A 144,179-nucleotide genomic window follows, 5' to 3' on the forward strand; every position below is an offset into this window, starting at 1 on the left:
GCTACCTGAGGGTGGCTGGCCAGGTGGGTTGAAGGAGTGTTAGCCCATCTTTGCATGACATGATGCTGCCTGGTGCCTTGAAGGAGGCTATAGTGTGACTACTCCTGAAGAAGTCCCCCTGGCCCCAGAGGTATTTGACAACTACCAGCTGGTCACAAATACCCACTCTTTAAGGTAAGGTACTTGAGAGGTTAGTGGTGGATCAACTGCAGGCACTCTTGGAGGAAATAGATTCATTGTGACCCATTTCTCAAAACAATTGCTGTGCTTTGGCTTGTACAATGTAGCACTGGACTGGAACATGAGATACAGCATCATTCTAAGACCTTTTTGTGCTTAGAATCTTGTGGGCATCTTAAAGACCAACAAATTTATCATATGTTTTCATAGACTGGAGACCACTTCATCTGATGTATGAATTCTTGTTGGCAGATATATAGGGTGCTCATAGGGTGACACGTAACACATCTAATGGAAGTGGACTTTAGCCCACCAAAGCTTATGCTATAATTTTTTTGTTTTGTTTCTAAAGTGCTACAACACCATGGAGGGATCCGCACCATACATTTAAAGCACATGTATATCACTTTAACTGTCATGGCTTCCCACAAAGAATAATGGGAACTATAGTTTCTTAAGGGAACAGGGAGGGATCACCTAACAACTTTCAGCAGCTTTAACAAACTACAGTTCCCAGGATTTTTTTCCTAGAGGCAATGACTGTTAAAGTGGCAGTGCTTTACTTTGGGGTAATGAATTGGAAGGTTTCCATACTCCTTCGAGTCTTATTCTTTGAAGATGGGAGTACAGAGATGTGTTTTGCATTTTCTCTAATAACGGGAAGGCAAACTCTTCTTTCTTCCAAGAGATGTAAAAGAGCTTCTGCTTAGTAAACGACATTCACTAGATAGGATGTTTTTTCATGTTTGGTAAATAGAAAAATGACAGGTGGTGGGTGGGATTTTCCCCCTGATTATTCTTCACTCACAAATAAATCACTGAGGAGCAGCAGCAGCAGCAGCAGCTCAAATGAGAGACACAGCAGTCAGCTAAATAGATCCATAGCTCTGTGTGGTGACAGCTTCCTCCCTCTCTTTATCAGCATGTGACTGGCTCTTGGAGAAGGGGGATGGCACCACTCACTGCTACTCTGCTGGATGGAGACAGCTAGAAAGAGTTGGCTGACAGGTTTAAGCTCCTACTTACATGCAAATCATAACCCAGCCCAGAAGCAGTCACAAAAGCAGGAGGGATTCACAGAGTTTCTTCAGGCTCTCCCAGCTAGCCTTGCTGTTATCTCTCACTAATACAACAGGAACAGCAGCAGCAGCAGAGGTGGAAGGACCAGTTACAGCTGGGATGAAGGCAGCTTTGAAGGTACAGAGTGCTGATTTAAAGGGATAAGGGGAGCCTGGCTGCAAAGTCTTCAATCTTGAGAGGGGTCCAAAGAATTGTGGAAGGAAGGCAAAATTGAGGGTTGTGTTTTTTTTAATGAAAATACTTATGGCTGGGTGGTGGAAAGGAGATGAGGCAGAAGTATATAAACAATGGACCTGAGTGCCTTGAGAATGAAAGGCACAGGGGTGCTGAAGAAGGGTTTTAGACTTTGGGATGGCACACTCTGAAGGCCATGAAGGGTCACAGGGAGAAAGCTATAAGGAACTGAGTCCAGGTGTGTGAGAGAGAGGTAGTAAAGAAATGGGTTCACCCAGGTCAGCGGGATGACTAAGCTTGCAATATTAAATACACTTTCTCTGGATTAAGCCCCATTGGGACTTACATCTGAATAAATATTGAATGGATTGACTGCCAGCGCAAGTGGAAGCAAGTTCCAATCAACATGCTAAGGACGGAGCGTAACTGTAGGCACAGTAGCAGTCCTGCTGCATGAAAACATGTCTCACTGAACTCTGAGGAAAAGGACCCAGAATCGAAACGTTATCTCCAAATGTTTTCTAGGAACTATTGCATGGGAACATTGCAAGTGGAATCTCACGAGTATGGAGGAAGTCTTGGGTGTTAGGGAGAAACTTTATTTATTTTTTAATTTTTTAATGGAATGAGAAAGCTATGTAGGAAGTTGGGTGAAGAGTAAAGGGAAGAAAATAGGGTGGTCAGCTTCTTCCACACTAGGGCTCTTGAACTTCTAACAGCAACCAGATACCCAGAGAGACCAAAGCACCACAGGTGAAGTTTTCTCCTTCCTACCAGGATCAGCTTCATCTGCTCAATTTGACTTTCCACAGAGCCCTTAAAAGCCACAAGAGCCCCGCTAGGGGACAACCCCCCCCCAAAAAAACCCCTCAGAAGTTGGCAACCGGCCGTGACATCCGGCTAGGCCACGGACAAGGCTGCTAACCAGCGCTGGATGCCTGTCTAGGCAAGGGCGACCCTTAAAGTTACGCGCCCGCTCCTGCTGCGCGCGTTTGCTTGGAAGGGAAGCGCAGGCAAGAGCAGCCGGCGGTGGGGTGCGGGAGGCGAGAGAGTGAGAAACGGCGGAGCGGGCTCCTCAGGGAACGGCGGGCCGACTAAGCCTCGGGCCACCTGGCAGGCTGGGCCGCTGCCCCGTCTCCTGCCCCGCCACCCGGGCGCCGCCGGAGCTGCTGCTGCTCCTGAAGCCGCCGGGTGGCGGCGGCGGCGGTTCTGGCGCCTGCTTTCCCGCCCATCCTCTTCTCCCCCTCAGAGCGCGCTTGACCGCCCAGTGGCCGCTGCCGCCTCAGGGACTCCGCGCTTGGGAGTCGGAGGGTGGGGGAGAAGCTGCTGTTGCCGCTGAGGCGGCGCCATCCCCACCACGCCTGGCCGCCCTCCTCCTCCTCCTCGGCATCTTTCCTTCGTCTCACGCCGCCACCCCTCCCCACCCCCGCCATTTTCAGCCGGGAAGCGGAGAGGACTTTGCAGAAACCAACTTTTACCGGCCTGCTCTTGCAAACTCCGCCTGACTTTCTCCCGCTTTCTCTCCCCCCCCCCCCCTTTGCCTCTTCCTCCCTCCGTGCTGCGGGAAGTTGTCGATGAGCGCCCCGCCGGTCATCCGGCCGCCCAGCCCCTCGCAGCCGGGCAGCGGCGGCGGCGGCATCTCCTTCCACCTCCAGATCGGCCTCAGCCGGGAGCCGGTGCTCTTGCTGCAAGACTCCTCGGGAGAGTTCAGTCTGGCCCATGTCCGGGAAATGGCTTGCTCCATCGTCGACCAAAAGGTGAGGCGCCTCCTGTTGGGTGGGTGTGCTTCTTTCCTTTCTCCCTCCGTCTCTCGCCTCCCCCCCCCCAAGCCTTTGGATTGTTGGGATCGAGTGCCTCTGAGCGTGTGCAGAATGCCTGCCGATCCTACCCTGGCAGCTGTCCACACGGGTTTTGGTTTTTTGGGGGGAGGCGGAGTAAAGCGACAAGAAAGCGTTAGTTTCAGAGAAGTCTACACCCCGGGGACCTACTATTTATTTTGGAAATGCGATGGTGGTCTCAAATGCACGTGTGACTACAGTCCCACCGCTTTGTCTGCTATGAATTAATTGATCCGAAGATCCCAGGGCGGGTTACTGCATTGCAACTCATCCTTCAACTCATCCTTCCCCCCCCCCCCTTATACTTTTCGTTGCAACTTGTGCTCGTTGCGTCTCTGCAAGGTTGCGATTGCTACACGCGGCGGCTGGTTTCTTTTAACCCCCCCCCCCCAATTTAACAGAGGTACTGCTCCCCACTCGATCTCCTCCCCAGGGTTTTGAAAAAGCGGGGAGTTTGGAAAGAAGACGGGGAGGGGCCGTTTTGAGGCAGGGGCTCCCCTGCAGCTGTCTAAATAATAGCAACCCGGCCCCGCAGGACCCGCTGGGGAAGGAAAGTTTCCACTTTGCAAGCCAGAAAACAAAACAAAGTCGGCACGCTTGGTAGGCTGAGCTCAGGCCAGCAATTCGACGCCCGCAAGCCGGCGCTGGGGCACGTGGGATGCCAGCTCTGACCTTGCGGACGGGAGCTTACCCGGCCTTTTGGTTATGGGGAGAGGCAGGCTGAAAGGTGAGGAGGGTAGGATGGCCGCAAGGAAGGGTGCTAGGCACCCAGTCCTGAACAAGTTTACTCCATCCCCGCCCCCCGCCAAAGAATAAATGTACTGTACATAGAATTGCAGCCTTATAACTCATTTTTATGCCCGCCTGCTCAGAAGTAAGCACTGTTCAGTTCAGCCTTAAGTTGCAATCCTGTTTACAGCTTACCTAGGTGAAAGTCCCCTTGAACTCACATGGGCTTTACTTCTCTGTAGGCAAATAGATAATATGGGCGAGGAATTTTTATACTTCACACACTTTTCAGCCGTCTTGCTCATTCCTCAAGTGAACTGCAGACCTTAAAGTGCTGTCACACACTTTCAGTGTCCTTTTCTTATTACTACCTCCCAACACTTCTTAAATGTGCTCTGCCCTGTTTTAACCCCATCCCCTCCAGTGTCAAAACTTTGATATCCCCTCCCCATGCATGAGTCAATTTGCTGTCTTTTAGTGAATACTGTAAAGCAGGGCAGGGAACTTGTAGTCCTTCCATGGCTGCTGAACTCCAACTCCCATCAGCCCCAGCAAGCATGGCCAATGGTAAGTGATCATGGGGGTTGTAGTGCAGCAAATATCTGGCGGGCCACAGGTTCCCCAGCCCTGCTGCAAAGTTTGAATGGGAGATGTGTATCTGTAGATGTGTGAGGCATACACTTGACTGAGGAAGAGACTAGTCAGAGCTCACAACCAGCACACTTGTGGAGTGTTCATTGTTATTTATACCATTTCCACCAAGTAGACCTGTGTGTGCCTTACATGTGGTTTCCAGGTGGTCTCTCATCTAGGGCCAACCCTCCCTTACTGCAAATTGCAAAACAGAATGGTTCTGCCATCAGGCTATTTTGTTGGTAGGCTTGACTCTTCCCCTTCAAAAACGATGATATTTGCTTCAGGACATGCAGTCACGCAGGAAACCTTCAGGGACAGTCTTACGGCATGAGCTAATTTCAACACCATAATATTCAGGTGTGTGAAAGGGACCGAGAAGGCAGCAACTGATGGAGTCTGTTGGCTATGAAAGTTTGGCTTACTAGAAATCAGGGAGTCTAGGGGAGCACCAAAACCAGCACACTCACATATCACTGTTTGCTGAGTTTTTGCCATCTTGGCAAACTGTCATTTGTTTCCTATATAGTTCAGTTTCCTTCCTGCTAAATTTCTGTCTTTGTACCTTCTTTTGGGGGGGCAGGGGGGAGGTAGGTCATGATGCTGCCAAATAGTAATAAAAGTCCTGGATTTCTAATTTCTCGTGTGCAGCTGTTCTTTTTAATATCCCTCTAATGATAGTGTGTCATGATGTCAAAAGGAACAAGAAAATCTGGTCTATAGACAAAATAAACTGTAGAGTTTAGTAAATTCTTATGTCTATGCCATGCACCTTTTTAATATTTCTTGAATAAACCAGAAAGTTGGATATGCAATGGACAGTAGGTTCTTATATACTCTGATTTGACCAGTGCATCGTACAATTTTGTATAGCTCACTGTGTGTGTGTGGGGGGGGGGATATGCCAGTCAGATACAATGCTTAGACAATGTCCCACCTTATTTTACTCTTACCTATGTTAGCCATGACCTAAATTGCCACACTCTCTTCCTGTTTCATAGATTTATTTGTTTGCTTTATTAGGAGTCAGAGCAGGATAAAAAGAGTTCAGTCCCTTTGTAGCAATTCGGTAAAACTGAGCGGTGGTGATTTGCTCAAGGCCATCAAGTGACCTTCATGGCCGAGTGAGTGTTTGAACAGGGACTTCCCACATCAAAGCCCAACGCTCTGTCCAATATTCTACACTGCCTGTAAGTAGATGGGGTGTCTGTGTGGGTAGCTAGCTATATATAGTTTGCAACTTTTGAAGCAGAGCTGAGTTAGTGTTTCAGCATACTCTGCAATGAGAAAAGGGGGAAAGAAAGAAAATCAAGTAAAAGGTTGATGTGAAATTGCAGGATGGCGGGGTGAGGAAAAAGATGTCTGTGTACTGTTGTTTTTTGACCTTCTGTTTAAATTGCATTTTTCTAGCAGCAAGCTGTTGTGGGTTTGAACACTGGGGAAATGTGAAATCGAGCAACAGAAACAGTACTGCAAGGAAAGATATGCCAATGCTGCATAACAAATCAGTGCCGACTGCGTATCTATTATGTGGGGGGGAAAATGACAGCCCGAAAATCTCTAAGGTGCCAAAGCACTTCTAGTCATGGAAAGTTGTGGAAAGCTATTGGAAATCATTACTATGCCCTAAAAACATAATATCCTGTTTGGTTAGATAGATGTATGATGAAAACAGATATTCTTGTTCCAGGCAATCACAGTTCCAAGGAGCAGTCATGCAAGTTTCACATGCTTTATGGAGTTTTGATTTTAACATTTTGCTGGGAGGGGACACCTCCTAGCCACATGCAGATGATTCTGTTAACCGAAGGGTGGAGACTGAAACTTTTTAGATTGTGGAGGGGAAAATGGCAGCAGCACAAATATGGAACTTATGTGTACTTGCTGCCTGTTTTCTTTCCTACTGGAAAGTTTTTGCCTGAAAAGGCTCAAGCAGGATCCAGGGTATAAGGTGTGGGATTTTTGGTATCACTGTGCCAAAACCTGTCATCCCAATTTATTGAAAGCTTCCTCCATGAAAGAGGTTCCTGTTCTCCTGCCATATTCACAAGGTGCTTTAGATTTTTGGGGGGATGTGTATGTATAGGGTTCAGCTCACCTTACCATGGCGAGGTAGCCAAAGTGGTTTGTGTGTGTTCCTTTCCATGAAACATTTATCCCAAGCTCTTCAACCTTCCCAGCTGCCTGTACGTACTGATCTAAAAAAAAGGGAAGAGTTGCCTCATGTTGCCTTCCCTTTAATTGAAGACTGGGAAGCTAAAGAGGCTTAATACCAAGCTTCTGGGATTGGTGCACTCTCTGATTTCATAGTTAAGAGAAGTCTTTACTTTGACTTTGACAATCCCTCCCCCCGCCCCGGTACTCACTAATTTCTTTAAAAGGTTACTTTAAAAAATTACAATGAAATAACAGGGATATGGTAGATGGCCTCCATGGCTTCCTACTCTTACAGAAAAGCCCAGCCAAGGCTGTTATGAAGTTTTCAGGACATGTGAGCACCTGGGGAGGCTGCAGAGCACAAACTACTGAAGAAAGAGCACTTGCACCATCCCTCAGCCACAGAGCAACATAGGAAGCTGTCTTATACTGTCCACGTAGCTCAGCCAAACTGACTGGCATTAATTCTCCAGGATATCAGACAGGGAGTCACTCCCTTTCCTATCTGGAGATGCTGGGGATTGAACCTGCATGCAAAGCAGATGGTGTACTACTTAGCTATGGCTCTTCCCTAGTTGTTCCTACACTGGTTTTCAGTGTTTAGTCTGCTTCTCTAGGTCCTGCTCCCCTCTTTGGTCCTCATCTCTGGAATGCAGAGTTACTGGCATTATGAAAAGAAAGGGCTAAGTTTTCACCTTCTAGGTGGTAAAGTGATAGGAGTTGTGAGAAGGCAAGGTAAACAGCACATTCTCTTGTTCTGACACCTGCGGTGTGCTTAGCATGCTTTTTGATGCTTATGAAAAGCTTGTTCTTGGGGGACAAATTGAGCTTGGTGCCAATGGCTGTGATGATAAGTGTGTCAGGTCCCAGGCTGCCCTGGACAAAAGGGATGTGAAGGTAGGCAGGAGTCTTTCAAGTGGGCTGGTGCTGAATTTCAGCCTGGGGAATTGGCAGGTGACCTCTGTGCATAATGAGGGTAATTGAATAGCACTTAGTCAGCAGCCTGAACTATCTAGTTATAGAACCGCTGAAGACAAAGATGCTGTAACACTGGATAGAAATCGTTACCTGCTTTGGAACCAAAGTATGCAGCCACTATATTTTGTATTTAATTTGTGATTTTGGAAAAATCCAAAATCTTGTGACTGACTGGTTCTATGAAGCAGAGGAGGACATGCTTAAGGCTTGTGGGATCTGCTTTGTGTTTTTCTAGAACCATGAGATTAATAAAATGGAGCCTTGTGCAAAAGGTATACATTTAGAATTAAATAATATGGTGTCTCTGAGTGCTGCTGAGCACAGGGACTCCGGGCTGATGTAATCCTGTTGATTTCCCTGAATCTTTCATGGTCTTGATCCTTAAACTATGGTGTCCTTCTGGAATAGGGTAGGGGTACTGTACTTTGAAATTCAGTACCTTCTGGAATAGGGTAGGGGTACCATACTTTGAAATTCAGTACCTACTTTGCTGAGAGTTTCTAGAAGGTTCATCTGAGATATTGCTGTTCCTCCTCTTAGAGCCCTTGATCTGTACCATGTTGCTTAATATCTAGATGAAACCAGTGAATGAGGTCATTTTGAGGTTTGGTGTGGGTTTTTGTCATTATGTGGGTGACATCCATCTCTGTCTCCCTTTTCCATCTGGACAAGGTGATGCATTCTCTGTTTTCTTCATTAAATGAAAATACTCGGTTGCATTTTAATAGAAGCTTCTGGTTTGCATATGGTTTCTATTTTCTAGTCCCCCAAATGTTGGCAGATTAATTTGTGCATTGTGTATTGTTACAGGAGTTTACCCATAATTTTAAAACCATGTCGTGAGTTGGAAATGGGTTAATCATCCCACCCACCCCCTTCTTTCCCACTCTAAATTGCTCAATTCAAAGTTCTTGCATAGAAAGAAAATATGTTTGTTTTTGAACTTGGATACTTAGGTATATTTTAAAAAATAAAAATGAAGAGAATTGTATGTTGTGTTAAATCTAAGGATACAATCCTGTGTAATAATAAGACTAAGAATAAGAATAGGATGCAATCCTATGCACTTGAATACAGTGTCCTTTACTCGTGCAGTACCTCAAAGGCCACCTCTCCCCACATGAACTGCAGACCCTCAAGAACCACTTTCCCCCGTATGAACCAACCCAGATTCAGCAATCATCAGCTGAGGCCCTTCTTTGTGTGCCACCTCCACAAGAGGTCTGGAGGGTGGCAACATGGGAATGGGTCTTTTCTGCAGTGGCTCCCTGTTTGTGGAATGCTTTGCCCAGGGAGGCTTGCCTGGCGCCTTCCTTACATATCTTTTGGCGCCATGCGAAAATGCTTCTCTCTAACCAGGCCTTGGGCTGATTAATGTCCAATGGCCTTTTAAATGTGTTTGTGAGGAGATTATTGGTTTGTATTTATATTTGTTCTATTATATATTCTGTGTTCTCATTTTGTATTTTTATGTTGTGAACAGCTCTGATCTTTGGATGAAGGGCAGTATACACATGTAATAATAATAAAATACAGTACTTCAGTGTAGCTTCTGTGAAATACAATGCAGACACTCTTAACAAGACATCTAAGTAATCGGCATAAGTGTTCAAGAAATAAATTCTAATGGGGAAAGGTGGGAATGATCTAGAAGTGGGATAGTGCATCTTTAATGATGTGCTAACTTTTGTATGAAAAAAGTAAGCACACAATCTATAGAAGATCACATGATAAAACTGCCTCTCTAGAAGGGTTCCGAGTTTCTTAGTTCAGTGTAGGTTAAACTTTGTAGTTGGAATTGTATTTTGATATGTTATAGGAAGCCAGTGCATATTCTGCATAGTTGATACAATGTGATTCCAGGTATTCTGTATTCTGAAAAATGATGTCACATAAACTTGTATCGCTTGTAAATCTGTAAACGTTTTGTGAATAAAACATGGTTGTGTGCTGTTTCCACAGGGAAGTGTCATACTTGCTCACACATATATTTTAAATCTGTACTACAAGTGATTATGAAGTTAATCTGATTAGATTTGCACTGCAAGGATCTTCTGACAATTGTTCTTTAAAAAAATTCTTAACAGAAGATGAAAGCATCTAGGAAAAAATTGCTAAACTTCAATTAGTTATGCTAAATTTCCCACCTATTTTCAATGTATCATGATTAATCCCAGAGTATGGTTTTACAGCTTAATTACAATATCAGTTACCTATAAGTAAGTTCCACTGATTTCAGTGGCTTTGGATGTAAGAAATCCAGCTTTATATCCTACTGTTGTCTGAAGCTCACTGGGTAACTTTGTGCAAGTTTCAGCACAACTTAACCTAACAGGGTTATATTGAGGATAAAATATACCCCCATGTAAACTGTTGGAGGAAGATCAGTAAGCTTGTGTCTTTTGAAGTTGGTTGGGTTTTAGTGTTTAAGCTTGCATCTTTCCCCCTGACTTGTTCAGGAATAAGTGCTTTTAATCATGTACAAAATTCCTTCCAATGAAAAGCAGCTACTATCTCACGATATGCAATGATGGAACAATAACTTCCATATGAAAGAAATATGGGCTTCAGACTAAGTAAGCCTCAGCACGTCTCATTTAAAAATTAAGATGTATTAGCATAAGTTCTTGAACCCGTAAGTTTTTGAAAAGGACAGCACACAATCCTATTGCTTTCCTATGCTATGATTTTGTTATTGTTTTGCTATGTTATAAAATTGTTGCAATGTTATTCTTTTGCTACGTTGTTGTGAAATTTTTGTAGCGTTTCTTTGAAATGCATCCCTGTTTCTTTGTTGTAAGCCACTTTGAGCCTGATTTTGCATGTGTGTGGAAAAGCAGCGATATTGGTCTTTACAGTAACTCAACAATTTGACTTGACCCCCGAAGATGCACTCTTCCATTTTGTCTCCTGAGACAGATGGATTCCAACCTTCTGACTTTGCAGCTATTGGGCAGTTTGTCTGAGCCCCAAAGACAACAGTTGCACCTTTGCAGAAAGACACAGCTGCTAAGCTTGGGCTGAGAGACCAGCAGCCCATCATCTCTGACATACGGATATGGCTATGTTGGGGGAAGGAGAGAATTATCTGACTGCATCCCAGCTGGAGTCATTACCTGACTTGTTCTGCATGGTTCCCTCCTGCTTCCTGAGTCTGAAGTACCAAAACAAACAAACAAACATGATGCAATTGTCTTTAATTGTATGCCTCCCTTCTTTATTCAACCTCCTATTTGATCAGGGGGCCTCCAACCTTCAGCCCATAATGCTAGAGATGCCACTGAAGAGCAACTACAAATATGAAAAAATAACACTAAGGATGTTTGTGTACCATAAAGCCCTACTTAGATGTTAAAAAGTGACTTTTGAAGGCCACAGGAGACCTATGAGTTCATAATTAGATATCTACCTTTTGGTTATTCACATGGACAAACCATTGCTGGTCTGGGAAGTTTCTGGCATGTGTGCCCAGTGTTCAAGTGTTGGTGGACAGACTGCTGCTTCTATTTTGGTCTCCTGGCACTTGGGAATTCAAATACTGACAGCAGGGTACATTTGGCACACTTGTTTGAGCCATATGGAACAATTTGCTCTGTGTACCCGGATTGTGATGCCCATGCTTTTTGCTTGTGGCATAAATGCCTTGGTTTTGTGTGTGTGTGTGTGTGTGTGTGTGTGTGTGTGTGAGAGAGAGAGAGAGAGAGAAGAAGTTTAAGGCAAAAATCTTAACCTCAAGGCCTCCTTTCCTACTTTAAATTTATCCTTGTGACTTGAGAATTGATTGAAGCTTTAGAATGATACAATAGTTTGCATAAAGTTCACTTTGTTTTGAATATTTTTTTAGGATGAGGTCTATCTAAAGTTTTTGGTATGTTACTGCTGTATGTTACATGTGTGCGGAATGACGAAGAGTGGAATGCAAGTTTTCTGAGACTCTGCTTGAGCATCCACAGTTAAAGTTTGCAACTGAAGAAGCATGAGAACCACAAACTTTGATGAGTTAGCACACTGCAGTACAGTGTGCATTGACCTGATATGCTAAAATAAACAAGAACTTCTGTTTGATCTTTTTTTAAAACAAAAAACCTTTCACAGTATGAAATGCTTTTTACATATCTGTATATGTTTATAAAGACTCTGGTGAAAGATAATTGCTAATACATATTCTTTGAGTTGTTTATCATGAAAATATATTGTTACAGAGGTTGTGCGCCACCCCGCAATCTCTGCCTGGAGGTAGGTAGCAAGATTCCAGGTGGTTCCAGGCGCTTACTCAGGGTCAGGAATTTGGGCACATCAGAGACTGTAGTGTTTTAAGATATATGGTTTACTTTACACCTATATACACCTGGGTCTAGGTGGAAGAAGTGAGTTCACAGCATTATATCTTGAGAGGGTCTTGCTCCCCACAGCAGCACAGCATTGGAGTCCAAGGCATCCCGCCCACCATTCCTGTGGCTCTGTCCCAGCCTGCCAAAATGGTTCTGCCCCACATGACCTGTGCCTGGAGTTCTGGCACCTCCTTCCCCCTTCCCAGAAAACCCCTTGCCAAGCAATTCCCACCTTCTGTGACAATTTTCCTCTGTGACACCACACCCACGTTGCCCTGGAAACCTTTCCCTCTGTTACGTGTAGGTTGTTTTTCTTGTGGATGGCTTAATGGCAGAACTATCATCTCTCTCTCTGCACCTCTGTCTGGCAGAAAAACCAGTTCAGCATACCAGCTTTGATTAAACCCCAGTACCCAAGAATCTAGAGGGGGAAATATGGCACCCAGGGATCTGGGGGGTCCCTGTTCCCCCACTAACCCATAATGATACATTTGTTATGCATTGTATTTATGCGATCATGTTCTCAGCTTATATGGTATTATATGATTATAGGCCCTATTCTGAAATTCAGGATGTTAGAGAATTTTTATGCTACAACTATCCTCCTGTCAATCACATGTCACTATGATATCACATGATTAACACACAGGTTGCCCCACTCACCTTTCAAAATGTGCAAACAGTGCTTGATTTAAGGCAGTCCCCACCGCAGGGATGACAGATCTGAGCAAACTAGAGTAACACATGACCTTCATTTCTGCTGCTTTCATTGCTGCATAAAGGACTGCATTCAGTTTAAACTGGGATGTGTAAAACTGCATCAGACTAGGACCCCTTTGTTATGAGTAGTATAAGTCCCCAGTGGTACTTGCCCAACTCCAGGCATGTTACCATCCTCGGATCTGGAACAAAGCATTTTTATTTTCCAACAACTGGAAGTATTTGGAAAAAGTGATTTTCCTAAAGTTGTGTTTTTCTTTCAGAGTGGTATGCAGATTATACATTGAAAGAATAACAGGTGCATGATTTGTTGTAAACTGATAACCAAGTGAAGTTGTGGGTAGGCTTGGGCAAGTTTCTCAAGTTAAACCGCCCTACAGGACTCTGAGTAAGAGTCAGAAAGTGCTTCATATGCTTAAAAATGCTATAGAAATGATTAAGAACGATACTTCTGTTTTTTATAGAGGATTCTCTGAAATAAGTTTTTAAAAGCCTTTGAGTATCTTCATATGGTTCTGCTCATTCATCACCTCAAGTGTAGCAAATCATCCAAGTGGCCTTGTAGTTGAAAAGGATTAAAAAGTCATCCAGTGACTTGTATCAGCACTTGAAAAATATATCTTCCAGAAAGAGAGCGATTTATACAGCAGGATACAAATGTTATACTTAGCAGACAATTGTTTGAAATGTTGCATTTTAGTCTCCTATTGTAAATAACAAAACCACTTCTTCAAGTTAAAGATTAATGAGAAACATTGCATGCAACAAGACTATGCTTGTTTGCCAAATTAGGGAAAATAGATTTTCACATTTTTTCAATCATAGTTCCAACTTCACATGGTTTTGGACAATCATTTTCCTGCCTCTTTTAATTGCATTGTCATAATACAATGAAAGAGAAAAAATATTTGTTTTCAGACAAGCTTATGTGTCAGCTCCAGCTGCTACCCTTACACTGGCAATTTACTGGGCAAAACTAGTTCTGGTCACAATGCTGGTAATTAACTAGTTTATTTCATTTTTTTTTAAAAGATATTTATTAAAATTTCCAATTTTTATACAAACAAAAAGAAAAAAGCAAAAAAGTTTAAAAACACATAAAATTCACAATACTTAGTTTTCAATGACATATTTCCCTGACCTCCTCATACCTCCCCTTCTTGTATTCCAATTCAAATTATTTATTCAGCAAATCCTTATCTCAAAGCATTACAGCTAAAAACCCCTTGATTTCTATCCGACATCATTCAACATACATTAATTTTACAATATTTCTGTAGATAGTCCTTGAATTTCTTCTAATCTTCTTCCGCCGACTCTTCTCCCTGGTCACGGATTCTGCCAGTCATTTCTGCCAATCCCATGCAGTCAATCATCTTCATCTGCCATTCTTCCAGAGTGGGTAAATCTTGCGTCTTCCAGTACTTTGCAATAAGTATTCTTGCTGCTGTTGTAGCATACATAAAGAAAGTTCTATCCTTTTTTGACACCAACTGGCCGACCATGCCCAAGAGAAAGGCTTCTGGTTTCTTCAAGAAGGTATATTTAAATACCTTTTTCAATTTGTTATAGATCATTTCCCAGAAAGCCTTAATCTTAGGGCACGTCCACCAAAGGTGAAAGAATGTACCTTCATTTTCTTTGCATTTCCAACATTTATTGTCGGGCAAATGGTAAATTTTTGCAAGCTTGACTGGGGTCATGTACCACCTGTATATCATTTTCATAATATTTTCTCTTTCATTTCCCTTTTATTTATTGCATTTATATACCACCTTTATCTTCCAAGGATCTTAAGGTGGTGTACATGGTCCTCCTCCTCCTCCCCATTTCATCCTCACAACAACCTTGTGAGGCAGGTTAGGCTAAGACATGTTGACTGGCCCAAGGTCACCCAATGAACTTCATGGCTGAGTGGGAGTTAGAGAGCGTAGTCATTCCTGCTTCCCTCCCCATCCCCAACATCATGCTTTCCATGGGAAGTTAGCTGTGTTCTGCTTGTACTGATAGTGGAGATAACAGCTGTTAAAAGCACAGGAACCCTGTTTTTCCCATGCCAACCCTAAACTGAAGCATAGGCTGCCATACTGTAGCAAGCCCCATTAAACACAGAGAGGCTTGCATCTGAGTAGACACGTGTGCCATTATACTGTAAGTTAACCATACAATGAATTTTAACGGGCTCCTGGCTTTAGGGTTTACATAGCAAGTGGCCAAGCTGCTTTGCAAAAGTTTCACATTTTGCAATTGCCATTTGGGAAGGGGATTCTTAAGATCTACCCACACTTACTGTGTAGTAGTATTTGCAAAAAATAATGTCTAGGGCAGTGTTTCTCTGCCTTTTTAAACCAATGCCACCTTTCAGCTAATGTAAAAATTCCACATGCACTTAAATCCTGGCTCCCATAATCATTTTTTAAACATTCAAATAGCTTGAAATATCATGACGTTTATCTTTTAACTTATATTGTGCTTATTTTTGGAAACATGCCCCTTGTCCCAAGATCTTCATATGCCCCCCTTGGGGGGCATGTGTTCCAGTTGAGAAGCACTGATCTAGGGAGTAGCTGATCTCAGATGAACCCACCACAGAAAAGATGCATCCTGGGTGTTAGGAAAAAAGGAAGGGCAAACTATGGCGAAAACACACAGCTCTGTAGGAACTCAGGGATGCATATTGCCTGGTGTCCAAACAACTAACTCACTTATCAATCATAGTACTGAATTCACTCATTGGCTAAAACACTTGACAGGAAGGAGTAGGTAGGTTGGCTCATTTTTCAGAAATTGATTAGAAGGGTACCAGCACTATTTGTTTCAAAACTTTCAGTCTAGGCAGTGTTCAAAGCTCCCATTCTAGGTGCATTTTGTGACAGGGAATTTCATTAGCGAGAGCAGTTTCTGAGCTCTGGGTGCAGTACTGTGCCTAAGATTTCAGATTCAAACTTCAGAGTGGAAGGAAAGGAGGACCTTTTTCTGCCTCCCGATTTCCAGCTACTCTCTGAAGACTGGAGAAGAGACCTTCTTAAGAATATTAGTGGGTGGGTAGGGGAAGGACTAGACCATGTGAAAAATGAACGTAATATTTTAGCTGTGGTTCATTCATTTTCAGCTTTGTATTCTTATAAAAAAGCACGGCCTAGACATTCCGTTGTTGCACCCATAACCTAGGTTTAAGGTACCATTTAGCTCATAGATTTCATATCTATTTCTAATACTGATTCTAGGTAGGCTAGAGACTTGCGTTTGTTTTTTTTTAAATGAAAGCTTAGCTTCTGGGGTCTCATTCTGGGGGTGACACTGGAGGCCTTCACAGGTGGTATGGCACCCACAAGCACTATCTAGTGCAGTGCTGTGACATTAGTTCCTCAACTTTTTAGAAGATTTCCCCAGCCCTGCACTTCAATCATTTTAGCTAGAAGTAGCCAGGATCCAGTCTAGGGCATTCGGAAAGCTTAAGTATTTGTACTGCTTTGTATTGAGTTCATTCTCTCTCTCTCCCTGGTCCATCAGAGATGCAGAAGGTCCACATAAGGATGACTATGGAAAACAGCCTCTTCCCCTTTTTTGCAACCAATGCTGCATGATAAAAATGCATGCATGAAACTTCTGTTATTTTGGAGGGCTAGGCAGACACATCTGTCCACACAGAATGAGTGGTATTTTGAATGTTTATGTAGCTACACACACTTTGGGGAGAAACTACTCATTTCCACATTACTAATTAACATTAGAAGGTGAAGAAATGGAGGCAGTGAGAGATTTTACTTTCTTGGGCTCCATGATCACTGCAGATGGTGACAGCAGTCACGTAATTAAAAGACGCCTGCTTCTTGGGAAAAAAGCAATGGCAAACCTAGACAGCATCTTAAAAAGCAGAGACATCACCTTGCCAACAAAGGTCTGTATAGATAAAGCTATGGTTTTCCCAGTAGTGATGTATGGAAGTGAGAGCTGGACCATAAAGAAAGCTGATCACCAAAGAATTGATGTTTTTGAATTATGTTGTTGGAAGAGACTCATGAGAGTCCCATGGACTGCAAGAAGATCAAACCTATCCATTCTTCAGGAAATCAGCCCTGAGTGCTCACTGGAAGGACAGATCCTGAAGCTGAGGCTCCAATACTTTAGCCACCTCAAGAGAAGAGATGACTCCCTGGAAAAGTCCCTGATGTTGGGAAAGATGGAGGGCACAAGGAGAAGGGGATGACAGAGGACATGATGGTTGGACAGTGTTCTCAAAGCTACCAGCATGGTGCTACTGGAAGGAAAAGGTGCTACTGGAAGGAAAAAAAATTTTGTTTTGACTACCAGCATGAGTTTGACCAAGCTGCGGGAGGCAGTGGAAGACAGGCGTGCCTGGCATGCTCTGTTCCATGGGGTCACAAAGCGTCGGACACGACTAAACAACAACATGCAGTTTCATTACATATGAGTGCAGCTACCATATTGTAACTGGAGTACATTATCTCCTTTGGCACAGTCCTCATCCATAAATGTAGTATGGTGATCTAATAAATGATTATTGGTTCAATTCCATTTTCTTGCTGTATGTGTCCAGATGTTTTTTTGGGTTACGCATTCCAGAAGGGAAGGGCTTTAGCTCAGTGGTAAAGCACATGCTTTTGCATGCCTAAGGTTCCAGATTTCCCCTGCCATCTCCAGGTAGGACTGGTGAAAACTCCACCTTCTACCCTGAAGAGTCACCATCAGTCAGGGTCAGATGGACTGATGCTCTTACTTGATATAAGGCAATTTCCAATGTTCCTGTGTCAGAGGCAGGGAACCATTTTGGCCTGACAGGCCAGATGTTGTTGATCCCCACTCCTGCAGGTCAACTTTGACAGGTGGGTGGGGCAACTCTCCAGTTAGTCTTTAGTTTCTGCAGGATTCAATATGTTTGGTTTTTAAGCAGTTCCCTCGCCTACTGAAGTTAGTAATCACTGTGTGTGTGTGTGTGTGTGTGTGTGTGTGAGAGAGAGAGAGAGAGAGAGAGAGAGAGCGCAAGCAAGAGCGAGGGCGGAGACAGGCAGGCAGGCATCAGAGTTTTAGCTAACAGATTCTTCGGTGCATTGTTATGAAGGGAGCACGAGGAATCTCTAATTTTAACAGCATTTCATCTGTCAAACCTCATCCAAATGTAACAGCAGCAGTTGAAGCATAATTGCTTCAGCAATAAAGAGGATGACATAAAGTATGCAGTGGCTGGAAGGAAAATTATGCCAAAATCACTGCAACACCCCCCCAACATCTCTAGGAGAAGTTATTGTATGATTAGAATCACATGTTGTGAATACTATTTTTAATTTCCCGTTTGACAGTGCATCTTCCACTGGAGGTGTTGATCTGGGTTGGAATCCCAGTGGGCAGCATGTTGGACATAGATGTGAAATGCCTCTTGGTTACTGGGAGAAGACTTGTTTCATAATTTCACAAGATGAATGCCTTCTTATTGCATTTGTGCAATTATCCTTAGATGGACTGTCCTGGAGATTATCCTCCCTATGAAGGTATCATTGATTTTCCTGATGATTTAGGTTGCAATCCTTTAGCCACTTACCTGGGAGTAAAACCCACTGGATTCAATAGAACATATTTCTGAATCGGCATGGTTAGCACTCTGCTGTTCTCATTTCTTGTAGTGGAAAATGATAAAAACTGACTAGTATTAAGGTTAGTAATGTAGGTCTTCCGGAAAATTTGGAACTGGAAAAATGTGCTGATGCCATAAATTGAGTGGGTTCTGATTTAGTATGTTCATTTTGACTTTATGGAAAGCACTCTGTTCTCTGTCATTGGCCAGGGAAGCGTAGGTCAATGGAAGGCTGCACCCTATGCCTCTCAGAAAGAATATCATGGCAAAGGGAAAACCAGCCTGAGGCTTACTTCCTCCATCCCTCCCAGAGCAGTCTGCTCTAACTACCAGTCTAACTGTCCTGGGACTTCATAGAAACATAGGAAGCTGCCTTACACATAATTAGACCATTGGTCCATCTATCTCAATGTTGTCTACACTAACAGGCAATGACTCTCCAGGATTCTCTCACATTTCTGTCTGGAGATGCCAGGGATTTAACTTCTGCAGATGCTCTACCACTGAGCTACAGCCCTTCCCCTTCAGAGCAGAAGAGACACATGCTGCGTCCTCAACCACTATCCAGAGAACTCTCTCTGTGTGTCGGCTGCAGGGGGAATAGGTGTGAGGGGCTGAAACAGTGGCAGCTTGCCAGTAAAATTGTGTGTGGTTGGGAAAATGGCACTGTGGGTACATATTGCACACCACTGCGGCAGGTAGACTAGAAATGAAACTTCTGTGTTTTTGCCTTTGTACCTATTAACTTTTAATCATTAACAATTGCAATTAACGTGGCAGTGCAAAAGCCCTTCTGTTACCTGCTGTGGTCTGTGAATAGGATTCATTATATTAGATTATAATTACAGCTGACTTTGAAAAGATCAAGGAGGGTTGCGTTAGTTCAAGGATACAGCTTGCCACTGGTTTGCAAGTTTTGTGGGCTGATCCCATACAGTTCTCCTTGAAAATTACTTTTTTTAAGTGTTGTTGAAACAGTCGTAGAGCCTGTGAAAGTTTAAATTTAGACCAAATGATACCTTTGCATCCCTTTCTTGTTTTTTTGTAAGCTAAGTGGCCTATGAAGGCGGTGTAAACTTGGCAAACTACTTTCTCTCGAGTTTAAATAAAAAGCCTTTTTGATATTTGAATAAAATAAAGTGTCATTTATTTGTTTGTCTATCCCGGAGACTTCAAAACTAGTCAACTCTTAAGCCTGTAGGCCAACCATGGGAAACCTCTAACACTTTGGATGTTGTTGGACTCTATAATTTCCATCAGCATAGTCAGTGCTCAGGGATGATAGGAGTTGTAGCCCAACAGCCTATGCAGGGCCACAGGTTTCCCATGCCCACTGTAGATCATTGTCAAAGATCCCCAGGACTTGACTGACCTTGGTAGCCAGGCCAAAAATTATTGGGATCCTGCCCATCCCTGGCTGTGTGCTTCTGTGCAAGATTGGAGAAAAAAACCCCTGCTCTTGTCTAGTTCCAAACTTGAGGGTGGGTGCAAGGGAATGGCAGCAGCAGGCTTGTCTGTTTGGTTATGCAGCCCTGGGATACTCTCTTCCCACCTGTGGAGCTGAGGATGGCAGCATGTTTCATTGAACAATTGGGGATGTTGCATCATCATACTGCAGCTCCCGGGTTTAGGAAGAAGGCTGGGGTTCATCACACTCTCTAAACAGCAGTGGCACACTTGCGGCGAGTAGGTACACAGAGCCATGGCCAAGAGAGTATTTTGATTCATCTGCAGGGCTGAGAGCTTGATGATATGTAAAGTTTTGTGAAAATGTGTCAACAGTTTGATTATGTAACAAAATACCTATAGATTTTTGGGGGCATACAGACACTCTCAAATTAATTACTGTATTTTTTGCCCTATAGGACGCACTTTTCCCCCTCCAAAAATGAAGGGGAAATGTGTGTGCATCCTATGGGGCAAATGAAGGCTTTCACTGAAGCCTGGAGAGCGAGAGGGGTCGGAGTTGCCGCCGGGCTCGCAAGGCTTGCAGACAGCAGCCTGCAGCCCAAAGCATGGGGTGCCCTCCGGAGGGAATTGAATAATTTTTTTTATTCAATTCCTCCCCCAAAAAACGAGGTGCGTCCTATGGGCCAGTGCGCCTTATAGGGCGAAAAATACGGTATTCAACTTAAGTGGAGTTGTAACATTATTGTTTTATTAAACAGATCTACTAGTGAATATGATTACACACACACAGTCTCTCTCTCTCTCTATATATATAGTGTGTGTGCATATACACACATATAATGCTAGTGTACTAATAGAGTAGTAACCCTAATAAATAATTAGCTTAAGCTGTGTGTGTTTGATGCAATCAGATGCAATTAATGTTTGATGTTTTACTATGTTTTTATATATGCTGTAAGTCACCCAGAGTGTCTGGGGAAACCCAGCCAAATGGGCAGGGCATAATTAATAAAATTACTACTACTACTACTACTACTACTATGTCAGGTGTCATATTGTATATGAGAACTAGCAGAGACCAAATGCTTCTGACATCAAGTCCCAGCACTTGTCTGCTTTAATTTTGGCTTCTTTTTTACATGCTCACACTCCCCACCCCCATCCCACCAAGAGCTTGCATGGTGATTGTGTGGCATGGGAAATAACAAGCCGACTTAATTGCCTTCTTTTATCTCCTTACTGAAACCAGAACTTGGGAGGGTAGGGGAATTCATCTTCCACAAAGCCCAGGTCCTGGCTTGCTTGTCTGGATGAAAAGAAACATTTATCAAACTTCCTTTCCAAGGACTTTGTTTCTGATGCTTCACTCACCCATGTTACATGAGCATCTGGCTATGGCTGAGCCTCAATCCCTGCTATCAGTCTTGGAATGCTTCAGTGGTAGAGAAGATGAGTATGTGAGCATGAACAGAGTGAAACAGCACAACGAGTCTCTACATATTTAGGGCAGTTGACATGATCACCCCAGGTGTCTTCTGCCACTTGATGGAGCCAAAGTGGTTGTCCGGTTTTCTGAGGACCTGCAGGCAATGACATGACAGTGGTGTGGCTACAGTGCTGTTGGCAGAAGAGTCTAACTGAGCATGGCCTAGAGTACTGAGTTAGGGCCTACTGTATACATGGCAGTGATAGTAGCAACGAAGCATTCTTTCCCTCCATCTTCTGCATCTGTGTAGACTAGAATTATCCCGTGGAGTTGTTCTGAGTGGTCAGAATGCTGTTGTGTCTTGCTCCACAAGGTGGTTAGGAGGACCAGTAGGTGAACAGTTTACAAGACACTTTGTAGAAAAAAAATTTCATCCATTGCAATCTAGGTGCTATAGTTGGTGTAGAGGCAGTAGGTGCATTTTGGGTCATTCCTAGTACAGAGGTGCTCCTATGTAGAAGTTACAGAAAACTGTTTGGACCCATGCTTTCTAGGCACAGGGCAAGCAGAAGTGGGGTGATCCCTTAGATGAGGGAGGTTGTCTAGGGAATTAGAGTGTGATATGACCACCTCTTTCCTGAGTGACAGAGAACACTGAAGCTGATCCAGACAAAACAGAGCTCCTCCTAGTGAGTAAAACAGATGAGTTGAAACCTTTTCCCCAATTTAGCAGATAAATCGAATAATGTACAGGCACTTATAGACCACATTGAACTATAGCACCCACAGTATATCACAGATACAATAAGGCTAATAGAGTGCTTTGTCAGGTGGAGATGGTTTGGTTTAAACCTATGGCTACCTATACATAGTTTTATAATTCTCATGTTTCACTGACAGGAGAACTTATTTTGTGATGCTAGTAGCATTCTTCTGTGTTTATTTCAAGTTGACCTGATTAGCTTGTCCTATAAAAGTGTTCAGAAAACAGTCCACATTGAGGCTTGCTGTGCATCTCCCCACCCCTTCCCCCCGTCTTCTTTTTTTTCTTTTTTGACATCTGCAGTTCATGTGACTAAATATTTGATTTGCTGAAATGTACATTTTGGATTTGACTGTCATGGTGTTTGCTCTGATATGACTGACATCTTACAAATGCCTCGCAGCAGTAATTGCCTCCAACTCCCAGCATCACATTTGAAGATATTAGTATGCATGGATGTGTGTGAAAAAGAACTGCAGCTGAAGGGGTGTGCTGTTGCTCATCATACTCTGCAACCTAATCTTGCTTTTTATTTGTTTCATGGATTGAATGAAAATGTGGAGGGAATTTGAACTAGGGTTATTATCAGTTTTGATTGCACCCATTTTTTCTTCTGCTTCTGTTAAAAAAAACAACAACCATGTATTTTGAGGAGTAATAGGAAGGCAATGGGGAGGAGGCTGGTTCAACAATATGTCAGTATCATAATTAATGAGTGGTGCTGCAAGAAAAGGTGTCATTAAACTGGAAAGGGAAATATTTCAGTGGGTAGAGTAACACACGTGATGTAGCTAGGATACATTGCAATTATATGGATATTTACAATTAAGAACTGGGTGGAAAAATTAAGAAGGTGAGCTACTAGTAGTTGGATTATTCTTAATATGTCCATACTGTTGCCATACAACTGCATAATTGAATGGGGGTACTTTATAGTGGTTATTTTGTATTCCTGCATTTGGTCGGTGAGTTTGAGTGCTGATAGAAAATGAGAAAAATGATGGCAAGTCTAGCATGGCAGGAAATTGTCTTTTTTGAAAATACTGTGTTTTGGATGGTAAAATTGGCACTAGACACTCCCTTGCAAAAAAAGAAAGAAAAGAAAATATCATTGTGGTCTGAGCTAAATGCATGTGTGTAGAGGTCAGTGTGCAGCTGTTGGTTTCTAGACCCAGAGGGTAGGCTGCACCTACTTGGCCTGTTTTGCCCACAAAACCATTGTGGCAGATCTGATAATCACTTCCCCAAATGTGTCTCTGGTTTTTGGGCTTTTAGGTGCTTTTCATGTACATCCTTATGCCCCTGAAGTTGAGGTAAGGAGAAGAAAGAGCTGGAGAGGAACTTCATAAGGAGCATTGCAAAGGTTTTTTGTGGAGTTGATGAAGTTTCAGAAAACGAATGAGTTTACTTCGGGTTTGGTCACTGAAGGGTGAATCAGCCTTTTATTTTGTATCTTACACATTTGTCACTGTTGAAAGTGATTTGCTCTTTAATATTTTAAAGTGACCTTTGAAATTTGAATCATTGTTTGTCTACAGGACTAGTAAAAAGATTTTATGTATTGTGTGTATGAAGAAAGCAGACCAGTTGGCACAAAGGAGTAGTAATATCACATTACTCCATTCCCGAGTATTCTTGCTGCATATTATTTCAGTTTAATCAGTTCCTCTGATCTACTGTTTGTTCTTCATTTGTTTTTCACCTATTGATTCCCTCCTCCTCTCCTGTGACAAAGGCTTTTGCCATAGAGGATTATTTGATAGATTTGCGCTATGCAGCTGGTGTGGTGTTTGTATTTTTGTGCAATACTTCAGAGTGCCTGTTGGGCCAGGTTCCAGTTTACAAATTTTGGAGCTTGCTGATACGATCAGGAATTCCGAGGAATATTGTTACCAGTTTTCACAGTCAAGCAATTAGACTGTGTTCCTGGAGTTTCTGTTGTCTTCAGTTGTCACCTTGGTTTTTGCCATGTTTATGTATGTGCATAGACATACTAGGCTACGGAATATTCAGGTCTGATTTGGCATTTGGAAGATTAGCTATTGCAAGTATGTGTATTACTAGGGGCTCTACCCCTTCTTGACTCACTCACCAACCCCAACTACTCCCCCAACCCTTTGCCAACCCCATTCCTCTTAGACCTTCATGAACCCACCGATTCCCCTTACAGTGCTTCCCACCCTCCCTGCAGTGCAGAGTTGACCCATGTAAAAAAAATTCCTCCTTTGCAAGCGTGTTCAAAGTCACATGGGAAGTACTCATAAACATGGGTTCCCAGAGACATGTATAAAAAGAAATATTTCTGATTTATTCAGTCATATGCAGTGGTACCTCGGGTTACATATGCTTCAGGTTACATATGCTTCAGGTTACATATGCTTCAGGTTACACACTCCGCTAACCCAGAAATAGTGCTTCAGGTTAAGAACTTTGCTTCAGCATAAGAACAGAAATCGGGCTCTGGCGGCGCGGCAGCAGCAGGAGGCCCCATTAGCTAAAATGGTGCTTCAGGTTAAGAACAGTTTCAGGTTAAGAACAGACCTCCGGAACGAATTAAGTACTTAACCCGAGGTACCACTGTAACTGCGTTGTATATTTATTTACTTTGGGCTCACAATAACGAGTATTGGGAATTTTAAATCAGGACATAACCCTGATGTGGGCGACCTTTTAGGCTCTGCAGCCCAGATCTTTATCAAAATTAGCCTCGCAGGCCAAATCTGACAGGTGGGAGGGGCTTCTCAGCTCCTCCCGATCCCTCTTCTCTCCCTGCTGCTGGTATAAACAGGCCTTCACTTGAAAAATGCTGATATTCTTCTCTTGCTTTCCTCAGGAGGAGGAGCAGGGTGGAGGTGGGGCAAAGGGGAGAAATAATCTTTCTCCCCACCACCACTTGCCACTGGACTAAGTGATAGCCCACATTTTAATATGCAGGTTTATTCTGTTGCTTACTCTGAAGGACTAGCAGGGGGTTGGAGGAGAGATATGAAGCACCCATTCCTCTCCTGCCCTGCTGCTGCTGGCATAAGTAACAGAAGTAAGTCTGTTCCCTTCACACACACACCTGCCCCACCACCACTGCTGCTGGGATAGAAAAGTGGTCCGACAAACCATTTCTGCCTCCTTGAGCAAAGGACACTCAGCTGGTTGGATTGTTGGGAGCATGCCTTGTTCTAGTGCAAAAGAGCAATCGGGAGCCCAGCTCTTAATTTTTTTCTTCAAGCCCTGCCTTTACTCACCCTACGCCTGATGTCATTAACCTTTCTCTTTTTCTCTCTTAACAATCAGAATGGTCTTTGCTGATGCTCTGTTGCAATGGCAGAACAAGGGTAACAACATTCAAACAGTAAACCAGCTGACTTTTCAGAAGTCTCCTACCCTTGTCATGCCAACAGTTTACAGCATTTGTTTTAATACCAGCAATTGTAGTATCCTTTGCCAATTCATGTACATCAATCCAGTATTTAAGGATTTCTTGCAAAGGCAACAGGTTTCCCTGTACATATTGTTAAGTGTTGCTGTCCTAATTTCCACAAATTTTGTCTTCTTTAAAAACAAACAAAGTAGAAACATTCCTTCCATTTGAAACTGGTTGAATGTTAAAATTAGAGGGTATCCTTGTTTGTGGTTGTATGTACCTTTATATCAGGAAATAGTGTCATAAGGGTGCTGTTCCCTCAGTGTAAATAAATAACACCCTTCAAATTATTCTGTTACAAGTCAATAATTTTAGAGATCTTACTAAACTACTAGGTAAGGATATAAAATCCTGACATAATTAAACTTTGCTATCGGGAAGGTTTGCAGCCATAAAAATGAAGACATCATCCAGTCTTTGTTTTATTTTTTTCTAACCCTTTTAATATCTATACCTCAGATGCTGAAGAAATAGCAGGTCGTTTTGAATTCCTTTAGCACAATGGATGTAAACCTGTGGTTATCTCAGGCAATTCTATATAGAAGTATTACGGGGGATTAGATGCATCAAACTGAAGAAATTATTACAGAGCATTTCAGCTAATGCAACTCTTAAACTCTCAAAATTTATGGCTCATAATGGTTGCCTTTTGGATATCAGTCCACATAAATGTTCTTCATGGAAATCAGTGCCTATTATTCTTGCAAGTTTGCAAAAACTTTATGAGATTGATAATCCATTTCCCCAAAACTGTATTATTAGACTGGGGAAAAATTTGGCAAGTCAACAGCCACCATTCTGGTTGTCTCTAATCCCTGTATTATACTGTAGGCTATGCTGTTTTGGAAGTTATGAGATATGCAGAATACACAATCTGGTAAATGGATCCATTCTTTTCTCTTTTGCAGGGCTTCGTACAAAAATTAGGAAAACCAGGCCCAAATATTTTCAGATTTTCTTTGTGCAGCATTTCTCTTCTTAAGAAAACAGTAATAGGCCACATTCCCATCTCCTCAACTGAAGTTGAGAAAGCAGTATTTCAGAGCTCTCAAGCAACTAAAAGGGTGATCTATGAAATCTGTAACATTACTTCAGTGGCAATTTAGAAGGGCTAAGAAGCAGATATGGGTGAAGTAATTGTGCTACAAAGTTGGCAAAGGTTGTAGGGAGAATAGTGGAGATTCCCCCACAGTGGAATAATAGTATAAACAATTATGGGCATTGTATCTATGGGCAAATTAGCAAAACATATTCATGCAAGAAAGAAACCAAAAAGTGCTAGATGATTAAGACTGTTTTATGGGAAATGGGTGTCTGTACATCTTGCTTGTAAATAACAAGCAATTGATTAAATGTTTTCCTGAGAGACATTTGCCATTCTTTTCATTCAGCTTACATTGTAAATCACTTAAGCCCCGTTATAATGATGTATTGGCAGAACAGTCCTTTACTTCATCTTTGCTAGCTGAGTTGGCAGTAGGGTGGGTTCGCGCATCCCAAGATCATCAGACCAAGCAAGCCCCTCAAGCCAACCAGTAATGTGAGGTGGTTAGTCAGGCAGCCTTCTCTAAAGGTGCACCAGGGTGCTGACATTAAAGTCAAATTCCTTCCCAGTCCTCCCCAAATGTAAAGTTGTCACAAAATTAACCACAAAATCCAGATCAGAACAGTACGGAACAAGCAAAAAAAGTAGCATCCCAGGGAGCATCCAAGTGAAATCCCATGAACCTTTTAAATATAATAATAATAATAATAATAATAATAATAATAATAATAATAATAATATTTATACCCCGCCCATCCGGCTGGGTTTCCCCAGCCACTCTGGGCAGCTCCCAAAAGATTAAAAACAATATAAAACACCAAACATTAAAAACTTCCCCAAACAGGGTTGCCTTCAGATGTCTTCTAAAAGTCAGATAGTTGTTTATTTCCTTGACATCTGATGGGAGGGTGTTCCACAGGGTGGGCGCCACCACCGAGAAGGCCCTCTGCCTGGGGGGGGGGGGCCTAACTCCCTCTGCTCACTATAAGCGGTGGAGGGACCTTTTCACAATAATGACGGCGATAAGGCAGCTGATAGGCATTGTGGCTTCTTGATCAGAATAGCCAGTGAACTTAAAACAGCAGAGATCATAACTTAATACATGTTAACATATTACTGATAACAGTTAACATTTATTTTTAAATAAAGAGAAAGGCATTTGGATTTAAAGCAATGGCAATTCACATTTTACAGCTTGAAAAGTTTTGCTAGCTAACACAAACAAGTATCCCAGACTGATTATATGCAGCTCACTACTATGACTTTAAACAAATTTAAGATTACCCTTATTGTCTAATGATATGTTTGGAAGGATGAGGTCTTGGAGATTTTTAGTCTTCCAGATGCTCAGACAATGTGCTTTAACTACAGCATTCATCGGCCAGCCCCATAACACAGAAGAATTGCTATTTTAAGATTTGTATAGTGAATGATGTGTGCAGGATGAGAAACCCACTAGCGCTTGCAATTCTGGATAGCTTGAATTAGCTAATTAAGGCCACAATCCTGTCCTCTCTGCATATATATAAGCCCTATTGAAAACTGGGACTTCATACATGTTTAGAGGATTGTAGCTTTAAAATGTATTTCAAAATTATATAAGCAGAGGAGCAACTTGTCTGTTTGAAATATTATTTCATTAATATTCTTTTAACAAAAAGGCCCACGATCAATCAATTTGTGGTTGCTATTTGGTTTTTACTATAATGCAAACAGAAGTAGTTTATGCAAGTGGTGACAGAAAATCTAAAACAGTTCAAGAAAACAGAATTGCTCATTTCTAACAACCCTCTTGGATTGTGTGGATTTTCAAGTTAACCAAATACAAAAAACTGCATTTTGCTTTCTTCTGTGTATTGTATAAGTTGTATTCAGCCTCTGTTTTATTTGCACATTCAAGTGGTGAGTCAGAATGTGGAATGAATGTGGAAGAGTCAACAGCTCTTCATAGGAGCAAGGCTGTTGATTCACCCTTTTTTATCTGGGGAAGCAACAGCAGGGTTGTTATTTTGTGGGAAGAGTTCCATAAACCAACACAGTGATCTGTGACTTAGTGAAAACAGCAGTGGGATATGGTGGAAATATCCTGAATTTTCTTGTTTCCTTTTGCATCTGAAGATAATAACCATAGGAGTTCCTTGAATCAATAAGTGTCAGGTTCCCCATGCCTGCTTTAGAGAACTTCAGCTCAAGGAGCACACTCCATCCTCATGCACATTTCAGGGGCTTCATGCTGGTAGTGGATGGTGCCAAACGTACTTGCTCTCTTTCCATGTTCCACCCAGTCAAGCAAGAGGCACTATGGCAGCTCCAACCAGGCAAAAGTGCTCACAAAGAATGTGGAGCAGGGCTGGTAAGTGGTGTAGTCTAGGGACTGGCCCAAGGGACAGATGAGAATGGCCTGAAGGGCCGCTCTCACCCTGAAGTTCCCCACCACTGCTCAAATAGCTGCTTCAAATTAAATCAAAATTAGGCCTAAAACAAAATTCACATCCAGTCAATGATCCTGTAAGAAACATCTAGTTTCCATCGAATAAAAATAAGGTGCTGCTTCCAGCTTTTGAGGCCCCTAGCCATTATAAAAATTAGAAAATGACAACAAACAAAGACAAAAGAAGGCATCAAAAATGAGTAACCGTAGTTTCTTGATATATAATCAACTTATCTGGGGCAATGTAGTCAGCACAATCTAATCTTGTGCCATGAGCACTGATGTGTTTTTAAAATGAATATTCATTAATATTTTAAAACTTTTTAATATGACAAAATCAGTATTGGTTAACAGAAAAAAGTCATACCAAATCACATCTCTCGTTTTCTTCTGTTTGCAGCTCTTAAGCTGAGAGAGTGTGTCATGTTTTGCTCCATTATGCATAAAGACAGGTTGTAAAACCTATAAAATGCCCCTCCAGCAGCAAGTGTCTAAATTGGAGGCCACCTTTGAGCATGAGGCTGGGCCGAATGGCCCTCCTGCCCTTTCACCCCACCCAACTGGCCTCACTGGAGATGGTGTGGGGAATCTTGAGTTTGTCATTCCTCATCTGTAGGCAGCTGAGGTTGTCGAGAACTGATGAAGGTGCAACTCCTGGCACCACCACTGTGGTTGGATTCAAGGTGTGGTACCTGGGCAGCTCTACAGGAGGATCAACCCAGAAGGCTGAATTCCTTCTACTTCTCATTGGCATTTGTAACTCATGTTAGCGTTGACAATAACCGTGGGGAAAACATGACCATATTGAGAACGTAAGAAGAGCTCTCCTGGATCAGGTCAAAGGCCCATCTAGTTCTGCATGCTGTTCTCGCAGTGGCCACTGAATTGCCTATCGGAAGCCTGTAAGCTACCCTTCTTAGATTCCCATCAACTGATATTCAGAAGCAGAACATAGGCATCATGGCTAGTAGCCATGGGTAGCCTTATCTTCCATGAATTTGTCCAATCCTCTCTTTAAATCCCTCCAAGTGGGTGGCCATCAGTACCTCTTATGGGAGCAGATTCCTTCGTTTGCACAAGTACTTCTATTTGTCCGCCCTGACTCTTCCAACATTCAGCTTCATTGCATGTATGAGAGATGCAGGAAAACTATTCTTTAGCCCTTTTCCCCACACCATGTATAACTTTATACACCTCTGTAATGTCCCTGCTTACATGCTGTTTTTCTAAGCTGAAAGCCTCAAATGTTGTTGTGATCTTTCTTCATAGGGGAATTGTTCCGGATCCATTATCATTTTGGCTACCCTTTTCTGAACACTTTCCATTGCTACAATATCCTCTTTGTAGTTCAGCAACTAGAACAGTATTGTTTATTTGTTAATTATCTGCCCTTCACTTGAAGGACCCCAGTATTCTAAATGTGGTCAAACCATAGATTTGCATAATGGTGTTAGAATAGTTGCAGATTTATATTCAAACCATTTTCTCATGATTCCTAATGTGGAATTCACCTTTTTCACAGCTGATGCACACGGGGTTTCCATCAAGCTATCTACTGCGATCTAATGTCGTTGCCATTTCAGATCCCACAAATATGTGTCCCAATGTGCATCACTTGCTGACCTTGAACCGTCTGAAGGCAATCCTGTATTGAGAGTGTGTGAGAGAGTGTTGTTAAAATACCTGCATATGAGGGTGTGTGTGAGAGAGAAGGACAGGCTGCAATCAGATGCTACTTTATTCTATCTTTATGGTGTTCCCTTGTTCATTTTTTTACATTTTATCTTGATCTTCCATATGACTTAAAATCCACTTCTGGAAAACTAGTGGAATGTAGTTTAGCACTCTTTTCTGTCCTAATTGTTTCCAGAAAACATCAATTTGCAACTTCATTAACTTGGATAATTGTGGGAGTTTCACACTGATGAAATTTGAGGTGATATACAGGCCTACAGTTCTTTCCCACCATTTAAAATTTAGCATGGCACAGCAGTATATTGATCAAAAAGCCATAGTTCCATAATGCAGCAAGGTCCTGCAGTGTGAAATGAACTTTAGAAACTGGAACAGAAGGGCCAGCAATTGTCATCAGTAAAACTTAGGCAATAAATCCCCACATCTGAATGCAGAGAGACATAGAAAGAAGTGTGGATTAGACAGAAAGATCAGTCCTATGGAGGTCTATTCAGAAGTCTGTTAAGTTCAGTGGGACCTACTCCAACATTTCTCCGATGAAAATAGAGACGTCCCATTCCATAATGATACTTTCACTATTTATACCCCTCACAGCTTCCAACATATATAAAAACATGATAAAACATTAAACAAGATTGCCTTCTGATGTCTTGGGGGTCAGATAACTCCATACCCTCCAACATTTCTCCAATGAAAATAGGGACATCCTAAGGAAAAGCGGGAGATTCCGGGATCAAATCAGAAACCTGGATGGCTTCTCTAAATCAGGGATGTCCCTGGAAAACAGGGACACTTTGAGGGTCTGACATGTGCAGTAGCATCCATGGCACTTTTTCAAAATTCCAAATGCACCCACAGGCCTCAAAACCTCTTCTCTATATGCTTGACATTTTTCTTCATTAATTCTTCCAGTTTACCTGGAACAGATGTTAAGCTATTTAGCCTGTAATTTCCTGCAGTCCCCATATTTCTTTCTTTCTTTTTCTTTTTCTTTTTTAAAAACAAACTAACATAGTGTTTCATTGATCACTTGCCAACCCTTATATGCAGAGACCAATCTTAGGGATCAGTTACATATTTTTCTTAGAAGATCGGCAGTTTGGCATTTGAGTTCTTTATGAACTATTGTATGGCTACCATCTGGAATCAGTGATTTGTTCATTTTTAATTTGTTGATGCATCTAATCACACATTACGTTCCGGTATGGGCTTGGTATTTCTCCTAGCAAATCAGAAAGTGGAAGTAAAGTTTTACAGACATAGACCAACCAAACATAAATATTAATTGCTTTTCTTAATGAAGAGTATTATTTTCTTTCTAGACATACCTTATTTTGATTTAGCAGTTGTCCAGTCCTTAAAAAAAACTAGTATGTAGGCTACAGCAGTACAGCTGGTTCTTAATTCTTCATCTGTAACTCTTCCACCAAAGGCTGCTTCCATATACAGAAACAATTTCCGTATCTTAAATGCTTTGTCCACTTACAAAAAAACCCACATTTGCCTGCAGCCAGAACACTTGGTTACACAGATCCTTTAATATGAAACCAAGGAATGGTTTTGACAGATACAGTAAACAGTTTAAACCTGACCTGAGGCATTTTTTATGGCTGTCATCCTGATAGTTGAAATTAAAGGTGACATAGACCTTGCTTTTTATAAGAATGACATTTACTTGGAAGGATTATGTTGTAGAAATATGCTAGGCAGAAGCCAGCAAGTGGAGCCTTGGAACCAATAAGCTTGGATTTCAACAGGAAATGAAATGTACTGGTTCCAGTGTTCCTCTTTCTTCAACCCACCGAGAAAGGAACACTGCGAATAAATTGTAACAATGAATCATCATATATTAATGGTGCTGTAACTCTTCAACAGTTTACTTTCCCCCAGATGGGGCACTCTTCCATTGTCTCTCAAGAAAGATGGAAGCATATTCAATTCTGATAGCTTACCTTAAATTTATTTTATATTATTTAAGATTTATTAACAGTTATTGTTCTAGAAATGCCTTACAAAATATTGGAGTTTGCTATTCCAAAAGGTGGGGAAAGGGACAGATACCCCACTTGTTTAAGAAAGATACTTGAGGATATGAAATATTGCTACCTGAATACTTTGGTGTGAAACTGCATGGTTAAAAATAAATAAAAGGAAGAATGCACACTATTTGGCCGCCTCCTAATTAGTTTAAGGTTAGAAAGAGCAAAACCCTTCTCCTTCTTTCACATATGAGATTTTTGAGGAAAGTGAATCACTCTAACTAGCCTCACAAAAAGTCCCTGGATATACCGTATTTGTCTGCAATTTGGCAGGCTTCATCCTGCAGGGCCTCTTGTACCTGAATTTTAATCCATGGCCCAAAGGGGAAATTTTATAGTCCCTTTTAGATTCTCAATGAGGAACAGAGAGAATGTTTTTATATAGAGTAGCTCAGAACCCAAATTATAGATTGAAGCAAAGATTATGGAAACAGATTAGAATTTTTAAAATGTGCACAGATACAAGGTCAGTCTTGGGGCCCATGTGCTTGGCTTGTAAGGTCAATATTCCCAAGATAAAATGTATTCCTTGTCTGATTTTGATCCATAGATTTCAGTGGATCTACTCTGAGAATGACATAGTTGGATGTCGCCCAAACTTTTGTTGAATCTATTCTTAGGATTTGCATTTGCATTCAGAGTTATTCTTTCTCTAATTTGTGTGTGCATGCATGCATATGTAAAAGAGTCTAACTTTCTTAATTCAAAATCCTTACAACTATAGTTTTAACTTAATATTATGCAAATATAAAATGAAATTCTTGGCTTATTGAGTTGTCATCTTTTTAAAGTTTAAAATCTGCTTATTGGCTTATTTCCTGGTTTTTTATGTATAAAAAATTAGCTATTTTAGAAGTGTGACAGCACCATCAATGTGATTCTTGTTCAAATTGTTATTAACATAATTGCTAGTTAAAGATAAAGTCTTCTGTGTTCTCAATTATTTTTATTATTTGCATGAGAGTTTTAAACTAAACTAGATTTTCTTCCCCAAAATTGAGCTACCTCCTCTCTCCAAGTTCTAAAGTTAGAATGTAGAGTTGTTTAAATGTATCAGAGTAAAAATGTTACCTTTTGAGAAGTAATTTCAAAAGAAAGAAAAAAGCACATCTAAATTTTGGCAAGATTTGATATTATTTCTTTGTTCCTCATTGTGATATTTTGCATGTGAATAAATGTTCAAAGTATGAGAATAATGAGAAATGAACTTTTAGATTACAGGTAAGTATTGAGTCCTAAGGCTGAAGTTCACGGGTTCTCTCTCTTGTGCCAAGAATGTGAATCAATTTCAGGGGTGGAAATAATGTACACTTTTCCTGCTTTCTTCAATGTATAAACTATACCATTTAGATAGTTTTACGCTATCTAAATCTATACACTACCTTACATTCATGATACTTTGCATATACATATCTGTAAAAGGTTTTAGAGACCATGTAATTTCAAATAGGTCCCAGTTCCTTCATAGTATAGCCTTGTAGGTTTGACACGATTAGCAAAAATTGTTGCAGCATAACTATGAAGGCTTTGAGCTCCCAACAACTTTAAAGTTTCAGTATGGACATCCCATATTTTCAGTCACCCTTGTTATTTACTTCCATAATGAAAATGGCTCCCAGTTGACTCCATTTACTGCCTACCATTCTAAATTTATCATGGAAATTTACTAAATTGTAAGCTGAATATAGTTTTGTATATAGAAACAGACAGTGTGGTTTATTACATTTTACAGCCAGAATCCCCTTTACCCCCCAAAAAAGGTGATTAAGTTCAGAATAGAAATAATTATATATTTTGTATTTACAGAATGATATGGCTTGGCTTTCACATTTGGGCACGTCACAACTCTTTTTCACCTTGCACATGCAAAAGCAGTAGTAGTCAGTTTTTCATGTGTGTCTTGACTGTATTGTAGTACACTGAAAATTGTTCAAATAAGTGGGAAACACAGCAAGTGGCTAACCAGCGTTGATGACTGTTGATGTGAAAACTTTTGCTTAACACAGAACTTTTATTCAGAGCTGTGCAAAGCCCATTAGCACTAAGATCAGTGGACACTTTGCCAATTAGACCTTCAACTGTTACACTAAATTACTCAACTTACTGTGAGTTGTCTTATTTATCTGTTATACTGAATTGTTCAGTTTACTGTGAGTGTTAAGAAAACACGGCTTTCAGAAACAATTAAGAAACACAAATCACACAAACAAAATGCAGGACTACCTGTACATTAGGCCACCTTACATATTACATTTTAGGCGCACAGCTACAATTTTATACATACTGTATTTTTCGCTCCATGGGGCGCACCTGACCATAGGGCGCACCTAGTTTTCAGAGGGGGAAATCAAGGAAAAAAATATGATTCCCCCCCAGCTCTGGGAGCAGTGAACAGGTTGCAGGCAGCCTGTGCACTTCTCACAGACCTTCTCCCTGCTTTTGCGGGAAGTGGGGGAATTCCCCCACCTCCCGCAAAAGCCCACAGTTTGGGGAGAAGCGGACAGAAGCCCACAGCCTGTGCGCTTCTCCTGGACCTTCTCCCTGCTTTTGCAGGAGGTGGGGGAATTCCCCCATCTCTCGCAAAAGCCCACAGGAGCCACACACCCTTTAAGGAGCACATGGCTCCTGCAGGCTTTTCTACGAGGAGGGAGAAGGGACTGACGCGGCTAGTCAGTCCCTTGTCCCTCCTTAGGGAAAAGCCCCCAAGAGCGGTGCGCTCCTTAAAGGGTGTGTGGCTTCTGCTGGCTTTTCTGGGAGGTGGAGGAATTCCCCCACCTCCCGCAGAAGCCGCGTGCTCTTTAAAGGGGCTGTGCGGCTTCTGCTGGCTTTTCTACGAGGTGGGAGAAGGGACTGATGTGGCCAGTCAGTCCCTTCTCCCTCCTGGGGAAAAGCCCGCAAGAGCTGCACGGAGCTTGTATGCGGCTCTTGGGGGCTTTCCCCGACTGCCTCCCCCCTGCATTCACTCCATAGGACGGACACACATTTTCCCTTGCTTTTTAGGAGGGAAAAAGTGCGTCCTATAGAGCGAAAAATACAGTATATCTAAACACATAACATAATGAATTTTGTTGACAAATCTAAGGTATGATTGTCAAGGAGCCAAGCTAGACTGCAGTTATCAGTTGGATGTATGCTTTGTAGAAAACACAAGTCTACTTTTCTGTGATAAGTGAAATGGGTCTTTTGCATATTACTGTACAAACATTCTGTTAGGTAGCTGTACATTACAGACCCTGTATTCCCTTGGATTCAAGTTATTGATCTATTTGCATTTGTGTCTTGTGTTATTTAAAGTACCTTTGGGCTCAGATATATAAAACAAATCTAATAGCATTTTAATATCAAAGCACTAAACCTGAAATGTCAGTTTCCTATTACAATGACTTTGTTTTGTCTTTGATGAGTATTGACATAGCAATCTACTTATTCTTTGGTGATCACTCGTAGCCGAGTAAGATTATCTTCCATGAACATGTTCTTAACAATGAGTCCATAAGTGACTGTGGAGGCCAATTCTGGATCCACACGGCCTTCCACAGTGGGGACATAGGTTTCCGGTTGGGAGTTGATCATGGTGAGGGTTTGCCCAATGTGCCTTCCTCTTAGCTCATTCCTCTTTTTTGCCCTGAGTTTGTGCTTTCTCAAACTCCATGACACCTTTCGTAAAGGCTGTTCTCCAATTGGAGTGCTCACAGGCCAGTGCTTCTCAGTTATCAGTGCTTATACCATATTTTTAAAGATTTGACTTGAGAGCCTCTTTAAACCTCTTTTGTTGCCTTTTGTCACTTTTCATTCTTAAGTTGGGAATAGAGTACAGTGGTACCTTGGGTTACAGATGCTTCAGGTTAGAGATGCTTCAGGTTACAGACTCCGCTAACCCAGAAATAGTACCTCAGGTTAAGAACTTTGCTTCAGGATGAGAACAGAAATTGTGCTCCAGCGGCGTGGCGGCAGCGGGAGGCCCCATTAGCTAAAGTGTTACCTCAGGTTAAGAAAGGTTAAGGACGGACCTCCAGAAAGAATTAAGTTCTTAACCAGAGGTACCACTGTACATGGAGTAGGCTTTGCTACCCAAAATGATCTGTCATAGCAATAGCCTTGTGTTGGTTATTTATTGTACTTAGTATCATCTTTATTGCTCATTGTAAATAACTAAAATAACCAAAAATCAACTCTTGAAACAGATGAAATAGACTAACCAGAGCCATCCCATAAAAGTATTGCAGCTAAGTTCAAATTACTTTTAGCTCATGACTAAGAAGAGGAGCCTGATGCCGTAATCAACATAGAACACCAGGACTTGATCTCCTTTGAGCAAGGCTTCTCCAATAAACAAATGCCTATAATACAGGAATAAGGCCAATTTCTAGAACTCACCCCAGCCTGGAAAAGTCAAAAGTTCATCTGCCAGACTTCAACCTGGAAAAATATTAACCTCAAGGAACGAGGTGATTGCCAGTGGCATTGAAATCCCTTTCATGGTTGACATCCAGCCCCCATGCCAAGAGAGGGGGAGAAATATGGCAGACCCGCATCAAAATGATTTATACCCATCTATCACCATTGTGAAAAGAGAGCTCGATGGTCATCCCATACTAAAGTTAAAGCGTTTACAAAACCCAGGGTGAACAAGGCAGTCAATCAAATGGAATGCTTACAGTTATGAGATTGTCAAATGATTAAATTATGACTTTGCTGTCTTCAACCACGAGAGACTGTAATGGAAACCAACTTTAAAAGATGACTGATTGCATCATTATTGATACTGACCTGGTTGAGAAAACGTTCCAGTGCTACAGAAGCCTGCTTATTCTACTTTTGTATGGACTAGCGATTATCGCCTATTTCCCCCCTCTACAGTTTCATAATGTGCTGTTCAGCTTTTGATTAGGAACCCATGTAGGGTGCAGTGTATGTGAGACAAGTGGGTTAGGGAGACAGGTAGGGTTGGCATGAAGCTGCAGGACCTTGGATAGCTCCAAACAGGAAAGGGAAAAAAGCTCAAGCTCAGTTGAGGTCTTTCATTCCCTTTGCACCAGACTCTCCCGTCCAAGCTCTGTTGTTTTCTTCAAGAATGTAGCCTTAAAAGGATAGTCTTCTGGCCTAAAGACTAGCACTCCATTGCCTCTGTGAGCTCCTTGCTTATGCAGGCAAGCAGGCAGTAGGGAGCATGAGGCTCCCAGTGGGCAGATTCTTCAAAATAAATTGGCTCAGTTTCTGGAATTCCTGCCTCAAGGACTCCAGTTCATGCTTAATTCTTGTTCATGCTTAGTGCTGGGGCTAGGGCTGGGATCAGCATTACCATAAGTTGCACCATGGTTATATTGATCTGTCTGCTTCCTACTCAACGCTCTAACCCTGGCTGCTGCTCAGGGTTGAGGTCATGATGGTGGGGCTCCAGAGTCATCAGAATCTTTTCGTCTTGTTGAAATTTGAAGGCTACAAACTTCCAATTTCCATCAAAGAGTATATGGAATAACCTGGGTGATTAATGTGTTTATACTTATTTCTAAAGTACTATTTATTCACTGAACCACAATTACGTTTCGACTGACAGCTGTGTAATGTTGGTCCATTTCCTCTTCTGTAGTTGGGACTGGGCTTAATTCCATACAGGATTCCTGACTCCATCTTTCCTTCTCTCCAGTGGCTCTTCCTGTTTCGATTTGCCTGCATTGAGTCTGAATGCAATTCCCCCCATAGTAAAAGTCTTATTCTATCATCCTTCTTTGCCAGAGTAGTTCATATCTGAGCTATGGAGAGGCTCTAAGAGGACCACTTCATCCCAGTTCTTTGTGGCATTCTTGGAGGTTCAGTTTTCTGTGAATAGCCAGGGATAGAATGAAAAGAGGGCATTTGCCTTGCCAAGCGTAATAAGTGGCATGGGACACTCTAAATAAAGCACGATATTTTAGTCTTGCCTCTGAAATTGCTAGTTCAAGCCTCTTATTTTCTAAGTTCCTGCACCATTTGATAAACAATGACTTGGCACCATGCTTTCAACAAAGAAGACGCTTCCTATAGAATGATTGGGGTATGTTCGTGCGCATATATGAATGCAATGCAAGAGGCATTTTGAAACAAATATTTTAACTATTTTCTTAGAACTTTTAGGCATAGAAAGACAAAGGAAAGAAATTTGGACATTGACCTATTGTGGGAGCCCTGACTTTGAAAATTCAGTGGCTTTTAAAATGTGATTCTTCTTTCTCTTCCTTGCATGTATTCATGTGCATTATTTTTGACGGGGAAACTTTAAAGACAGCTCAATATTACTTAAAGGCAACTTTTTAAAGCTGTTATATTTATAGTATGGAATTGCATGAGTTTATCAACTGCTATTCTGTTCAGAAGAAACACCTACTAGTTGGCTAAAATTATAGTGTTCTCACAAGGTGAAAACCCCCCTCTTTTGTTAGGTTTACATATTTCTGCATGTTTGATATTATTCAGAAGGAACTTTTCTCATTCTTGGCAGAACATTTTATTTTTAGCACTCTAAGAGTGAAATTTTATTGCCTTTTTGAAGGATATCTAAATAATTAAACACTTTAAAAGTGTAGTTACACAGGTTTTATCAATAGTTCGAAAACCCTGTAAATTTCAAGTCCTGTAGATAATTTTACCAACCCTGAACTTCCTGCCATATGACAGGCCACATTGCAAAGTAAAATGTTGCTATATGTCCTGCCATAGCAGGACAGTCATGGCAACATACAGTCAAAGTTAAGACAAATCAACACTTTTCATCTTACTGAATGCATAGCTTCTTGTGGAACCTTGATATAATACCATAGAAAAGTGGGAGGGGTTTGGGTACCATATGAGTTGTCATCTTTGCAGTGCTTTCTATTAATATTTATTCAGGGTGGGGTTCAACTAACAAGTCTACTAAAATCTGCTCTGCAGGGCTGGAGGAAAACTCCAGAAAAGGTTTAGGGGAGCACAGGGGGAGGAGGTGGGGAAGTCTCATTGTGCATGCAGACTTTGTTCCTTGTGCATATATCCCGCTTAGCACTACATCAAATTCTATATTTCATTTTTAATAATCATGTATAGGTTTAGGCAGGCATCACTGTATTCATTTGAAATCGCTTGACCCTCAAGTCTTGAAAACAACACCACTACTGTATCTCATTTCATATCCAGTCATGGATACCAATTTTTACAGATTTTTATCATTGTTGCATTGAGTTGCTCACACACTGCTTATAAACAATAGTAGTTCAGCAGTATATAAATTGTCAAAATAAATGTAAAATACTTTTCAAAATGTCCTTATTATATACCACTCCTGTCACAATTGTGAAGAAGTTAGTTTGCTGTACTCTGTGTTATGAAAGTATAAATTATTGACGGATTTTCCGTGTATAAGAATAGGGTTTTTTTTAACCAAAATATTAGGTTTAAAATTGGGGCTCGTCTTATACACTGGTAGTGCTGAGGGGTGTTTACTTAATTTGGAGTCCCCCAAAATAGGGGGTGTATTATACATGGAAAAATATGGTATATAGTTGTGTGTATATAGTACATAGATCTCCCTGAAGTCAGTCAGTTTGCAGAGGCTTATTCTAAAGTGTTCGTAAAAGCTTGGATCCTAACTTTTTCCTCTGTTCACAGAAGTGGAGTTGAACTCACTCTTTACTTTCACTAATACAACTCTCTTCTCTGAGCAGAAGCTCTTTTAGATTATAGAGCAAAATCTTAGGATCCATGCCAAAGTGTCTAATTTGTAAAGACTCTCCTCCTGCAAAAGAGGGGAGTGGTTGTGGGCGGGAGCCGGTCTCCGCCTGAAGCAGGGGGCGTTAGCCCCCTGCCTCCCACTCACCTGGCTGGCACCACGCCCACGGGCAGGCACCCAACCAGGTGCCTTCGAGGGGGCGTGGACGGCAGCGTAAATCGCTGCTGTGCCAGCCATGCGGCCTCATTCTTCGTCTTAGGTGCACCCAAGGATTTAGCATGTCCAATGGGATTGTTGACTCTTTCCTCCTTTGGACAGCAGATTTTCATCCCATATTACGATCTGGTTTAATAAATGATGTCCCATGCAGTGTGCTGGGGTTGCTGTTCTAAAAAAGGGGAAAACTTCAAAGCCTTTTTGAGTAAACCTCATTGGGACCAATTCTGGCAAAATGCATAGAATTTTTAAACTGGATTATAAATAATGTCTCTAGCCCATGGAACTAGTTGCAGTTTTTTTTGGACCCTGGCCTTGATTCTAACATTTGTGAATTGCTGGGTATCAGAAATTCTCCATGAACTTCTGGGATCATTTATTTTGTTCCTGTGGAGAAAATTTCTTCATTGAGGCCATTCTGTATCATTTATTTCTTTATCCACATCCAAAGTAAAATAATAAATTCAGTTGTTTTTTTTAAGAACGTAAGAGCCTGCTGGATCAGGCCCATGGCCCATTTGGTCCAGCATTCTGTTCTCACAGTGGCTGGTCAGATGCCCATGGGAAATCTGCATGCAGGATTCAAGTACAGGAGCATTTTCCTGTCTTGTGGTTTCCAGCAACTCAGATTCAGAAGCACCGCTGCTTCCACCTATAGAGGCAGAGCATAGCCATCATGCCTAGTAGTCATTGATAGCGTCCTTTTGCATGAATTTGTCTAATCTTCTTTTAAATCCATCTAGGTTGGTGGCCCTCACTGCATCCTGTGGGACCAAGATCTGTGTATAACTCCGTACACTGTGTGAATGAATGAATGAATGAATGAATCACAAAGCAGATTGCAGACAAAGGTTTCATGTTAGGACATGTTTCTGTTCCAACATAAAAGTGTAAGATAGTTAACATAAAAATTATTTAGACAGAACCATTGCACAAGCTAAATAAGTTGTACAGTTTCATAACTTTAAGAGAGATTTAAATATGATAGGCAAAACAACTTTGTCTCATATTCCTCCTTGGGTTTTTGCTTCTGAAGAGGCAAAAACCCACTCTTGGCTTTCTTGTCCACCCATATTAAATTGTTAACAATTTCTGGGTCATGTTTAATGACTGCCTTGTTTAATGAGGCATTTTAATAAAGAGAAAAGGTAGGAGGTTAATTTTAGTTGTGGACCCAGTTTCTGTTTCTTCTACCTAACCAACTCAGTTTCCATAGTTTTTGTAGCAGGTAAAACATTCTTTAAAGAGATGAATTACCTGATACATTCATTCCAAAATATTCTACCGGTGTGTTTGTAGAGAGAATGCCATGGGTCACTGTGGAATGTTGATGTGGATTGTGAATAAATTAACCCTAGACAGAGCACTGAAGTGTTTGTGGAGTTCACTGAACAGGCATAATCATTAACAAACAACACATGCTTCTGAAAATACATTGGTTTAAAAAAGAATTCAAGGTAACATAAGAGGGTTGCATATTTCTTTGTTCTTGAGGATAAGAAAGGCATCTATTATGATAATGTACTAGGGCTATACAATGGTATTTTCTGTTCTAAAAGATATTTTGGCAAAAAGACCTTGCTAGCCACACTAGCTGCACACAAGAAAAGAAATTAGTTTTTATCCCAGGTGAGTAACTAGTTGTAATACAAGAGAACAAGTTCAGTTCACCTGCTTTAGGTGTCTTAAATCCATCAACGAAAGCTAGTTTTAAAATGTAAGAAGTTGAATGCAGAAATGAATGTACAATATAGATAATGATCTAAACAATCCAAAATATGTTAAGAAGTAATTATTAATCACTTTTATGCAGATACTTAAAGCTGCAGCCTTGTTATTTCCGTGTACAGAGCGTGAGGTGTAGATGGAATCTAGCAACCCTCCTCTTCTGCTATGGTACTAAAGCACTTCCACACTTCCTCTGTTAGCATATAGTGGCTTTCTCCTTCCTAGATGCTAGTGCACTGGCTTTGCCTTGTGGGAACAGCAGACTTCCAACGTTTCGTGGACAAAAATAGGGATGCATGCACAGGCAAAAGGAATGCCATCAAGAGCTACTACCAAGGCTACACCATGTAGCACACTGTAAGACAAGTTAATTAAAGGCTCACATGAGCCCAAAGCACCCACTTGTACAGAAGCTGTCTGTTGCATCTCTGCATGGTTATCGGGTCCATCCAGCCATATCTCCTTCCAATCAGACTCTATGGGGATGAATGGTTCTTGAATGCTCTGACTTGGGTGTGAATGGATCCAGAACACCAAATTCCAGAGGTTAAACAGAAGTACCTTGCTGTCAGACGAGGTTCCCAGTTCTATCTCTGTGTGAGTCGCTAGCTGGACTTGCCTCCATCCAACGAAAAGGTGCCTCCAGATCTGTGAGTCATGGAGGAACCCATGGGGTGGGTACTTCCATCAGTGAAGAATTCTTACTCTTCAGCTCAATCTTAGAGACATTTGCAGGAGATTAAACATGGCTGACCATGGTAGAATTTACTTCTGAGTAAAACAAGCATAGGATGGCATTGCAAAAGACTTGTGGAAAAGAATGTGAGGGTGAAGTGAGGCTCCAGGATGGTAGAGAGTATTAAAATAAAGTCAGTTCAATTCAAGGAAACTTTAATGCTGATTATTTCAAAATTTTCAAAGTAGTTTTGGTCACAAAGGACTAATTGGAATTTGACTGTCAAAAAACTTTTGTCAGTGATGACTGGGGGCGGCTATTTTTTCACCCACCATGGAGCTGAATGTAATATGTCAACAATTTTATTCCAGTAGTTCCTTGTAGGAAATGAGGAAGAGATGTAAGCATTTGGAAGTGCCAAGGAAATATTGGAGGGCAGCGAAGAATGTGGCATGAATGTGCCTTTCTAAAGGCAATATTGAACTGAAGAAAAGTGCCTTATACTGACACTGTACTATTCTTTTAGATCTTTAACTGGGAATGATTGTTTCAACTGAATGCGAATGTGTAGGCTTGTAATCATTCCAAATATTTACCACAGGGCTGCTGTCTGAAGGGCTTTGGAATATAGTCTGATTTTGTGTGTGTGTGTGTGTTTTTAAATACCAAGTCCTAATGTATGGACAGTCTGCAGAACTGAAGTACATAGAAAATTTCATTAGGCAAGAAATAAAGTTTTCTCTAGTTGAAGGATGCATTTCAGAAGAGAAGCTCATCCATGTTGGAGCATTCCCAAGACTAGTAAAAGAAGCCAAAATAGTTGGGGGGGGGGAGAGCCAGTCCTGTTTACTCCACACATTGTAAAAAGTTGGTTGTGTGAATCATTTCCGAGTCCCTCCTGCTCACCTGATCAGGAAGAACTCCCACTCCCAAGTGTAGGTAGGATGCCAATGGGAACTTTTTTTAAAGCCTCCTCTCTCCCTCTCCCTCTCTCTCCTCCCCCCTCCCATTGTACCTCTAGCCCATCTTTATAGCTTTACAGTGGTACCTCGGGTTAAGAACTTAATTCGTTCTGGAGGTCCGTTCTTAACCTGAAACTGTTCTTAACCTGAGGTACCACTTTAGCTAATGGGGCCTCCCGTTGCCTCCGTGCTGCCACCATGTGATTTCTGTTCTCATCCTGAAGCACAGTTCTTAACCTGAGGTACTACTTCTGGGTTAGTGGTGTCTGTAACCTGAAGCGTCTGTAACTCGAGGTACCACTGTATCTCTTTCCTGTAGAGATATCTTCTAAAACAGTCAGCTTTCCATAGACTCTGAACATGTTTAATGCACACTGAGATACCTTGGTTTTATTTCCCTGTCTTTCCCTTACTAAAGTTTTTTTAATGGAAAAACTCAACAAAACCTTGAGGTCTTAAATCTTATTTGATATACTTGCCACACTTTGGGTGTGTGTGTGTGTTTGCGTATCATGTAAGTTTTAAGCCAATATGCATTTGTTTGTTCTGTCCAATAAATAAAGTGTTTAATCTGCTAAAAAGCCTGGTTGGGCTGCCATGGCAACCAAACAATGATTGAAACTCAGCTGTCACAGTGACTTGTCTGGCTTGCATTTTACCGCTCTGAAGCTTTTATAGAAACGAGGCCTACGAAATGCTATAGGAATCTTCATGAATGAGAAGAGAAGACCTTTGTGTGGAAAAGAATGCACAGAAACAGTCTGAGAACGAAAACATGTCCTTGCCTTGCACCTTCAGACCATAGTGGCAAAAATAGATGTGCTTATTTCTAAACAGTTCCTGATGGGCCTGATGTGCACAAAGGAGAGGAGCCTTCATCACACTCAAAGGTGTTCAGAACCTTAAGACAACAAATTCTGCATTGTTAATAGAATTGGGAGTGCCAATTTTATTTTGCAGCCAGCTATTCTGGGTCTGCTCTTCTAAATGAACTTCATTGGCAGTAGATTTGAGACAAAGAAAAGCAAGTATTTAACATAATGCATTTTTAAAAAAATCAGTGCCACAGTATGTGATAATGTCTATGGGTTTAGATGGCCTAAAGAGGAATTGGACAAATGCATGGGTGGTAAGTCTACTCATCAGCCATGCCACTAAATATCACTTCAGGAGGGATTCCTGGGAAATATGTAGCTGACCACTGCTGGAAACAGGATTCTGTAGTAGCTAGTCTTTTTCATCTGATCCTCTTGGGCTGCATTTATTAATTTTTTAAAACCATGAGTGGGCAATTTTGTTTCTGTTGAAGGTCTCATACATTTGAGGATAATCTGTTGGGGGCTGTAGGTTGGTGGTGAGTGGAGACAAAAGTGTTCTGGATTAATTAAGAGGGAATGAAGACCACCCTGCTGCATTTTTCACCATGGCTACTTCAAATTACAATTCGCTATCTACTCAGAAGTAAGCCCCACTGAGTTCCTTTCTGACTTTTGTATGCTATACATGCACACACAGAGCACAGAAGCCTGCTGTTTTGTTCTTGGCCAGAAGCCTCCTAATTTGTTCTCAGACAGCTGGGGGAAAGCTGCTTTTACCTGAGCAGTTCAACGAGGAAAATATGTGTTTAAAAAATCAGTTTATTTTTATTAAATAAAACATTGCCCCTTCCAGTTGTTCTGTAACTACATAGAAAGAGGTTGGGGGAGGAGAGAATAGTTTTAAAAGCCGGCAAATAACAAGGAGGAAACTAATGAAATGAAATGAAATGAATTTATGGGTTGGAAGAATGGGGCAGCTTCAGAAAGCATTGAGCATTGAAGGTTACCCACCTGTATCTTAAGGGGACAATGTCATCTCTAATTTGTTTACATGGGCAGGTAACAATCCATCAAAACATGGGTGCAGAAGAAGACTGTATGTGTGTGTTTGTAAAGACACAGGACAGTGTTAACCTAATGAACCGCATCAGCGGAAGCCCTTGTAGAAGGGGAAGCAGGTCAGAAATTAAGGCTTCTGATATTTATGTGGGTTGCACAGTGTTCTCCAGAATTTCATAGAAGCCATAGAATTACTGTCAAAGCATAGTTTTTAATCTTAAAATTATGGAAGGATACTCTAGTATGCAAAGGGAAGTATGTGTGGTCTGGAGTCAAAGTTAATATTTGGAACTACTAACACTATTGAGAAAGAGGCAGGGGAATTGTGATTGGAGTTCAATCTTGCAAGATCAGCAGAGTTATTAGCTTGCATAGTTTTCAGAAGCTTTCTTGCCAACACCTTCAGTTTGACATTGTCTTCTTCCCTTAAATATGCAGAGACCCCTTCCTCCTGTCTCGCAATGGAGATTAAAAAACATGAGGATATGGAGAGAGAGAGGGAGAAACTAATGGCAAATGAAATGAGTGGCAAAAAGCCCCGAACAAGAGAATCAAAATAGATCAGCAGCAGCAAGAGAAAAGAGAGGAGTCCTTAATCATTTTGTAAAGGAGGACAAAGAGAAGCCCTTCTAAATGGCAACAGGGGAGTCAAAGCATCAGGATGAGAAATAGCAGAAGGTAGCAGAGGTTTGGTAAGACAACTAGCATTTGACGAATAGCAAGAGGAAGAAATAAAAATAGATAAGGGAAAGGAACAAGAAGGAACTTAAAATGTGCAGTTTAATCTTAATATTGATAATGGAAGAAACCAGGGAAAGCTGAGGCTATGTACAAACTACAGTGGTACCTCGGGTTACAGATGCTTCAGGTTACAGACGCTTTGGGTTACAAACTCCACTAACCAGGAAGTGGTTGCTCCAGGTTAAGAACATTGCCCCAGGATAAGAATGGAAATTGTGCACCAGCAGTGCAGCGGCAGCAGGAGGCCCCATTAGCAAAAGCGTGCCTCAGATTAAGAACCGTTTCAGGTTAAGAACAGACCCCTGGAATGGATTAAGTTCTTAACCCGAGGTACCACTGTATACCTTAAGACACATTCTTTCTCTCAGAGGATTATGGGCACTGTAGTTTGTTAAGACTTGTGAGTAATCTGGGAGTAAGCTGTATTGAATTTAATGGGACTTATGAGTAGGTATGGTTGGGATTGCTACTTTAGTCTCATAAAGTTTAAAAGGGGCTTACTTCCAGTTAAGTGTGTACAGGATTGTATCCTTAAACTGAAAAGCAGGAAAATTGCTAAGTAAAATATATCATGGTAATCATCGTGGGATGGAATGAGCCTCTGAATAAGGGTGTTTATACAATCAGTAGATAAGAAAGGATTTGTTTTTAAAATATGTAGATATAATTGATAAGAGCAGTTTTGTGAAGTGAAAAGTGAGACGGAATCCAAGTTCTTGCAGTGAATAAAGAAGAATGGTGATTTGTAAGGAAGGGAAAAACAAATGTGAAATTAAAAGCTTAGGGGACAAGACAATAAGCACTCTTCTGGTTGAGACAATGATGTGATGTGCGAGGCTATGAAGGCAGTTGGAAATATCAGTAAGACAAGAGGGAGGGAAAGATAGAGCTGGAACACCATCAGCTTAACAATAGTACTGCAAGTCGAAAGAAGATATCAGACTTCCAGTGCAGGAGTTTAAAGTGTGTGAAAGGAAGTGGGTAAAGAATTGACATACACACCCTGCCCGAAAGCCTGCAAAAAGAAGGAGAAAGCAAGGAAAACAGAAACCTTATTCCTTTTTTTTCTTTAAGCAACAGCTCAGCACTACAACATCTTAAGGAATGAGGTGAATTATGAAGCAAGTTCCTGTGAGAAAACAATAGCAGCAGAAGTCTGAGGTAAAAGAGAGGTGACAAATCTTGTTTAAAAAGGAACATAAATTTAAGTAAGAAAACAAAAAAGAAGCGCAGAAATACTGAGAGCAACATCACTGGTTAGCTGAAGTAATAGAAAGGAAAGTAGTAAATAAGAGTGGTTTTCAGTTCCCTGTTTCAGTTTTGAAGAGCAAGGACACCTGAGAATCATAGTGCACCTCTGTGTCTCCTTCAACATGGATACTCATACTTACTCCCCTCCTTTTTTCTTTTTTTTGTAAGAAAAGCTTGTTGGTGGCTAGATTCCTCAGTGTTTTCTTTGGGTATTTTCCAAATAGTGAGTAAACTTGTTTACCTGAAGTGTTTGGAAAAGCTGACGTTATATTAGCAGCAATGTTTATTTTAGGGAAACGGCTTTTCCTAAGTGCTTGTTGGAGCAATTTACAATCTTGGCAGGTATTATGGTGAGAAAGACTGAGAAGCAAACTGGAGCTGGGCAGACTTGCTTGCTTTTTGTTGTTATTTTGAAACAAGATTTTAGAAGGCACATAAAAGTTCTTCTGGCTCTTATTTTAAAACTTCTAGGCTATTTTTTTTTCTGTCTGCAGGAGATTGACTACCCTGTACCTTTTTTGTGATGTGTATGAACTACAAACGTAGCTATTGAATTTTATTTATATATCTGTTCTTTGCTTGCATGTGTGTATAAGTCACAATCCTGGGTTCATGTTCAAAATTGCAAGTCTATCAATTTGAAGTCTTTGATGTGTATGTGAAAAATCTCATTACAGTTGTACCTTGGAAGCCAAACAGAATCCATTCCGGAAGTCCGTTTGACTTCCAAAACGTTTGACTTCCAAGGTGCAGCTTCCGAATGGCTGCTGGATCTTCCTGCAACCAATCAGAAGCCACGGAAGCCCCGCTGGACGTTCTGCTTCCAAAAGAATGTTCGAAAACCGGAACACTCCCAGTTTTCGATCGTCCGGGAGCCAGAATGTTCGACTCCCAAGGCGTTTGGGAGCTGAGGTACGACTGTATATTACTGAACGTCATATCATAATGCAGGAAATTGCAATGTATATGTACTTTGAATGCCTTTGCTTTGCAAACATCAAGAGGAAGAACAGTTGTTGCTTGGCAAACACCAAGAGCTCAAAAGCTGTGAGCGGAATTCCACTCATGAAACACAATGCCCTTCACTCTCTTGTACAGAAGAGGGAGGGATGATGACCCCATTGCCTCCCCCTCCCCTCCCCTCCCCCCTCCCCTGTTCCAGAGGGTTGGGTATTCACAGCAGTGCGGGAGGATGCAGGGTAGAGTGGGGATGTAGGGGGAATGGAAAAATCAGCAAGTTACCTCCTCTTTCTTTTCATATATGCTTGTACACAACTGAAGCCTTTTGTCTGCTTATGTACTTTCTTGTGTTGTGAAACAGTACCACACACATACAGTATAACAGTGCACAAAACACAATGTTAGTGTACCCTTTCACATATTCAGTACTAAAGGAAAGTGCTACTTGGGATTTAAACTAAAGCAACCTACTATCATTTAAGCTGGTTACAAACCTTCCCCTTCTTACACACCTTATATGGACATATAGGGTGATATCCAATAAACACAAGGATTTCCGTTTGTGCAATGGGAATTCCCCCTTCTACTCTCTTTGTGTGTATCCCACGCACACCCCAAAACTGCTCCAGAGGTTGAGGTAACCCCCAAAACAGATTTAGGGAGAAGAATGGCGAAAGTTCTGTTGTACAAGAAAAACACATTCACTGATGAAATGAGTAAATTGGATACTGCCTATAATAAATAAAAAACAAATAAACCAATATGTATTCTTGTATTTCTATAGAAAGTTTAAATGTTAATTTTGAAAAGACTGTGTTTTCAGAATCACCATATAAGAATTGCACTTTGCAAATCTAAAATTGAATGTATAAGCAATATCGTCTCTACTCTTGCAGAAAAGGGCTGCTGGTATTATGATTTGTGGTTTCTTTCTCAGGAATTTCAGTTAGCACCTCAGCCAACATTGTTTTTCCCCTTATTGTACTGATTCAAACTAACCAAAGAATGCTTGCATACTACTTGTCACTGAAACAAATTCTCAATTTTATTCATTTTCAGTTTCCTGAATGTGGCTTTTATGGAATGTATGATAAAATTCTACTTTTTCGCCATGACCCTACCACTGAAAATATTCTCCAGTTGGTGAAGTCAGCTACTGATATCCAAGAAGGTGACCTTGTTGAAGTTGTCTTATCAGGTAAAAATAATATTTTTATGCTTTATGCTTTATGTATTTTATAATTGCTTCAGTGTGGGAATCGGTAATAGTCCCCCTTAATTTGGGAATAGTTCTGGCCACCAAGCCTGTCTCCTGACTCCACCAGCACTTTGTCAGATTAAGAACAAAGAATAACTCTGGATCAAGCCAGTCCAGTATCCTGTTTCCAACTTCCAGGAACCCAACAAGGTTACCTTGTTTTAAACAGCAGACAAAAGCCTTCCTTTTTACCTGGGCTTTTGGCCCTTAGTTTGAAGGGTTTTTAAGTATTCACAGCTTCTTTTGGCATGACATGTCTTTATTTGTGCAGATGATGTGGTGTTAAGGTTTTTATTGATTGTGTTTATTGCAATTGGTTTTAGTATCTCTACTGTGATTGTAAGTCACATGGAGTTATTTTTAATTAGTAAAGCAATTGATAAATGTTATTAATCATCATAATCATCAAAAGAATCTTCACTTCTTTTAGAAAACAATAGCCAGTCAAGTTAGAGTGATAAAAAGGTTAGGCAGACATGCCTCTTTATTTACCCTGTAAATTGCCTTCACAATGTATCAGGGGTCAGCAAACTTTTTCAGCAGGGGGCCGGTCCACTGTCCCTCAGACCTTGGGGGGGGCCAGACTATTTTTTTTGGGGGGGGCGGAATGAACAAATTCATATGCTCCACAAATAACCCAGAGATGCATTTTAAATAAAAGCGCACATTCTACTCATGTAAAAACACATTGATTCCTGGACTTTCCGCAGGCTGGATTTAGAAGGTGATTGGGCCGGATCCGGCCCCCAGGCCTTAGTTTGCCAACCCATGCAACGTATCATTGATTTGTATGCACCATAAGCATGTAAAACAAAGTACTGTACTGTATTTTTCCATGTATTGGACGAGGTTTTTTTAACTCAAAAACAACGTCAAAAAACTGGGGTCGTCCAATACATGGATAGTGGCATGGGGGGGGGGGGGAGCGGCGCTCTGCCAGCCAGTTCGTTGGCGGGAATGCGGCTTCCCCCAATGCTGCAGTGAGTGGGGAGCGATCTGGGGGGTGTTTCCTGCTTGCAGTTGTGTGTGTGTGTGGGGGGGAGAGAAGCTGTACACCTCTAGCCAGCTCGTTGGCAGGAGTGCAACCTCCCCCAATGCTGATGCATGTGGCGGGTGCTCCCTGTCGGGATTCAAGCAAGCAGAGCCTCCAGCTCTTAGGAATTTGGCCACCCTCCAGGTGCCCGGCTTGAATCCTTGTGTTTACCTCCCCTGCCAGCGTCTGCCGGCAAGATCAAGGGAGGTCTCTTCGGCGATCCTTTTCAACGTGAAAAGAACACACCACTCCTCCCCCAGGGAGGGGGAAAGAGACAGACAGAAATATATTTACATGTCTTTATTCCTGTCTTTCACCAGTACAGAGAAACATGTCTGCACACTCTGATTCCCACTGCAGAGAGAGAGTAAACTCCACCCATGTACTTCCAGTACAGGGTCATGTGCTGCTCTGAGGTAACATCCGGCTCTCAGAGCACTTTACAGACAGTCCCAGTTTCCCACGGGACAATCCAATAACATCAGTTTCCTGTTTACCATTCCAGCCACCTGGTGCTTGCTTCTGCATTGCTCCTTTTTTGTAACATCCTCCCCCAAAAGAATCAATGCGTGTTGCAGCAAGCAAAGCATGATCCAGAGAAGAAAACAAACAGTTGTTATACACATAACACTCCCCTGTTGTTTCAGTTCCAGCCTTGGAACTCCCCGCCACTGGTTTCCCCAGTGTACCTCTCTGGTTGTCTGGTTTCCAAGGAATGAGTGCATCTGCATTACCTTGGCTAGCAACTCTCTGTTGTGTCTTTGTCTCTGACTTAGACACAGCTCCAACCTGTCCTCGGTTGTTTACAACAGCAACACATGCAACAGCTAAGTTAGCAAACTCTTTTGAGTACCTCTTGGGTGGTTCACCCTTTGTAACTCTCTCAGACCTACGTATGAGGTGCTGATCCTCTCTGCTCACTGGTCCAGTCTCAGGACTCTTTGGAGAACTAGTTCCAATGGTAAACAGTGGTTCATCCTTCAGTTGTGAAGGCCTATCTATTGTGTGAGACTTCCTCTCAATGACTGTGACAACTGAGCTCTCCGAGCTATCAGTGTCATCACTTTCTGTACAGCTGAAATCAGTGAAATCATCATCATCTGAATCGTCCTCAGTGGGAAATGTGTGTACTATCACTCTCTCCTGTTCAGGAACACTCTCTAGAAATTTTGTGAGAATCACCTGACCAGATTCAGACAAAATTACTCTGTAGAGACCCTTTTCATACCCCACAAAAATGCCTCTGGCATTCTTTACTCCACCTGGAGCTTCTGTTCTCACATGAGACCCAAAAACCTTGAAATGGGCAACAGAAGGTTTTCTGTGGAACAGTTTCTCAAAAGAACTTCCCAACTCTTTTGAAACCTTTCTCACTTTCGTATAACAGAACGACATTAGAGACTCGGCCCAGTACTCATGTGGCAGATGTGAACTAAGCAATTGCGCTTCCATCCCCTTTTGCAATTCTCTGTTCACCCGTACAGAGATACCCCTGTTCCACGCTTCCGCTGAAACAGCAATCTTGTGTCTGATCCCCTTCTTCTGCAGGAACCTTTGGAAATCCTGTAAAAGAAAAATCTGCTTCTCATCTGTGAATAGACAATCAATGTTAGCATCATGCATACTCTTAACTTTGTCACAAAACTCCTGAAACCTCTCCAAGGCTTCCTTTGGCTTTCTCAACACATAAACCCAGACATAGTTAGAGAAATGATCCACACACACAAGATAATATCTTGCTTTGCCTCTAGATGGTTCTAGAGGACCAATCACATCAGCATACACCCGCTGAAATGCTCTGTTGACTCCGGTCACCTTCTTGCTCACACCTGCAAGAGAAACTAGGTTAGACACAGATGAATTACATTCCATGTAATCACTTTGTGCAAAAGTCAACAAATAAAGTCCATCCTTCTGTCTGGCCGAAAGAAATAACTCTCCATCTTTGTAGATCTCGCAGCTCTCAGCATCGTAGGACAGTTTCAGTCCTTTCTTTGCAATCTGCGAAACACTCAGCAGATTGAACTTCAATTCAGGAACCAAGTAAACATTGTTTATTGTCAAGTCCAGACTCTTAAGATAGACAGACCCCACGCCGGCCGCTTCTAGCTCCTGACCATTGGCCTGTGTCACAGCGAAGCTTTGCTTCTTAAACGATGAAAAGAGCCCTCTGTGTGGGGACATATGAACCGTCGCTGCAGTGTCGATAATAAACGCGTTCCCAACATCTGGCGTGGTTCCTTTCGCCATCAAAGCCTTTGCAGGTTCCACCATAGGCTTGGTATGACCTTTGCCTGACGCCTCAGGCTTTGCTGAGCAGCCCTTCGCTCCTTTTGGCTGACGTGGCTTCTTGCAGTTCCGCTGAAGATGCCCAGCCTGTCCACAACTGTAACACTGCACAGCATTCAAAGCTACAGCATCCTTTCCAGTAGCCTCATCGGTGGGGGAATTAGAACTCCGTTCCTCCCTCCCCCTGTCCTTTACTTCCAGTGCAGCATGCCGGCTGTGTTCATCTAGAACCACGGCACTCAGGGGCACTCCCCCCTTCTTGGCATCCATGCTGAATCCAAGGGTCAGTTTGCACTCAATCTCAAGCCAGCTTTCACTTTTCAAGCCAGTAAAACTCCAAAAGTTCTCTTCTGTTTACTGCTTTTTACAGGCAGGCAAACCTTTTGGGCTGTTTTTTCAAAACCCTTGCACAGCTGCGCAGATACACTTTCGATTTCCCAGGCTCTTTTTAGGCCACTCAGTAACTGGCAGACGTTGCCTAGCAACCTGCTCAGGACGGAACTCCTTATCTAAACCACAGGAATTCCTGGTATGCAAGCCTGCTCTTTCAGAGCTGTTTTTCTTACGCAGCTTGTGAACCAGAAAATAAATCTTTCTGCGTTCATTCTCTCTTGCCCGAAATGCAGCATACCTTGTGAGCATACACTCCTCTCGGTGTCCAGTTGTCTGTTCCAGCTTCTGGCTGCAGGCAGACGCTTTCCTTATCTCCTTAGGTGCAGAGGATGGCAACGATTCATCGACCTCTCACCTCTCATGCAGATTCTCACAGATCAGATAACCATCGTTCTGCTACCAGTTGTCGGGATTCAAGCAAGCAGAGCCTCCAGCTCTTAGGAATTTGGCCACCCTCCAGGTGCCCGGCTTGAATCCTTGTGTTTACCTCCCCTGCCAGCGTCTGCCGGCAAGATCAAGGGAGGTCTCTTCGGCGATCCTTTTCAACGTGAAAAGAACACACCACTCCTCCCCCAGGGAGGGGGAAAGAGACAGACAGAAATATATTTACATGTCTTTATTCCTGTCTTTCACCAGTACAGAGAAACATGTCTGCACACTCTGATTCCCACTGCAGAGAGAGAGTAAACTCCACCCATGTACTTCCAGTACAGGGTCATGTGCTGCTCTGAGGTAACATCCGGCTCTCAGAGCACTTTACAGACAGTCCCAGTTTCCCACGGGACAATCCAATAACATCAGTTTCCTGTTTACCATTCCAGCCACCTGGTGCTTGCTTCTGCATTGCTCCTTTTTCGTAACACTCCCTGGGTCATTTCCCACATGCAGCGGTGGCGGCGGCATCGGGGGAGGTTGCATTCCCATGGGACTGCAAATTTGCCCGATGCCGCTGCACGCAGCGGGCACTCCCTGGATTATTTCCCCTGCACGGAGGCATGAGAGGAAGTTGCGTCGGATGGCTGGCGGGAGCTCAACTTCCCTCAATGCCACTGCATGTGGGAAATGATTTAGGGAGTGTTTCCTGCCCCCAGTTGCATGGGGGGGAGAGAGGAACAACAACGTTGGGCTATCTCCCATCATTTCCTAAAATTGAGTCCTAAAATTGGGGGGGGGGTTATAGACAGAAAAGTATGGTATATATTTAGGGCCCATCCATGCTATACATTTAAAGCAGTCTGTGGCGGACCCTCAGATCTCAAATTTGAGTGGCACTCTGTGCGACAGCAAGATTTGGCGCCCCCTGCTTCTCAACACTCCATTCTAATAATAGTTGCAACATCCCCTGTGGCACTCCCAAGGTTCCCTGCCCCTCAATCCACCTCTGAGGTGGTATTATATCACTTTAAACAGACTTGGCTTCCCCCGATCATCCTCGGAACTGTAGTTTGTTAAGTGTACTGAGATTTGTTAGGAAACACCTTTTCCCCTCAGAGCTACTATTCCTGAGAAGGGATTGATGGCTAAACCACTGTAGGAATTGTGGCTCTGTGAGTGGAATAGGGATCTCGTAAAAACTCTCAGCACTATTAACAAACTACAGTGTATAGGATTATTTGGGGAAAGCCGCCACTGTTTAAAGTGGTGTGATACTGCTCTAGATGTATACTGTAGATGGGGCTTTTCCCTCTTTTTTAGGTAAAGAGTTGAAGATAAAGAAAGAAAATAGAGATTTCAGACGTTAACATTTGTAAGTTCTCTAAATCTTACTGAATCTAAACTTTATTGAAATAGGAAATTCCATTGAGTTGACCTGCAGAAATAAAATCATACTTGTTAACCTTCCAAACCAAGTTGCAATATATAAGATAACATTCTCTTAGAGTTACAAGAAGGCCAACTGCCAGGCATTTGCTAAAGGATCACAAACTTTAAGCACATGGCTTGGAAACATGAAATCCAAACTTTCCTTTTGTTCAGTTATAGCAAATTTATCCTTTTTGTTCCAGAAATGGCTTGTTCCTTTGGCAATATGCTGCCTGTCCTGTTTCTTTTACCATATTGCCACAATACATAAAGATTTCTATTTGGCACATGGGTATTTCTCCTTTGACATGCAGACATTTTTTCATTCTACTGAAATTACAAAAGCAGCTGTATGATGATGATGATGGTGATGATTTAAATGTGCCTGCACAGTCCTGTACAAATATAAAGGCGGACTGCTTACCAACAGCAGAGGGAAGTATAAGGACTTTATTGTATGTTCATTATACAGTAGACTAGATTTTATGTTCATCATTCTTTAGGAATGCCAAATTTTGTCAGAATGACAAAAATATTGACTTTTTTGTACTCTAATTATTAGTGGATCCTGATGTAATAAGAGGGTTTTTACTGACCTGGTTCACACATAACACTAAACCATGGCTGGTTATACATTACATATTGGCTTAACTATGGTTTGTTTACTTCCAACTAACCACAAGCTAAAACCATTGTTTGTTGTTGGCTTATAAACCTTGGTTGGTTTTAGATATGACTTTCACCAAACTATGAAGGCATGAGTCAAGAGCAATGGTGGGAGAGAGAAACAACCCTAAATGCTGGAGAAACAAAACATGGTTTGTTTGTCTGTGGGATAGTTCATAGTGTGTTCAACAAACTATAGCTTCAACCAACTTATTTGGCTATGCAAAATTATTTACTAGCACAAATGCAACAAAGCGTCTTCTTTAATCATGCATACTCCTTCCCTGGTTCTTCTCCAGTCCAGAACAAATTTCCCCTCTGTCACAGCTATCATTAAGTATTACTTGGACATCAATGTCAGCAAATGTTGGCCTTAACCTCCCACTTGAGATGAGTGTTCAGACACACCCCCATACACTGCTGGCACCCCTCCAGGCCTATGGATGGGTATGCTGGCTGTAAATTTGGCAGCCATGTGAAGTGGCCCTATGTATGTGCATGTTTAGGGCTCCTTCATGATGGGAGAGGAATCCTGGGACAACCAGGGTTTTCCCTCACATGGAAAAGCCTTTTTCAACTTTTTTGTGTATAGCCTTTTCAAGGGGTGGGAAGTGTGACTAGCTGGCACTATTTCGTCACACAACAAAAGAACATACCAGGGAGTTCAAGTGATCTCACATGTTACCTACTGTTGTCTTACCACAATGGTTGTGAGTTGTGTAGGGACTTAGTAAAATGCCAAGAAATGCCTCCTTATCCCCTACATAACTCAAACTCGTAGTAGCACAATGAGAAGGGCCCTGCTAGCTGACAGTCAGTCAGCCTCCAATGACGGAGATGGATCATTGTAAATTTACCAAATACTGCAGGTGGAGTCATTGGGATGCGGGTGGTGCTGTGGGTTAAACTGCAGAGCCTAGGGCTTGCTGATCAGAAGGTCGGCAATTCGAATCTCCGCGACGGGGTGAGCTCCCGTTGCTCGGTCCCTGCTCCTGCCAACCGAGCAGTTCGAAAACACGTCATAGTGCAAGTAGATAAATAGGTACCGCTCCGGCGGGAAGGTAAACGGCGTTTCCATGTGCTGCTGTGGTTCGCCAGAAGCAGCTTAGTCATGCTGGCCACAGGACCTGGAAGCTGTTCGCCGGCTCCCTCAGCCAGTAAAATGAGATGAGCGCCGCAACCCCAGAGTCGGTCACGACTGGACCTAATGGTCAGGGGTCCCTTTACCTTTTTTACAGGTGGAGTCACTTACAATTAGAGTTCTGAGAGTCCTGGGCTACGTGTTTAGTTATTGGTGTTAGTCTAGTTTCCCTTCTCTCTCTTTCTCTTTTCTCTCTGTTATTCCCTCTGCTGAAATTTAAATTGTAAGTTCCTTGGGGCAGGGATCAGCCCTTTTTCTTTTGCTAACTCCGAAACATGCCATATGTGATGATAACAGTACATAAGTAAATGAATCTCAAATATTTTATGATGCAGCAGAGAGAGAAAATCAAAATCAAAATGAGAAAGAAAAGTTGTTTTTCTTTTAAATGTTCACTTTCTTAATGTAAAGATTTTTACCTTTTGCATTTGCTTCCAAATATCTATTATGTATAAGTTGTACATCTTAAATTTGTCAGGTTGCACAGTCATTTTTTTTAGAAGGAAACAAAAAGCACAATAAATACATTTTACTGAAGCTGGATTGGAAGTCATCTGTTTCCTCACACATTTCAGGTCTTTTTGGTTCAGAAAAAGAACAGTGCATCTAAAATAATGTTCTATAGATTTGAATAGGCATTCATTTTGAGGTGATCTGTCTTCTCTGGCATGTAAAATTACAGGGTTCTTATGTAATGAAAAAGTAATATGCTTGGAAGAGTTTTCACAAGTTTCTTATGTGAAACACTAATAAATTAAAACTTACATTAAAAAACCAGGTTGACACAGTACCTGCCAGCCAAATTCATAGCATAATTTCATCAAAAGAAATGAAAACTATTATAGTATGATTTTACCTAAAATATTAAATTTTATACCTCGACTGATACAACAATAAGATTGTCCAAATTTTGTCCTTGAAGGCGCATGGAAATCATTGCATATTGCTTTTGTATAATCAGAGAGAAAATGGGATTTTTAATACAGTTTTTTTTTCTTTAGAAGGGAAGCTAGTGAGATGTTATTGAGCTTTCACACAGAATTTCATGAGGTGTTTTTTTCACCCATTGATAGCAAATGTAATTGAGTTTTATTTAAGTTCTTTTCTATATCTGAATGCCACATTGGATCATATGGAAGAACACTGCCCTTATACATGCCTTGATAGTAAGTAGAAATACGGAATTGTTCAAGGTGTAGTCATGAGCAAAGTTGATTTATGATTTGAGAACATGAAGTGAAAAATAATATTCGGTAGCCTTTTGGAGTTAGCAAGAAATTTCCCTATCAACTGCTTCTGTGAATCAAGCTGGTAGATATATTTTGTAGTTTCATATTTGAAGACCCCTCTCCCATTTCAACAGCTCTGTTAGCAATGTGGGGCTCCCTTATGCTGTTTCATAGTATCTAAAAGTAAAACTATTATTTTAAAAGAAAAATGCTTCTTCTGTACATTCCTAGGAATGTAGCAGTAATTACTACGATTGATGGAGGAAATGTGAAATTAAGCATAAAATTCACATTCTGACTCAAAGGGGAGAAGTTTTGCCTTTCTTTGCAAGATGCATGTTATTTTTTTTTAAGAGAACAAAAACCAGCCATTTTGAATGAAAATAATTCCATACATATAGTTCTGTGAGTCATATTTGTGTCAAGCTTATATGAATCAGTGTAAAGTCAGACTGGTAGATAATTGTATGATGTCATTTTTTTCTGGTTAAAAATGTTTTGAAAAGAGATTGTTTTATGGAAAAATATAAAATTTGCATCATAAGTTAAAAGAAAAATGATTGTGTCTTTTTGGAGTATCATGAGATGAGTTGATTTTTTTTTCTTGTTAACCACTTAGAAGTTTTACTGCATTATGGTTTTGTGTGCACGCACACACATATAAATTTAGAAGAGTAACTTTTGTCTTCATCTTTGAGTTTCATTCAACTGAAACTTCGTAACATATATCTGTTGAGTTCTAACAACTCCCAAGCTTTTTGGAGAGAGGTGGTCCTGTTGATTTTGCCTGTCAACTTCCTTTTTACCAACCCCCCCCCCCCCGATTTTTGGAAAGTTTCCTCTTTTGAAGTAAATGTGATTGTATTCCCCTTCATGGATCACTGTCTTGCCGTGGCGAAGGGGCTTGAAGAACTCAGAGAAGCTATGAACTATGCCGAGCAGGGCACACAAGATGAACAGGTCATAGTGGAGAGTTTTGACCAAACGTGATCCACCTGGAGGAGGAACCGGCAAGCCACTCCAGTATCCTTGCCAAGAAAACTCCATGGACAAAGACAACAGGCATATAAAAGTTATGACGCTGGAAGATGAGCCCCTCAGGTCTGAAGGCGTCCAAAATGCTACTGGGGAAGAGCGGAGGGCAAGTACAAGTAGATCCAGAGCTGATGAAGCGGCTGGGCCATAGCCGAAAGGACGCTCAGTTGCGGATATGCCTGGAAGCGAAAGGAAAGTCCAATGCTGTAAAGAAAAATATTGCATAGGAACCTGGAATGTAAGAACCATGAACCTGGGTAAGTTGGAGGTGGTCAAAAATGAGATGGCAAGAATAAATATTGACATCCTGGGCATCAGTGAACTAAAATGGACGGGAATGGGTGAATTCAGTTCGGATGACCATCACATCTACTACTGTGGGCAAGAAACCCGTAAAAGAAATGGAGTGGCCCTCATAGTCAACAAAAGAGTGGCGAAAGCTGTACTGGGATGCAATCTCAAAAATGATAGAATGATCTCGATACGAATCCAAGGCAGACCTTTTAACATCACAGTAATCCAAGTTTATGCACCAACTACTGGCGCTGAAGAAACTGAAATTGACCAATTCTATGAAGACTTACAACACCTTATAGAAGCGACACCAAAGAAGGATGTTCTTCTCATTATAGGGGATTGGAATGCTAAAGTAGGGAGGCAAGAGATAAAAGGAACAACTGGCAAGTTTGGCCTTGGAGATCAAAATGAAGCAGGGCAAAGGCTAATAGAGTTCTGTCAAGAGAACAAGCTGGTCATCACAAACACGCTTTTCCAACAACACAAGAGACGACTCTACACATGGACATCACCAGATGGGCAGCATCGAAATCAGATTGATTATATTCTCTGCAGCCAAAGATGGAGAAGCTCTATATAGTCAGGAAAACAAGACCTGGAGCTGACTGTGGCTCAGATCATCAGCTTCTTATAGCAAAATTCAAGCTTAAACTGAAGAAAGTAGGAAAAACCACTGGGCCGGTAAGATACAATCTAAGTCAAATCCCTTATGAATACACAGTGGAAGTGACGAACAGGTTTAAGGATTTAGATTTGGTGGACAGAGTGCCTGAAGAACTATGGATGGAGGCTCGTAACATTGTACAGGAGGCAGCAACGAAAACCATCCCAATGAAAAGGAAATGCAAGAAAGCAAAGTGGCTGTCCAACGAGGCCTTACAAATAGCGAAGGAGAGAAGACAAGCAAAATGCGAGGGAGATAGTGAAGGATACAGGAAATTGAATGCAGATTTCCAAAGAATAGCAAGGAGAGACAAGAAGGCCTTCTTAAACGAGCAATGCAAACAAATAGAGGAAAACAACAGAATGGGAAGAACCAGAGATCTGTTCAAGAAAATTGGAGATATGAAAGGAACATTTCGTACAAAGATTACCATAATAAAGGACAAAAGTGGTAAGGACCTAACAGAAGCAGAAGACATCAAGAAGAGGTGGCAAGAATACACAGAGGAATTATACCAGAAAGATATGGATGTCTTGTACACCCCAGGTAGTGTGGTTGCTGACCTTGAGCCAGACATCCTGGAAAGTGAAGTCAAATGGGCCTTAGAAAGCACTGCAAATAACAAGGCCAGTGGAAGTGATGGTATTCCAGCTGAACTATTTAAAATTTTAAAAGATGATGCTGTTAAGGTGCTACACTCAATATGCCAGCAAATTTGGAAAACTCAGCAGTGGCCAGAAGATTGGAGAAGATCAGTCTACATCCCAATCCCAAAGAAGGGCAGTGCCAAAGAATGTTCCAACTACCGCACAATTGCACTCATTTTACACGCTAGCAAGGTTATGCTTAAAATTCTACAAGGAAGGCTCAAGCAGTATGTGGATCGAGAACTCCCAGAAGTGCAAGCTGGATTTAGAAGAGGCAGAGGAACCAGAGACCAAATTGCAAACATGCGCTGGATTATGGAGAAAGCTAGAGAGTTCCAGAAAGACATCTACTTCTGCTTCATTGATTATGCAAAAGCCTTTGACTGTGTCGACCACAGCAAACTATGGCAAGTTCTTAAAGAAATGGGAGTGCCTGATCACCTCATCTGTCTCCTGAGAAATCTCTATGTGGGACAAGAAGCTACAGTTAGAACTGGATATGGAACAACTGATTGGTTCAAAATTGGGAAAGGAGTACGACAAGGCTGTATTTTATCTCCCTGCTTATTTAATTTATATGCAGAATACATCATGCGAAAGGCTGGGCTAGATGAATCCCAAGCTGGAATTAAGATTGCCGGAAGAAATATCAACAACCTCAGATATGCAGATGACACAACCTTGATGGCAGAAAGTGAGGGGGAATTAAAGAACCTTTTAATGAGGGTGAAAGAGGAGAGCGCAAAATATGGTCTGAAGCTCAACATCAAAAAAACGAAGATCATGGCCACTGGTCCCATCACCTCCTGGCAAATAGAAGGGGAAGAAATGGAGGCAGTGAGAGATTTTACTTTCTTGGGCTCCATGATCACTGCAGATGGTGACAGCAGCCACGAAATTAAAAGACGCCTGCTTCTTGGGAGAAGGGCAATGACAGGCCTAGACAGCATCTTGAGAAGTAGAGACGTCACCTTGCCAACAAAGGTCCGTATAGTTAAAGCCATGGTTTTCCCAGTAGTGATGTATGGAAGTGAGAGCTGGACTATAAAGAAGGCTGATAGCCGAAGAATTGATGCTTTTAAATTATGGTGCTGGAGAAGACTCTTGAGAGTCCCATGGACTGCAAGAAGATCAAACGCATCCATTCTTAATGAAATCAGCCCTGAGTGCTCACTGGAAGGACAGATCGTGAAGCTGAGGCTCCAGTACTTTGGCCACCTCATGAGAAGAGAAGACTCCCTGGAGAAGACACTGATGCTGGGAAAGATGGAGGGCACAAGGAGAAGGGGGCGACAGAGGACGAGATGGTTGGATAGTGTTTTCGAGATTACCAGCATGAGTTTGACCAAACTGTGGGAAGTAGTGTAGGACAGAGGTGCCTGGCGTGCTCTGGTCCATGGGGTCACGAAGAGTCGGACACGACTAAACAACAACAACAACAACAACAACAACAACAACAACAACAACGTGATTGTATTGGGCATAAAGTGGAGCAGAGCTATCATCCCCCTAGTCAAAACACTCAGGGAAATCTTGGGATGAAGAGTGAAATCAAGGAAGAATTCCAAAGAGGAAATGTTGTAATAATAAGGGGTGACACAGATTGGCTACAAAAAGGGGAAATTTCTAGATACTCTGAATGATTGTGCCCTAGAAAAATTGGTCATGAAACCAACCAGTGGGACAGCAATTCTGGACTTAAATAATGGATGGCACCCAGGACCTGGAATGAGATGAACCAATGGGGAACAGTGACCATAGTGCTATTAAATTAAATATACATGGAAACAGCAAATTGTTCAGAAAGTCCATTATAGCAGTGGTGTCATTTAAGACTAAAGCACTTCAGTCTGCCCAGCTTGGCTCAGAGGCTTCTAGAAGTAGCATAGATCGGGGAACCTGTCACCCGCCACATTACCAGCTGTTAAGCAGGCTTATTGGAGCTGTTGGGAGGGCCAAAGGTTTCACACACCAGCATTAGTGCATAAACACTTATATACAGTGTCTCTCTTCATGACACTTACTTTTTTGGACTTCGTTTTGACGTCTCTAAATTACTGTCCTGTGCTCCTGCACTCACAGCCTCAACTCTACTCCCCCCCCCCATTTATTTATTTTTTCAAAATTTTGTTTCAGCTTCACCTCAGCTCCTCACAAACAGCTGTCACCTCACAATCTTATTAAAACTTATTAAAGGGTTTTCTAAGAGCTGCTAGAGTACTTGAATTCACGTGATGCCCTTCCGATGTTGTTGGGCTCTAGTTCCCATCATCCCCAATCAGCAAGACCAATAGTTAGGGATGATAGGAGCTGTGGGTCAGCATATGGGGATGGGGGGCAGCATCCTGGCAATTCATGACATTGTATAGCCCAGGAACATATGGCTGTGTATACAGTCTTGCTGTTTGCATTTTTCATGCCTTTTGGAACAGAATAATGGACTAGGAATTGACCAAACCACAGAGAAACAAGAATAAACATGGTGGGTGTATTTTATTTGGCAAGTTTGCATTTGAAAATATTTTAATCCAAGGCTGAGAGGCTAGATATATAGGAAGAAGGGATAATATATTTAATGTTTTGCAGTTACTTTGTGAAACTAGTACAGTGGTACCAAGGGTTAAGAACTTAATTCGTTCTGGAGGTCCATTCTTAACCTGAAACTGCTCTTAACCTGAGGTACCACTTTAGCTAATTGGGCCTCCCACTGCCGCCGCGCCATGAGATTTCTGTTCTCATCCTGAAGCAAAGTTCTTAACCCGAGGTACTATTTCTGGGTTAGCGGAGTCTGTAACCTGAGGTACCACTGTACTGGGATAAATTGAGGTAACTTGAATGTAAGGACATAGTAAGGTAAAGGTACCCCTGCCCATACGGGCCAGTCGTGTCCGACTCTAGGGTTGCACGCTCATCTCGCTCAAGAGGCCAGGAGCCAGCGCCGTCCGAAGACACTTCCGGGTCATGTGGCCAGCGTGACGAAGCTGCAGCTGGTGAGCCAGCACCAGCGCAGCACACGGAAACACTGTTTACCTTCCCGCTATAAAGCGGTCCCTATTTATCTACTTGCACTTGAGAGTGCTTTCGAACTGCTAGGTGGGCAGGCGCTGGGACCGAATGATGGGAGCTCACCCCGCCGCGGGGATTCGAACCGCTGACCATACGATCGGCAAGTCCTAGGCACTGAGGTTTTACCCACAGCGCCACCCGCGTCCCTAAGGACATAGTAGGGCACATAGTAAAGCAGAATGAAGGATTCAGTCATAGGCAATCAGTTTTAAGTTCAACTAGTGTCAATGAAAGATATTTCTGCTATTGTTATAAATGGGGAATAAATGTGCTTTATTTACAGTACAATTTTACAATGCCTACTCAGAAGGTAATTCCATTGCATTCAATGAAGTTTACTTCCAAGTATGTAGGTATACATAGTATAGGACTTCAGCCACTGGACTATTCCTCTAATTCAAAATCATCTACAGATGCCTTTCACCCATAGCTTGTTACATTTCTATTTTAAAAGTTCATTTTAAATTATCAAAGAACAATTTGCATTGGCAAATTAAATAAGCCTGGTCCCCCTTATGTAAATGGCTTCTGTGTGATTCCTCTGGGCTATTCTTGGGTGCAGAGATCAGGTGGTGGCATGCATTATGTGAACTAATACTTGACTGATAAATTTCTACTGCAGTTTCTCTCATTGCCACCTCTCCTTTTGAAGCCATTGTAAGATGGAAATCACAGTGTAAGTATATTTGCAGAGTACAGTTTTTTGTACTCTTCAAAGAGACTGTGTTGGTATCATTTATTTCCCTGAAGAAAAACTCCAGAAACATAGGTTTATGAACATCAGTGGTGCTGAATTTCTAGAAGAAAAGCTGTCAGAGATCTAACCTTCCTAACAAATACAATTTAAGGACAGGAAGCCTCTTCCTGCCTCCATCCTACTTTTGTACTGGCTTTGGCTGTTGATTGCTTTGGGAGAAGTGTTTGTATGACCTAAAAGGCACTCATATTGTTTTTTTCATATGCTTTCGGGCTCAAAATATGTTCTGTGTTGAAGCCTTCTTTAACCCTGGGTCATAATAACTACCGGTCAGTGAGTTAAATTATGGAACAGGAGATTTGTAAAACACTTTAATCTACTCACATCAAGTCTATTTGATTTAAAAAAAAATGTTTTGAGTTTAGTTTCTGTGTGTATGCTGTGTTTTCACATATTCCATAAATGTTCACAAGCGCTGTTTTTATGTCAAGGGTTGTGAGCTGTGCTGACCTCATAATTAATCTGCAGAGAAACTAGCTGGATAAGTTTACAGTTTTACATTAGCTTACATTAGTTTACATTAGCAGAAAGAGTGGTGGTACTTTTTGCTGAACACTCTTGCAGCTACATCGTCCATCTTTTTAATCTGCTCCAGTGGTTTGAGGAACTCACTGGAACAGCACTGTAGGTAGCACAGCAGACTTCAGGAAAAGGGGGAGATACGTAAGGTCAGCTTCGCACCCTCCTTTTGACTAACAGAAGCCTCCACTGGATCAGATAGCCTTCACTCAGCAGAGCAACATTATTTGATATGAATCAGTATAAAAGAAAAAAGAAACACAGTTGCTTGAGTAGCTTGAAAGAGTTACACTAACTAACGCATTCTTCTTTTTGTTTAGTTTGTGTAAGCTGCTCTGAAAGGGACCCTGTCTATCAAAACAAATGGGAGCTGTGTATCAGAGAGAGAGAAGAGCACCACAAAATGTTAATATAATTTATTCTTTTAAAATATAACAAAATGCATTGCTTCCTTCTGACTTCAGAACATGATTCAAGATGCTGATTTTGACCCATCAAGCCCTCAGTAGTGTGGCACCTGTGTGGCACAGAGAGAGCATTTTCTCCTTTGTTCCATCATGACCTAATAATCAAAACAGAATGGTGTCTTCACTGTCTGAACACAAAAGAAGAAGGCTATGTACACAATACTATTTACTCTATACCCGCAAAGCTCCCACCGCTGTTTTTTGAAGCAATATGCGCATGACATTAGCCACTGTATTCTGTAGTTTCGTGAGAAATATTTAATTGTGGTTCGAGGACCCGACCCCCGCGATGTGGAAAGAATACACAAGGAGACGTTATATAAGGTTAATGGGCAAAGAAAGGCCACAACTTTATTGATTACAGCAGTGAAAAGGTATTGGCTTAGGCATTGGATCTCTCAAGCAAGTGGGTTTATTCACCAGTAGGTGGAGCCTGTTGATGCTAATCCAACTATAGGCTCTCCCCTGATGTCACTGAGGGTCGTGCCATGGCCTCCCGCCAAGCAGGCATCGGACAGAATACACGACCGCCAGATTCCTTTAACGGAATACCCAAAATATTGAAGGCATAGGCGATGGCCACACCTAGCTCTTCGACACACCACAACACATTATTCCAATGCCTAACCTACCCACCAATACCACAAAAGTTGTGACGATTGCTACGAGGTAGGCGAAAAAACCAAAAAGCCTAATGCCAAATGGAAAAACTCCTACCAGGCCCCCTAGACAACCAGGGCGACCAACCTAAGGTCCATAGCAAGGCCAATGACCTAAGCCCTAACTCAAAGGGAGTGGAGGGTGGGTGACTCGCGGCGAGACGACGAAGAATGAGGCCGGGCAGAGGCTGGTGCCACAGTAAAAGGCTGCTGAACACGCCCCCTCTCAGGCACCTGGTTGGATGCCTGCCGAGGGGCGTGGGCGCCAGCCAGGTGAGACGGAGGCAGGGGGCTAACGCCCCCTGCTAGGGGCTGTGCTCGGCTCCCGCCCACAACCACTCCCCTCACTTGCAGGGAGGAGAGTCTTTGCATTTTCCCCTCAGTTTCATCTGAATTGAAAACTTAGGGCATGTTCACTTTGTAGTTAAACTGAGGTGTGTACACTTGAGACAGCTGCGGTGTGCATGCGGACGACTGTGTATACACAGATGACAACTTCACAAATAGTTAAGAGGGTACTTGCATCCCAAACCCTTTCCTCATGCTGGTGTGGACAAACTGGCTGACTTAGAAACACATCAAATCTAACTGATGTGTACAGCAATGTGCAAATGAAATTTGAAGCGCAGCAGAGTGGGGAAATGACCTTGCTCCCTTTTAAACTGGTAATAGCTAAAGAGAAAAGCATTCTAGAAGACTGTGGTGCAGTTTTGAATATCCCTTCCTCTGGAGTGCATTGTCAGAATCTGAATAATCTTTTAGAAGTGTTGTTAATTATGAGCAAGCAGGAAATAACATATATTTGACTAAGTTTTCTGTTTGTAGTTCTCTTAAGCTGTTATTACTGCCAGCATATTTAAGAAGGTACAAAAGAGAAGTTGAAGTAAATAAACCAATACATAAGGGATTAAAGAAAAATGAATTTTCTGTTGTCAGAAATGTGTGATGATCATGATCTTAACTATTTAAATGGGATGGTGGGGGGAGAAGTTCATGTAAGGGAGGAGAGGAAGGAAGTGTACATGTGCCAGATTGCTGGTGGTGTGCTAGCCTGCAAAGTGTTCCTTAAGAGACCAGGCACTATTACATATATACCAACCTCACGACTTGTGCTTAGCCCAGCCTTTGCCACCTGATGCACACTTACTCTCAGACCCAGCCAGAAGAGCCAAACTTGCTGGATCTTATGGGAGCTGTAGTCTGTAGTTCAAATCCTTTGGAGGGCACCAGGTTAATCTATCAGCCATAGCCTAGAAATCCCTCCTCCATTTAGCTAGTTGAGAAGATCCAACAGCATTCTTCTTTCTCCATTTATATATATATATATATATATATATATATATATATATATATATATATATATATACATACCGTATTTTTTGCTCTATAAGACTCACTTTTTCCCTCCTAAAAAGTAAGGGGAAATGTGTGTGCGTCTTATGGAGCGAATGCAGGCTGTGCAGCTATCCCAGAAGCCAGAACAGCAAGAGGGATTGCTGCTTTCACTGCGCAGCAATCCCTCTTGCTGTTCTGGCTTCTGAGATTCAGAATATTCTTTTTCTTGTTTTCCTCCTCCAAAAACTAGATGCGTCTTGTGGTCTGGTGCGTCTTATAGAGCGAAACTGGTGCGTCTTATAGAGCGAAAAATACAGTATTTGTTTGCAGTGAAAATTGTTTTGGAGACGGTGGAATAGATGTTTCTTATTGCCAGGCTGAATTTATTTTTATTTTTATTTTAAACTGCACTTTTAACCCTGCAACACAGTGGTTGATCTGCTTTTCTGTACTTTATAGCACTGCATACTTTTGGAAATGTAACTTTAGCTGGAATGATACAGTTTACGTTCCACATATGCTGCAGAATTTCACTTTTACTGTCCTCTTGAAATAGCAAACCTTTGTTTTATACTTAAGTCAAACAAAGGTCTTAGAACTTAAAGCTCTTGTGCCAAAATGCCTCAGGCATTCTATTGTTTGACAAGTAAGACGCAGTGATAAAGTAAGTTGTAAGTGTAGCACTTATGACTATATGACAGTATTTCCTGATGAATAACTTTTCACATTTATACAATTTATACATTTACACACACACACACACACACACACAGACTCAGAAAGTTTTTGCAGACAGTAAATAAAGGATCACCAGCATCATGCTTGTGAGTGCAATGATCTCCTTCAAGTCTTTCCCAGCTACCCACAAAACCTCTTGAGTCCGCCCCCCCCCACTGTCCCCTTAGTCATAAGGTGACATTTTCTCTTCTGTCAGGTTTGTGGAACTGAAGGAGAATGTTGCATATGACTTTGACCCAAATCTCTTAGAAAAATGAATTGTCTCTCTGTGTGCGGTTTCTCTCTTTCTGTCTATTGTGAGGGGGAGATAAGTAACCAGAACAGGTGGTGCCCTTGGCTCTTACTCAGTGATATAATTTGATAATGGACCCAAAAAGGTTGGCAAACCCTGCAATTATGGATTAAAAAAATACAGATTGACATCCAATTTGCATGAGCAACACAGTACATGATGAAATTTAAGGCACAGAAGGACTGCTCGTCAGTATCTTTCCCTGAATATGAATTCTTCCTATGAATGATATAGCCTTCAGTGATTGAGCCTGAAGTATCCATAGATCCTTTGTGCCAAAGTAGGATTGCTCCTAGTGGTTGGATAAGGCTTTTAGTAATGTCGTAGGGTTGGGATTAGAAATGGATGAAGTTCAATCTAAGCTGTAACTGGGGCTTCCACTGGTAACAATAGTTTGGTTTTATATAGAAGAACTCATGATTGAAACCAAAGAAAATCCAGAAATCTTTTCCCAATATGTTTTTTTTACTCCCTGCTATTATCAGTTTATCTGAGCTAAACCACTTGCTGAAAAAGAGTAGCTTTTTAACGTAGCAATATTAGGCACAGTTAGGCTTCCATAATCATCGTTGTCGTCATCACATTTCATTTTAAACTTTTGGGAAATCTTTTCTTTCACCAGCTTCTGCAACATTTGAAGACTTTCAGATTCGACCCCATGCTCTGTTTGTTCATTCGTACAGAGCACCAGCCTTTTGCGACCACTGCGGAGAGATGCTGTGGGGTCTTGTACGGCAGGGACTCAAATGTGAGGGTGAGTTAAAGATTGGCCTCTGTGCATTTGCAAAAGAAGTCTCCAGATACATTGCAAGTGATATAAATACTCAAAAATTCTGGGCAGCAACAAAGAAATCAATCAAGTTTAGACCATACAATCATAACCCCCCTCCTTGGAAAATTCTTTATGCTCTCTCTTATTTTATTATGATTAATTCAGTAATAAACCACTTTGAGGTTTTACTACAATCAACTGGTATATAAATTTTGTGAAAATAAATAAATAAGTAGTACTAATTACTACTGAGGTTCATGCTCAGATTTACAATCTCATTCACTTCTATTGCTTGCTCAGATTTACAATCTCATTCACTTCTATTGGAGACGTTTGCTTTTATGGGATAAAGAGGCAACAACAGGGGGTGCTGCTGAGGTGGGAGGAAAATCATTAAGCTTGACTTAGGCATGCACATTCAAATGCGCATGCGCATTTGTGCCCACCTAAACCTATCTTTCGCCTGTCCCTATACATGCTGCATGATTTGGTAGACGCAATTGTTCTTTTCCTCTTTCATGTACCATAACCAGGTCATCTCCAACTAAACCATGCTTTCAGTAGACCTACTGAAATGTAGGGAAATGCAAGAAAACGGTCTGCTGGTTGCCATTGTTCACAATGACACCTCCTTTTATCCCTGATCCAAATGCAAGCCAGTGCCATGCTAAGGAAGCACTCTCAGCTGGCTCAGGAAATCAAGGGTTAGTGCCCAACTTACTGAGATACCACCTAAACTCCACACTGTTGAATAAACTTGCTTATTCAAAAGCAGGCATTTAAGAAATCCTTTCCAAATTACTAGTTTTCATCTGTTGCTTTAGATTGACACAATCTGAAATCAGCATTATTATTATTTTTTAATTTTCAGGATGTGGCCTAAACTATCACAAGAGATGTGCATTTAAGATCCCTAACAACTGCAGTTGTGTCCGGAAGAGACGGCTTTCAAATGTTTCCTTGACAGGACTTAGTAATATCAGGACAGTGTCTGCAGAACTTTCACCTACTACTACAGATGAAACTCTACTGGTACAAAATTTATAAATATTAAACATAGCAGGTTCTATAATAATAAATGAATGACTTTTGAGCACTTGATCATTACTTTTCTACAGAAAATATGCATATGTATATTTCCAGAAATCTGCACACAGTAATATACCATGAAAAACACACACCAGTTATTATGTGCTAGAGCACTGCAACAGGGCTGGCTCAAGACTTTGTCTTGATGATATGAAGGGCAAGATGGAGGTCCCTCCTCTTCTCACATATAGAAGCTGACTGGACAGATATTGAATTCCACACAGATGGATGCCCTTATCAAACATTCCTTGTGCATAAGGAAGTTCCAGTGTGTTCATGAAGGTCTCTTGCATGCATATGCTTCCTTATTCACTGATTTATATAATGGCACCATACATGTTGGCCGGACAGACACCCACACCTGGTAAAATTTTAATATAAATGTTAATGTGCAGAATATTGCATGCCATAATCAGCTAGCCTGCCACAGAAAATGAAAGCTAGATTCACTCTTAATCAGCTTTAAAAACATCTATTACTTGCACTTATCATGCTAGACCTATATAGATTATAGTTTGAACTATTACATTAATAAAAATAACAAAAGATCCCCTCCCTTATCCAAAATACAAACATTGCTCTAAATAAACTCTCATGGGCTTTAAAAAGTAATTACTTATACATTCCACATGTTTTCTTACATGTGCATCTTTCCCATGCATATTTTTTCTCAGTGCACTCCCCCCCCCATACATATTTTACCAACTGAAACTGTTTCAGCTTTCTTTTTCTTATGGAGTCACATTCCATATTTGAACTGTAATATCCATTAGAACAGAGTCTGTTTATAATATGCCAGCACTAAAAAGCTCCAATAAGAATTAGGAGCACCCACTGTCTTAGCAAAGTCTGAAGAATAATAAGGTTTAAAAAACCCTCTGGTGTAATTCCTGTTCTCTTAATGTGCTATGTTGCTACTTAGTTACATGCATGATTAAGTAACATAGCAACACAGCCCCTCAATACACAGTGCCCAGTCCAATAAATAAGGTCACTACAGAAGTGTTGTCAGCATTCTTTTCATATCTTTTGGGGGTGCATAATAATTTTCAGTGAATTTCAGTGGTCTTAGCGATGGAGGTTCAGTGGTCTTAGCACTGGAGCTGCTGTTGTTGTTTAGTCATTTGGTCGTGTCCGACTCTTTGTGACCCCATGGACCAGAGCATGCCAGGCACTCCTGTCTTCCACTGCCTCCCGCAGTTTGGTCAAACTCATGTTGGTAGCTTCGAGAACACTGTCCAACCATCTCGTCCTCTGTTGTCCCCTTCTCCTAGTGCCATCAATCTTTCCCAGCACCACTGGAGCTGTACCCGGGTTCAAATCCCCATTCAGGCACACACATTCATTGGGTTGGCCTTGCTATACTATTGACTCTTCCCAATCAGTTAACAGCAGGACCTGCGAGAGGAACTTGCTGACAGGAATTGCTGTGGAAAGGAGAGCACTACATCTCAGTAGAGCAAAGGCTTTACCTGCAGAAGGCATCAGATGACCAGATACAAGAGAGAACGGGCTTTCCTAAGCTTTAATAGTTGCATGACAATCTTCACAGGCTGCAATTTTTATTTTTTTCTCTTCTACACAACTATTAAAGCTGTAGGAGCTCTGTCTACCCTTTGCATCTGGTCACACCATGAAGGCTCTAGGTTCATTCCCTGGCAACTCTGGATAGCAGGATTGTAAAATACCCCCTTTTCTCTGATGCCTTAGAAAGTCATTGGTCATCAAAAGTAGGCTATAGGCTACTAGGGTAGATGAGAAAATTAGTGGACTTGCTTTATCTCCATACGGAAATAAAGATAAAATCTTATAAAGCACACTGCACTTCAAAAGTGAGATGTAAGAATAATAAAAAAACAATTATAATAATTAATACACAGAGCACTAAAGAGCTGTGGGGCAAGCCCAGGGGCTTAAGGACACTTACTAGGATTTTGTCGTCTTCTTAAGCAGCAGGGTCACAATCTGCCTTTAAATATTTCCTCCATGTCCAAAATGACTTACTACTGTGACAAATCAGAAGCTCACTGTCCTCAACACATAGAAGTACCTGCAATTTTCCTTGGACATTTCCAACAATAGTTGGGATTTATCACTGGGATGTAGTGTTTGAAGAAGAAGAAATTTCACTAGACAATCTCAAGCTCTTTGGCTTGGTCAAAGGGGCTGACACATTTACACAACACAAATTGCTGTCTTTCACTACAGGACTTATAACAGATTTATTGGCAATTCAAGTGGCAGTAAGGCCATAACCTAAATAAGAATGTGTAAACATTTGCATTGGCACCTTTGAAGAGTTCAGAAAGTCCCATTGTAAGACATATTTTGTGAGATTGTGCCAGCATAGCTCTTGGGGCACTTCATACAAAGTGCTTTTGTTCTGATGCAGGAAATCTTAAGTGTGGGTGAGACATTACTTTCTCACATGTCTTTCTCATGTGATACGTGGCAAGAAAACAACGGGGGAAAATGATTCTTGCTTTAAAATTGTGCATTTAAATGTATATTCAAAACATTGTATCTGTGTTGTGAATACCAGTCAAGTATTATTAATTGAAGTTCTATTATTTGAAAATTTTCAGTTGATTCCACAAAGGCAAGGACACCCAAGAATGGCAACCTGCCTTTATCAGTGTATCATGGTAGCACCTGATAACCATGACAGCAAAGACAGGAGTGACTGGGATAATATTTGACAAGTCCATTTGCAAATGTTTTTTAAAGCTTCAGGACAGATTTCATTTTAGGACAAGCTCAGTCTTCTAAGATAAGTTTAGAGGCAAACTTCATCTAGACAAAAACAATAATACTTGATATTATTTACTTACAGTTAAATAAATGTGTAATCCTATGCATGTCTGCTCAGAAGTAATTTCTATTGAGTTCAATGGGACTTATTTCCATGTAATTTTGTACAGATTTGTAGCATTCGATCATATAAAAAATGCCTATCTATATCTCCTAGATATGCCACCATCCAAACACAAGAAGGGAAGTATCAGCAGGTTTGTAGAAGTACACAAATCAGTAGTGGGGTTGGGAAGACTATAGCTCTTAGTTGGAATAGGGGCATTCCACACTTCAGCGTTTTGTTGCAGGTCCCATTTGTTGGAAGTACATACAAATAACAGTGGGATTAATCATCTTTTTTTGTAATCCAAAGGTTCTATACATTTTGTTTTTGACAATTTTTGAAAGTTGTTTTCATTACTAAATAGTCTAACCCTCTGAATCCTATTTGAAGCCCCAAAGGCAACATAGAAATATTTAAAATAAGCAAACAAATGTAATAGAAGTTTGAACAAATAATAGTGTTGGTAGATAAATGCAGACTGGTTAAACTTTTTTGTTATTATTTGAACAATTGAACTTTATATTTGCTTCCCAAATAACATGGCTTTATGTTTTGTTTTTCTGTTTGTTTTGACTGTGGTCTTCCTTATCTAGATTCCTACAAGCCCTACCTTTGAGGTATGTACTTCTTTTATACCCCTAATATGGCTAAATGGTAAATGCTTAGCAATTCAAATTTTGCAGTGAATTAATTTCATAATGAAAGTAGTGCTGTGCCACATTTCTTTCATTTGGAAAAGTGGTCATGCTTTTCATATATTTTGATCTTAAAATGTATTTTCAAAATTAGAAGTTCAGATGCTCTTTTGTAGTTCAGTCTTGGGTGATCTCCAACGAACTCGATCTCAGAGTTGACTCACTGAAATCATAGGAACACAAGAAGTCTGACCATTGGACTATTCTAGTTCATTAGCATCCACACTCACTGGCAATTGCTCAAGCTTGGCTGTAAAGGATAAAATATACCTTTGCAGGCACATCTTGAACACCAACCACACCAGTAAAAGAACTCTGTGGGTTTTGAAGTCACTTCAATACCCGCTTTCGGCAGAGATCAGTTATCTCTCAGGAGTTTAACTGTTCACAAAAGGGCTTGAAGTTACCACTGCTCAGCTGTCTGGGTCCATGAAAACCCTCAAGCTACATAGATATGCACATGTGGTTGGTGCTCTTTTTCAAACAGCAGATCTGAACCATTTGCCCAACCCTATGTGAAGCTGGGGCAGGGGCAAGCAATTACCTGTACAGCAATTACCTTTGCCTGTACAGTGGTACCTCAGGTTAAGTACTTAATTCGTTCTGGAGGTCCGTTCTTAACCTGAAACTGTTCTTAACCTGAAGCACCACTTTAGCTAATGGGGCCTCCCGCTGCCACCGCGCGATTTCTGTTCTCATCCTGAAGCAAAGTTCTTAACCCGAGGTTCTATTTCTGGGTTAGTGGAGTCTGTAACCTGAAGCGTATGTAACCTGAAGCGTATGTAACCTGAGGTACCACTGTATAAGTCATATGTTCAGTCTATGACATCTCCAGTTATAAAAGACATTGGAGCACTCCTGCTATATGTTTGTATGACGTGTGTGTGTGTCTGTGAGTTGGCTGTTTTTTATAAGTAAAACCCACAGAAGGCTGCTTAAAATAAAATAAATATAATTTCCAACAATAATAAAGTAGTATACAGTTAAAGGCTCCTGCAAAGCTCACAACTTTAATGAAACCACTGATAATAAATAACCAAAAACAAAAACAGCATTTTCAACCAACCCAAGAAGTTCAATAGCAGCACAGAACATCGTTCCCAAATAAGCCAGCAAAAATAAATAGGTGGTAGCTTCACAGAGGTCAGGTGGCAGTGATGTGGGGCCACTACTGATAACTCCCTCTTGTGCCTACCAATTTCACTGGTCTTAGTAGTGGACAAGTGGCTCCGTCTTGATCTTATGGTATGTGTGTAGGCAGTCCTTCAAAAAGCTCTGTCTCAAGTTTTTAAAGGTAGTATTTTAAAAATATTAATATTTTAATAGACATCATAAAATAGTCTCTCCAGGCATATTCCAGGCCTGTAAGTCCTAAGTGAACCAAGTAAAAGAGAGAACAGACAAGCCATTGTTGCTATTTAGCAGCTGTCACTCTCTTATTTCAATCAATATTTCAATTCATCCACAAAGACCTTGCTGTTGTCATGTAGAAGCAGATGCCATTGCTTTAGATGCGTTGTAGCTTCTGTTAGCCTACCCAGATCTCTTTAGCTACCTTTTTAATTTTGTTGTTAAAAAAGGACACAAAGCTGAAACGTCTTTTAAAATTTGATTTTCTACTAAATTGTACCGAAGGCAACATACCTTGCTTATTTTTAATCACATAAGTACAATACATCCTGCCTTATAATATTTTTATGGCTTGGGTTGAATCAGCTTTACTGAAACAGCTAGGCAGCTGTCCAATTAAATATCTGCACATGTGAAACCTTCTTAGGATTTGCAGAAGGTGCTTGAAATACAGTGCTGTCCAGTCTAAAAGCAATATACTTCTTGAGAAATAATTGTACTGATTTGCGTAGTGCCTGGAGGGGTTGCTGGCTTCTGTAGTTTCCATAATGTAATCTAGTTAAGCAATTGTTTCCTGGTAAGTGTCCAGGCTTCCTGAGTCAGGAATCTGGCTGGCTACCCGGAAAAAAAAATTATTCACATCTCTCTTTAACTAACCACCAACACATTGGATAAATAAGTATGAGTCTAGAGCAGTAGATCTTACTTTTAGCAGGCATTTTTACAATAAATTTGTATTTTCTGAGAAAAGCCTTAGCTCTTGCCATACATTGTTAGAATCATAGAACTGTAGAGTTGGAAGGAACCCCAAGGGTCATCTAGTCCAACCCCCTGCAAAGCAGGAAAGTCAACTAAAGCATCCATGACAGATGACCATCCAACCTCTACTTAAAAATCTCCAAGGAAAGAGAATCCACAAAACTCCATCCAATGACAAAGGTGGTATTTTGTAGCTGTCACCCAGCTTAAAAAAAAAAACTTAGCTAATTGTGTTTATAATTGATTTATTACTTACTCAATTAATGCATAAATTTGCATGTGTTAAGGAAGAGTAAAAAGCATATCTCATTTTAAAGTATACTGAGTCAATCCGTTCTGGGGAAGAAATGTAATGCAAAAATAGCAACTGTGCACCTAGTCCTTCAGCAATGCCCAAGACTTTCCCGTGCCCTGACATTTATTGGTACCACACTTCCCTGAAGTTTGATTTTCACAACAAAAGCTGCCATGGAAGGTGAGGGAGTGGAGAGGGCAGTGACAAGCCCATGCAATGGGTGGATAGATAAAGATATAGATAAAACACGCATGCACACACACACACACACACACACACACACAGCCAAATTTGAATGTACAAGGTATATGTTTGTTAAAAACAGTGTCTGCTAAAATGACTTTTTAAACATCTGCCTCCATATATGCACATTCTAGCAAAAATCACCTCCGGAGTCTTTTGGGAGAGAGAAGAGATCCAATTCACAGTCATACATTGGGCGACCTATTCAACTTGACAAGATTTTGCTTTCCAAGGTTAAAGTGCCTCATACGTTTGTGATCCATTCATATACACGGCCAACTGTCTGTCAGTATTGTAAGAAGCTACTCAAGGGACTTTTTAGGCAGGGATTGCAATGCAAAGGTAAGTGTATTTAAGAACTCAGAGGAGCTCTGTCATATGCTTCCAAGAATTCCAGTTATGTATTTTTAAAAGTTCATATGTGTGTTTTTGTTTTGCTGCTGCTACTTATGGGGTTGGATCCAGAGATAAGTGCACGCAGAAGTTGCCTCTGCCTAATCTTGGGGGATCCCCTTCCCCCATGCCAAGCCATCGCATGCAACAAGGACCCTGACCTATGGCAAGGATGGGAGGCTGCTGAGGGTAAAAGGAGGGATGAGAAAATCCATTTCTGCCAGTTCCCTTCTGTGCTCTTCAGAAGAGCTGTGTGGGACACAGAAGCATTAGACCACAACTTCTGGACACCCTAATGCATCAATTATGTCTTTAGAAATTTCACCATATATTGACCACAGACTCATCTGACATTGACTATAGCCACAGGAGGTAGAAAACAAGAATGGGTTGTTGTTGTTTTTAATGAAAACATGAAGTTTTGAGCATTCATGCAGAATGGTGGATTGCACACAGCTTTGATAATACTGCTCTCATCATTAGTGGGCATGACCTTTGGCAATCAAATCAGCTGCCAAAGTAAGGCTTTGATTCATTGACCCTTGAAGATAAGACAAAAATATACAGAAATATACAAGGCTTCCATGTACTTTCCTGGACCAAAACCTCCTAAGGAAATGATGCTCTTCCTGAGAACCTTATTTACACAACATTCTGCTTTTTCTGTTTATATATAATCTGTGAGTAATGTGATTCTGCAGGGGTGCAGAAAAAGCACAGTATGTGGAATTTGGCATAGAATGCAACTGAAAATTTCAGCTTTAAGCTGTAAACAAACCCTCCATATTTTTTGGCCTTTATATCTGCAAAAATATGCTTGAAACTGAATGTGCAATGCCTATTGAGATCTCAGTAGTGGGCAGGCAGCTGTAGGCTCAGTAATAAAACCAGTGACTACTTGTCCCCTACCATAGCCAGGTAACCCGGATAAAGTATAGAAAGCATCTTCTAAAGAAATCTTTTTTTTCCAAGGCTTTCCTAGACCCCCTAAGATTGGATGCTTTTATAATATCTGCTATTATGTGGCTTTTGTAATACTGTTTTACTGGTATTTGTGTTGTATCTCTGTTTTTATGATACTCTTTTTTATTGCTTTTCTTTTGCATTTTTGGATACTGCTCAGAGGCATTTAAATGTAGAAATACTTTCAATTAAATGAATAAAAAGATTCAGATCACAGTTCAGATTTTTTGTGCAGATTTTTTTACCCCTCTGGAGGTATAGATGGCATTTTTGTTAAAATATGGCATCGTTTTTTAAAAAAGTATTCAAATAAACATCCTGATGACTGACACCCCCCCAACTACGTATATAGATTTATGGGAAAGTATGCTGTATTCTGAGGGAGGGGGAAAACCAATTGTTTTGATAATGTCATGCTTATTTCCTTTTTCTTGAAAATTATTATTAATAATAATTTTTTTTAAAAAAAAGGAATAAAAATGTCATTCTGTATACTGACTCATGTAAGATACAGTGTCAAACCACATTTGGTGTTGTGTGAATAAGTCCTATCATTCAGCCGGAAAAGTAGGGTTTGCATTTGCCCTGCAACCTAGGATCAAACCATGTTTTGCAGTCCTGGTTCATGGGGAAAATGCAAACCAAACTTTGGAGAATTGGACGCAACGGAAGGGAAGTGGGGAATTGCAAGTGCAGGTTTTGTAAGCCTGAGGTCCACCCCACGCTTGTTTACGTTAGCACCAAAGCAGAGTTTGGAATTACGATCAAACCAAAAGAGACCATCTTACAATGATCTTTTGTTATATGCTGCAATGTACAAATCTTGACACCTGTTGATGTCACAGTATCATTAGCTGAAATTATGCATCTTATCTTTAATTAGATTGCAGGTTCAACTGTCACAAACGCTGTGCACCCAAAGTGCCAAATAATTGCCTTGGGGAAGTGGCCATTAATGGAGGTAAGTTGCATTGAAGGCTGTAGCAATGCATGTTCTAAAAGCCTATTGCATAGAGAGAAGACACTTAGAAGTAGATGAGGGGTTATTTTTAAAGAAAAGTCATAGGTTGCATTATACACTTGTACACTAAAATATTAATTGAGAATGAGCTGTCAATATGATGCTTTAAAATGTGACAAAGTGAGCATATTTATTAGACTTCCTGAGTTATAAAGAATGGAAAACCAAGGCAGGTTAAGTTTGGAACATGTGAGTCTTCTACTTTATCTATGTACGTAAGTAGTTGCTTCTTTTATAAAGTCAGAGAAGGAGGGGCATATACCTGAATCTCATGTCAGACAATCTAGGAAGAGGAATACAATATTTCTTATATATAAATGTGTGACTGTGTTCTGGACAACTACAAAGAGGGGAGAAGGGGTGCCTCTTCCTACTGCCCCCTCTTCTCCAGTGTCTGGTAACATTCCTTCATGACAAAAAAGGTCCCACTGGCCCTTTGAAAATGTAGTTTTATACCTAGAGAAAACTTTAGGAATCCTAAAACTTGCCTCTTCTTTGAGATAAGTATTGCACGTCCCATAAAAGCTCATATCTGAGCCTCGGATAAGCAAGTTTCACCAGCATCTCTAGATGGGCATTTTGCTTGCATACATTTAAATTCATTTAGTGTTCTATCCCCAGTTGAAGTTCCCCAGAACCGATTGTGTACTCTTGCTCTGTGTGTAGGCAGTCCTTTCTGTGAAAGCAAGCTCTCATATGCCACTGTTAGAAAGAGAACCATTTCTCCTTGCCTTGGTGGAGGTTGTTATGCCTGCCAAATCCTTGTCTTAGGGAAGTGCCTCGCAGGAAACGACAGAAGAGTGTTTGTCACCGAGGATTGTCATCCATCCAATGATTACACAAATGTTTATTAAAAGTTCATTCCATAGGTGGGAAGCAAGATTGGTAGAATTATAAATAAGCAAGGATCATTGGGGAAAGACTCAACAATTTCCTCCTGGCACAAAACGTGTATCAGCAGATAGAAATGAAACTAGAGAACTGGCCCCATTCCACCAGTGTGATGTTATTTCTGGATAAAGCATAAAAGAAAATGCACTGGCACACTCAGCTGCAGTGTTCTAGATTCACTCTTGATGCTTAGAAAAATGCTATTTTTAAGAAAGTTGAGGAGAAGTGTTTGAAGCCCATATTCCAGTATTACATACTGTAATTAATACAGTTTTGCATTTTCAACATTTTCCTCTGTGCTATTTGACTTGCTTTGTGGGAATTTTTCTAAAGCTTTAGCTGTTAGTTAAAAGAAACTTCTCCATCCTATTCTGAATACACTAGACTTTTTTAAAATTTAAGTAGATTTCTCAAAGCTATTTTAGAATTAAAGTCTTGCTTGTTTGCTGGATATGCTCTTTTAGAAGCAGTATTCATATCTACGAGCTTAGTTTCATGCCAGAGTTAACACTGGATCTGTTTTTAAGGCTTTCACAATAACGTGGTCAAAATAATTCCAGATTTGCTTAGCCCGGGTGCTGAGTCTGATGTGGTCATGGAAGAGGGAAGTGATGACAATGACAGTGAAAGAAACAGTGGACTCTTGGATGAAATGGAGGAATCTGTGGGTCATGATGCTGAGATGGCAATAATGAACCAGAATGACAATGGAGAAATGCAGGATGCTGATCCTGACCAGGATGAGAGTAATAGGATGATCAGGTGAGTTTTTGCACAGCACATAGTTGAACTTGTTTCCACTGTTACCTCTGCTAGCTATAACTGTCAATATATCACCCTAGGAGTAAGGTGATAGGTTTCACCTCTTTTGAAACTTAACATGGCACTAAAAATTTAGTGTCTCCTGCAAATATTAGTGTATAAGAATAGATGTGGAAAAATGCAGGTCTAAAAGTCCAACCCACACATTTGCACCCCTGTGTAATGCCCTTGTTGTGCCAGAATAATGCTACAGTTTGTACCCAGAGCCGTGTATAAATTTTTATTGTTTATTTAGTATATTTATGTCAGCTGCTCTTCCTCCAAAATCCCTCGGAATGGCATACATGGGGTGTGGGAGGATCTACCTATTGCTTCATTTGCGTGTCATTTTGGTTGGCCCAGTAAAAGTATTGCTCTGATAGGAGTTTTTTCTTATGGAATTTTTCTTACGGGCCAACAGTACTAGCCTTACTCTTTGTTTCTCTTGTTCTGAGACATAGCCACAGAGAACAACAAATTAACATATCTCACTTTAGAAATATTTGTTTTGCATGTTTATTAAAATCTATTGACTGGTGTGTGGTTTCTTTTAAGCCCTTCGACAAGCAACAATATTCCATTAATGAGAGTAGTGCAATCTATTAAACATACAAAAAGGAGAAGCAGCACAGTGATGAAAGAGGGGTGGATGGTTCACTACACAAGCAAAGACACTCTGGTAAGAAAGATGTTAAGCAAAAGAAGTCTCTGAACATCACTGATAAATTGTGACTCCCAAATGATTTTGGTGGTGCTTCCCTCATTCTCCTTGACAGTCAAGGATTACTGCATGTGTACAGAATGCCTTGGGGCCCTCCAAAGACAGACCAAGGCCACAGAACAAAATCTTGAGCAGAGGTATGCTTGAGCAACTTTATTTAAGAGCAAAAGAGTCTTTTAAAGAAAGAAAGTCAGTCATGTATGCTTGCTGTTTCAGACTGCAGAGTGGAAACTTTGAATGTGAACAGCTTGAAGTATGTTTTAAGGAAGATTTGCTACCTTTGTCAGGGCTAGATTAGACTTCAAAACAAACAGAAGGGTCAGATTTATCCCTGGCATGCTGTAGAATGTGAAGCACTTTGAAGGAAAACAAATCAAGATGTGGAAAACAGCTTTCATCTGACTATCTTTTTTGTCGTTGTTGTTGTTAGATAAAAAGGAAATCCATAGCTTTCATAGGGCACATTTAGAATTATAGCCCTGTGCAATGCCATGCAGTGGTGCAATGCTGTAACATGAGGCACTTTGAGATAAGACTTTGGAGGAATGATACTGGCCAGTTTCCTTCATATCTGTTGGACCAGTTTTGTGTTATACCTTGGACAAAGCTACTATTTTTGTACCTTAAAATACCTTGGATTATGTTGCTCATGGAAACAGCCTTAAAAGCATCTTTTTCAGAACTATGGTCTATTCCCTAATTACATGGGAAACTGCCTTATAATACAGATTTACACAATTGGTCCATTGGGCTCAGTATTGTCCTGACCGTCGACTATGCTCCTTGGCTTATTGTCATGACATTATTGCCTCAGTTTATGCTGGCACAGGAAGAAGACACATCATGGCAGCAAACATTAGCCATATCTTCCAAGGCCCTGGGGCTGCATGAGAGGGACACAGACAAGACTGGTGCCTTTACAACTCAAGTAAAGTCAGATGGAGCCCTAAGGTGCTGTCACAGTGCAGGCCAGCTATTATGCATGAAGGAGGAAGGAGCATTTAGACTCCAACAAAGTCCTTTTCCCCCTCTTGATCATTCTATCTAACCTGTGATGCACAGGTTGATCACCTTTTTAGCAGAATGGGTACAAATGAAAGGAAGGCCTATACTGAATAGGCTTGCAGGCTCTCACTGTTCTGTTCTCAGTCAGCTTTGTAAGTATGCCAGTGTACAACAGAAGGAGAGAGATTCATACAAATTATCCAGCTTCCAGTTAAACACAAACTTCCAATTACGTTTTCTTACCCACAACTTAACCTTAACTCTAGTTGAAATGTAATTGCCCATTTTTTACAACTACAACATAGCATGGGACGCGGGTGACACTGTGGTCTAAACCACTGAGCCTAGGGCTTGCCAATTGGAAGGTCAGCGGTTTGAATCCCCACAACGGGGTGAGCTCCCGTTGCTCGGTCCCTGCTCCTGCCAACCTAGCAGATTAAAAGCACGTCAAAGTGCAAGTAGATAAATAGGTACCGCTCCGGCGGGAAGGTAAACGGCATTTCCGTGCGCTGCTTTGGTTTTGCTGGAAGCAACTTAGTCATGCTGGCCACATGACCTGGAAAAACTGCGGACAAACATCGACTCCTTCGGCCAGTAAAGCGAGATGAGCGCCGCAACCCCAGAGTCATCTGCGACTGGACTTAACTGTCTGGGGTCCTTTACCTTTTACAACATAGCACAACTTCCATTACTGCCTGGTAAAGACATATCTAGGTAATCTTAACGATCACTCAGGGTAATACCTGTTAGATTCAGTCTGTACATGGTCAATTAATGTAGAATGCTAACTGTTGCTGTAGTAACATTCTGAAACCCTTGTGACAGCACGCTGTATGTAGATATTTCTGGGGGAAGCCAAGTATACATCTCTGATGAAACTTATGTAGAAGAAAATGCAGTCTTCAGGGAACAACAAGGGGAAAAAAGGTTTTTAAAAATACCTATTACTTTTGCATAAGTTTAAAACAATACCATTGAGTATTTCTCTGTATTGAAAATGAAATTGGTGTCTCTTTGTCATCCTCACAATCTTCAAGTTGCACTATCTCATTTAATTTTATTTCATTGTTTCTTCAAGTTCTCTTAAATTATTTTTGATTGTTTTTATGTCAACACAGAGGAAACGTCACTACTGGAGATTAGACAGCAAATGTATTACACTGTTTCAAAATGACACTGAAAGCAAATACTACAAGGTAAAATTGGGTTCTGGTTTTATATAGTTTATTCCAGAATGCAGCTATGATTAAAGTTTATGTTGTGTTTGTTAATGTTTCAAAGAGATGGATGAGCACCATACACCCACCCACACATACACATCTGATTGAATTGGAAATCAGCTGAATAGTTTCCCAAAGATACAGACGTACCGGGACATAGCTTTACTTGTGCCTAAACCAATCCAAATTCACCAGTGCCACCATGAACCAACAGCTGATGGTGGTGGAGGAGGAGTGTGCACAGAGACACCAGAGAAAGATCTGTGGCTGGTGTCCTTTTTCCATCCTTGGGACCCCCTGGGAAACTTACCAAACCTGCTCTTCCTGGAAAAATGCAGCTGATTTCTGAATAAGACACAGCCCTGAGCAGCCTGAGGAAGCTGCATCCATCTTGAGCCTGCTCCTAAAAAAGAAGCCTAGAGTGAGAGACTAGATTGATGTCAGCAGTTTCCAGCAGCCCTCCTCTTTGTCAGATTTTGGGTGGGTGAGCTGTGAGTTTATTTGGGCCCAAGGAGGATGGGTTGCATCCTGCGGGAGAGCCAGGAGGCTGAGAGGGGAGGCATGTTGATATCAGTTTGTATTTATTATAGTTTTCTATTTATGTAACATTTTTATATGTAGTGGTGTATTTTTGTAATATTTTAGTTGCCTCTTGCTTTATTTTCTTGAACACTGCTTAGGGTATATATGTGTGTGTGCTTGTTTGTGTGTGCTTGTGTATGTGTGTAGATAAAGCCATATAGAAATGATCTAAATAAACCACTAACCTCTCCCAGCCAGCCAGCCACTTTTCATCCTAACAGCACATCACATGCACACACACAGACACACACTCACTTTATTTAAAGCTCATTTCCCTGGCTGGTGAAAAGAGCTATACAGTGGTACCTCTGGTTAAGAACTTAATTCATTCTGGAGGTCCATTCTTCACCTGAAACTGTTCTTAACCTGAGGTACCACTTTAGCTAATGGGGCCTCCCACTGCCACCACGCGATTTCTGTTCTCATTCTGAAGCAAAGTTCTTAACATGAGGTACTATTTCTGGGTTAACGGAGTCTGTAACCTGAAGCGTCTGTAACCTGAAGCGTCTGTAACCTGAGGTACCACTGTAGAAAGAGAGAAGAGAGGCTACAGGACTGAAAACCATGGATGGGGGCTCACAGCCCACTAAGCTTCTCCTATGGGTTCTCAATTAGAGTGGACTTTTGCCCTCACTCCATTCCCCTTAGCAGGTTGGGGAGTTACAACCTTTTAGAGGGGAATTATTTTCCAGAATGGATTTTAAAGCTTTTTCTTTTCTTTCAACGAGCATTATGTGATCCCCAAAGTTGATATTCAGGCCCAACCCAGAGGAATTTCTTAGCATCTCTAATACTTAGCTACATTGTTAAGCTAATAGTTATTATTTAACTGTGCATCATAGTACAGTCATACCTCGGGTTGAAGTAGCTTCAGGTTGAGCGTTTTCAGGTTACGCTTCGCAGCGACCCGGAAGTAACGGAACGTGTTACTTACAGGTTTCGCCACTTGCACATGCGCAGACGCTCAAAATGACGTCACATGCATGTGCGGAAGCGGCGAATTGCGACCTGCAGACCCGGGTTGCGTTCGCTTCAGGATGCGCACGGGGCTCCGGAACGGATCCCGTTTGCATCCAGAGGTACCAGTGTAATGTCAAAATGGACTTCCCTGAGTGCAGCTGTTCCAGGCTCTAAGCCTAAACCACCTCTGATTTATTTCATTGGTGTTTATTAAGGGAAATTACGAAAGAGACTCCTTAGCTTCTCTATTCAGCTTTTATCCCAGCAGCCAGGAAATCCATTCTAACATTTGTGCCAGGAATCTGATCAATGCCTAAGTACTAGCAGGATCCACAGGATTTATGAGGTTTCTGAAAGTGGTAGGAAGAAAAGTGAAGATGGGACAGGACTGCTGTTACTTGCAAGCTAAAAATACTGACAAAGTTCACCCACACCAGGCTCAAATACAGAAATTAGGGGTTTTAAAACCTGCAGATTCTTGTATGTCTTGGATCAGATTCCAATCCTGCCTTGGACCATGTTCTGAAAATGTTGCAGTTTTGCCCACAAAATCACTCCTTGCCACCTCTACCTCCTGAAACACCTTTCCCTTCTTTTTCCTGTCAAGCAGCCCTGGGGTCAGCAGATTTCCTCCTTTCACTTTCTCCTTCTCTGTCAACATATTGTAATTGTCAGCCCAGGGAACCATCAGAAAAGCATGAATCCCAAAAGCTGGCGATGAGTCTCAGAAACTGTAATCAAGTATGTGTTTGAAGTAGTCTTTGTTCATGAGAAAGTGTTTTCAAAATTAATCGCCATTATCATTTGTCACAGGAAATTCCATTGTCTGAGATTTTATCTCTGGAACCTGCAAAAAACTTCAGTTTAATGCCTCAGGAAGCTAACCCCCATTGCTTTGAAATAACCACAGCAAATGTAGTATACTATGTCGGGGAAAATGTGGAAAACCTGCCAAGCCCTCCAGCTAATAACAATGTTCTCACAAGCGGTTGTGGCCTAGATGTTGCAAGGATGTGGGAGATGGCAATCCAGCATGCCCTCATGCCTGTTGTTCCCAAAGGGGCATCCACCGGTTCAGGACCAAGTCTACACCGTAAGCCAATTAATTTTCTACTTTAAAATAAGCCCCTGGATGAAACCATGTGGACTAGACCCTCTTTGTTGGCAGTATAATTATGTTGTGCAATTTTACTCGGACACTTTGGTGTATACATTATTCTAAGGTAAGCAGCTAGGGACGTCAACCTTTCACTTATGCTGTTATTATCCAGCATCTGGTTTCCAAGGAGGTTTAACACGTACTCTGATATCATGATGGTTATACAGATTAATTTCGCACAAGATCAGTGTAGGGGTGAATCCCATCCCTCAGTCCCCAGACTTTTGCAGATTAGGCAGTATCACAGATTAGGCAGTATTACTTCAGAACCAAAAATATTTCCTAATGGATGGTGTAGTTAGGTTCAGGAATGTTATACCTCTGCTATATAACAGCATCAATTTAATAATAACTGTATATCACATACATCATTATCCAGAAGGGGAGGCTCATTCTAGAAGAAGAGGTACCTTCCTCCAACACACCTCATCCCTGAGCCCCCCACTACCGTAATACTGTGAGGGTCACGGTATTATGGCAGTGGGGCTTTCCTCTATCACGCTCAAGTGGTGGATTCATATCATTCTGTGCATTCACAGCAGAAGTAATTTCCATACATTTTCTTTCTAGGAAATATATCCATCAGTATCTCGGTGTCAAATTGCCAGGTCCAAGAAAATGTGGTAAGTTTTCTCGGTGTTTGTGACAGATGGGATAGAACTCACCTTGCAAAGTCATTGATCTGTTTGGAAAACTTTGAGACAATGTCTAATTGGGCATTTTCTTTAGAGAAGGACAAAACAGTAACCATTGAAGAAATGATTTTTACAGCAGCTTTGATTTTTGGTTTCCAGTTTTTTGAAAAAGGCCAAAATATTGGGGGTCAATTTATATTCCTCTTTTGTAGCACCAGAGTAAGATTGCACCAATGTAAGTGTTTTGAGATTAGAACCATGTGAAACGGTTGTATTATATTTTCCACTGAATTCCGGTTGCACAATCACAAGTGGGGGTGTGCTGTTGTGTTTCACTCCTGCTTTCAGGCTTCTGGTTGGCCTCTGTGAGAACAAGATGCTCAACTAGATTGGCCTGATCCAGTGGGCTCTTATGTTAACCACACAAGTCCATTTACTTGGACTTCAGTTGAAATCCCACCTTCCTTTTTGGAATTCAGTTGATTCAGGGAACCTTCCAGATAACCTAGGGCCTACACTACATTCCATCATTGGAATGTGATGGAGTTTAGAGCCCTTTAGAAGAGTTGCCTCTCCCCACCTCACAGACTCACAAACCCAAAGTTTCTTCAGAGTGGGGAAAAAAGTATGCAGAGTTCTTAAATGCTACTGAACATGTGATGGGTATTTGGTAGCCGCTTCACTTCTGTTGATGCCTAGTAACTTTGAATGTACTGCGCATCTGCACAAACATTCAGGGTCCATTTATACACTCCAGGAAGGACCAAAAGTCATTGCACATAATTCCAAAATGAAGCCAGACTCCAGATAGGTTCTGATGCGTTGCCTTACCAGAACACAACTTCTGCCACCGAACTGCATTTTGAATGGAATTCAGCAGCATTTCTGTCCAATCAGTTTCTGAATTGACTTTATTTCCATACTTGTCATGTTTAACATGCAACATCTTTGTACTAACAGGATATCAGTACAGTATACCAAATCTTTCCAGATGAGGTGCTGGGATCAGGACAGTTTGGAATTGTTTATGGAGGTAAGACTGGCATCCCACTAAGCCATACTGGGAGAAGATTGTCTGAAATCATTGGACAAAGTAGACTCCAATCCTAATCCCACTTACCTGGGAGTAAGACCCATGGAACATGGTTAGGATGATTACTCAGGTGTATCTGAAATTCTACACAAGCTCTACAACTTCATTAAAGTTTTCCAGATCATTTCAATTAAGATCAATTTTGCAAGAGGTTGACCAAGAGGGCTGCAGAGCCAATCTGGCACTCCTGCCAATGCATTGCCCATGTAAACATCAGGGCCACGGCTGTTGACAGGGCTACCCCATGAGGGCATGCCATCTAAGGGGGTGAAACTTAATTTTGTTAATTTCTTCAGTGAGGAACTGGCAACAAGTCTCTGCCAGTTTCAATTCGGTTGCTCATATGCATGAACGTCCCCAGTCCTATTCTCTTGTTTAGAAGCCATTGTAGGTCAACTCCCACTGGTTAGGATAATAGTAGCAGCACCGATGGAAAAGTAATTTTTAACACACTGATAAAATTCCTCAACCTCTGAAAGAAGCAAATACAGCTACAACACAACATTAGTGAATTATATATGTGTGTGTGTGTAATTGTAACATACAATTTAATACAAAATATGTATAATATATATATAATATTAATAATATTAATGCACCATATAATTACAAGTACTTGGCAACCATTTTTAATGATTTTATGCAATTTTACACACATTTTTCACATTTTTTCAAAAAGAAGAAAAGTTTAAAATTATTGGAAATTCCACAACAATGAAAAAGTCAATATTCTATGTCATTATTTGCCATGTAAAACTAAATTATATTAATTTAACCAGAATATATTTTGAGTTCCCAAGTCATGTGACAACTTTTCAGCACCCCTCATTTTGGGAATTTGAAAATTGAAATATTAAACACACTATGTACACAGATGGATTGCTGGGAAAGGTGTCCTGTATTCTTCCAGACCAGGGGTCAGCAAACTTTTTCAGCAGGGGGCTGGTCCAATATCCCTCAGATCTTGTGGGGGGCCGGACTATATTTTTTTGGGGGGAAATGAACAAATTCCTATGCCCCACAAATAACCAAGCAATGCATTTTAAATAAAAGGACACATTCTGTTCATGTAAAAACACCAGGCAGGCCAGACAAATAACCGAGAGGTGCATTTTAAGTAAAAGGACACATTCTACTCATGTAAAAACACGCTGATTCCTGGACCATCCGCAGACCGGATTGAGAAGGTGATTGGGTCAGATCTGGCCCCCGGGCCTTAGGTTGCCTACCCATGTTCCAGACCTTTCCCTCCTATGACATGATGGGAGTCCTGTGGACACAGGGTTCTTTGTACTATAAACAATGCCTATTTATTTAGTGCTGCTGGATTACATACCAAATTTATGGGCCAAACTAGATGGGAATGTCACACAAGCTTTTCATATTCCTCTTTATTAATGCAGAAGACTAGGATGGGGTAGGGGAGGGATAATGGGCTTTTCACCCTTCCCCCTTGCACATTTTTCTTCTTCTAAAATTGACCTCCCTGATTTTTACCTATAAGAGGAAATATACTGGTCCTTTTTTGCCTCGAAATCTGTCTTAACAATTTCATGAAATTAAAGAAAGAAGTCTGAATGGTTTAGAGCATTCTTGTCTCAGAGGATACCTTGACAGGTTTTGTATAAAACACACAAAAAATACTTGAGATCTGGAAAGGTGACGCTTCTCAGAGCTGATCATGTTAATTGGCATATTTTTCATCAAACAGGAAAACATCGCAAAACAGGAAGAGATGTAGCAATTAAAATCATTGACAAACTGAGATTTCCAACTAAGCAAGAAAGCCAACTTCGTAATGAGGTTGCAATTTTACAGGTATCTTTTATTTAATTACCAATTATATCCTGTATGTATTTAATTTAGAGGAGGGCAATAAAACTCTTTGAGAACAGGTTTCGGCAGTAGGAATCTATGTACCTCATTAAGCACTGGAACTACAGATAAAGTTTTCAAGTGATGTCTCTTTCTGAAATAATGTGTAATCTGCATTAAATATAGGAACTTTGCACCAAAAATTTCAGCTAATCTGCATAGTCAGAAATAAATTTGCTTTTGAGATAATCTAGCACAATTACAAGATCCTGTGGTCTGTCTCTGCACATGTGGTAACAAAAATAAAGCATTGTCAGCCCAATTTCTTATGTGATGAGTTGAATTAGGGCTGCATTCCTAAGTTTTGCTTCATATACCGTAAGTCTACAATTTACACACATTTAACTTGTGTGCATTCAGGTTTACACAAGTGGCAAAATTCTTTTAAGAAATTCAAAAGTGTGTGGAAAACGGTTGAGATTCTGGGGGCAATGACTTTGGCGTCCCACCCACCATTGAACCCATTGTATTTTGACTATACGCGATTTTGCCTTTAGGCTCTATCCCTGGAACATAACCCCCACGTAAGTCGCGGACTTACTGTATACCAATAGGGAACTCATTCTCTGAGCTCCAATCCATATATAACACGAGGGGGGGGGGGTATCAGCAGGTTGGAATGTCTTCCAAACAAAAACCTAATAGAGAAACCTCCCAAAATCACTTAACAAGGACTGAGCACACTTGGTGGGCATGGACTATTGATGATGCAAGGGATGGGATTGCTTTTAAGATCCAAGAGCAGAAAACTGGAAGCAGCCTGAGGATAACATGGCTCCATTCTGATACTCTGAAAGAAATCAATTTGAACAAGGTCTCATTTCCATATAGAAGTTTAAAACGTTATCAATGACAAAGCATATTTTTGACAGTTTCTAAGCACATTTTGGGCTGTCCTGTTAAGCTTTGCATAGCAAATCATTGGTGGCATAATTCTGGCTGTTTATACTTTTATGCTGGTGCCAAAGGGCTTGAAAAACGAATGGGTATGTCATTACCTAATGTTTCCTGAGCCTTGTCATTGGACCTAAACAAATCGGGCTCATTCAAATAGTGTTTTTCTTTGATCATAGAATCTGCATCACCTGGGGGTTGTCAATTTGGAATGCATGTTCGAGACACCAGAAAGAGTGTTTGTTGTTATGGAGAAGCTCCATGGAGACATGCTGGAGATGATCTTGTCAAGTGAAAAAGGGAGGTTGCCAGAGCGAATCACCAAGTTTTTAATTACGCAGGTAAGAGCCCATTAAGCAGTGTCAAATGTTTTCTTTTTCTATGATATTCACATCATAGCTCAGACAGCACAGCATGAGACTCTTAATCTCAGGGCTGTGAGTTTGAGCTCCATGTTGGGCAAAAGATTCCTGCACTGCAGGGGGTTGGACTAGATGACCCTTCTGGGGCCTTCCAACACTACAGATCTATGATTTCATACCCTTGAAATGGATAGCAGGTCACAATGTGGGTGAAGGTTTAAAGAGTGAGAGCTGTGCAGAGTGGGTAGAGTCTAATTAGGGTAACTTCCTTTTGCATTGCTAGTATGGCTTTATCAAGTTAACTGGGTGCTGTGCCTTTCTCTATATCTTCTCTCTGATAAAGACTAGCTGTCACGTGCTTGACTGTATTGTTCTGAGCTTAATGTACGATGGTAACTACAAATCATGACCTACAGTGCATCTCTCAGGTGTGGTACTTGGAAGTCTACGCCAAATCCTTCTTGCATGTTGGGGCTAGCATGTAGCCTGCATGTCTCTGATGGACCCATCTCCTCTCCATCTCTGACACAGGCAGGGGTGCTTAACCAAGTTAGCCAGCAAAACATTTGGGAGACTATTCCTGTGGGTTCAAAGAAGCTGTGATAGTGCTCAGAACTTGGGTGCCCAATAAGTGCCAGATATGATTGATGGCTACATTGCCTCAGTTTGTTCTTTATAATCCATAAATATTCTCACCTGGTTTGCAGCTATATGCAAGCTAGTATGGTTTGGTGTGATTTATATATCTATCTATATATCTATATATCTATATATATTCTGATTTAGATAGTGGCAAAGACCTCTTAGAATTAAGCTTATAGCTCACATTATAGGCACCATTCTCTCCTCCCCCAACCACGGGATGATTCTGAGGGGTTGTGAATGCCTCCCAATTTTTTCCTCACTCCCCCATTTTCCAGATTAAAACTTTGCTCCTATTATAATAGATAGTACCAGCATTTAAATTTCTGGAGTTGTCTGTACCCCAACTGCTGATCACTAAAGTTGGAGTACTTCCCCTAACGAATAAGAGCACAGCTGTACACGCTGCTAAAGAATGCTTTGTAATAATAGTAGGAAGTATTGCTACTTGAGGATGCCTTTAAAATTAAGTCCCTTGTGCTTTATATTCCTGTTTGTTTACACAGCTTGGAATAAGAGCATAAAATCGCATGAATTAAGCTGTTGTGCTTGAGCTTGCTTGCGCTTGCTACTTTTCATCTCGTCTCTGGGAAAAACATTGAAACAGAAGTAAATATTGAGCAAACTATGTTACAACAGGGCTGGTTTGTTTCTTTATAGATCCTGGTTGCTTTGAGACATCTTCATTTTAAAAACATTGTTCATTGTGATCTCAAACCTGAAAATGTATTGCTGGCATCTGCTGATCCTTTCCCACAGGCAAGTAGAAATAAATTCACATTGTACAGGTAACATACAGTTCCTTTAGATAAAGCCAAATGATTGTTGAATGCCACACCAATCTCTACGTGGTAAGAGACTTCAGGGGTCCAGCTATTTACCTGGGGTTTGGTTCCCTTGGAATGAGGGAGAGCAGAGACAGTCGTGTCTTTAGGAAATATGGTTTATTTACACATGTGTACAAGCTGAGCCTACAATGGAGGGACTCACAGTATTAACACCCCAAAAGAATCTTGCTTCTCCCATAGCCATAGCCTTGGATTCCAGCCAAAAGCAGGCATGGCTCTGTCTCTCAGCTGCCCATCCGGCTGCTAGCTTCTAGCTCACACCCCTCTACTCTGGATTTTTCTTTCTAATTATCAGACAGTTGAGGGAGGGGGGCCACCCATTGTTGTCTGGCACAGAGCCACTTCCTTTGTTACCTTAGCAACCCATGCTTAGGGACCATTTCCAAGAAACTTGTCTAGCTATTGCAGCAGTTGGATCCTTGCTGGAACCAGGAATTAGAAGGGACTCGGGCAATATAGCCTACCTACCCCCTCAAACTCAAAACGTTATTATTACTAAGAGATTTGTGCTTTGTTCTTTTTCGGTTTGTTAAATAGTTGAAATGGCTTGATTTAGTCAAGCACTCACATAATACCTAACAAGTCCCTTTTACCTCTGCATATGCAAATTAATGAATCTACCCTGCGGTCTGAGCTGTATATATGCAGACCAGACCACATGAAGATACCACTTGCTTCCACTTGGTACACTGCTGCACAAATCTGCTGTAGTCAAGAGGAAAGTAGGAAACAGGTGTGTCCTTATTTTCAGCAGCCTCCCTAAGTCTCTAATCTCTCCCAATTGGTTGTTTTTTTGTTTTTTTATAATAATATTTTATTAAGTTTAACAGTAAAAAGAAACAACCAAACATAGAACAGTAAAAACACAGGGAAAATATAAAACACAACAATACAAGCTTTCACAATACATAAAATACAAACATTTAACCTAACAAGGGGGGAAAAATCAGTCAACACACAAAAAATAAAATAGAAAAAAACACAAATCACTCTTTTCTAATTGTTCATCTTTGATTAACTTATTTTCCTGACTTCCTCACGCCTCCCTTTTTTATATCCCTTTTTAACAGTTAGTTCAGCAAATTCGTATCCTACTACTTTATCCTTATATATTTTACCTCCCAAATTTATAATTTCAAATTTTTATCTCTTGTTACTAGAACCCCTTCATTTTATTTCAATGTCATCAGCATTCATACATTTTACAGTACTTCTGTAAATAAATTTTAAATTTCCTCCAATCTTCTTCCACCAACTCTTCTCCCTGATCTCGGATTCTGCCAGTCATCTCAGCCATTTCCATATAGTCAATTACTTGCATCTGCCATTCTTCCAAGGTGGGTAATTCTTGTGTCTTCCAATGCTTTGCGATGAGTATTCTTGCTGCTGCTGTAGCATACATAAAGAAAGTTCTATCCTTCTTTGGCACCAATTGGCCAACTATGCCCAGGAGAAAGGCCTCTGGTCCAATTGGTTGTTTTTTAAAATGTGAAAAGAGTAGCAGAGATATCTCCCCCACCCCCACCCCTCTCTCTCACACACTATATCTGCAAGTGCCAAGAAGTTTTTGGGTGCACCCAGATGTGCGTAATTTCAACAATGAACCTGCTGTGGAAGTGCATTTGCCCAAATAAGATAAAATATGTTCTTACTGTGTATAGCCAAAGCCTGCTATCAAGGTTGCAAATAGCTGGCTTCTTTTGACCTAATGATGTGTTCACTTCCTTCTCCCTCTCTGGAGCAGTTTTTCAAGTTGGGGGGGAAAAATAAAATTGAAGGCCGTTTTTGTTTTTAAAGTCAAGGAACAAACATACAAGTATTCGGAGGTATTATCCTGTGCTTTAAAACATTGTATAAACAGGCAGTTTGCATGAAGCACAGAGGAAGGGGGAAGACAATCAACTGCACATCGTTGCATCTGTCATTGATATTTCAAATGCAGCAGGAAGCTGGGCTCATCTTGCTGGGGAAACATGATATAACTCTTGGGTTTGTGGACATTTAGTGCACCTACGTGAATCTACATTTACTAGGGGTGTGCAGTAGGTTTGTGTCAGAGCCAGATAACAAAGCTAATGAGGGTGATTTTGAGGTCTCTCCCCCTCTACCAGTTTGAAAGATGGTGTCAGTAACACTGCCACTGTGTGAAATAAGGGCTCTCACAAAGCCCTGTGTTCCTCTGTCACTCTGTTTCTGTACTTCACTATATCTTGTTCCTTTATGTTTTCCTGTAAGCTTCTCTTGGTCTGTGTGCTTTGCAAGTATTGAGGCTGTCCAAAGTATTGCCTGTGGATCACTGAAGAGCTCAAAGTTGTTTTTTCTTAAAGTACAGCAGTGGGGGGATTTATTTATTTTTAAGTTAAAAGCTTCATCCTCTAATTGTTTAAAGTAAGTAAGAAAGAGAAAGCCTCTCAAAAATGTGAAACTACTATGGATTATGGAGGAAAGTCAATCCCTTTCATTTCCCCCCATAAAAAGCCCCTGAACCTATTTGTCTACATTTTGGGGGGTGTTCCCATGCTTGTAAATGTAATCCAGTTGGCTCAAAGTGGTGAAAAGTTATAGCTGCTTTTAGTTTTGGAATGAAGAACGCAGCTTCAGTTTACACAAAGCAACACAGAACCCAAAACATAAACTGAAACTGAAGGAGCGCAGGGCGGCTTAGAAAGAGATTGGATTTTTATTTTTATTTTTTTTAAATGCAGCTACAAGGTGAATGTTGAGGCCCATACATTGGCTAACACGCTTCCCTTATCCCCTTCTCTATTGTATCCCCAAACTGTAGGGACTAGTTCTGTCCTTTTTGAATACACTGCAAGGCACTATGGACTACGTATGGTTTTACTTTATAATAACGATAGGCCTTTTGGAAAGACTGTTGTCTGCTTGAAACATTCTTTGCTCAGTTATGTGGGGGAGAAACAGCTTTAGCACATGCTAAATTGACTTATAGATAGCACAAGCACCGTGTTGACTTGCACATTGTTTCTTTGAAAACATCAGAATAAAACAAAAAAATACAAATTTATTATAATGGCTTTATACCAAACAGGTGAAACTTTGCGACTTTGGTTTTGCACGGATCATTGGAGAGAAATCATTCAGACGTTCAGTTGTGGGTACGCCAGCCTATCTCGCTCCTGAAGTCCTGAGAAACAAAGGGTACAATAGATCATTAGATATGTGGTCTGTGGGGGTTATTATCTATGTCAGCCTTAGTGGCACGTTTCCATTCAATGAAGATGAGGACATTCATGATCAAATCCAGAATGCTGCTTTTATGTATCCACCGAACCCCTGGAAGGAAATCTCACATGAAGGTATTTTTTTTTAAATTCTAGTACATACATATTTGAGAAGAATCAAAATATTTACTTATTTTTTATAGAAAATATAGATTTCATCTTTTCACACTAGCTTCCCAAAGCAGCTAACCACCATTTTAAAAATGATCAGAAATACAATAAAAATATTCAATTAATTCCTCCTCAAGGTAGACCAGTTGAAAGAAAAGAACCTTAGTGAATCATGTCCATTAACTTCAAGGGGTCGGGTCTGAGTAAGACATTCTAAGTATGACTAAAACTGAATACCACCCAATAAAATCACTTTCTAAAACTCATTTGCTCATTTCTTTACTGTGTTTATATAGATGCTCAATAACAGGAGTTCTCTGGGTAGCTCTTAAAGCAATCAATCAATCAATCAATCAATCAATCAATCAATACCAATAAAATACATTGTGAAACAAGAAAAACCATGAAAATTAGAAAAGTGAAACCAAAAATTAATCTGAGAGGCCCAAACCGTTAAACATAGATTGTTTAAAAGGTCTGAGTGAAAAGTTGAAGGAATTTGCTTGACTGTTTCATAATCAGGGTCCAGTTACTTAAATGGCCCTGTCCCTTACCCACCTTACTTTATATATGATCGAGCACTTAGAGAAGGGCCTCTGAGAAATATTGTAAGGGTCAAGTATGTACAGTTGCAAAAGTGTCTGTGTGTGTATGCGTGTGCGCGTGTATTTAAACCCAGCTGGGTGTAAGCTAAAAGCTAGAGAATATTGCAGCAGAGGAACAAAACAGAAGGGAAGGTCTCTGCAGTTTGACTCAGCCTCTCTGAGAAGAGAGTTCTTGAGCATGAATGCAGCCGCTAAAAAGAACTCTCCCATGTCCCTGCCAGTCATATTATATTGGCAAGGAGAACCTCTCCTAGAGATCTTAATACACAGACAGGTTCATAATGGATAAGACAGTCTTTCAGGTAACCAGGTCCAAAGTTATCTAGGGCTTTTGAAGTAATAATGCATTATTCTTGGAGAGAAAGCTTTCGAAAATTGGAATGGAGATCTATTCACTTTATTGCTGCCTTTCATTTCCTCGCAATATCTTCAGTTTCATCTCTCCAAATGCATGGTAATATTATTTGTTATAAGGCAGAGAACAAAATGTACGATTGGTAGGCTACACTGACTAATGTTTTAACTCAGTACAAATCTGTTTACTATTTTCACTGATGGATGCTTGATTAGCAAGTTTGGGTGTTGTGAACATTATAGTTGTGTGAGGTAGTAACTTGGGGAAAAGTTGTTTTCATTTATTTATTTAAAAAATCAAGCTAAATCAACCTGCATGGCTGTCATAAACAGATTTATTAGTTCTGTCTCGCAATTTATTAGTTATGTCACTGCCCCTGAACCGTATGCGATTTCAAGAGGTATTTGAGAGTGATGTCTTCTGAAATTATGTTTTTTCTCCAGCTATTGATCTCATAAATAATTTGCTGCAAGTGAAAATGAGAAAGCGCTATAGTGTGGACAAGACGTTAAGCCACCCATGGCTACAGGTAATGCTGTAAATTTCATGCCTTTCACCTTGTTTGTAGTGAAGATAGACCAAACACAGACAAAAAGTTTACCCCAGCCACTCCAAAACTTCAGCACAGTAACCTCGACGAAGACTAAATATTACAGTCCAATCTGGAGACTGTGAGAAAGTGTGCCCACTTTGCTAGGCGAGGCCCTGGGAGCCAGGCTGTAACATTAGAATGTTTTCCCTCCACAGGCATTTTGCATACAGTAGGGATCTGGAGCCTATAGCCCTCTAGATGCTGACTGACTACAACTCCCATCATCCCTGGCCACGTTTCCTATCATTAGTATACAGCATCTTTATGCTGGCCAGGGTCATAGCTCAATGGTTGACCACATGCTTAATCATCAGAGTTTTCCTCTGCTAATCTTGAAGCGTAAGGAGTGTGTGTGGAGGAAACAGTTGGCTAAGTTTGTCCTGGTCACCCAAATAAATACTATTTTAAACATTCCTGTTCTTGCTTGGTGCTGCTCTTGCTTTTTGTTTCCATGCTGTTGAATTTATTGATTTATTGTCGTTTCATTGTCTTGAAGGCAGAAAGGTGTGGTGAACATACTTTTGATAAATTATACATGCAAAATTTCGAGGAAAAGACCCCATGAACCTTTGGGCCTGGTTCTGGAACCTAGCTTTTCAGAAATACTTTCCAGTGAACCTAGACACGTTGATGTGTTCTCATATCCAAAGGTTTCACAAAAGATGCTATGAAAGTAACATGTGCTGTGTCGCTTAAATGTTAACAGAATTATGGGGAAACAGGCATCCATAGTATTATCTGTAAGACTGCTTTTCAGATATTAATTTAAGCATATTGTTTTTTCCCCTACAGGATTACCAAACCTGGCTAGACTTGCGTGAGCTCGAATCTAAAATAGGCGAGCGTTATATCACCCATGAGAGTGATGATTCGCGGTGGGAACAGTATGCCGGAGAAAATGGCTTGCAGTATCCAACACACCTTATCAGCCTAAGTGCTAACCACAATGAAAACCCTGAGCCAGAAGAAGCAGAGATGAAAGCCCTCAGTGAGCGTGTCAGCATCCTTTAAATTGCAGCCCTTGTAATCTGTCAAAACACTGTGGAACTAATAAATACATACGGTCATGTTTAACATTTGCTTTGCAGAACTGCCATTATTTTCTGTCAGATGGGAACAAAGCTGTTACTCTGTTACCACCATTGATGTATGGGAGTTGCCAAGACAAATCAACAGAAGCATCCCCCCCCCCCATTTTGTGTGAGCAACTGTGTTATATTAACAAAAAGTTCCCAGAAACACTCAACCTGTTGTTGTGGATGATTCCTGTTGTACTCGGAGCATTCAAACCTGTTTCCACTGTGCCTTCTCAGACAAGTGTTTCCTCTTACTCATAACTTTGTGGGGTACCATGAAGCATTCGCAGGTGGATCTCTGGTTTTGTGTGCATCATGAAATTAGTATTGTACTTGTTTGCAAACTCTTGAAGAGTAGATTACTACTGCTGTTCTGTGAACAACTTTTAACGTTTTCAGTGGGGTTGGGGATTTCTGTTTCTGGTTTTTGCTTTTTGCTGTGGAACAATATGTTGAGATACTGATGCAAGGAAGCATTTTTTTTTAAATGTAAAAGCAGCACACAGCATTGTAAATTTGCAGGTGAGATGCCCTAGCATTTATATGGATGCCCCCAACCAGTCATGGTGCAACCTCTCTTTAAGCCTAAATGCCTTAGTAATGTAAATTGCAGCCCCTGCTTGTTCTTATAACATGCTGCTGTAACATATACATTTAGAAGCTGGACAATATGTTGCCTTTGTGTATGTTTTGAATAAAATTCTGCTGAAAAATACTTTTAAAAAAATATTAAATTACTTTACCAATCCAAAGACTTGTCAAGCTTGAGGTTCTGTCAAATAAGAATAAGTAATCCTTTTCCAAGCATTACGTTACTGTGATTGTAAAGGTGTTTCACTCCCCAAAAATAGTTATTCGTTTATTTCCTTAATTTTATATTCTACCTTTCTTCCAAGGAGCTCAAGGCAGCATATTTATTTATTTATTTATTTATTTTATTTCACAAAATTTATATAACAATGATTGTAATGAAACCTCTAAGTGGTTTCCAAAACCAACACATTATGCATAAAAAACAACAGTTAGAATTAAAATCGTTTGAAAGATAATTAAAATCGACAGTAAGCAAAAGAGATTATAATACATTTCCGAGTAGGCTTGCTGAAACAAAAATGTTTTAAGCAGGTGCCAAAAGGGCAATGCAGGAATCTCAACCCGTGGTCCCTATTGCAAGTGTGCTAGCAGTTTTATTGCTGCACCACATGCCATTGTTGAATCCATTGAAATGTTCACTATATAGCTCTGAAATTTCAGTGGAATGAAGAAGAAAAGTACAATAAGAAGAGGCCTGCTGGATCAGACCAAAAGTCCAGCATTCTGTTCCAATAAGATGCTTGAGGAGGCCCACAATCAGAACGTGAAGACAGCCACTCTCTATTTATAGCCATTTAAAGACATAGCTACCCTCATCCTAGGGTAGTGTACATACAGAAATTGAGGTCTGGGTTTACCTGGCACTTCATGCTTATCCTATAATGTTGTGCACAGGTGTGGTGAGGGCTGTCTCTTTCCTTACCCCTATCAACAGGTGATAGTGATGGTGACTGAAATATGAAAAAGCCAGAGAATCCTTGCAGAGACTTAATAGGGAAGCAGAGAAAGGTAATATGAACAGAGTTGCTGTGAACATACAGGTGATTAGGAGAAGGATCAGATGGAAAACTAGCAAGGAGGAAGTTGCTGGAGTCTAAATGACAGGTGTGCCTTATACAGCAAAGGTTTTAAAAGGGTAGACACAGTTATGGGTGGCTTGTCATGACAACCAGCTGTATGTCAGGAACACAAGAGGAGAGTATTGAATGTGATGTGCAAAATTACATGTGATGCTCTGGAAGAGAGGGAGTTAATGTTTGGCTTAGACGTGCTGGAAGGAGCAGGGTTGGGATGAAAAACCTATGTCTCCAATTTGCTGATGGATGAGATATCCAGGAAATGCTGGCAAAACAGAGAGATGGGCCCGGATAAGGGTAAGTGGTCAGGAATGGAAAAGAAATATGTTGATTCCCACTTGGTAAGTTTTAAGCTTACACCTAAAATGTGTTGACTGCAACAAATAGGTTTTTTTTGCTTGCAAATATCTGCATCAAACTTACATGGCAAGAAGCCAGGATTGGCTTCAGCTGACTGTATACTCAGTTGTATACCTGGGTTTGTCTCAGCTTAATGTGTGAACTTACTGAGACCAATAACAGTCATTTTTAGCAACTACTTTTTTGAGAAGAAATTCATCTCTTTTTAAATTAATTTGCTTTCAGGTTTGAAAATCTGCATGTAAAGGGAAGAAGAGTCAGTGGCAGTTGGCCATTGACAAATGGAATATTTACAAAGAAGTGTTAGGTGTAACCAAAAGGAGATGCAACCTTACAGTACATAGGAATAAAATTGAATTTTCATGAAGTCACCCAGTAATGCTCAAGTACTTTGCACATCAGTGAAACAATTTATTTTACATTAGTAATCCTTAGGAGCAATCATGTTGTGATTCATATGTATGCCTTTTGAGAGAGTCCTTGATGGATTGTGTACAATTGATGGTGTGCCTATGAATGCATATTGTGACAGTGGTCAATATAGGTGATTCTTCCAGACAGGACTCACCTAACTGGCCCTGTCAGTGAAAAGCCCAAATGATGGCTTCCACTTGCACAGTGGAGCTTCCACCCCCACCCTACATGCCCCCTAAAATTGACTTGGGGGGTTGGGAGAAACCTCATGACGGCACATGGTGGAAAGAGATGGGAGATCATTCCATCTAGCAAGCTACAATGTTTGTGCAGATGGAATGACTGGAAGATGTTGAATTCCACCTCCGTAAAATGCCAATGTAGATTGATGAGCACCTAGTGGAAAGCGGCAACCTTGTTTAGTTTGACTCATTCAAAAATAGGTTAAAATGCATAGGCCTGGATCCTAAATTAACTGAAGAAAGTTTATGAAATGAAAGCTACACGTTCCTCACTCCTGCTGCCACTTGTACCACCCTAGAAAGCCATCCTTAAAAATGGGGGCAGCTGCTGGATGACCCCCTACGATTCTATGAATTTCAGTTCGGGCTTAGGTCCTAAGATAAGGAAGATAATGGATCCCCCCCCCCCGCAGACACATCACAAAGTGGGTGGTCCAGTGGTTGGCGTGTTGGATTAGGACCTGGGAGAGCAGGATTCAAAACCTCGCTTGGCCAGTCAGCTCATGGGGTGATCATTGGGCCAATCATTGCCTCTCGGCCTAGCATTCCTCATAGGTTTGTTGTTGGGATTAAATGAAGAGGAGAACTTTGTGTGCCATCTTGAGTTCCTTGGAGCAAAAGCTAGGATATCAATGTGGCAAACAAATGAATAAGTTGGGTTTTTTTATGCTTTATCCTACACTGTTTAGGAGCCACCCAATATCCTCCACAAAATGAATTGTCTGCAGACCAACCCTGGCAATTGTCCATGTTGGGCTGGCACACCCATGACATGATTCCTCCAACTCAAGAGTTTTGCTTCACAAAAATGACCAAAAAGGTGGGGAAGGCTATAAGAAGAGCCACTGCTCGAAATCACTGCTCTTTCACTTCTGTGTGGTTATCTCCAAAGCACCTGCAATGTAGCTTGATTTTACATCGCACAAAGGAGTTGGGCAAAGTCGGGTCAAGTGAATGTTTCATAGACTATATCTTTGCAAATATTTTCAAAACAAAGAGGCTATTCTTTACAGTTTCTAAATGATGTGGCAGATAAAGAAAGCATACACAGCCACGTGAGAACCAACTTCTTTCTCCGCTGCAGCATAAATTGTCTCATTAACTGTTATTGTATTTGTTTTCATTTAAAAAACGCTTTAACCATTGAACACCAACTGAATCATTCTTCCCCTTATAATGGTCTGCAGGGGGATTTGTTTTTGAAAACTTGTCAAGATTGGAGGCTCATGCAAGGAAACAACACAACTGTGGCTTTTGTATGGCTAATTTTGCACAATTATTATAATTAAGTTAAATTTGCTCTGACGTGAATGGGATACATAAAATCTGCAAAGTATGTTAACTTTTATTGTGTTCTGAAACTTACAAAACCTGTTTATTGTTGGGAGTTATACCTAGAGATTAAAACCAATACAAAGGAGGCTGCAAATTAGTATAATCTTTCAAAAGGAGGCAATTTGAATGAGTTGTTTGCTTTCCAACTCAAACTGGATCACATTTCTGAGGCCTGCTTTGAATTACTCTCATGGAAGTGCAAGGGGAATGAGCTCTGGCGAGGGGAAAGGAAGAAAGGAGATGTCTGTGCCAAAATGTAATGTGTTTGTTTTTATATATTTGAATTTATATACCCTGCCTCTTCTTGGGGACATAAGGAGGCAAGGTAAAACCAAATAACCTACAAATAAAGCTAGAAACTCAAGATTTGGGTGGCTAGTTCAAATGTAAACTACCGTATTTTTTGCTCTATAAAACTCACTTTTTCTCTCCTAAAAAGTAAGGGGAAATGTGTGTGCGTCTTATGGAGCGAATGCAGGCTGCGCAGCTATCCCAGAAGCCAGAACAGCAAGAGGGATTGCTGCTTTCACTGCGCAGTGATCCCTCTTGCTCTTCTGGCTTCTGAGATTCAAAATATTTTTTTTCTTGTTTTCCTCCTCCAAAAACTAGGTGCATCTTGTGGTCTGGTGCGTCTTATAGAGCAAAAAATACGGTGAACCTCTTCCTATACTTCTGGCTTTAAGAATTTAGGAAGCTGCCTTAAACTGGACAAGACCGTTGGTCTGTCTATCTCAGCACTGTCTACACCAACTGGCAGTAGTTCTTCAGGGTATCAGATGGGGTTTTATATTTCCAGCTCTAGCTGAAAATGCCATAAATTGAACCTGCAACAACAGATGCTCTGTTTCTGAGCTCTGGCCCTTCCCACTATTAGTCTTCCCCCTGAAACTTTAAGGGGGTTAAAGACCAACCAATGTTTGATGTCCTAAGCTTGCTCTTTGCTCCTTGTTTGATCATTTCCCAGGCACCAAGTCTTCCTATATTCTCAAGGCTTCCCCTGCCGTATCCCATCACCTTTCCTCCAGCTCCATTTCCCGCCCTCCCTGTCTAGCACCACATCTTCTGTCTTGTCCTGACTGACTGCACTCTGTAGCTCTTCTTTTTCATGGGCTCGGGCAAAATGACCTTTCATTTCCCTCATGGAGCCAGCATTGAAAGAGTGTGTGCGCAAGCCCCTGATGCTGTAATAATCCTATACTCACTGGACACACGAATCTCACTGTAATCAATGGGAGGAATCCAACATAGTGATCCATCAGCAGAAGGATTTCTGGTTGCCTGGTTGAACTATCTGCCCTCCTCTCTCCCTGCACCCTGTTCCAGAGTTTCCCCTATGCCTCCACAAGCCAATTTGGTCTGCAGGAGGAAGAGAGGGGTGAAGCCTGCAGAAGTCCTCATTAACTGAATCCTGCCCAGTAAGACTTGCTTCTTAGTTGACGTGCTCTTACAAAGTGTGCAGACTGCATTATTGAAGATATAAACAATGTTACAATCTCACTCTTCAGCCTAATTCATTGCTGCAGAAATGCAGCATAGAAGCTCATGTCACAAGGAAGGACTATAAGATTGCCTGTCTGAAATCCTGAAGAGCTCCAGCTCATCGTTGTAGACAATATTGAGTTAGATGTGTCGGTGGTTTGACTCTACTCACAACAGCTTTCTACAGTCCTTTGCTTTTACTACACTGTTCCCAATGTTTTGTAGGAGTAACCATGTTTTAGCATGATAGAAGGCTGAACATCTGGGAGCAGATGATGGACATCCTATAGAAAATTGTTGCTACTTGGTCCTCACTGTTGTTAGCACACTTCGAGAACAGAGACCAAGGCGGGCCCTATGATTAGGCAGAGTGAAGCAGCTGCCTTAGGCGGTAGCTACTAAGGAAGGGAGTGTCATGTGGCCTGCTAACCTCAAATGCAGTGGAAGACATTGTCCTTTCACCAGTATTGGAGTAAGATTCAACTACCAGTCCAATTGGCTTCTGTATGTGCTATATTGTCCTTTGCCTCAGGCAGCAAAATGTCTTGAGCTGGCCCTGACAGGGTCTATTCATACCTTTAGTTATCCTTAAATCTTCAAAGAGCAGCAGTCTAAGAGCCTTGGCAGCAGTAAGAAAGGCACTGTTGGTAAGTGGTTCCCAGATCTCAGAATTGGGAGTCTGCCAGACAGGATTGCACTCCCTCTGGATGAATGGGCAGGTGGTTTATGGGTGCTCTAGGAGCCACCTTTGTCCATGAAGGCCCAGGCAACCTCTGTGGTGAAGAGTAGCTATCATCAACTTTGGCTGGTGTGTCAACTACACCGTTTCCTGGACAGGGATAACTTGGCCAATCTATCACATGTGTTGGTATCCTCGTGGCTGGACTATTGTAATGCACTCTGTGTGGGTCTTTCCTAGCTGCTGGTCTGGAGGCTGCAGCTGGTGTAGAACCCCACAACCTGGGTGGTGGGTGCTGTTCCTTACTGGGCACATATCACGCCAGTGCTGAGGGATCTGGCTGCTTATTAGCCACCAAGCTAATTACATACAAAGCCTTAACTAACTCTGGGCCATTGTTGGCATCCTTCTGTCTTGAGAGACAATGGAGGAGTGTGCCTTGGGGAGTGAAGTCAAACTGAGGAAAGGTGCATTGCTTGCTGTGGCTGTAGAGAGACTGAGAGACATGTTTTATTGCAGCTGGGGCAGATGAAGAAGCCAGTTATGCTGCTGCAGACGCACCATGGCATTCTAACAGTTTTCATTGTTGTGTTTGTTCATCATTTCTTTTATCCAATATTTTAATTAATGATGTTTAAACATTATGTATCTCAATTATGTATTGGTTTGTGTGGTTTTTTTGCAACTTGCTTAGAAGCCATGTTGGCCCATAAGTGGTATATACATTCATAAATAATAATATGAAGATAGAGAATTGTGGCCCTTCAGACGTTCTTGCACTGCAGCTCCCATCAGCCCCAGCTAACATGATCAATAGTCAGGAATTATGGGAGTTGTAGTTCAACAACATCTGGTGGACCACAGGTTTTCCAGGACTGGTCAAAGGCCTAGGGACCTTTTCAATATTTTTATCTTCTCTCTATCCCACAAGCCTTCAAAAGTAATTACTGCCTTTAAAAAGGAATGATCGTGATATATTTACTTGGAGGTCTGTTGTCAGGCAGAAAGGCAAGCTATAAATACTTTAAAGTAAAATAAAAAAATAAAAACTTACATACCCTCTGAACTCAAAATATCCACTCTAGCTTTAAATAATTTCCAGTTTGACCAAATTCTTCTCAAAATGTGGCAAACACTGCTTAATAATTACAAATACTACCAGCCCAGTTACTGTTAAGGGGTTCTAGTAATTAATTTGCTGAAGTGCCATAGATAGATTTAAAGCATATAATTTCTCACATATAAATGAGAAAGAGAGCTGAATAATGGCTTTACACTTTTTTTAGCAGACATTTTATTTGAGGCTCATTGAACTATGATCCAAATCAGCTTTTGTTCCAGTGTGCAAGCAGTGAATTCTTGCCACCACCACTACCCCGCCCCCGTCCTCAAGCCTCCTCACTCAAGCTACTGAGCATGCCAAACATATTAGAGAACTTCTTGTACAAATATTTGTTGGTTTTCATACTAGAATGTGTCATTATTAATCAACAGAATAAATTGCATTTCCCCCCACTGCTGTCCAAAAAAAGCTTATGCTGTGAAATCAGAACTGTTTGCAAATCAATCAGGCAGACACTCTCATGAATTCTTAAGATAACCGAATGCTTGCCAAAATCACTAGAAAAAGAACATTGCAACTTGTTTACTGAAATAAAGAGGCAATGGGATGGTCTCATCCTAACATGACCCCTTACCTGCAGATTTACCTTATGCTGTTTGTTTGTTTGTTTGCTTGCTTACCTTTCTAGATAACCAGATGTGTGAAATGCTTTATTATAAAGACCATTGCTTTATTAAGAAAAGAAATGGAGGTAAGGGCAACACGGGTACCACCAGTGCAGATTATACCGAACATTCGTAGTGGAAAGCTTTGAAGAGCATCAGATAGTTATCTTCACACTCAGCAACTGGGTCACAAAATGACTGATGAGATCATTTGGAAAACCTGCCCGATAATTCCAGAATTCAGAATTTTATGCAAGTTTAAATACACAACAGAATATAATCCATGGACTGCTTTGTGATTTGCTGAGTTCATAGAATCATAGAATCATAGAATCATAGAGTTGGAAGAGACCACAAGGGCCATCGAGTCCAACCCCCTGCCAAGCAGGAAACACCATCAGAGCACTCCTGACATATGGTTGTCAAGCCTCTGCTTAAAGGCCTCCAAAGAAGGAGACTCCACCACACTCCTTGGCAGCAAATTCCACTGTCGAACAGCTCTTACTGTCAGGAAGTTCTTCCTAATGTTTAGGTGGAATCTTCTTTCTTGTAGTTTGGATCCATTGCTCCGTGTCCGCTTCTCTGGAGCAGCAGAAAACAACCTTTCTCCCTCCTCTATGTGACATCCTTTTATATATTTGAACATGGCTATCATATCACCCCTTAACCTCCTCTTCTCCAGGCTAAACATGCCCAGCTCCCTTAGCCGTTCCTCATAAGGCATCGTTTCCAGGCCTTTGACCATTTTGGTTGCCCTCCTCTGGACACGTTCCAGTTTGTCAGTGTCCTTCTTGAACTGTGGTGCCCAGAACTGGACACAGTACTCCAGGTGAGGTCTGACCAGAGCAGAATACAGTGGCACTATTACTTCCCTTGATCTAGATGCTATACTCCTATTGATGCAGCCCAGAATAGCATTGGCTTTTTTAGCTGCCGCGTCACACTGTTGGCTCATGTCAAGTTTGTGGTCAACCAAGACTCCTAGATCCTTTTCACATGTAGTGCTCTCAAGCCAGGTGTCACCCATCTTGTATTTGTGCCTCTCATTTTTTTTGCCCAAGTGCAATACTTTACATTTCTCCCTGTTAAAATTCATCTTGTTTGTTTTGGCCCAGTTCTCTAATCTGTCAAGGTTGTTTTGAAGTGTGATCCTGTCCTCTGGGGTGTTAGCCACCCCTCCCAGTTTGGTGTCATCTGCAAATTTGATCAGGATGCCCTTGAGTCCATCATCCAAGTCGTTGATAAAGATGTTGAATAAGACCGGGCCCAAGACAGAACCCTGTGGCACCCCACTAGTCACTCTTCTCCAAGATGAAGAGGAACCATTGATGAGCACCCTTTGGGTTCGGTCAGTCAGCCAGTTACAAATCCACTGAGTGGTAGCATAGTCAAGACCGCATTTTACCAGCTTCTTTACAAGAATATCATGGGGCACCTTGCCAAATGCCTTGCTGAAATCAAGGTAGTTATTTGAATGAAGTGGCTTAACAACGGCTGCAGTAAGTCATTGTACATTTGTTGGACAATATCTGAGGGATTCTAAGCGGTTTCTTCTCCAAGCAGGACAAAAAGCCTTTGAGTGGCATTTGAGAAGTATCTGGTGTTAGCCCTATTCAAAGAAGACCCACATGGCTAATTTAGGTCTATCAATTTCAATAGGTCTACTACTCTGAGTACAACCTAGGTGGCTATAACCCAAACTTTCTTGTGGACCCCACAAGGAACAAACACACTATCTGGTCAACCAAAAATTATGTCTCCTGCTGATCATAGCTATGATAGGCACTGCAGTAATAAGACCCTATTTTTTTAATTCTATTAAACTTATATACCACTTGATTGTAAAAATAGCAAAAAAACACACCAACAACCTTAGTTTACAAAAGGATAAAACATAAAAACTGAGAAGAATTCACAGCCATACTTTAAAACAGACAAAGGTTAAAATACTAAAGCAGTTTAAAATTACCTCTACTGTCTAAGCATCTGGGTAGGCTTGTCTAAACAAGAATGTTTTTAGCAGGCACTGAAAAAGTACAGTAAGCCCACAACTTATATGCATTTAACTTTTGCACAATCAGCCTTAGGCACTTGGCAATGAAAAGAAATAAAAAAGGAAGTGGAAAGAGAGCAAGCGTCTGGGAAAAAAGACTTTGGCAATCCCACCTGCCATTGCACCCAGTGTGTTTTGAATATATGTGATTTTCACTTCAGGTACAGTCCTGGGATTGTATCACCTGGGTAAGTTGTGGACTTACTGTACAGTGAGGGCACCTATTTGATCTCAATAGGCAGGGAGTTTCTTTTTTTATAACAATTTTTATTAATTTTAACATATAAATTATAGTACATACCACAAAACTTCACCACTTATGCAATCTTTTTTTTGGACTTCCTTCAGCACCTCTGCTGATCCACCGTTTTGACCACTTCTTATGCATTTCTTAAATTCATATTGCCTTTAATTATCTTAACTTTAATTATCTTAACTTTAATTAACTTTAATTAACTTTAATTATCTTAACTAGCCATCCTCCTTTATTCATTTTTGCAGTAGTTCCAGTAATTCACCTTACAAAACTTCTTGCAAACCTACAAACGTAGTCTGATCATCACAATTACTTTTCAAATAGTCTGTAAATTTATCTTCTGTGAATTTCTGGTCCTGCAGATTTCGAATCCTTCCTGTTAGTTTATCTAGTTCTGCATAGTCCATTAATTTCATTCTCCATTCTTCTTTCATCGGTAATTCTTCTTGCTTCCATTTTTGTGCCAATAATATTCTTGCTGCCGTCGTTGCATAAATAGGCAGGGAGTTTCAAAGTGTAGGTGCTGCAAGACTGAATGACTGAGTTCTTACAAATCTGGAATGGGTATTTTGTGGCAACAGTTCCGACGATTGAAGAGGTTGCCTGGGCACATGTGGGGTCAGATGATCTCATAGGAAAACTGGTCCCAAGTTGTTAAGGGCTTTATATGCTAATATGACATTGCCCCAGTAGCAAACTGCATATATTTATGTCATACTCTGAACATGACATGTGATATGCTAGTGACTTGATAAAACCTAATTGTTCAATCTGACAACAGAATACCAAAGGCCTGCATCAGGGGTGAAGAACCTCAGGCCCAAGAGCCAGATGTGGTTCAGCTCATCTCCAGCATGCTGCACATAATGAAATACAGTCTTGAGTCTGAAAAAAGTTCCTCACATGAAGAAAGTGCACTGTGATCCATAAGTCTGACTGTTAAATCTGTGGCTGTTTCTTGAGCAGAGAAACAATACCTGCTCTTGGACAAGTGCATTCAGAACATGGAAGAAGGATTTGGACATGGCAGCATATTTCCATCAAAAGAAAACAAAAGGAGCCCATACAAATTAACTAAATATTCTCTGGGTGGTAGTGGAAATGGGACAATCTGTCAGTTTCAGCATCTCTCAATTGTTCATTTTCTCAGTATCAAGTCCAGGCCTCCACATTTCCACATCAGTTTGCTGTTTAAAAAAAGGGCAGGGGAATTCCTCTTGAAAATTCAGCAGCATTTCAATTTTTTCCTAATATTCATATGTGTGTGCAATTTTGCCAAATACACATACTTTTGCAAAGCAATCTCCCCTAATTCAATTCACTTTTGCATGTTACTTTCACCAAAATATGGATTTTATGCACATCTTACCACAGAATATTCGTTTTTGTACACACAACCTGGCTGGAGAACTCCATTGCAAAATTCAGAAAAGTGTGAATTTTGACCAACAACTGTGCTTCAGTTCTTGTATTGTTTTGGAAAGTGAATATTAGGGAGTTTATCCTTTAAATGCAAATGGAGTCTAATTTTTTCTCCTCCTTTACTTATCAATCAATCAAATCTAATTGTAAGGAGAAATTCATCTTCAAAAGATTGTAGCTTATTGCTCCGAAAATCATTCAGTGCTGTTCCCTCCCTTCCCCTCATTCCTGGATCCAAAGAACCACACAATTAATCCCAAATGCTCAAAGGGGCTTTGCACCTGTTTCCCAAACAGCAGCCTACCATGCTTCATAGTGGGCTATGCTGGGAAAGTCATGGGACTTTCAGATCATCTGATATTGCACATTGGTCTGACACTCAAAGGGAGAAAAGTAAAGTATGGTGGGCATGTCTGGCCCTTGGGCATCACCTACAATGATGTTCTTAATAGACCCATGCGTCTATTTTATTCTGATTTTTTAATATATATACTTTCTTGCCTTGTAGTTTTAGACACACCTGTTTCCTTCCTTTCTACTATGGATTGCTTTACATTCACATATATACAGTCATACCTCATGTTACATTTGCTTCATGTTACGTCTTTTCAGGTTGCGTCCAGTGCGACCCAGAAGTACGGGAAAGGGTTACTTCTGGGTTTCGTCCCTCGCGCATGCACAGAAGCACTAAATTGCACTTTGCACAAGTGCCAAATCACGCCGCGCACCTGCGCAGATATGGCACTTCAGGTTGCGGGCTTTTCAGGTTGCGAACGGGCCTCCAGAATGGATCACATTTGCAACCAGAGGTACCACTCTATTGCTTTTGCTGTACATGCTGATAGCTGAGATGATCATTTGGAAAGAAACTATAAAGGATGGATGGTGAATTTCTGAATTAATCTGATAATTCATCCATGTACTGGAGTATCATGATTGTGATGTACCTACCTGCTGAAAAAAGAACAATGTTTGAATATTTTGCCTCAGTAGCTCTATACACTGTTAGTAGGTAAAAGCAACAATAATAGCAGCAGCGGCCATATAGCCCAAGAAAATTTTAAATATCAACTCATAAATTCAACAAATGATATTCATAGAGTAACTGAACTCTGTGTTAGAAAGATGTCTGCAAACATGACATGAAGGATAACACATTAATCCCACTGTATGGGAATCTCTGACAGACGACTGAAGTGCCTGGAGACAGTCAGGCCATGTATCCATAGCAATGAAAAGGGATACGGGTGGCACTGTGGTCTAAACCACTGAGCTTCTTAGGCTTGCCGATCAGAAGGTTGGCAGTTCAAATCCACGCAATGGGGTGTGCTCCCGTTGCTCGGTCCCAGCTCCTGCCAACCTAGCAGTTTGAAAGCACACCAGTGCAAGTACATAAATAGGTACCACTGCAATGGGAAGACATTTCTGTGCGCTCTGGCTTCTGTCACAGTGTCCCGTTGCACCAGAAGCAGTTTACTTATGCTGGCCACATGACCCAGAAAGCTGCCTGTGGACAAATGCCTGCTCCCTCAGCCTGAAAGCGAGATGAGCGTCACAACCTCATAGTTGTCTTTGACTGGACTTAACCATCTAGGGGTCGTTTACCTTTACCTTTACCACAGCAATGACCAGAGGAGGAATGACCACTGGGGGAGCACAGAGAGAAGAAAAGCCGCAGCACATCTGCTGCAGCACAAGCGGACACCTTCATCTGCCCCACCTGCAATAATACATGTCTCTTCTGTATTTGTCTCTACAACCATAGCAGGTGACATAACTCTCCAATGGTTGACTTTACCCCCAAAGGCACACTCTTACATTGTCTCCCATGAAAAGATGGATGTCAACAAAAACTAAAAAAGGCGAATCTGTTCAAGAAAGAGACCTTGGAGTACAGTTATTGTTAGACAACTGAAGCTGCCTCATACATATATGTGTGGAATTTACCTGTTCTCAGAAGAGTCTCTCTCTCTCTCTCTCTCTCTCTCTCTCTCTGCTTTGGTGTATTTGTGTACCTTGCCACCTTGTGGCAGTTTGCGATATTTACATGAATCTGCCAACAGCTACTTAACAGTATGCACAAATGGACTCCGCAGAGCATGTTTCAGCTGTACTTCATGGAAATGCGTAATCTGCCAGCCTTGTTTTGCAAGCCTTGTAAATGCTGATTTTGCTTTATAGCTATTTATGCTGCATTCATATTTGTGGCATAAAGAGAAGCGCAAATAGACATTTGGCTTTTCATTAATAGGTGCTTGATTCCTAGGTATTGTCTAATTTGGAGGAGTTTGATGCAATCACAGCCTCTTGAGTTAGAAGCAACAGCCAGAGAGCTTTCGGGGAGGGTGGGGGGTAGATGCTTCTGCATGGGACTAAGTCTAGGATGCACTGCATCAGCTGTGCTGGTTCCTAGCCTGGTGTGGGGAACCTCGGGCCTGGGGGCCAAATGTCTCCCTTCAAGCTGTGCGCCCAAGCCTTTGGGACTCTTCCCAGCCCCCTCCTTCTCTCCCATAACACAACTTACACCAACACTCTCCTATGTTGCTTTTACCTGGCTCAAAAAACTGGGGTGCGTCTTTCTTGCTGGATGGAAGATGAAGAGGTATGTGTCTGTGTGTGGATATAGAACCTTCTGACTTTTGCGTGGCTGAAATGCAGCCTACTACAAATAAGTAAGTCCTGTCCATTGCCCCTTCTGGCCCCACCCACTGCTGGAATGTGGCCTAGGGAAGAATGTGGGCCTCGTGGAGTTGAAAAGGGTTCTACATACCTTTCCTAGAATGCTCTCAATTAGTCTACATGGCAAACTGTAAAAACTCCTGGGTCTGCATGGATGGCACTGTCATTAGAAAAGAATTTTGTCCAAAACTTTATTTAGCATATTACCTGCTTCCTGGGGGATCCTATATTCAGCAGTGAAAAGAACCTCCTACCAAACAGAAGGTAACCTCGGATAATGAAATCTGTTTAAAGCAGGCATAGGCAAACTCGACCCTCTACCTGTTTTGGGACTACAACTCCCATCATCCCTGGTTAACAAGACCAGTGGTCAGGGATGATGGGAATTGTAGTCTCAAAATATCTGGAGGGCCGAGTTTGCCTATGCCTGGTTTAAAGTATCTCTGTGATTAGGAATGGGGCAGGTTCTCCCCCTCACATAGTGTGAACCTGCCTAATTCACACTTTGCAAACGAATAAAGGTGCTGAAATGCAGCTACTGCTAGGGGTTTGTGAGGCAGTTCAACCAAAAGAGTTGTGCAAAAAAGAATACGTCAGGAGGACGTGTGCACAAAGATCTTCATGGTGACAAAAATGCATTATATTGAAGTGTTTGCAAAACTGCCTGTATTAGGAGAAAAGTCCAGAAAAATGTATACAAATTTTCATGCAGCCATTTTTTTTTTAAAAAAAGGTTCAAAATCATACAGAAATGGATCAAACTGAAGTTTAGAGTGGTTTCTCTCAGTTTCTCATTTTCCCATTTTATAGATTATGCCCATATCTACCTATGAGTTATATTGGCAAGCTGTGGAAATGAAAGATGTATGAACTGAACTCCTCCGGTTTAGAAATCCCCAGGCCAGGGTTCTTGTGATCCAAACTCCTCCACCCTGTCTGGATGCTAGAGCTAAGTTTGTTATAGTTTGGTGCCAGTTGCCATTTTCTCTTCTCTCCTCATCTACTAAACTATACTGCAAATGGAGAGGAGGAGCAAGGATAGCTGAGGGCACTGCCAACATTTCCTGGTGCCTGACACAGAAGGCTTCTGAAGATGTTTACATTATTGAGGAGAATTCTGGGCCCCACAATTATTTCTACTAACCAGTGTTAAATATCTGTGTAACCTCTTCTTGGGCTTAATAAACTGATTTGTTCTGAGTGCAGTTCCAAATGCAGGAATGCTGTTGCATTTCTGATAATGTGATAAGGAATTGTGCAATCCTTTCGCTTACCTGGCCTGGTGGCAGATGTTGTAATTGTGGTAGCAGCAGAAAAGGTGACCTTGTTCCTGGAATCTTAGGTACCATAGATGCCAACTCTAAGGGGCCAAGGTCCCTTCAGCCCCCCACTAAAATATTTGGGGGGCTGCCCCTCCTGTATTAAAAACAACCAGGGGCAGAGGAGGCCTAGTGTGGAGCCAAGAGAAGCACGGTGTGGCTTCTGTGTCTGGAGGCTCCTTCTCCTGCTGCCACATAGGGGAAGGAGGGTGGGAGAAGCAGCTCTGGGCTGGTGGCAGGAGCAGGAGGAGGAGGTTGAGTGCCAGAGAGGAGGAGCCACCAACCACTGTAGCTGCACTGCTGCTGCATTTGGCTCCGCCCATAATTTAGTGAGAGGAACATCACCTGGGAACAGGAATATGATCCCCTACAGGCTGAATTTGTTTAAACAGGCCATAGTTAGCCCTCCCTCTGCTCAAAGAGAATTTCAATGTCATGTTTTCCAGAAGGTTCTGAAGGAGACAAGTGAACTCTGCAAGTCTAGGCAGGTGCCTTATAATCTTTTGGGTGCCTATGGCATGCAACTGTCCATCAAGTCAGAGCCTTTCCTCAGGCCCCTTTTAAAAGACCAATTGCGCTGAAATAACTGGTTTGGGTTGGTATGAGGGTGTTTTTGATGACCTTGTAATGGTAAAGAGTGAAATAGAGAAGGTTAGGCTTGACGTGGGGTTTCTTCAGACATATGTGAAGGAAAGACTAGAGAGAGGGAGGAGGCAGAGTGGAAGAACTTAACACAGTTATAGAATTTAACCTCTATTATGATACTGAGTTTCAATTAATCACATCTGAGTCACTGTAAGTAAAGATATGATATAACAATGATTGCAGAAATTGCTATTAAATTGGTCAATCATACGATGCTCCAAAGCTAGATAGGTTCTGGGGCTGTTTCTCTTTTCCCCTTGCTCTACAATTTACCTAAAATATTTATTATGAATATAAAAGCATGAATTTTTTCAGTTAAAAGCTATTAAAATGTAATAAAATATAAGCACATTTGCTGAGACATACTTTCCCTGAAAACCAGCTAATTATCCAAAGATCTTCTGAACTGTGCTTCTGAATGATCTTTAAGTAATTACCAAAGGGGGGAAAAAACCACAGGGCCTTTTGAAACACTGTGGAAGAAAATAAGGATGTCAACCCAGCCAGATTAAAGTACTTTTATCCCTTCATGTTAATGCTTTTTGTAATTTTAGCATAAACTGAGTAAACATCTAGCAAGGTTTCAGGGGCAAAAGCTTCTTTTTTCCTTTTTTTTGTGGGGGAGCTATTCTTAGCAATTATCTACCAGGAGATGGCACCATTGACAAAATAATTTTGAGAGCCACAAACAAACTCTTCACAGCCATCTGTTTATCTGAATATATTGACAGCCCCAGGTGTTCACCATGGGCCCAATCCTGTCAATTAGTATTCAGGCAAGCAGGCCTTCCATTATGAGTGTCTCACTAAAATTGACTGCACTCTTGTGGAAGCTATGGCTTGCTGATTGTATGAGCAGGTAAAAGCAGACTTGGCTCATTTTGGTAGCAACTTTTGAAGTGAAAAAGCTTCTGGGGGAGGGGGAAAGAGCTTCCTTTCCTGGGAAACTGAATCTGTTGTCTATCTGTTTCTCAACTTGCAATCTTTTTAACACTTTCCGGGCAATAAACCCAAATGAACGCAGTCGAAATGTCTTACAAAGATATATGAATCCATGTGAAGTTATGTGTGAAATGAACTGAATTCCGGACATCCTGAAGGGTGACAAGATCCTAGTCGTTAATGAATCTTTGTCCTCTTTATGCAACGCAAGAGGTGATACTTCTGCATAGGTTTGAATGGAGTTCAATTTTTTTCAGTTGAAAGAAATCCCAGCTTATGCCTTATAGTGGTGTCAACCTTCTGTGACACCCAGAAAGTTGTTAAGTGAATAAGAGTATTAGATTTCAAGATAAACTCTATCAAAGGCGGATCTAGCGGAGAGTGACCATAGCAGGTGCCGCAATTATGACATCCAACAGAAGGTGAGAGGCGAGGGGACACTGGATTTTGGCATCACACAGGGTACCACTGAAATTTGAGGCACCAAGGTCCACCACGGACTCTGTCACACCACTACCACCACATGTATTAAACACACTTGCGGTACATTCACACTTGTACATTTAAAGCACTTAGTGTAATACTTTAAACAGTCATGGCATGAGCTGCATTGTGTTAAATGTGCTGAGAGCTGTTAGGAGAACCCTGTTCTCCTCCCCAGAGGTACAATTCCCAGAGTGGTTTAGCAATCAATTCCTCTTCAGAGGCAACTATGAGAACTGTAGCTCTGTGAGGGTGCAGGTGGAGGGGAAATGGGCAGCAATGGTCTTCCATCCACTTCCATTAATAGAGGTGCCAGCTGGATCACAAGTCTCTAGACTGGATTCAACACACACTTCTTGACACCTGAGACCTGTGTTTTGAGGACCCACCCTATTCCTGTGACTGCAATTTGTTGTAACTGTTTTCATTGCTGAATATTAAATTGTTGTAACCCATCCTGGGGCCTGTGGATGAAGGGCAGGTACTGCTACTGCTACTACTACTCCTACTACCACTAGAGTCAAGATGCCACTATGATGAATATCCTCTTCCACTTTACCACAAAATGTATAGTTCTTAAAGGTGGGATGCTAAGAAGGGCTTCCCCAGAAGATCTTAAGGCCAGAGCAGGATTGCACTGATAGAGTATTAAGTATCTCTATTTCATTTTGGGATAAGAACACCCCACTAACAGCAAATTCAGCAAACCATATGATTGGAGTTATACAGTGATTTCCCCCCACAATGGGGGTGCTGCTTCTTGGAACAGTTTTACTGAGCTAGTTCAGTGATGGGAGATCCTAAAACTATGAGCATAATTTGTGTGCAATCTAGGTATTCTTTAGATGTACCAAAGCCTCAGCAAGCCATACAAAAGGTTCCCACGCTTCTTAGGTTTTAAAGCCTTCTGAGTTTGAGGAGCTGACTTAAGACTTCTCGACAATGAGATTTAGCTATATTGGGGCTCTAAAATACCCCTGTTGGCGGAGGACTCATCTAATGAGAGGAGAACTCATCGGCCTTCCCAGGATCCAAGTATTCTTCCCCCCCCCCAGTACATTTTTATTCAGGTTATGCAAAGAAACATATCAATATAGATATAAAATACACAAATAAACATACCAATAGACATATCAGTATACATATAAATATAGATATAGTTCATTTACATGGTTTGTTATATCCCCTCCCCAAATTATACAAAAAATCAAAAAAACATAGTGTTTTGGACTCTACCGAGCCTTGGACTCCCCTCCACCCTTTTGGTAAGTATCAAATAAATTCTACAATCACGTACTTTATTTTTGATCTTAAATATTAACCACTCACTGTTAGAGTTAATCCAACCCCGCCAGTGCCCTCTACAAATTGGTTCCAATATATTTCCAATATTTATTCCAATTTTCATGAAATTTCTGTTCATCTTGGTCTCGTATTCTACCTGTTAGTCTAGCAAGCTCGGCATAGTTTACCATTTTAACCTGCCAGTCGCTTATGCTAGGTATAGTTTCCGTTTTCCAGTTTTGTGCCAACATAGTTCTTGCGGCTGTAGTGGCATAAAGGAATATTATCTTGTCTTCTTTTTTAATTTCTTTATCCATCATTCCTAGCAGAAAGGCTTCGGGTCTTTTGGGAAAAGTATATTTAAGTATTTTTTTAAGCTCGTTGTAAATTGATTCCCAAAAGCCTTTCACTTTATTGCATAACCACCACATGTGGTAGAAATCGCCTTCTGCTTCACCGCATTTCCAACATTTTTTGTTCTTTAGCCTGTACATTTTAGCCAGTTTCACCGGCGTATGGTACCACCTATATATCATTTTCCACATGTTTTCCCTCAGTGCCATACACGCCGTAAACTTTATGTTGTTATTCCATAGTTCCAACCACCTTTCAAAGTCAATATTATAGCCGATGTCTATCGCCCATTTTGTCATTGCCTCCTTGACCTCCTCATCTTTTGTATACCACTCCAATAACATATCGTATATCCTAGACAGTATTTTGCTCTTACCTTCAACAACCTCCACATTGAACTTAGATTTTTTATCTTCAAATCCTAATTCCTTTTTATCTTCTTTTAACAGATCATTCACCTGGTGGTATTGCAACCAACCAGTGAATAAATTTTTTATCTCTTCATACGGTCTAAGTTTAATCCCTTGTTCTGTTTTACTTATAAGTTCTTCATAGGTGGCATTCTTCTCTTCCATATTGGTTTTCCTGATCGTTAACACCTCTATTGGTGAGATCCACCAGGGGGTCTTCCTTTCCAGGAGATTTTTATTTCTCTCCCATACCTGGAATATTGGTCCCCTAAAAATGTGATTTAGGAAGCCCCTGTGAACCTTCACCTTTTCATACCACAGGTACGAGTGCCACCCGTACCTGTTATCGAAACCCTCCAAATCCAATATATCTCTGTTTTCCAATCTTATCCAATCTTTTAGCCACAATAGACACGCCGCTTCATAGTATATACTCAGGTCCGGTAGGGAGAAGCCCCCTCTTTCCTTTTTGTCTACCAATATTTTCATTTTTATTCGCGGTCTTTTTCCCTGCCAGATATATCTCGCCAGGGCTCTCTGCCACTCTTTACATTGCTTTAAACCTTTAAGTACGGGAATAGTTTGAAATAAAAACAACATTCTGGGCAGAACATTCATTTTAGCAACCGCTATCCTCCCCAAAAAGGATAGTTTCATCCTCCCCCAAATTCCCAAATCTTTCTTTATGTTCCTCCAGGTGACCTCGTAATTATCCTTATATATAAGTTTATGTTTTTTGCCGTGATCCACACTCCGAGGTATTTCACCTTCTTTGCTGTCGCAATTCCCGCCCTTTGTTCTAAATCTACCGTTTCTTCCTTAGTTAAATTTTTAACCAGCATTTTGGTTTTATTTTTGTTCACCTTGAGTCCTGACACAACACCAAACTCTTCAAATTTTTGTAGGGCTTCTTTTACGCTGTATTTTGGGTCTTCTAGTGTTAATACGATATCATCCGCAAAAGCCTTGATTTTGTGTTCCTTCGTTCCTACCTTAACTCCTTTAACCTCTGTTGCTTCCCTCAATCTCTTATTAAGTATTTCCAATACTGTTATAAATAATAGAGGAGATAGGGGGCAACCTTGTCTAGTCCCTTTAAATATATTAAAGAATTCTGTTGTAGTATTATTTATTACCAATTTTGCCTTTTGTTCATGGTAAATTGCTTCTATGCCTCTTCTAAATTTTTCTCCCATCCCCATCATTTTCAGACTTTTCATCAAGAAACCCCATGAAACATTGTCAAATGCCTTTTCAGCATCTATAAATACCAAGGCCGCCTGTTTATCTATTCTAGTATCCAAATATTCAATGATATCTATCACATTTCTTACATTGTCCCTTAGTTGTCTCCCTGGAAGGAAGCCCGTTTGGTCTTTATGAATTCTATTATTTAATACCAGGATCCAAGTATTCTTAATGAAATGCCACACAAATGACAGAACAAAAGGCAGGTGACTAACATGATACAACAAATGTTACACAAACAAAAATCAATATGTCAAGGGGAAATTAGACACTTCTCTCTAGACCAATTCATGCAACCCATTTTCTTTAAATATACAAAACCAGTGTATATAACCTTTTTTCAGTGATTGTGTTGCCTTTAACTCATTGTCTGAATCATGTGACCTGAATCCAAATGATGACTCAGTGGTTCTTGGGAAAAGTTCCATAAATAGACTGACTTAGCTGGAAGAACTGGGTCACAATCCAGCCACATTGGACTAGTTTAACATGCGAAATACACTGGAATTTGTCAATATGAGTTGAAAAACTGCTCGTATTAATGGACCGCCCTCAACAAGGGGTCGATTTCAGGGGGAAATGCAACAAACCATCAACAATAGCTTCGTATTGATCCACAAAATGTTCATTATGCATAGCTGGGATCACTGATCAATGAACGCTGGGCTAGACATCTAATAAATTGATAAGTAAATCATATATATATATATATACACACACACACACACACACACACACACACACACTATGGATGGCTGGCAGTAAGTGCTTAATGTCAAATAAGTTGCAGATTTCTAATTTAGATCTGCTTTGTTCCAGTTCCTTTCATGAAAGTAATGTATCTGTATTGCTGCCCTACCTCCTCCTTAGTGTTATTTGGAAAGCCATCATATGAAGGAAACACAAAACCTTACAAAGACAGGCTGCAAAGCAGAAGTGCAAGTGTCTTCAGGAATCTTTCCTGTATTTTATCTAGTGGGACTGTGAGCTTCAGATTACTTCAGGGGTTCACAAACCTCAACCCGTGTAAGATTTATCACAGCACAACCCAATCTGCGTCTAAAGGTAAAGGTACCCCTGACCATTAGGTCCAGTCGTGACCGACTCTGGGGTTGCGCGTTCATCTCACTCTATAGGCCGAGGGAGCCTGCGTTTGTCCGCAGACAGCTTCCGGGTCATGTGGCCAGCATGACTAAGCTACTTCTGGCGAACCAGAGCAGTGCACAGAAATGCCATTTACCTTCCCGCCAGTGTGGTACCTATTTATCTACTTGCACTTGACGTGCTTTCAAACTGCTATGTCGGCAGGAGCTGGGACCAAACAATGGGAGCTCACCCCATTGTGGGGATTTGAACCACCAACCTTCTGATCAGCAAGCCCTAGGCTCTGTGGTTTAGACCACAGCGCCACCCGTGTCTACTTGAATGCAATTTCCATTAGGTTCACTGGGACTCACTCTCAATTATGTTAAGTGTAGGATTGCAGCCTAATGAAACAAGCGCACCAAGTTTCTCTATGTGGGCAGATCTGTAGCTGCCACATAAAGTGACCTGCCATTTTGCTTTGGACATGGTAGAGGTAGGAGCCGCTCCTTCTTCCTCCTTCCCATTGGCTCCGATGGGAAGGGATTAATTGACTCAACACCAAAGCTGACATAGAGTTGTACCATTTCTCTGTGTGTGTCAGGGACATGGTGGGTTGTGGCTCAGTGTTAGACCACAGGCTTTGCATGCAGAAGCTGTCAGGGTCAACCTGCAGCATTGCCAGGTATGGTGCAGGCCAAACTGAGCTAGATGGACCAGGTGGCGCTGTGATCTAAACCACTTAGCCTCTTGGGCTTGCCTATTGGAATGTTGGCGGTTCGAATCCACACAATGGGGTGAGCTCCCTTTGCTCTGTCCCAGCTCCTGCCAACCTAGCAGTTCAAAAGCACGCCAGTGCAAGTAGATAAATAGGTAGTGCTGTGGTGGGAAGGTAAACTGCGTTTCCGTGCGCTCTGGCTTCCATCACAGTTTTCTGTTGCACCAGAAGCGGTTTAGTCATGCTGGCCACATGACCTGGAAAGCTGTATGTGGACAAACATTGGCTCCCTCGGCCTGAAAGTGAGATGAACACCGCAACACCATAGTCACCTTTGACTGGACTTAACTGTCTAGGCATCCTTTACCTTTACCAAAGTGGCTTCTGACACCTGCCACTGCTGTACTCTATCTTGATACTTTCCACCCTCCCTTAACTGAATGGTGGAATAGCTAAGCTAGTGAAGCTAGCATGTAAGTAGGGACTTCCTGCAGTGCATCATGACACCTGTGTACATCCATCCTATATCCTGGCAAAATGGTACTAATGCTGTTTCCTGTGGTCCCTCAGCCATCTTTCTGGAGGACCTTAGACGGCAAGTCCTCAGTTTCATTTCAGAAGCAGTGAAAGAAGCAGCTTCCACAAGTGACTTCCACTTTTCCCCTCCGTTCTCCGAATTGACTTTAAAAGTGCCAACTGAAGCTCAGAAGGTTTTGAACATCAGGTGTTTCTAATTTTTCTCTTTTTACATATTTGTTTTGTGATAGGCATTTCCTATAGCTCCTTTCAATCATATCCCCAATAGCAGTTTATTAAACTGGAGCACAAACACAACAGGATTCACACAACGGTCACAAGTTCACACAAACAGTATGAAACAATCAGTAGGGTTATTTATTTATTAGTTGTTTATGTAGAAATGCAGATGCCATCCTTTGCTAGCAGGCCACGGGGTAGTATACAACACAAAAAACAGTGTAACACAGCTGTAAAACTCAAAAGCCTTTAAAACTTAATAGCAATTATCTCAGTACAGTTCATAATAAAAGGAACAGTTCATTAATTCATTCCATGGCAATCCCCCTCATCTGGGAGGTTGTTGGAAGAAGTGCATCACCATCTCTTTCTTGAAAGAATACAGGGATGCCTCTAGACCCCTCCATGGGAAAAGTATTCAGCAGACATCGAGCCTCCACCAAGAAGGCCCTTTCATAACCCACAGGAATACACACATCATCCTGCACAAAGACCACCAGTTGAGCATCATCCCTCACCTTAAGGCATGGGCAGGTTGGTATGTGAGAATGTGGGGATATATGGGTACCACACCATTCAGGGTTTTAAACATAAGTGCAAGCATCTTGAACTAAACCCCCAAACCAATTGGCAACCAATGCTGTTGTTTTGGAATGGGAGTTATATTTGATTGACCTGCCATTCTCCTCAGCACTATCACCTCTGTATTTTGCCCTAGTTGCAATTTTTGGACTGTTTTCAAGGGCAGCCCCCAAAAGAGCACACATTACAGTAGTCCAACTTGGAGGTTATCAGAGCATGGGTGACTATAACCATGCTATCCTTATCCAGGAGTGCCCATTTCTGGAGCACCGGTGGAAGCCTGGCATAGGTATTCCTAGCCACCAAGACCATGTGAGCCTGACAAGGAGCATCCTTCCTTCCAGGAAAATGTAACACAGTCAGGAACAGGATGTTCTACCAACTCTCTGACCCAGGAATGACCCATCTACAGCAACTCTATCTGCTTTGGATACCGCTTCAAATTATTGGCCCACATCTAACCCATTACCACCTCCAGACACAGATTAAAGACCTGCATGGCCATTTCTGGCGCTGAGATACTGATGAAACATATAGATAGATATCAGAAGCCTATTGAAGACACTTTGCTCCAACTCTCCTGATCACTGCTTCCAATAGCTTCATAAAGATGTTAAACAGCATGGGTCATAAGAGTGAACCCTGTGGGATTCTGCAAGCTGATTTCCAGGGGGGTGAGTGGAAATCACCCAATGCTATTATCTGGAAATGACCTTGGAAATACCAGTGGAATGAGTGCTAAGCAGTGCCCCCAACTCCCAGATCCCTTAGGCAGTCCAAGAAGGGGGTACCAGGGTCAACAGTATCAAAAGCTGATGAAAGGTCAAGGACAGAGGTCATCACTCAGGACAACCAAGGCTGTTTCAATCCCCAAACCATGTCTTAAGCTAGACTGAAATGGCTCTAGATAGCCAGTTCCATTCAAGCATACCTGAAGCTGTCCTGCCACCATCTTCCTGAACACCCACAAGAGGTAGTGAGGACCAACATCTTGGATGGCTTTTAAAATATAAGGCAAATTTATGGGGGATAACGTCATCAGTGACAACTAACCATGATATCTATGTTCTACCCCCCACTGCCAGAATCAGTATTTCTCTGAATGCCAGTTGCTAGAAATCACAAGTGGGAGGAGAGCTGTTTCACTCAGGCTTCCTAGAGGCATCTATCTGGCCACTTTGAGAATAGGATGCTGAATTATATGGGCCATTGTCATACTCCAGCAGGTTCTTCTTATGTTATGCTACTCAATACCAAACGTGAACATTTTTTAGATGTAACAAGGTATTTTCATTTGTTGACCTGGCTTTAAATTTCTCTGCATTTAGCACATGTCATTTTAACTAGATAACTTATCCTGAGCCCAGAATGCATAGTTTGAAAAGATAAAATTATTAAACCAAGTGATTTTGTGAATCAGGTGTATCCCCTCTTCCTCAAGCACACACACAAGAGTCAGAAAACACACTAACTTCTGGTTGATTGCCATTGTTCATTCACCCACGCAACTGAATCTTTCATCCAGTGCCAGTGTAACCAGATACAAAGCTAAAGAAACTGGATTTTTCAGAAACCTCAGTTGACTGTTTGCAAGACATTCAAATTCAGGAAACAGCCTCCTGTGGATAATTTGAAATATTCAGGCCCAGGTTTTCATATGTTTCATACTGGGTATACATGGACCACTGCATATGAGAAGGGAGACAAGTAAAGGGTTCTTAACAGCTGCACAAGATGGACCACTTGTGTTACTGTCTATGTCTTCAACTTTAAATGTGTGATGTATCAACTCTAGTATCCTAAATCAGATAGAAATGGTAAAAGATTTTGTACGCTGAACAGCGATAGGCATAGAATTATTAGCAGCAGTAATAAAAATATAAAAGAGACCTGCTGGATCACTCTGAAAGCCTATCTAGTCCAGCATTCTGTTCTCACAGTGGCCAGCTAGTTACCCATGGGAACCCCACAAGAAGGACATGAGCGCAAGATGCCCAGCAACTGAAATACAGAGACCTACTACGGGTGGCGCTGTGGGTTAAACCACAGAGCCTAGGACTTGCCAATCAGAAGGTCGGCGGTTCGAATCCACGCAATGGGGTGAGCTCCCGTTGCTCGGTCCCTGCTCCTGCCAACCTAGCAGTTCAAAAGCAGGCCACAGTTCACAGGAAGCTGCCTTATATTGAGTCATACCATTGGTTCTCCAGAGTTTCAGGAGTCTCCTCAAGCCCTACCTGGAGATGCCGGGGATTGAATTGGGCCTTTCTACATGCAAACTAGGTGTTCTGTCACAGAGCTATGGCCCTTCCCAGCAGACTCTGTCAAGGATGCAGGAAGTAAAGGGAAACTGGAAGTAACTAATAAGAGGATTAAGAAAGAGCTAGCTTCAAAAACATTGCTGCCTCTGACTGTGGAGGCAGAGCATAGTCATCATGGCCAGTAACCATTGATAGCATTATTTCCACGAATCAGTCCAATTTTCTTTTAAAGCCCTCCAAGTTGGGGGCCATCACGGCCTTTTGTGGGAGTGAGTCCAGGAGTCTAACTATAAGCTATCTTTTACTGATTAGACATTTTAATGTATGACGATTTTGTCTATGCGCTGATAGGCATGGCTCAGTTTATTCTTTGCAAAACCACTTTCTAAAAGAAAGAATACAACCTACTGAACAAGGTAAAATTTGCATCCATTCCTCTGTCCATTTTTGCTTCTGGTCCAGCACATCCCTGGAATGTGGCCTCCCCAAAGTTGCCAATGAAGGAATATGGCCCATGGGTGGGGGGAAATTCCCCACCTCTGGCATTCAGTGGGCCACCTATCAAGGCTATATGGCTTTAGATGCCAGCTTACTATGTTGATTGTTTTGAATAATTGTTTCAAACTATTTTTATTGTTTTATTACTGTGTGTTGTTGTTTTTTACACAATCAAGTGGTATACAAATTGTATGAAATAAACTGTATAAAATAAACTTCAAACACTGGACTTCTGCTTCACATGCTACATTTTATACCTGGGGAAACTGGATAGAGTTTTGTGACATAATGGTTGTCCAGGTACCTGGGCAACCACACCCATTTCCTTAACCTTTTCTTAAAAAGCTAGTTACGCTCCAGTCGCAGTCAAGCACATTTATCTCCCTTTGTAAGAGATTCAAGAATATGTGCTACCTTCTCATTGAAATTAACTGGGCATTAATTGTAATGAATGGTTAACTAGACCATGACCATCCTTTTCAATACAAAAGTTTTCTTTAAAATTCCTTAATGCACTGCATCATATTTAACTTTCAAAAAATAAATCACATTTACTTATCCAGAATTTGCTACATAAAGTATCTGCAAGGGTGTACATTTATCGTTTCTGTTTTTATTTAAATAATAAACAACAACATGACTTCCTTCCCTCCCATGTGGATGAGATATCACACAATAGTTTTTAAAATATCATTGGTGTAACTGTTGCAGAATAGAGAGGATATTTTAAGGGAGTGCTTTGTATAATCATGTGGAAAGTTTCTAAGACCACTTCAGTGCGCCATGGGAATAACTTTGTCCATAGCACTAGGATTGCCTCTTGTGTCCATTGAGCACAGAATTGTCTACTCTGACTAACAGGGGGTTTCCAGTCTCTCAGACAAAGATCTTTCCTAACCCTGGTTCAGATAGTGTTTTAAGTGGAGATGTAGCAATTAAACCTGGAATCTTTTATGGTCCAAGGACCAGATCCCTTTTGAAATCTCCATTATCTACATTGATGTACAGGAAACTGTAGTGGTGTTACAGAAAGCTGCTAACGGATAGGGAAAAAATCCATAAGAAAGCAGGTGGAGGGAATTACTCATAGTTTCATTTGTCTCTATACTAATGCATGGACCATGGGAAATAAACAAAATGAACTAGAGCTCTTAATATAGGATGTACTAATATAATAGGCATTATTGTATTGATTTAAAAAGCCCTGAACAACTTGGGTCCAGAATACCTCGGGGATTAACTGAACCCTTATATTCCACCTTGTTCAATGAGATCATCTGCAGGAGTGTCTTTGGTCATTCTCCAAGATGGCGAAGTACCTTATGTTTGACAACAATGAGAAACTGAGCCTTTAGTGTCATCAGCCCAGTCCTGTGGAACATCCTGCCAAAAGAGATTCAGCAGATGCCTTCAGTGCCAACTTTTAAATGCCTAAAAACTCTTCTATTCCACCAGCCCCAAGCAGGCAATTAACAGTACAACACCCACAATGGATGATTGATATTTATTTTTAATTTCCTTTTATTTATTTACCACCCTTCATCTAAATTTATATACCACCATTCATTCAAAGATCTTTTGCTTGTTTTTAACTGTTTATGAGGCTCTTGTTTGATTTTATGTTTAGGTATTGTTGGAAACTGGTGTGATAAATTTTTATGATACAGTGGTATATAACTATAACTGTAACTATAACTGTAACTATAACTATAACTATGTTGTTGTTTAGTCGTTTAGTCATGTCCGACTCTTCGTGACCCCATGGACCAGAGCACGCCAGGCACTCCTGTCTTCCACTGCCTCCTGCTGTTTGGTCAGACTCATGTTTGTAGCTTCGAGAACACTGTCCAACCATCTCGTCCTCTGTCGTCCCCTTCTCCTTGTGCCCTCCATATTTCCCAACATCAGGGTCTTTTCCAGGGAGTCTTCTCTTCTCATGAGGTGGCCAGAGTATTGGAACTTCAGCTTCATGATCTGTCCTTCCACAGTATAACTATAACTAAACTGTAACTGTAACTGTAACTGTAACTGTAACTGTAACTATAGCATGATTGGTATAATTCTGGGGTATAACCTATTCAAAAGGAATAGACCAAACAGGAAGGAAGAGTAGCATTATATGTGTGAACACCTGTAAGGAGAGCTGTGATTTGCACACCAGAAGGCATATTGTTGAGCCCTCTCCACTCCAAAATTGGACCCAGTGCTGTATGCCTGCCCCCTACTGCGGGGAAGAACGCATGGCAACAGAAGCCGACAAAACCATGAGCCATACAATGAGCTTCTGTTGATCCCTATTGCATCATGTAAACTTTCATCTAATGGGGGCAGAAGTGGTGCTATTAATGAGATGAGGAATATTGCAGGATACATTTTAGTATATCAGAAATAAACAGAACAGAGACTTCCACAATTTACTTGGCAGTAAGTCCCACTGGACTATGCAGGGTTACTCCTGAATAGATTTGTTCTGAATCAGGCTAAGCTGTGATCCTCAAAGAGCATAAGTGCCAATGATTTACATGGCATCTCTCAGAGGAATTTATTGTCTCTGGATTGAAATACATGCTTTCTTGGTCCTTTATACCCGAAGGAGCATCTCCACCCTCATAGTTCTGCCCGGACACTGAGGTCCAGCGACGAGGGCCTTCTGGCGGTTCCCTCACCGAGAGGGCCTTCTCGGTGGTGGTGCCTGCCCTATGGAACGCCATTCCATCATATGTCAAGGAAATAAGCAACTATCCTACTTTTAAAAGACATCTAAAGGCAGCCCTGTTTAGGGAAGTTTTTAATGTCTAATGCTGTATTGTGTTTTTAATATTTGATTGGGAGCCACCCAGATTGGCTGGGGAAACTCAGACAGATGGGTGGGATATAAATAAATTTATTATTATTATTATTATTATTATTATTATTATTATTATTATTATTATTTGCATATCTAGAGATCCCTAAGAGGAGATGGGCTGAAAGGATGCCCAAGCAAATGGGGTGAATAAGATAGCCAAATGAAGGGAGTAGTGGATTGTACAAGTGGATGAACAGTAGAGGAAAATAAATGGCTGAAAGCACAACTGGGGGAAACTTGCAGTCCAATGCTAGCCATGTTTACTTGGAAGCAAGTTATACTTTCTTAAAATAGTGTGAGTTACTTACTTACTTCCACATAAGTGTATATAAATTCCTTTCTGTGTGTGGGGAGTTCTTGAGTCACTGGTTTGTCATTTCTGACTCACTAAGTTTTTGATTTATTGGTGTTTTAAAATGCAGGGTTCAAAGAGAAGTTTATTATGCCCACATGCCAATCCAAGTTATGTCTTAAATCTCTAAAAGCTTCAGTATATTGAGCAGTAGACTGGGCCAGAAATCTATTGCCACTATAGTCCTCTTGCCTCCCTCCCTTCACCAGATTGCTCTATTCATTTCTGTTTCCACTGATATTACAGAGTGATGCCAGTACCAAATGATCCATTAAAAATAAATTGGTACGTGGATAAGCTAAGCCAATTCAGCCTGTGGTAACATGTCACAGATTTCCTTCAGAAAGTACTGCCATTGCCAAGCTGTACTATGCAAGGGGTTCAGATCTGTGAGTTGCTCCATTCTCTCCACCACCATTATTTCCCATTAAGATAATCTGGTTGTACGTGTGTGTGTGTGTGTGTGTGTGTGTGTGTGTAGAAAATAGAAGATGTTCATGCATCTCCTAACAAGGAACCCAAGTTTCACACTCTTCCTATCAGCACAAATTGTTTCCCCACTTTACCCTAAGAACTAAAAGTGAAGTGAGCTAATAAAAACTCATTAAAGTCAGAGGTTTGCTAACTGTGGTCATTAGCATATCCAAAGTTGTGTTTCTCCCCCGCCCCCCTTCTCTCCCTGTGTATTAGCACCACCAATGCAAGCTGGATGTTTAGCAAAGAGCACCTGTCAAAACAAAAGAAGAGCTTCACACCTCGCAATTTTAAGCCCCAGGTAAGAAAGGCATTCTAGTGGATCAGCGAAAGAGGAAGATGTTGCAACCTGAACCGAGAAGACTTGGAGCACAGTAAATGAGATCCCTCTGGGTACCAAGAGGCTTTTGTTTGACAAGATTAAAATCCTCTTTGTTTCATTACAGACGTGAGGGCAAAAACAAACAGCCAGATAGAGATAAAGGCCTCGCAGCATTTCTTTCTCCACCCCCCCTTCCTCCATCACAATTGACACCTCTTTAGTGGGCAAGCTTAGAGGAACTTACTACCTCCACTCAGATAAAATTGATGAGGCCTTCAGAGCAGGTGTACATGAAAAGCCTTGGACATTTTTTCCATTTTTTAAAAAAAATTTTAAAGCGCGAACCACTTGTGTCAACGACCTGATCAAACGATAAGCATGCTGGCTTCCTTTCCTTTCTAATTAATTTTCTCGGTGTTGAAAGAAGCAGCTTAGATTTACATGATGCTAGAGAAGGGTTTATGCTTCACACCAGGGGGAAAAAACACATTGTACGGATTGGGCTGGGTGGGGGGGAGAGAAGAAAACCCACACACAAATAACAGCCAGCACTCCTGCAGGGCCCTGCACTATATGAAATTGAGTGTAATTGCACCACCATTGCAGCTTCTTCACATTTAAAAGCCAAACTTCTCCCTCAAAATGCTTATTTTATTGTTACGGAACACTAACTCCTTGTGCCTAAACAAACAGGGAATTCTGTCAGCTTACCAGCTCTAGGAAACTGACAGAAGCTGGGGGTCATATAGATACACATTTTAATTATCTCGTTTGAATCAGGAACATCATTAGGCAAATTTATTGCCGTGCATATATCACGAAATAATTAGTCTCTTTTACAAATCCTGCACTGTGCTTGCGGAACCCCTGTGCAGCCCAGCAAAGCTTTAGGAGCATTAAATATAATTTGCATCAGATTCTTAAGATACTTGATGTTTTTAGGTTTGCAGTTTCTGGTGTTCGAGCCATGCAAAGATTTTTGATGTGTACTCTTTGATACAGTGTGGCCTACATTAGGCTGATTGATCTTTGATGAGATCGCCCTGCTGCCTATCAGAAACCTGGCCTAGATGACCTTTTAGACTGTGCTAGAATGCACTTTTGTCTTTTAGAGTCTGAAACTTATCAAATATATTTAATGCTGGTTTCTATTTCATAATTTGGAAATCTAATGGAAACGTATTTTCCAATGTCAAGGAACAGAGGTAGACTTAAAGACTGGCCACCAGTTACACACACACACACACACACAGAGAGAGAGAGAGAGAGAGAGAGAGCGAGAGAGCGAGAGCCCTTTAAACACCTAACCAACACCTGATTGATAAAGGAGAATCACAAAAAGAAATTTCAAATTAGCATTTGAAGATTTACAGTGCTTTCTTGTGAATCTTAGGGCTCATCTGCACTTCCATTTGTTCCACGATTTTTTTTCTTAAGTCCTTTGATTTTCAGGAATGACAATCTGCAGAAAACCTGACTGACGTTTGTTTTGATTTATCAGTAAACAGCAGGTTTCGCTTGGGAAAGTGACAAGACAAACAAAAAACCTCTCAAACCCATGCCTAGGACAAACGGAAGTGTGGATGAGCCCCCAGTGAACACAAAATTCATGCCGTATAAGCAGGATTTGTTTGGGCCATCTTATATAAAGTAAACATACATGTGTAGGGCCCATCATGCTTCTGGATGCTTCATAAGACCACTGCCATCCATGACTTGATCATGGATGGAGGATTTGACCTGGCATGTGTAACAGAGACTTGGTTGGATGAAGCAGATGGGCCTGTCCTTGCCGCTGCTTGTCCACCAGGTTTCTCTTACGCACAGCAACCCAGGTCATGTGGGCGGGGAGGGGGGGTTGCAGTGATTTTTAGGAAGTCATTAGTTTGCACCAGGCGTCCTATTGGGAAGACCCAGTTTTCCGAGTGCATGTTCTGGAAGTTGGGCAATAGGGGCAGTACAGGATTCCTTTTGGTGTACCGACCTCCCCGCTGCACCAAGGATTCCCTGCCCGAGCTGCTTCAGGTCATGGCGGATGTTCTCCTGGAGACACCTAGTTTGGTCGTCCTAGGGGATTTTAACATTCATGCCGACACGACCTTACAAGGGGCCGCTCGGGACTTCGTGGAAAGCATGGCCTCCATGGGGCTGTCCCTGAATAAGTCTGGCCCAACCCATAGCCGCGGACATGCCTTGGACCTGGTGTTTACCTCTATGGATGTTGGTGATCTGACACTAAGTAAAAGCGAAACGAAAGAAGTGCCATGGTCAGATCACTTCCTGGTGCAACTGGACTTCTCTGTGACCCATCCCCTCTGCAGGGAGGTGGGACCAATTCGGATGGTCCGCCCCCGCCACTTAATGGATCCAAATGGTTTCCAGAGAGTGGTAGGGGATGCTTTATCCCATGTTGATGGCCTTTCAGCTGATTCCCTGGTGGCCCGCTGGAATTTGGAGTTAACCAGGGCTATTGACTGTTTGGCTCCGAAGCGCCCTCTCCGATTGCGTGGAGCCCGGACAGCCCCGTGGTTTTCCACGGATCTGAGGGCAATGAAACAATCGTTGAGACGGCTAGAGCGCCGGTGGCGGATAATTCAATCCGAATCTGATCGGACACAGGTTAGAGCTCAACGTCGAGCCTACCAAGTGGCGATAGTGACGGCGAAGAAGAATTTCTTCACCGACTCTATTGCATCTGCAGAAAACAGCAGCAGGAGACTTTTTCAGGTGGTTCACAATTTAGTGGAACCACCTGCAACATCGGGGCCCAATACGGGCCACATGTTCTCCTGCAATGATTTTGCAAAGTTTTTTGCAGATAAAATCGCTCAGATTCAGGAAGAAGTAGACTCCACCGTGGGAGCAGGGCCGGGGTGGGAGAGTGCTAGAGACCTGTCTAGTCAAGTTGCATGGGATCAATTCCAATCTGTTACCTCCGAGGATGTGGACAGGCTGCTTGGACGAGTGAAGCCAACCACCTGTCTCCTGGATCCTTGCCCATCCTGGCTTATAAAAGCTAGCCGGGAAGGATTGGGCGATGGGCTTCGTGGGGTGGTGAATGCTTCCCTCCATGAGGGAGCCTTCCCAGACCCGCTGAAAGAGGCGGTTATTAAACCGCTTCTTAAAAAACCATCTTTAGATGCGGCCACGATGACCAACTATCGCCCAGTCTCAAATCTTCCATTCTTGGGCAAGGTGATTGAGCGAGTAGTTGCTGAACAACTCCAGGCACGCCTGGAAGAAGCGGACCATTTGGATCCCTTCCAGTCGGGATTCAGGCCTCATCATGGGACTGAAACTGCCTTGGTCGCACTGGTTGATGATCTCCGGTAGGCTAGGGACAAAGGTGAGAGCTGTTTCCTAGTTCTGTTGGATCTCTCAGCGGCGTTTGATACCATCGACCATAACATCCGTCTTGAGGGGCTGGGAGCTGGGGGCACTGTCATACAGTGGTTCCGCTCCTTCCTCCTGGGTCGTGTTCAGAAAGTGGTGGTGGGGGATGAGTGTTCAGACCCCTGGGCTCTCACTTGTGGGGTGCCTCAGCGTTCTGTCCTCTCCCCCATGCTTTTCAACATTTACATGCAGCCGCTGGGAGAGATCATCAGGAGGTTTGGGCTGGGTGTTCATCAGTATGCAGATGATACCCAGCTCTACCTCTCTTTTAAATCAGAACCAGTGAAGGCGGTGAAGGTCCTGTGTGAGTGCCTGGAGGCGGTTGGAAGATGGATGGCGGCTAACAGATTGAGGTTGAATCCTGACAAGACAGAAGTACTGTTTTTGGGGGACAGAAGGCGGGCAGATGTGGAGGATTCCCTGGTCCTGAATGGGGTAACTGTGCCCCTGAAGGACCAGGTGCGCAGCCTGGGAGTCATTTTGGACTCACAGCTGTCCATGGAGGCACAGGTCAAATCTGTATCCAGGGCAGCTGTTTACCAGCTCCATCTGGTACGTAGGCTGAGACCCTATCTGCCTGCGGACTGTCTCGCCAGAGTGGTGCATGCTCTGGTTATCTCCCGCTTGGACTACTGCAATGCGCTCTACGTGGGGCTACCTTTGAAGGTGACTCGGAAACTACAACTAATCCAGAATGCGGCAGCTAGACTGGTGACTCGGGGCGGCCGCCGAGACCATATAACACCGGTCTTGAAAGACCTACATTGGCTCCCAGTACGTTTCCAAGCACAATTCAAAGTGTTGGTGCTGACCTTTAAAGCCCTAAACGGCCTCGGTCCAGTATACCTGAAGGAGCGTCTCCACCCCCATCTTTCTGCCCAGACGCTGAGGTCCAGCGCCGAGGGCCTTCTGGTGGTTCCCTCATTGCGAGAAGCAAAGCTACACGGAACCAGGCAGAGGGCCTTCTCGGTAGTGGCGCCCGCCCTGTGGAACGCCCTCCCACGAGATGTCAAAGCGATAAAAAACTACCTGACATTCAGAAGACATCTTAAGGCAGCCCTGTTCAGGGAAGTTTTTAACGTGTGATATTTTAGTGTATTTTTGGTTTCTATGGAAGCCGCCCAGAGTGGCTGGGGAGGCCCAGCCAGATGGGCGGGGTATAAATTATTATTATTATTATTATTATTATTATTATTATTATTATTATTATGGATTGGAGGGCCAAAGCAATAGGACTAGAACAAATGTAAAAAAGTATTGGCATGGTTAGAACCCTCACATGGCCTAGTCCCACCACGAACCACTGATTCACCTGGCAGTGAAGAATGGCGATGCAAAATTTTCATGTAAAAAAATGTTTTAAAAATGAAGCTAACCTCATTGCAAGGCACATATTTGTTCCCAGTAGGTATTTAGGAAGTTAGATTTTTCTCCACATACATCTATCCATTTGAAGCCCAGTTAGTAATACTGCAAGAGCTGGTAGACCCGATAACAAAAGACAAAGCTGTGTGTCCAGTTTCACTACAGTTGTACCTCGGGTTAAGTACTTAATTTGTTCCGGAGGTCTGTTCTTAACCTGAAACTGTTCTTAACCTGAAGCACCACTTTAGCTAATGCGGCCTCCTGCTGCCGCTGCCCCACCGCCCCGTGATTTCTGTTCTCATCCTGAAGCAAAGTTCTTAACCCGAGGTAATATTTCTGGGTTAGCGGAGTCTGTAACTGAAGCGTACGTAACCTGAAGCGTATGTAACCCGAGGTACCACTGTAATGGAAATTAAAGTACCAGTGCTGATTTGTTCTGCATATAGCGTCACTTCCTTACCACTCTTCTACATTCCTCGGGAGCTGTATCTATCCCTGATAGTCATCCTCTTTCTTGGTTGCCAACATAAAGCCAAACACCCACAGGAATTATCAAGTAGCATGGCAAATACAAAATTACAGTTCAAAATGGCTGCCATAGGAGCCAACTCCTAGGGACCAAGGTCTCTTCAGCCCACCCCTCATTATAGGGCATTGCCATTCAAATGGAGTGCGAGCACCACATCATGTGATCGATTTTGCGGGGTGGAGCTTACCTGCCCCCTCCAATATTTTATTCAAGTTGGCACCCCTGATGGCTGCATATTCTTTACTCCTACAGTAGCCAGCATAGTGTTCAGCACATGTTGCTGGACTCCAACTCCCATCATCCCCAACATTATCATGCTGGCTAGGGCTGATACGCGTTGTGGTCCAACAACATATGGAGGACACCACATTGACTATCCTTGTTCTACAGCATACTGCGGTTCAAAATGACTGCATATGTGAGGCCTCAGAACACAAATGTAGTTCAACTAATGTAAGGTGTATTTTTCATACTACCAGTGATATTTTTCTAGAAAAAGAGGTACCAAAATTCACAATGAACATCTCCCTCATGCTCTTAGAATGGCAATGGTGCCCACCTGAGAGGTGCTGGAACTGAGTTCCGGCAAGTTCTGGCTGAAAAAAGCCCTTTGTACTGCAGCTATGCTAATGTTGTTAACAGACAAATGGCTGCACCAGCCTTTCCCTCTGAACTTTACTCTTTTGGGTGGCAATTTCCTTCCACAAAAAGAACAGATGTCTTCCCATGGCTATCTGTTACCGTGTTTATGTGGCTATAACTGTAAATGTGAACACATGCACACTTGGGTGTAAATAGCTCTTATCTTTTGACTTAGGGGAGCTCCATTTTAGGCACATTTAGCACTTGGCGACTTGCTGAGTTCTGGCTTCCAAACTGCCATTAGGATATTGTCACTGCATGCTAACTGGATTCAGGGACACAGGTTGAGTCAATACACTTAATGCTCTTGCTTTAAACTCCTGGTTGTAGAAATCTCTTAAGAGTTTGAGGAAAATGTGGTGGAGGCTATGTGACAAGTAGAAAAACAGATTGAAGATGAAGAAATATATCTTATAATGCCTCCTCCTTTAAGCTAAATTCAAAATTTCCAAGTTAAATTTAAGAAAAGCTGAACTTAAAGCTAACCTACCAAGCTTTTAAATGTTGTATTATTAGCAACATCTCCACAAAATGGTAAGAATGTATATAAAAGCATTGCCTAGAGATAGGTGAGTCCATAAACAATGAACAGAGCTTGACTTTGTTTTTGTTTTTTAAGCATTTCTGTCTAACCACTGTCCATGGAAAAAGTTGGTCAAGATGGCAACTCACTTCCTATTCAGAATAGTCATTTACCTCTCCTGTATCTTCTGCCCTCTTTGTCCAGTCTAGTCCAGTCCAGGCCTGTTATAGAGTCCCACAGCTGCTCTTCACAACCCTCCTAAGCTTATCTAATATCTACCCCTTCACTAGGTTTATTCTCATATTTGCCTCATATCCACCCTTTCCCTTAATATTCCGGCCCATACACAAATATTGCCTCATATGCAGTTTCACAATCGGTAGGAGCCAATATCATAGCTGTTGTGGGTTAATTGCACTTATTTGGTAGTTACTAAATTTTTTGTTTGCTTGAAAGTGACATACATTTAAAATCCCAGGCATACAATATCAAATTGAAAGACATCAAAATATTAAAAGCATTATTGACCAGAAGTGCTCATCCTACCCCACCCAATTAAAAGATGAAACCAAATAAGAGTGGGGTATCTGACTAAATAACGTATTTACCAGGCTCCTAAAGGCTGTTAATGATGGTATCAGGTGCATCTCCCCAGGGGAGAGCATTCCACTCTTGGGGAAACACCACTGAGAAAGGCCTGGTCTAGTGTTGCCACCCTCCATACCTTCCTTGGAAGGGGCACATGAAGAACAGCCTCAGATGATGAATGCCGGGTCTGAGTAGGTTCACATGGAGAGAAGCAATCCCTAAGGTATTGGATCCCCAAGCTTTATAGGTGAAAACTAGCACTTTGAACTGAGTGCCCAGAAACAAGTTGGGACAGGATCGGTGTTATAAGATCAAACCTACTTCCATACAACAATCTGGCTTCTGAATTCTGTGCTAGCTGCAGTTTCTGAACTATCTTCAAAGGCAGACCCAAGTTTGGCACATTGCAGTACAGTGGTACCTCGAGTTAAGAACTTGATTCGTTCTGGAGGTCCGTTCTTAACCTGAAAGTCTTCTTAACCCGAGGTACCACTTTAGATAATGGGGCCTCCTGCTCGAGCTGCAGCGGCACGATTTCTGTTCTCATCCTGAAGCAAAGTTCTTAACCCGAGGTACTATTTCTGGGTTAGCGGAGTCTGTAACCTGAAGCATCTGTAACCCGAGGTACCACTGTAATCTAACCTAGAAGTGTAAGTGGAAGTTGTCCTGAGCCTATTCGGTGATGTGTTCATTTTAAATAAATTAATCATTCTTGTCTTGAATTAGTTCTGAATTCTGCGCTAGCTGCAGTTTCTGAACTATATTCAAAGGGAGACTCAATTCTGCGCTAGCTGCAGTTTCTGAACTATATTCAAAGGGAGACTCAAGAAGTATAAGTGGAAGATGAGCCTATTGGGTGGTGTATTCATTTTTAATAAAATCCATCTTGTCTTGAATTAGTTCTACTGGAAATGGAAGCTAGTCTGCAGATTTAGAAACCTTTCAATCTGTTACACACCATTCCTTGGGTAGAAACTTCTAAACTTGTTAAAACTTCAGTCTGAGGTAAAGGTTGCGCTCTGTATATTATGTTAGTTGTGCATCCATTACAAACATGCAAATAGTTGTGAAGGGGAGTGGCTTCCTACTGATGAAGTACTTAAATCTGCAATTTTAGGTTTGCTGTGGTTTGCCTACTGGCATCCCTAGGGGAAACAGAACCACACAAACATAGACTATTATTTCCCTGTGTTTTGAAAAAGCAGCATTTACCTGTACATCTTCAACCCTGCAAATGCAAAGTATAAAAATATGAGATGTGAAAGCTTAATGAACTAAAATGAAGTACATGGACCAGACTGATATCTGCATGTGTGATATGTGTGTTACCATTTCACACATTAAGTCTGGAAATGCAAAAGCATGAGCATATCCTGCTATCTTCCAAGTTCAGGGATACAAAAGTGCAAATTATCTTCAGTGCATCTCAACTCATCTCCTAGAGGCAGAATAAGTGCAATAGTTTGTAGAACAGACACACAGCTAGAAAATTCAAACTGGCCAATGGATCAGATTTTCCAGAGAAATCTGCTTCTTCATGGTTCAAAAAATGGACCTTGAAAAATTGCATGTTTTTCACAACATGTCTTTCCAGGGCAAGACATTTGCAAGTACACTGCAGAATTATTATATTTTTGTAAGTTTGTGAATAGTCAGAGGCAACAAATAGACACAACAAATATGTTCCTGATTATCCCCAGGATTATAAACACACATTCTAAACAGATACTGTAACTGTGAAGAACATTTTAAAATGCTTTTTGAGAAAAATAGCATAGAATAGCATAGAATGATCATAGAATCAGCCCAAGGGTTATCTAGTCCAACCCCCTGCAATGCAGGAATTTCAACTATAGCATCCATTACCTCTGCTAAAAAACCTCTAATGAAGGAGAGTCCACCCCATCCCAAGGGAGTCCGTTTAAGCTGTGGTGCTTATATTGCCAAAATATAAGCAGTTTTGTGCAAAGGGAATTGCTCCCTTGTAGTCCAGCTAAAAGGGACATGGGTGGCGCTGTGGGTTAAACCACAGAGCCTAGGACTTGCTGATCAGAAGGTCGGCGGTTCGAATCCCCGTGACGGGGTGAGCTCCCGTTGCTCGGTCCCTGCTCCTGCCAACCTAGCAGTTCAAAAGCACGTCAAAGTGCAAGTAGATAAATAGGTACCGCTCCAGCGGGAAGGTAAACGGCGTTTCCGTGCGCTGCTCTGGTTCGCCAGAAGCAGCTTAGTCATGCTGGCCACATGACCCAGAAGTTGTACGCCGGCTCCCTCGGCCAATAAAGCAAGATGAGCGCCGCATCTCCAGAGTCGGTCACGACTGGACCTAATGGTCAGGGGTCCAGTTCAGCTAAAACTGACTTCAGCTGGGTTCCTGCCTGCAGCACTATATTGTGACTTGATCGGCTATGCTTGGTGGGATACACTAGAAACAGTTGTGATAAATTTTACATTCTGTCACATTTCAATAATCAAGAATGAGCATAAATATACTTTGCAGGAACGCACCATCAGATTACTAACTAAAGGGCTTTAAAATCGTTTATAAATAGCTATCAATTTCTTTACAGAGTTTCTACTTTAGCCATATGTTTTAGAAAGGTGAAGACAGAGGTCCTACCTAAGGCTTTAAATGTGTGGTATGTCCAAAATTTATCTAGTATTGTAGGGGTTGCCAAAACAATTCACACTCAGCAAACCTGGGTCTAATTGGGATGGAAGGATCTGTCAGACTCAGTTTTCTTTGTTTCTTGTTTTTCCAATCTTAAATTCGGTCCCCCACATTTCTGCATTCATCTGCAAATTTTCTTTTAAAAAATCCGTACGAAAATTATTCAGCATTTTATTGCAAATTTATTCTAAAGTACTTTTTTTGCATGCAGTTTTGGCTAACTTAACACATTTTTGCAAGTTGGATCTATCAACATAATGCATTTTTGTATGCTGTTTTCACTAATATATTCATTTTCATGCACTTTTACCCAATATGTGCATTTTTGTAAACATTGGTTGGTTGGAGAACTGCATCGCAAAATTTGGGTAAATGTGAATTTTGAATGAGAGCTATGTTCTCATCTTATTTTGGAAAGTGCAAATTTGATAAATTCTGCTTTCAATGCAAACTGAATCAACTCTTTCTCTTATCCCAAATATCTATCCCATAAACTGCACTTCTGTTTTTGGAGGGTGCTGAGACTTACCTATTCATATTCCTTAACCTTCCTCACATGTAGCTCTCAAGGTTGTCCACAGAAGTTTTGTTTCACTGATTCCACTGATATAAACTGGATTGTTCTACGAATATAATTTAGTGTTCAGGAAGTACAGCATTCAAGCATTTTGATCCTGGACGTGTCATATGAAAATAAGCTTTATTGAAATCAATATGATTGGCTTCCATATTGGTGCAGCTGCCACAGATTCAGCATTCTGATTATATGGATGTAAGTTTTACTAAAATCAATACTACCGGCTTCCATGCTAGTGTCTTGCCTTTGCAGTCTGCAAGTGCCCCAATGAGTGCATGAAGCTTCCCTATGAATAACTTCCCCCATTCATTTCAATGGATAGAGCCAAACTGCATCCATATACCCTGAGTCTGTACACATTGGCTCCCTAATTTGAAATGAATGGGACACCACAATATCGAGCTCTCTCTCTGTGTGTGTGCATCCTGGTTCAAATAAACAGTATTGCTTCCTAAAAGATCATTCAAAGTGTTAGTAGCTCCAGTGCTTCTTCCATTCTGCCTTATTTATAACCTCATGCCTTGCCAGTGAAATACTCCCCCCCCCCATTTTTAAAGGGTTCATTTTCTTCTTTGGTGCATTTGCCTGGATTAGCTTCTTTATATTGTAGATGTTGATTGGTAAGGGGGGAAATTACAGCTGTTGAGAAACATTTCTGAGAGGTTAAGGGTGCTGAGGAATCCTTTTTAAACATGGGTGTCACTCATTATTTTAAGTAGGGTAATAAATGACTTGCACTTCAATATTTATGTTTATATTTATGTTTATAACAAGAGAAAAGTTTTTTTTGGGGGGGAGATGAAAAGTGAAAAAAGGGGGCTGTGTTAGCTAAATAATGTGCCTTAGAAGATCAGTCATTTTCTTCTCAATAGCACTGAAAGGGTCTAATTTATAAGCCCCCCCCCCATTTCCCTGTTATGATGGTTTGTAAGTTCTGACATTGCTACTGGTATGTTAATGAGAAGCTAGTGTTCCATTAAGAGTAAACCATATGCTCTACTGCATACTGTGAAAGAGAAAGCATATAATGTGACTGTTGCCTTAGTAACACATTAATTCATTTTGTCAGTGTTGGCACAGATCATTTCATTTATAAGAAAACAAGTATAATAGTTTACCACATCTATAATATTTACAGTGTTTCTGTTACAAAACAGTGACAAAATGAGCTTAAAAAATAGAGTTGGGATAACAATCATTAAAAGATGGGATCTGGTGTGTGTTTTTTTAAAAAAAATCCTGTACAAATTAATACTCAGATTGGTGTAAAAATCCCTATCACATTTTTAACACCAAAGTCTTTGCTTCCCCCCGCACATATCCAAATTATACAAATAACACGCATTAAAAATTTAGTCCATAAAAAGTGCATTAGCAGCCTTTAATGAATACTAAACAAAATATTTCATGCAACAGTTTTCTTAAATTGCAAGCGCTATAAACGTAATCGTATGCTACTGTGTTACTCACAACAAGACTAAACAGTTTTCTTGCTTCATCTCTCTTTTTTCCAGATGTTTCTAAGTATTCTAATGTTCTGAAAATATTATACATTAAAATATTCCAGGCCCTCAAATTGAGCATATTCTTTGTCATAGAAATTTAATAATTATTTGTCTTTGTATCTGAAGAAGTATGAAACCTTAATATGTTTTATACCCAAGTGACAGTTGTTATGAAATGAAGTAACCCAGCTGCATGATAAAAGAAAGAAACGATGATGGCAGAAAGGGCAAGTTGCTATTAAAGAACTGGGGGAAATTGACAGGAGAAATTGAGTTCTCTCCAACCCTAACCATCTTGTACCTATAAACACACCTGGATAACCCATTCAGAAGCAGGCCTAGTATTCTTCCTCCGTGGTGCAGGAAGAAAACCCTTTTATCTTGCATCCTGGGTTAGTTGTGTTTTCTACCATCACCAAACAAATGGTACTGTCATCACCTGTTTGTGGGACTGAAGCAAGGTCTTGATAACAGCCCACCCCCTTTCCACAGCAGATGACAAGCATTGTCAAAGTTGACATAGCCAAGCACCAGTTCGTTAGAAAAGACCCTTCTGCTCAGGCATGTGTGTTGAACCTGCTGCTCCCTAGGTATTCAGGACGCATGAACTAACCATCTCATGTTATATGAGGAAGGGAGGGAGAATATTGTACACAGAATTTTCCATGAAAAATCTCACAACTTTGTAGGCTTGTTAACCTTCCCCCCGCCCCCAATGTATTTCACAGAATACCAAATTGGTTTCTAGTTCTGAAATAGCTCTGGCAATGGTAGGTATGGGACAAAAAGAAAGAAAGAAAACCATACACAGGACTGGAATTGCCTTTTAGTAGTAGGAAGCAGGAAACATATTTCAAAGGAGAGAGAAAAGACAGCTGTTAGGTTTTCCGGGTGAGAAGATATATCTCTAAATGTTATCAGGTACTATTAGTTAAGAACACGGAGTCACAACAGGAAATAAGCATACATGATTATTTGAAATTATTTTCAGTCTGAACCAGCTTTAACAAGGAAGTATGAATATCTCGAAATAATAATGATTCTAAAGGTCATTGCTGGAATTCCAGTTTTAGGCATACTGAGTCCAAACTAGAGACTGACATGTAACTTAACAGCATTTGTACCAGTCCAAGCATTGCAAGATCCTACTCAGTATTTCAGCTTAAAGCTAAAAAAATGTAAAAGTCCTCAGAAAATAATAATAATAATAATAATAATAATAATAATAATAATAATAATAATATATTTATACCCCGCCCATCTGGCTGGGTTTCCCCAGCTACTCTGGGCGGCTTCCAACAAAACACTAAAATACAATAACCTATTAAACATTAAAAGCTTCCCTAAACAGGAAATTAAATATAAAGGTTAGATCAGCACTAGATACACTCTAGTTTTTGTTTACATGGAAAATAGATGATAGATAGATAGATAGATATAGATAGATAGATAGATGATAGATAGATGATAGATAGATAGATGATAGATAGATAGATAGATAGATGATAGATAGATAGATAGATAGATAGATGTTTCAGGGGGGTAAAAATATTTCCCCCAAGCACTTCATGTGAATATTCACCCCCCACCCATCATTTTCACTGTCATTGCTTCTCTTGGTTCTACCTTTCTCCTTCTTAAATTGCTCTCTAAATGAAGGACTGCTCCGTAATGTTGTTGTTGTTGATCTAGATTTCTGTCTCACCCTACCTACCAAAGGTGTTCAGGGTAGCATTATTATAGTCAACCTTGACTAGGGGCTCATCCACACTCACCTTTTGCCCCACACTTTCTAGGTACAGGGCCACACCTTAAAGCGCTATGTCTGAGCAGGTTTGTTTGTTTTTGTTTTTGCACCAGTGCTTTCCCTGTGAAAACCCACTCCTTAATGCTGAATCAGAACAAATGGCAATCCAGGTTTTCTTGGATTGCCATTTGCTCAAATTCAGTGGTAAAGAGTGGGTTTTCATGGGGAAAGGGCTGGGGCAAAAAGACAAAAACAATGCTTCGATGTGGCGCTTTAAAGCACAAACCTGTGCCTAGAAACGCAGCACAAAAGTAAGTCTGGGTGAGCCCTAAGTTCTTTTTTCAATTAGTGCATTGGTGGTCCAGTTTCTAAGACTACCTTAGAATATAGGGTTGTGGTTCGAGGACCCGTACCCCGTGCAGTGGAATGAGACACAAGCACACGTGATATAAGGTTAATGGGCAAGAAAAGGCCACAACTTTATTGATTACAGCAGTGAAAAGGTATTGGCTTAGGCATTGGATTACGTCAGCTGACTCCACCCCCTCAGAGAGGGGTGAGTCTGAAACAAGGGGGGTTTATTCACCAGTAGGTGGAGCCTGTTGATGCTAATCCAACTA

General features: G+C 41.4%; 1 protein-coding gene across 6 annotated transcripts; it reads left to right on the forward strand.

Moving 5' to 3' along the window:
• The first annotated feature begins 1,251 nt into the window (after positions 1-1,251).
• PRKD1 (protein kinase D1) lies at positions 1,252-99,881 on the forward strand. Of its 6 annotated transcripts, none has more exons than XM_053381173.1 (20): positions 1,253-1,377; positions 3,003-3,191; positions 49,792-49,930; positions 69,643-69,774; positions 70,664-70,824; positions 74,332-74,355; positions 77,215-77,422; positions 79,320-79,397; positions 80,909-81,110; positions 81,705-81,828; positions 83,994-84,071; positions 86,451-86,730; positions 87,367-87,419; positions 88,392-88,464; positions 90,236-90,342; positions 91,473-91,634; positions 92,958-93,056; positions 96,198-96,465; positions 97,905-97,990; positions 98,846-99,881. In XM_053381173.1, exons 1-20 carry the CDS (start codon positions 1,360-1,362, stop codon positions 99,062-99,064), a joined length of 2,700 nt encoding a protein of 899 aa, XP_053237148.1. In that variant the 5' UTR covers positions 1,253-1,359; the 3' UTR covers positions 99,065-99,881. The 6 variants fall into 6 exon arrangements, with proteins under 6 accessions (XP_053237170.1, XP_053237159.1, XP_053237148.1 ...); XM_053381217.1 differs by lacking the exon at positions 1,253-1,377 and adding an exon at positions 5,658-5,824 and having other exon boundaries at positions 3,103-3,191; XM_053381195.1 differs by lacking the exon at positions 92,958-93,056 and having other exon boundaries at positions 1,252-1,377.
• Positions 99,882-144,179: the final 44,298 nt, after the last annotated feature.

The sequence above is a fragment of the Podarcis raffonei genome, chromosome 1 (assembly GCF_027172205.1).
Source record: "Podarcis raffonei isolate rPodRaf1 chromosome 1, rPodRaf1.pri, whole genome shotgun sequence".
In the NCBI taxonomy this organism is placed as follows: Eukaryota; Metazoa; Chordata; class Lepidosauria; order Squamata; family Lacertidae; genus Podarcis; species Podarcis raffonei.

Coding starts and splice junctions, on each gene's coding strand:
- PRKD1 (XM_053381173.1), top strand. Junction 74,356..77,214: donor CTACAAGCCCTACCTTTGAG/GTATGTACTTCT, acceptor TGCACATTCTAG/CAAAAATCACCTCCGGAGTC. Junction 87,420..88,391: donor GCCAGGTCCAAGAAAATGTG/GTAAGTTTTCTC, acceptor TTGTACTAACAG/GATATCAGTACAGTATACCA.